Here is a 144,179-nt window from a genome sequence, read left to right as displayed (position 1 = left end):
AACGAAAAGGGCTCCTCTTATATTGAAGACAACGCACAGAGCCATGGAACGGAAAATCATCTGTGTAACGTTAAGAAACGAGAAGCGAGTAGTCGGAGAAATAACTTGAGTTAACTCGAGATAAAAACTCGTTCTCTGTTTCGGTTTATAATCAAAAGGCCGGGTAGTGCTAACAAATTTTTCCCTTTGAAAAATTTTCATCAGATGTTAATGACAAGGAGGAGAATGCGTGCTACATTCCAAAACGTTGGCTAAAGCTACGCAGGAACGCAAGCTTGAGCAGATGGCAGCTCAACCGTGCAGGACGGGAGCGCATTTGCACTGCATGTTTTGTCGCCCTAGCTCCATTTTCTATTTCCATGTTCGCTATTAAGAATAGCTCAAACTTTCCACACCTTGATTTACCCTCGCCAATTACAGTGTTTGCACTGCGCACTGAATTTTGTAGGCTGAGAAGTTTCCGTACGTCTTTATTTTACTGCACCTTCGTAGCGGGGCTGATGCACCGACGGGTAAAGTGTGCTACACAGAGGCACCTTTATTTATTTTTTTACGCAGTCTATCTTGCTTAGTCCACTTGTAGTCTTTCGTTTTTCTATGTATGGCAACTGCAACGCCAGTCCCCCCTTTCTCCCCTCCTGATACGCTTCCAAATAGCGTTAAAAAACTTTTAACTCACTTATGGCACGCGCGTACATGCCAGCTTTCTTTTTTTTCTCTCTCTCTCCCCTGAGCAATAAAGGTCATTTCACTCATTCGTTTAAAGGCCCCATTAAGTGATTTTTAGTTTAAATTTAATTTGGAGAGGGTGAGCACTGCGGGATGGGCATTTGGTGTCTTCTGTAGTCCTGCTGAGATCGATCTTACTTCCGGGAGGCGACAACGCCAGGCACACATCCCACCTTTCACTCTGTGACGCGTGTTTTTGTGAGCATGTTTGCTCTCTAAAATATTATCAGTCCGAGCAAATTTTTTGTGCAACTAGGCTCACCACCCCCAAAAAAATGACGTCATTAAACTAGAGTTAGTCGGCCTCTGCTGAGCGTAAGCGCTTATTCTATTCTCGCACCCAAGCGCAAGGCCGCTGCTCCCGACATCCCGCCAATGCCCGCATCAGGAACCCGCTGGTAAAAAACATCCCATTTTTCAGTACTGGAAGATCAAAGAGGATGGGGAGCTTCCTCATAGGACTGCCTGGAGGAAATATAAGCGCATTTCTGTGAAAGAATAATTATTTTTCTTGTCGCCTGGAAATAACATATCAGCCTTCCGCCACCGTTATCGCCAAAATTATCGACGCCGAGACCATCCCTTCCTTTCTTCCCTTGTTTGCTCTTCTGGCCGATCACTGACCTATCCTGCGTTACCGTAGTTTATTTTGCTTTGTGGCCACATGCCAACCCTGACGAAAAGATTTGTTTCATGCAGCCTTTCCGGAAGTCTGCTCGTGGAAGGCTCACGTTCAGATTATGAATGTCGATCACAGATGCCTAATCATCACCGTAACCGCAACCGTAACATTCATAGGTGTCTGTCACTTCACGAGCACAGTTTCCGTCTCGACTACCTGGTTATGACTTGCAGTGCTGTTCTATTATCTAATATTGGGTTCTTGCAAGCAGAATTCGAAAAGGTAAGCGGGGGCAGAGGTGACTCGGGAGTGACATGGGCATTTTTATGGCCCTTGAGGATGGGGATTTTGAGAAAACACGTGTGAGTGGTCAGGATTTTTTATGGGCCAGGGGTATAGGGGAATGGAGTATAAACGTACACGTAAATTACGCGCGGCGTTTACGATATGTAGGCGTGTAAAACCGTAAAGGATAATGAAATGTAGCAGTTATTGTAGACCCAATAACAAATGGAACATGCCCACACAAAGGGATCGGCAAAGAATGTGGATTCGGTCACTGATTGATCTGGATGCATGCAGAAATACACCATCGATACTCAGCTTGCTGTGTGCGTCATACGGCCACATGAGGACGTAATTTCTTTTTCTTGCCATCGCTGGGGTTTTTATGACCACTTCTCAGGCGTGAACGCCGCCAGCTTTTTCTCGTAATGGGACATCAAAATGCTTTCGCACTGCTGTTTTGTTTCTTCAGTTCAGATTAGATATGTCTCAAAGCGTCTTAGCGTGACGTCCTTGTCTTTCAACAACAACGCTCTTTTTGTCTATTTCACGCCTGTATTATATACTATCGTTTTCGGGAAGCTTTGTTTTTGACCTCTGCTCAAGAAACACGGGTGAGCTGGCGATCGCCTTCAAGCCTAAGCCATACCTATACTGCTATAGCAGTGGTCCAGTGTTCACTTGGGAATTGCTGCCCATTACGAGAAAGAACATGGTCGCGCCTTAAGAATATGCGCTGGGCCAACGTAAGGTTTGGTAACGTGGGGGAGAAAAGCTTGATTTCAGATCCTCCCTCCCACCCACCCTTTCGCTACGTGCTACCTGTTATTCTCTTAATGAAAATCTAAGCCATATGACTAAATACACTAAACTGAATATAGCTTCCTTTCAGTCATCCCATAATATTATATAGATCATGCTGTACATCATTTTGGTATCATATTCCCAACACCGCAGCCTGCAGTGCTGTCCAGGTATACGACGGGGTCATATCATCTGTAGTGTCGATAAATTTGGGAAAGAATTCACGTTAGAACACTAAACAAATGATGCTGGCGTTGAGTGCGACATTTCGATTCCGGCGAAAACAACTCACAGTACTATTACCACTGTGCAGTGAAAAATTCACATAGTTGCGGTGGTCAACAGCTTTCGTACTTTTGTTATTCTATTTATCTTCATTTCTGGTACAGCGCACTTAACGTCATTAAGGCAGAGCTGAAATCTGAGTCAGTTGATGCATGTTCTAGGGAAAAAGCAGTCAAAGACAGACCACAGAACAGAGGAGGCACACATAACGACTGGACTAACAACAATGCTTCATGAAAAGAAACAGTCTCCCAGGAAAGACAGCAGAGCATGCGCAGCTCAGTCATGAAAAATTCTTCTTACTTCTTCCTTCTTCTTGCTACTGTACTCCGTGTAGCAGAGAAAGCCGACAAAGATGACAATCAGAGGTGCCTTTCTGAAGCTATAGACGCTGTTCGCACAGCAATGGCACACTAACCACGTTGTTGACTGTGTTGAGGATTATTTCATAAAAACCGAGTTGACATTTCTTCAGGCGGATAAGGAGGGAGAGTTTGTGATTCTTTCCACGAACACGTTCAGTGAGAAGACTTTGGCAGCCATAGAAAGAATTTCCAGCCTGTGAAGCGCAAGCCCTCGGAATTGAAGACCGCAGCTGCGAAGCTACTCATAGCCAACAACTTAGACAACCTGTTTCAAAGGGTGAAGAACTTGCAAAGGGAATCGTCTCCAAGTGATTTTTTTTTCAGCAAAAACGCACAAGGCAGGCTGCCATTTGACAGCCATTGTGACGGAGGCAGGCACTTGGCAGCAGTTAGTTGGCCAGTATTTGCAGCGACATCTGCAGTTCATTGCTGTTCAGGACCTTGTGTTGCGAGCGCGGCTGCAGTGGTTGAAGTTCTCGGCCACAGCATCCCTGGAGCCAACAATGCATTTCCCATCGACACTGACAGCTTCTCTTACAGCATCCCCCATGGCGAACTATTTGCTGCGGTACGTGAGCTGACTGAACAGCAGGGCCAAATTGCCTTTCAAAGTGCATGTGGCATCTCAGGGGATGCCTTCCTTGAATTGTTCATTCGACAGTAGAGACTTCGCATTCGCCCCCTTGTAGAAATGTCGGCTCGGCTTGCGAACTGAGGCTCCTCCTCAACTCTTGCTCAGTGCCCTTTCACATTGAAATACACAGGCATTCCAAGGAGGAGGAAGAGGAGGAGAAGGAAAGGCAGGGAGATTAACTGGTAGAATAAACCGGTTTGCTACCCTGCACGGGGGGAAGGGGTAGCAAACCGGTTATATAGCGGATATAAAAGTGATGGGTAAGAGAGGGATGGGTGAAGTCAGTATAGTCTCATCACAGCCATATTACGTCACATCACATCACGTCACAGTCATATCACGTCATATCACAGCACAATCACAGCCTATCGATCAGGCCCCTGGTTTTCATGAAGCAGAGCAGTGCCTAGGAGGCCTTCGCCGCGGACGATCTCCGCGGACAGTGACCTAGAATCATGTTTTCACTCAGCGTCCATCTAGACGCTCCAGCGCATGGCAGACACACTGTCTTTCCGCACTGTATATACAGGGCTATTAGCCATGCCTAACACAAACGAATAATAGTTTGTGAATGCTACACCAACCCACAGGCGGCACAGCAAAGTTGCTTCACGTTGAGGTAGGCCGGGTTGAAGCCGGAGCTTCAGGTCAGGGTCGAAGGATTTTAAGCGGAACTTCGCACTCTGGCCAGAATTCCACAAGGCGAGTGTGAGCTCCCGCGCAAGTGCGCGAAGCCTGCCCGCTGCGTCAGATCTGGAATAGGGCATCAGCACACAATCGCCGTCTTGGTGGGCTGTTCGCGCGACCTCATCCGCACGGAGATTGCCCGCTATGCCACTGTGTCCTGGAAGCCATTAATAGATGATGTCGTGTCCTTTATTGATGGCATAGTGATGAAGTTCTTGTATTTACGCAACGAGTTGCTCATGGGCTCCACTGCGAAGAGCCGCTTGTAAGGCTTTGGAATCTGTGAAAATAGAGCAGTGCTGGGGACTCTGCTGACTTATATGCCTAATTTTGACGCGAAGAGCGGTTAGCTCTGCGGCTGTCAAAGAAGTCCAGTGAATTGTCCTAAATTTTATTTCCGTAGTCCTTGCGGGGATAACCATGGAGCTTGAAGAACTCACGGCATTCACTGAGCCATCGGTGTAGACGTGCAAACTATTTGCATGGTGCTCATGGAAGTATTCACGGTTGACTTGTTTTAGTTCTGTCGGTGATAGCTCGACCTTCTTCCTGATGCGGGTATTGAAAGAAGCACACGGGGTTGATGCAGGCTCCATAGTGGAGAGAACGGTCTAGGTGCGGGTGTAAACTGGGACGGCAAAATAGAGCGATGTGCATCAACCGTCTCTGTAAACGGTGTATGCGGCCTGGTAATAAGAAGGCTGGCCAAATGATGAGAAGGAACCCTGGTTATGTGCCGGAAATCTGCCCTCAGGGCGTCAACTGTTAGGTAGGTAGGGATGGGATGTTCCTCGGTAATTAATGCGGTAGCAGCCGTAGAGGCGCGTTTTGGCAATCCCATGGAGGTTCTCATAGCTTGAGCTTGAACGCTCTGTAAAACTCGCATGTTGGTTTTTCTGATATTTCCAAAGCATTCCAAAGAAACCTCATAAGCCAGCGCCTCCTTAATATAGGGGAGGCGTTGGACAAGCTATACAGCTGTAGAGGAATAGTTTTCAAGAGTTTTACGCAAAGAGGAGAGAAGGACAAATGAAGAAACAAAAAACAGAATAATAACAAAGCAGAGTAAACCATACTTGCCAGGCGTGACATTATCTGAAGAAAAGGATTCAAGGGGAAACCAAAGTAAGAAGTGTTAAAAGCGAAACATGTTTAAAAAAAACACGTGCAGCTTATGCTATTGCAGAGAAGGGTAGGAGCGGGGGGGAGTGTATACGTGCTATAAATATTTATACAATTGACACTTTATGGGATTGTTTTCCCGACCAGTTATGGCGCAGATAGACTATATTGGTTTGGTTTCGGTGGTTTAACGGCCCAAAGCAATTCGGGCTATGAGAGACACCGTAGTGGAGGGCTCCGGAAATTTCGACCGCCTAGGCTTCTTTGATGTCCACTGACATCGCAGAGCACAAGGGTGCCTTGCTTTTCACCTGGTTCGAAGAGCAGCCGCCAAGGCCGGAATTCGATCCTGCATCCTTGGGCACAGTAGTCGAGCGCCCTAACCACTGCAACACGATGGCGACGAGAGGGACTATATTTAAGGGATTCTAATATTCCTCTCGGGATATTATTATTTTGGTTTCAATGCTCTTATTCTTGGATTAGATAAGCCTCCCTATATTTTCGGTCCATTTTAAAGCCTGACTGGGGGATAAATCATTTAATTTCATGAACCTCATGCGCATTTCAATCAGAATGTTGGTTTCTTCCTTGTCCTTTCGCACAGTTGTAGTACGAATTCTAGTAATACGAGAATGGTTTTGTTTTCATGTGTTTACAGGAATATTTGTTTTCTGGTTAGCGCGAATTGAAGGCATATTGCATTTATTTAATTCCATATACTCAGTATGCATCAACTGGAAGTTTCAGCTGCATAACTTCAGCTTGAGTACCGCCTGAGAGGCATCTAAATACGTTTATATGAACTTTACATTGTAGAAAACGCTGCTATCATGTGCATATATACGTAGTGTACTGAAGGTAACTTTACTGAATGGTAAGGGGGGTGCATTTCCCGTGTTCTCCCTACTCTCACCGACCGCAGCAATACTGTTGACTGGTACCATTTGTAATCTACCGCAGCAGCAAGGACAAGAAGACAAAGGGTAGCAGAGCCCAAATAGCGCAGACCAAGCCAGTAAGCACTATAACCACCAAACTCCTCTTTAGTGGACTCGATCATTACGGGCCACTCCGTTTCCATGCACGCAAGGAGCAGGTGTCAAGCGAACACATTCCATTCACGGAAACTCCAAAAAGGCTCGCCTTATAGCGATTGACTTTGTAGTAAAAAAAAAAAAAAAAAAAAAAAAAAAAAAAAAAAAAAAACCATCTGCATCTTTATAAGGAAAAATAAGAAAATCCTTATTTTTTTCCGCCATCAAAAATAGTTCATAACCGCTCTGGGTGTTCACATGCACTGCTAAGACTTCAACCGGCTGAAGACATTGGACTGCGTTTGCAAGTTACTAACAGATTTTTGGTTGTACGTTCTTTCTCTTAAAATGATGGGAAGGTATTAGCGCACGTAGGCCAACAAGCGGTATTCGCCTTCAGCCGCTCAGTTATTTATAACTGAATTGCTTCCCTCAAACTGTTTCGGTTTTAAATACTGAACGATCACAATGACGTCAAAGTTTGATAAGATCAAAACACGGCGATATAATTCCTACATCATCGTTTTTATTCACTGTAACGCAAAAACCAGCCTCCCCCGGTGGGCTTTTCGTTTCGTTTGTAGTGTTTGACGTCCCAAAGCGACTCAGGCTATAAGAGACGCCGTAGTGGAGGGCTCCGGAAATATCGACCACCTGGAATTATTTCACGTGCACAGGCATCGCACATTGCACAGGCGCCTGGCTTTTCGCCCGTGTGCTCTGCGATGTTAAAATTAATGCAGAAGCATCCATTACATGCTACACTTTTTTTAATGTCTCACATTACCTATACTGGGCTTCAGGTCGCAGTCATATACTTTTGAAATCAAAGAACACAGAAAAAAAAAAACTCAATTACAAAAAGTTTAGCGATCGCAGGCGACCACCGCGTCGTAATTCATCTATGCTACTGTCTAGCGCATCTTTAATGCCGTATGTGCCACGTGCGGTATACGGTGTCATATACAATCGCCAGAGACACGAGATTTCCAAACTCGCCGGTGATAGCCAGAACTTTTCGATGCGTAGCCCCGAGAGTAATTGAGATTTCAAAATTCTAACAACTCCTCTGGTTATTACTAACGGCCATCTTAATACCTGATTTCAATCAGGGCGCCTAACTGCAGCAGTCAAGAAGTAAACTACTGTAAATTATCTAACCAAATTACAAGTTGTGAGTTGCTTGTTTTGTTGCTTCCGCCAGCACTAATATCACAATGCAGCAGAAGCCAACTCCATACCTCAAAACGCCTGTATTTAAAAACTCTGCTTCAACTTCGCTGAAACACATTGCATACTGCATTAAGGTATTGCAAATACATGCTTATAGGGGTGTGTACTAATACTTTCGTGAATCGGTCAATACCATTTTGGTCCCTTATATATTACCTGCCAGCGACGCAGAGTGCAAGTGAAAAATGTATCTGTTTTTGAAAAATAAGCAAGTTGCGTGCAGATGTACAGGTTCGTCCTAAATATGTGCGAACACCGCGAAGCGTGGCCGCACTCTGCGGAGCGTCAGCGCATCCGGCGCGGTCGCGCATCGAAGCAAAGGGGCGCAAGTGCACAGTAGTAGTAAAAACATTTATTTTAACAGGGGCTTGGAGGCGGTGCTTCGTGTCGTCTACTGCAGCACGGAATGGCACCATGTTTCTTTACTGAGAAGCGCACCCAACTTTGTATTGGCAGCGGCCAAACGCGCCGAGATGGCGTTATTGCGGTTCACTCACTGCAGCGTTTTCTCAGCCCTATGGAAGGCTATCAGTTGGCCTATCATACTAGCTTGAACATGAAAATGTCTTATCCGCCGCCGAGGCTGATAAGCTCGTGCAAGTGAGTGCCAAGCTAAGCCGCTGGTCTGCCTTAGTGAGTGGTTCTCGGATGATTTGACAAAGCTCGTTCCATGACACATTCTTTATGTTCGTCGTCTGACAATCGACACGCTATCGATCTTAAAAGTACGAAAGCCACTTTTTCCTTTATTGCTTAATAATTATGCTGTACCAGTGATGAAAACACTAGCAGTGCAAGGACAGAGCGCTTTCGCGCTGCGGCAGACGACACGAAGCACCGCCTCGAGGCCCCTGTGCCACTTTGCTTCGATGCGCGGCCGCGCCGGATGCGCTGACGCTCCACGGAGCGGGACCACGCTTCGCGGTGTTTCGCACATATTTAAGACAACCCTGTACGCTCATGAGCTTTATGAAAGGGAACACGCGAGCGCGTAGCAGATAGCCTCTTCCAGGACTAGTGCCAAAGCACCACAGCGGCGTTAGAAATGAAGTGGAGAGAGCGGTGGGCTGTTCCATCTGCGAGTCAAACCTCGTGCACTACAAACAACGTTTGCATCGACAGCTTGATATCAGTGAAATGTGCTGCCGTCAGCTCATATCACCGCTCACTTCGCGCAAAACCGGGAGAAATGCTGATATCGAAGGAATTAAGCACGTATTATTGGCGCTCGGCGACAAAAAAGAAACAAAAAGCAGCGATGCACCTTTCGCTACAGCCCCTAAAAGACAGCTTTACAATTCGGATTCATTTATTAACAGGCACACTGGGTATCCTTAAAACAGAAGTTCACTAAATTTGCTTTAGTCCAGTAGCTGGCGTTCTGTGTGTCCGTTCCGAGACGACTGCTAGAATATCAGCGAAACGGACGCCTTCAGAGGCGTCAGAAATTAAAACCGATAAAACCGCTCAACGCTTTGCCGTAATCGTTGCTTTTCATGTTCAGTGCCTTGTTTCTTTTTTATTCGGCAAGCATTAAATTAACGTGCTCGATTTCTTCCCCATCAAACTTTGTCCCGGTTTTGCGCGAAGTCAGCCGTGATATCAGCTGAGGGCAGCACGACACTTCACTGATTTCTAGCTGCCGATGCAAACGTTGAGCGTAGTTCACGGGGTGCGGCCAGCAAACGCAACGACCACCGCTCTCTCCACTTCATTTCAAACGCCGCCGTCGCGCTTGATCTGCCACGCGTTCCCTTCTATAAAGCTCACAACAACACTACCCGTGCATGATTGCGGACAGAAGTCATCCTAATGGGAATGGTCTGGCAGTTACGCCTTCTTGCTCGATAGTAACCACTCATTGGTTTCTTGGACGCACTACGTCAGCAAAAGACGAGGAATTTTAAAACACGTTAAACAAGTAATCCTCGCGCCCAAGTGCCGTGGCTGTTGTAAGATTTCACGTTATACTTGTACCGCGGCATATCGCTCTATACAAGCCCTCTCCTTGTACATTTGACAACTAAGTAGAACCGTTTTTTAATTATTTTTTTTTTTCAAACCATTACTATGGAAGACCGGCTAGCAGACACCAAGCGCAGTCAAATACAAGTCTCGATCACTTTATTCTGAAGAACCGCGAAGAAAAACCAAAGCGAAAATACAGCAGCCGCTAAAGCAGACGACTGCACTTCAAGCTATAATGTTAACATTGCGCACAAAAAAGGAATACGAAAATCATAATGACAGAACCTGCTTCATCGGAGTAGCAGTAAGGACCATCGTTCTACTGGCGCTTAATATGCCCCGTCAAAGCGTGCTGTATTTTTCCTATTCAGGCAGCTTTCAATGTAAGTGGGATCGAGATCCGGGTGAGTGCTTTTCCTTCGCGCTAATTCCTCATGCTTGCAGCTCTACTCATGTCTAACAACAGCGGAGAGTATCGGATCGCATTGCTATGGGGGGCACACAATTAAACTCAAGCTGCGACTGCCACATTCGTGTGCTCTTCCCGGAAGGCTATTAGGGCCTAATTGTGAGCCTTGTAGTCAGCGACACCGGTGGTAGCCTGCGTCCACTTGTGCCCTCTTGTGGAACACCACAGAAGTTTTCGACTTTCAGCGCAACGGCTTGGCCAGCCCTGTGTAGTCGCACGTGGTGCAAAGTTCTCGGTGGTCCGTCCATAGCACCTTTTTCCTGTGGAAGTCGTTGCGAGCACCCTCAAGGCGCGTCCAGATGAGCTGGAATGCATCGGACGACGTCAGCGTGTGCACGTGCAACGTGTGGGCAGCTGGGAACAGGCGCCGCAGGAAGGCTAGCAGACCGGCCCTCTGGTCGTGCTGCACGAATGGCGTGCTAATGCAGAGACGGCGAAGCTGAGGCGCTGGCTGCAGGTCGTGCAGAAAGCGCAGGTCTTGTGGCAGGACTCTGCTTTCGAGCTTCAGGCCGCGCAGCTCTGCGCACACGTGTCTGAGTGACGACAGGGACAGCCTGTTGCGCATGCTCCAATGGCCCAGGTTGCACAGCCTCATCTCGCGGACCTGGCACCCCAGAAGGAAATTCAGCGACGCCACGTTGGGCAAATCACACAGCGTCAGCCGCTCGAGGGGGCTCAATAAAACCATCGACAAAAGGCATTCACTCGAGCAAGTCGAAGGCTCCTCGCATGAATAGCACAAGCGCAGGTTAGCCGTTCTTCTCCCGCGGATATCCAGTTCGCGTAGTGTGAACGGGGCGTACGCCAGTCGCTGTAGTTGCGAGGGGTGACGCATTGCGCAGGCTGGCAGAGATAGGCAGTGAAGTTTGTGCAGGCTAGCAGCTGCCAGCATTTCACAGCAGTCGAAGAATGTTTCGAAGTGGAAGGACGCCAAGTTCAGCTCCTGGAGCGCTCGAAAAGACTCGAAAAAGCTGGAGAGCTTGGTCTGATATGCTGCCAAGCGCTCTTCACCGCTAGGCTTGCGGGAGGTGAGCAGCGTCAGAGCCCGGAGCCCTTGCAAGCTTTCGTCTGCTGCGGCCATGTCTAGGAGGTGCGCAGCCGACCCCATGTCCTCGATGCACACGAGAAGTTGCGAAAGGCCATCAGTCTTCTGTGTTAGGAACGGGTGAACGAACGTCACGCAGTTCCGCACGCTTTGTGGCCTCTTCCTTGCAGTCATATTGCCGTAAACACTCAGATCAGCTTTCAAGACCTCGACAACATCGCTTTCGCCAAACCACTGGAACGTGGAAGGAAGAGTAATGCTGCGCACGTCTGACACGCGTTCGTTGGTGCAAGTCAGCACATTCCACTGCATGCGTTTGACGTAAGCACGGAGCAAAACTCGGGTGAGGCGCGACCTCGGGTTACCGGCGCCCCGTTCATGAAAGTGCACAGAGACGAGCGATGGGCACTTCTTCAGCACGTACCGCAAGAGGTTGGAGTTCGCCGCAACGGCCACGACCTCTACATACATGTACTGCAGGAACCCAAGTCCAAGGTCTGTGCCGTCGCTCCTGAGGCGCTGAAGAAGCTCCCTGGCGTGGCGGCGACGATGGGGCGCGTCCGGCAGCGACCAGTCCAGACGTGTGAGGTTCCTTACTCTCGTCGCCGTCACATCGAGCAGCGCGGACGGAAGGAGTCTAGTATTGACGCATCGAAGGGTGGTCAAGTTGATGCAGGAGATGAGGCAAGTCTTGACGGCGGAAGAAGTCAGCTGTACGCAATTGTTGAGATTCAATTCGGAGATTGCACATGCTCTGGCTCCGTTGATGAAAGCAGTGACTACATCCGGTGGCTGCGTAAAGTGCACACGCGTGAAACGCATTACGCAGCGGCTGCGGGCGACACGTCGGACGCGTCGTGCAACATATTCGACGACCATAAGATCCGCAGTATCGAGGAAGCCGAAGATGTGAGCCAGCACCCTGTCCGGCAGTGCGGCTAGCGTGCACCTTTCGTTTACCATTTCGTGCTTTGAAACTGCATTCCACTTTGGGCTGAGGCCGTTGGCAGAAGTTGCAGTATCATGCTCGGTCAGAGAGTGGTTCTTCGTTCGGCTGCTTGCTGGCAGTGACAGCCGGGTGTGTCGGCCCAAGATAAGGGTGAATGTGTCGAAAGCCTGCCTAAACGCAGTGCCAGAGGCATCAGTTTAAAATCGTTTCAAGGTATGTATAATATTGTAAAAGATGCTGCACAGAAATGCAGAAAGTACTCACAGAACTACAGCAGCGGGTTCGACGAGCGCACGAAGGACGACCCCCCTCTACTCCTAACGCATGTTGTTTCATTTCTTCTTCTACTACTAAAACATGTCAGTATATATTTATATATATATTTTTTAGAACTAATTGGCTAAAAATTGCTACAGCAGCAATTGAAGTGTGATCATGCTTGGGAATAACATATTTTTGGCGAAACCTGAAGCGCAAAAAAAGAAGACAGGGACGTGAGAGACACGGCGCTTCAGGCTTCGCCAAAAATCTGCAATATCTACCAAATAGCCGAAAAAACAGCTTTACTGAACTTATAAATAAATTTATTTATTTTCAGTATTACCAGTCTCAACTGCGTCGAAAGCAGGCGGGCAAAGAAAATTGGAACCACATGGTATTTTCAAACAATGCATTTACGAACTGCATATAATAGGTCAGACAAAGGTGAATGCAAGAGAGCGAATAAGTTTAGGAAACAGACTACATATCTAAAAGCCAAGTAAATCATTACATTGACAAAATGATCAAAATGGCAGCAAACGGGAAACAATAAAATAAAATTTCAGGATAACAAGCCATTAAAGCTCTATCCCCCTCTCTAATTCCCTCTGTGTGGATCATGGGGGAATATGAAATAAATAAATAGTTGCGGGGCGTTTGAATGGTTAACCAATACTATTTGCGTGACTATACATGAAACGAATTCCAGTCGCGTCGTGAACTGTGATAACGATTCTGCAGATTTGATCGAAAAATCTAGGCGATTCCACTCTGATCATGAGGGGGGAAGTAGGAATACATGGATGTGCCGTTGTGACATGAGTGTTATGCTAAAGCGCGTGCGTGTTTTTGCCTTGATGGTCGTGGCTGCTAGAACGAAATGCATTTTGCAAGGTCTATCTTGTGGTAGCCGTAAATTACCCAAAATAAAAATTTAAGTCTTGCTAGTTGCACTCTGTATGATAGCGTTGTTAAGCCCTAAAAAGCTGCAAGGTTATTCGGTGAATCAGTGCGCTTACATTTATTATGAATAAACCCCAATGCTTTACGTGGGACTTTTCTACGCACTAAGTGAGGCAAATAAACCGCGTTAGTGTACTCCAATACTTGTCTAACGAAAGGAGTATATACGCAAGTAGCTTAGGTAACGTAAGTGCGAAGCGCATGCATCTTCGCAGAAAAAAAAACAAAAACAAAAAAAAACAGTTTTCTTTATCCTGTCGAGGTTATATTCCCACTGTGCGCGTCCCATCTGAAGTCAGAAGTGAGTGTGATGCCTAACTACTATGCTGACTAACTTATTGTCAGTGTTTCACCGTAAATATAGTATGAAAAGTCTTAAGGCCGCCGTTTCCTTGTTATTGCCATGCAAGCTGATTTAGTTGCATTTAGCATCATTTTCCATATTTTGTACCATTCCATTAGCTTGTTTAGGGACTCATAAGAAAAATGTAGTCTTCGCACCTGTTACTAAATTTGTAGACAATGCATTCATCGGCGAAGAGCTTAATGCTACGATCGATATTGTTGCTAATCAGACTTAAACGTAGCGTGTTACAAGTAATCTAATCAGACTTGTACGTAATGCGTTACAAGTTAATTTATTATTTGTAATCAATTACGTTTTAAGCAATTTTGTAACTAATCGATTACTTTTTCAAACTGTAACGCTTTGGCTAACTCAATTAATTAATTTTTTTTTAAACTCAAAAACAAGTAAAAGTGAGTGAACCGGGCACAATAGCGCTGCTGCTTTGAGCAGGTCGTTCCCTTTGACAAGCTTGGGGGATGCACTGATATCACACTGGAAGAAAGTGTGCACATAGGCGAAGCGCGAGTGACTGTGCCGTTCTAGCAAATGGCATGGCCGCATGCGCGTCTTTGGTGGTGTCGCCATCTCTGGATGCTTTTTGAAGCGAAAAGTTTCACTAAGCTAGTCAACGCCGGGTCTGGCGTGCGTGTGATCACTTTTAGCCACAGCTGCGCATGCGCGAACTCGCCAAGTGAGGTCACTAGGAGAGGCGCAGGTGTTCCAAGCGAAAAGCTTCACTACGAGGGTCAGAGCCGAGCTTCGCGTATGTCGTATACATGCATGACGTGACAGCCAAGGCCAAATACGCAGCCCCCCCACCAAGCTCTGCCGGCGTTGCCTAGCAACGCTTAAGAGGTGTGCGACTCCTCCTCATCATAAAAGAAATTAGTATCCCTCCGGGAATCGAACCTCCATCATTTGGATCCCCAGCCGAGCGCTTTACCACTATGCCACGCCGCGGTTTTTTTTTTTTCTTACGTGGTATTTATTACACGTGGTTATGTATAGAAAGGGTTATGTACACAGTCTATTTACAAAGCACTCAGTCGTTGCTGAGCTGCGCAACAGAAAACGCGACTAAAATGCAGGCAAAGATAAACACCTTATCACCCGCGGAAAGCAATCAGGTTGAAAGTCATTTTCATCATAAATGTCCTTCAGTTGCAGCATCATTCTGCTAAATGGAGTCTAGGTGGAACAACAGGTTCAGCGTTCCGATTCAGCATGCGTGTCTTCCACAAGCTATCAAGTCCAATAAGGAAAAACTTGTCATTAGGTTCGTAATCAGATTGTGTAACACCAAGATACCGCACACTGTACGAATTTAGAACTAAGTTTTTCTTTAGAGTTCTTTGCAGCACGTCCCAAAAGAGAATTGCGTCTTTTTAATTAATGAAACAGTGCTCAACTGTTTCAGGCACATCACACAGACGGCAGTGTACAGAATATACAAAAATATTTTTCCTATGGAGCCATGTGTTAACAGGTAGAGCTTCGATATGTAACCTAAAGAAAAATGTTTTCGTGCAAGGAGGAATCTGCATTTTACGCACCCTCTTTAACACATCATCACCCTTAAGACCAAAGTATGAAGAACGATACAGTGGTGGCGGAAAAAGCATTGCTATCAATTCCTTGTATAGTATCTTGCACGAAACAGAATATAAGTACTCATTCGAGAATCGTACTGTCAAAAACCTCGCCGAAGTATAAACTTCCTGCATAAATGGCTTAGCTCTGCTATGCCTGGATATACGTAGCGAAAATCAGTGACTACCTCGAGATCAGAAGAAGTTAATTTCTCCAGTCTTCTGCGGCGTTCGTCCGCAGCTGAACTCTCCTTGGCTTCCATGTCGAGCGCGTCTAAGTTCACCGGAGTTCTATAACTCCTTTACAGGAAAGGAAAGGCGCAGCATCTGCCACTCGCGGAAGGCAAGCAGCGCCACCCGGCGGCGTTGGAGCGCACTCGTTTCCACTTGTTTCTCATAGCTGACGGTAGATGGGTGACGTCACATCCTTGACGTCACCCTAATTAGTGACAACCATTTTAGACTTTGGTACTTTCAAATTGCGCGCCAATCGCAGTATCTGTCACGCTCGGAATCCGCAATCATCCTCACGGTACACCAGCGGAAGTATGAGCAGCGCTTTACGAAGCCGCGGGTCGGTAAAGATATGCTTTAGATAACCATTATCGGCTATATAATATATTCAATAAGAAAACTCATTACTGCAAGTCGGGACTATTTTCCGGTGCTCCACCTCTTCGAGGAACGAAAACTTCTGCTGGCGTCCGTTGCATTCCTGAATTTGTGACTAGTGGAGAGCGACGCCAGGGGATTCACCAGCTGCTGGCCCATGAAGTGCACCGTCCATGCTATGATTCCACACCAGAGACCGCATCTGATGTTCCTGACGCCGACAGGCGATTTTTTCAGCGTTTCGTTGGCCCTATACTCGCAACTCCTAACCAGAACGCCAGCAGTAGCGCGGCGCTTAGAAATTTTAGACACCAGACTCGAAGGCTTGCGTAACTACGAGCTTGTGCGCAAGGTTTGCATTCGCTATAATGCCACCCTTCCCTCTATTGCATATATTGAGAGCTTGTTTAGTGTAGCTGCTGACCTCTTCACGGCAAGACGCGGGAGGATTAGCGACGATAACATGGAAAAACAGCTCCAGTTGAAAATTAACAATGTTTAACGGTATACCACGCAATCCGTAGTTTCTCTGTCGTCTCTGTACACTTGCGTTAAATGAATAAACTGTTCGAAGAAAAGACCCGCAAAAGCAATCGATTACGTTTCTGTAATTGTTCAGTTACTTTTGCGGGACTGTAATTGATGCCTCCAATCAATTACATTTCGGAAGGAGTAATTGTAATTGTAATCAGCTACTTTTTTTTGTATCATGTACAAGTCTGTTGCTAATGGCGTTAATGAAAATTAAAAATAGTAGTGGATTCTAGGTGACGTCTGACGTCACGGTCACAGTCACAGGTTCCATCTGCTGAATGAGTACGAACTGTCTCCGATTTGTTAGGAAATTAGTGACCTAGACTGGTATTTCCTCATCTCCGATGAAATCTACTAATTTTGCCATTTTTCTGACTTACGTGATCAAATGACTTTGACAAAAGAAATATTATTACACCAGTCTGGCTGCAGTTATTTATTCCAAGTGCAAAATTATGTGCAGGTGCGACACAAGTAAACAGAGCACGCTTTTCCGTTAAAATTTAAATCATGCCTTTTGCACTGAAGATAAGAAAACAATATTTGTCCAAAGGAAAGGGTACGGAGGTCTACTACCTGTTCGCACGTACCACGACTGCCAGTTTGAATTATACAGCGCGTGAAAAGTTTTAGAAGGAAAATGCATGCTCCGTTTATTTTGTCTGCACTGGTACGAGCTGGGCAAGCTGTGTGATGGTTGATATTCTCTTGCGTACTCCGTGCTGCGTTGGCGATAACAGGCTGTGAGTATCAAATGATTTTATTAGATGCCTAAGTATGATCTAGTCGAAAAGTTTACAGATTGTACTGGCTAATGATATCGGTCTGCAATTGCAAGGTAATGTGATGTCTCCCTCTTATGTATAATTTCTGACTTCTTCCAATCGTCGGGTAAGGAAAATAAAATTATTTACTAAATATTAGTGTTAAGTATTTACGGCATCACTCTGCTCATTTTAAGGAAATCGTCCGGGATACTATCTATATAGTCCGCATATCTTTTTAGCGTCAAGCGTGATTAGTGGGTCTAAAATGTCCGTATCATATATGATAAAAGGCTCGATGCGTGATGTTCGATTGCTAAAGAATTGGGAAAGATTACCGTCCTCTTTTGTGAAATTCGAGAGGAAAGAAGTTATTGTACGTGCGCGTTGGCATTATTAGCTCTTTCATTTGGAGACAGATGACATGGCATTAGTAGGGAGGAAATAGTTCCAGACTCTATGTGGGGTGTTCGTCACGATGATGAAAGTACGTCAACGTTAGATGAAAGTAGTGTTTTTTTTGGCCTGTTTGGATGTACATAAATTTCAATACTGGACACGCCAGCTTGATAGTTTAGATGGACATGTGCCACGATTTTACATAAAATTGTGCATTATTTTCACATGACATTTTCCATGTGTGACATCTATGGTTACCCTGTGTGGCTGCTTGTTTTTCAACGCGACAGGATTTAGGAAGCTATAACTTTAAAATGGTTTGGTTTCGTTTGTGGGGTTTAACGTCCCAAAGCAACTGAGGCTATGAGAGACGCCGTAGGGGAGGGCTCCGGAAATTTTGGCCATCTGAGGTTCTTTAACGCGCCCTGACATCGCACAGCACACAGGCGCCTTGCTTTTAGCCTCCATCGAAAAGCGACCGCTGCGGCTGGGATTTGATGCCTCATCCTTGAGCGCAGTTCTACTGCACCACCGTGCACGGTGGTGCTATGACTTTAAAATGGAGCCAGGCTCTGTTAATATAGATCAAAGGACCTCATGTTATTTCCGTAAAACCTTCACATTCGTGCGCGAGGAAGGTTAATATGCTGGCGTCATCTGCATTTTCAATGTTAAGTACAGCAGACACGTCAGATCGCAATTTTATTGAGCAGTCGAGGGATAACACGCATATCCGTATGTTTTAATTAGATGTGCATTGGATAATTTTAGTGCTTTATGTACAGGAAAATGGTTACTAATTAGTATAAGATCAAAGATATTTTTGCATACGCCTTGCTTGTGCATCAGTTCTAGAATAATGCCGTGAAGGTCAAAGATCAACATTAGGTGAAAAATAGGTGACCTTGTGGGATGAATAGTTATCCAGTCCACGTCCGGAAGGTTAAAGTGGCCTACAGGAATGATTCTGATGGAATATTTAGGGGAGTCCTCCACGGTTTAGTAGATTTGTAAAAATGGAGTAATCACTCATTGATATCCACCCAAGTGCAGCCTTACGGCTACAAAGGAAAGCTATACAGCTTTCTCAGAAACTTGTTAAAAATTTGTCCTTTTTCGGGGATCGAACCCGGGACTGCCGGCTTTCCGGGGCAGTTACTCTACTCACTGAGCTAACTATATAGGATGGTCAACAGAGAAGATGGTAGGGCGAGAGCGAATTGATCAATAACTCGAAGTGGGAACAATGTTGATGGAATATAAGGGGAATCCCCAAAGGTGGAGTAGATTTGTAATAAGGGAGTAATTACTCATTGACATCCACGCAAGCGCAAATCTTCTCCTCCTATTAAAAATCTACTCCATCTTAAGAGATTCCCCTAACAGACGCAAGCTGCTTCTATACGCTTGGAAGATGTTCGTGGCATTAAAACAGTCTACGATGAATACCGGCATGTGTATACATATTTGACCTCCTTATGTTTGAGACGCCATTTTGCCCTATTCTTAAAGCGTGTCAGATGGATTAACATTATCTTAGCGAGCCGAATAGAGTCTGGCTATGACCACATAAAATTTATTTTGTAATGACGCTTGCAGGCTCATGTATAATACATTTTATTCAATGGGACAATCGCATTATAGTTTCTCTAGCTGGGATTAACCTTTAAACTTATAGAACTATGCCAGCTGTGTCAGGGAAGGTGACCATTGATTTTAAAAAATGGAGTTTTCAGGTAAAAATGAGCTTTTTGCGCCATAGTAATAGAAGAGCTGACGTGCATATATAAAAAAAAAAAAACAGGCGAATCATGTTAACGAGCAAAATGGTTAACTGAATTCTCATAGTAAACTTTTTAACTATTACGGATAGGCACCTGATTGCAATTAGAGAGTTTGCCATCGCCAACATATCAGCCTACCGCTGGGACTGGGCTATCAAGTCACGGCCGCTGCTAATTTCGTTCATTCAAACCACGGTTGAGAGCATCACAATTGTGGCGCACGAATGCGTCTGTCACATGATATTTTTTTCGCGGACTTTCTTTAGAGCTTGGACAAACGATCCACTTGAGGACTTTCTTTATCGGAAATAAATGGAGTGGGAGTTTCAGAATGTGGCCTCCAACTTTGCAAATCTCATTTATTGTCTAAAGGCGATACTTATAGCAAAGAGAAAAATTATAATTATTACTAATTAGTTCATTACAAAATAAAAATTGCCTATGGTGCGCCGGATGGCTGGCAGCTATGTACAAATGGTTTCTCTGGCCTATCTCAAATGTTTTATTTTTTATAACCCTTGGCTAAAGTTAGTTCTGACAAGCAGTATACACAAGTGCGGGTCAGTCAAGGGGGCATGTCACGTGGCTTCCCGCCCAGTTGAAGGTAAGACGCGCTGCCAGTACGTCTGCTGCTTCCCCCGAAGCTGAGTCACTGGCTGCCGCGTTGGTGAACGTGTTTGTTGGCCTCAATGTACGGTTAAGGCATAAAGAAAGGATTTGGTAAAGAGCGGACACTCGACGAAATCTGGTCCCAGGAAATGACGCATGACTGATAACGTTAGTTCAGCTCCTCCAAATAGATTGCGCCATCAGCATCGAGCGGGGGCCGCCGGCCCAGACCAAAGCAGATTCCGGAAGGGCAGGGCCGTCAACGCGGGCGGCTGCTTGTTTGTTCGTGAGGACGGACTGCGTACTTTTACGGCTTTCTTGGCTTTCGAAGCGCAACTACTGCAGCTTGTCAGGAGGACAAGGTGAGGAACGTTATTTTGCCGAAAAACGCTACATTTAAAGCAATTTAAGCTGACCGCGCCGGCCGGTTTCTTGAATTGTGCAGCTCGTGAACAGGCACGCTGTGCTCACGTCACGGGTCGGCCAGTTCGTGACACCCCGGCAGCTTCCAGCAAAAGCAAGTTTAGACATATTTTCTGTTTGCAAACTACGCTGCATTTCAAGTAGTTTAGCTCAGCACTCGGGCTGGCGTGGTGGTGAAGGGAAGGCCTGTGTGCTCGGTTAACGCGCAACAAGGGCTCACCGGTTGGTGCGCAGTTAGATAAGAGCGAACCCAAGCCTGAAGCTCTTTGCTTGGTTTGTCTAGTGGTTAGTTTTGCGTGGTTTCTCGTTAAGTTTTACATGTTGGGGTGTTTTTTTATGGCCTTCACCAGTGCACAATCTCTTTGTGGGGATGTGTGTTGGCCGAGTGAAATCCGAACATCGAAAGAGTAGGCTAATGTGTTAGACGAGCGCTCTCACGTAGTATGTGGGACCGTTATTGTTAAGTCGGCAGGAAAAAAAAAGAGGTAACGCACAAAAAGCTGGAAAACCAGAAACGTGTGTGACGAAGACTGTCATGTGCGACGAAAAACCCGCATTGCACACGCGCAGCAAGGGAATGCACTTTAAAAAAAGGCAATAGAAAAGGAAACGCCGAGGTGTTTCTAAGCAGTTTGATACTAAAGAAGTGGCGCGCCGATAATTTCATCCTCTCCGTTTCTGAAAACATGCATTTCCCCCGCCTATTTATTTTCAGCGCTCCTAACGCACACTATGGACGTCTGGCTGGTTTGCCCCTGTTGTTGCCGCCCGCGCATCAGATATTTTTATCGAATGAAATGCGTAGTCTGCTGTCAATGCAGCTTTTAAAACCAATCACTAACATCGTGAAATGAAGCAATGCTTGGAAATTACTGGTAGGGGTCTTCGCCGTGTAGCTTGATATCTGCATTTTACGTGGGTACGCACGCGAGGTTCGATAAATCATTGACCATGTTCGTAATTTTATTCCTTTACAGATTTCTGGCGTTTAATCTGTTTACGCAGTTTCGGTAAAAGGTGTATCACGATGACAAATATTTCTACTGTAAATTTTCCAGCTGGTACCAGGATTCAGAAGTATCTGCTATGTGCCCTGGTTAAACAATTGCAGCATACGTGCAAGAAGTCCGGACCAATCTCCCGCATCCCACGAGTCAATAGGTTTGACCTTTCACTTTCGGCTTGCCATTTCACGTGACTTAATGTGCACCAGGTATCTCTACAACAATATAATTGTTAATCAATATAAAAAATGCGTAAATAGGCATGAAATAAATTATCGTAATGTTTCCTGAAATATTAATATCAGTACATATTTTCGCATTCCAACAAATTGATCATGTGATAACATCGCAAGCTAAGCTTGATTGGTTTATATTGTTTACCGTCCCGAAAGAGACCCAGGCTATAACGACGCGCACAATAGAGGAACCACTCTTATATTGACACTATTGTGCATTCTGGCCGTGAATTTATGGAGTGCTAGTTATATTTTCATTGTAAAATGAATGCAAGACACTTTGTAACATGAGTCAGAATGTTTTCCAGCTTATTTCAGGCTTACAGAATATTTGTGTTTAGAAACCCTTCAACCTTTCTCAAAAAGGTTACACTGAGGATGAAAGACGTGACCGTCTGTTGGAATTGTGCTGCCAAGGTCGTACCCAAAAGCACATGATGGTGTGAGGAAAGGGGGCGCATTTAAGCTGAAAGCAAAGTGTCTGTGGCATAATACCCAAGACGACATGAAGTGTATTTCGGTTGAAATCTGTGCTTAAAATAAAATACAGGGCATTCTGAGGGAGCCGCGAGTGTATTGTGAGCATAGTGTGTCTATTTTCTTATGTATCATTTTCCATACTTTGTATCTGCATGTAATGCTAAATTTGTCGACCTAGGTATTGTTTCTTGTCTTGTGCAATGTTTTGTTTTTCATTTTTTTCTAATGTATACGTCGGCTGATATGTCCTACGTTTTGTCTGTCTTCCCTAAATTGTGACAGAATTGTATCGGTTTTGTTTCTGTATGAAGCAAAATAAATGTTCATTTCACAGAGCTCCTGGCATCATTCCTGCAATACTGCTATTTGGCAAAGGCTTTGACACAGCTGCGCTGATGGCCAGTCAGCAGTATTTGGGACCTAATTTTATATTTCATTGCTGAAAATAAATATCAAAAATACCGCACCGTAGAGAGCAGAAATAATGTTCCAATAGGGCGCGGTACTACGGCAGGGCTTGCTAGCATTCAAACTGCGCGCCATGGCGCAGTGTATTTCAGCATTAAAACCGCGCGCCTGTAACAGAAAACCGATGTGCGTCAAGTTCCGGCCGCTTGGTGCGCTACAGTCAATTGGGCCACTGGACCCTATGAGAGTGTCCGCTCTTTACCAAATCCCTTTCTCCGTGGTTAAGGGGCTGAATTGTTTGCATCTTGGGATTTCTGCTTATCTGTGTATGAGTCTTATCCTTTCCATTCCAAGAGTGTCAAGAGCGTGAACTGGCATCACCGAACTTTTTGCTGGGAAAGCACCGGCAGGTCGAGTTCTTGTTGCTCCTGCAAAAGTAAAATGTGGTTACGTGCGCACTGTTCTTTTTGTTTTAAGCGAAACCTTTACTATCCTCGTCGAGACAAAGTCTTCGGCGATGGAAATTCGACCTCAGGTGCGGCGCGATGACCGGCGCCTAGCTTCTTCACACATGCGGCGCTTGCTGCTTCTGTTTCGCTTCTTCTTTACACACCTGACAAATTTTATTCGTACCAGTACATATCTGCGCGAACATGCAACAATGCCTGACACAGCCACATAGCCTTCTAGTCACCTGCCTACGCTTTCCCTGCACCGCCGCCGCTGCCCATCAGGCTTGCCCTCCTCCTTTACCATTGGAAGCCAGTGATTGTACTCCTGCTCTCCCACTGGAGGGCGCCCGCTTCTCTGAGAGCACTTTCGAAGTGTTCTCGAGTGCACCTGCTCTCTCACTCGAATTCGTCATCAATGAGCGAAATAAATTTGTGATACTGATCAGAAGTGTCTAATGGGAGTCAAAATTTCGCGTCGGCGAGATTTGTCCGCGAGTTGTGTCAGCCAGATTTCGCGCGTGATAGATACTGCGCCGTTCCTTTCCTGTAATCCAAATGCAGAACGCCGGTGAACTTTGACGCGTTCAGCAGAACGCTGGGTATGTTCGACAAGGCGAGCGCGATGTACCACGTGCAGCAGCAACGCTCAGACCCTCGCATTTCTCCACTGCAGATTCTGTAGTGCTCTCGGAATTTTCTTCATTTATCTCATACGACGTTCCTTTTTTCAGGGCAGTAAAATTGATGGTTTGATAATATATATGTTTTTTTTTTTTTTTTTGGGGGGGGGGCGAAATTTTTTTCTTGCATCGCCTGCCTCTCGTGGCCTTTGCTCTTCTTTTCCAGTTATTTGTTTTTAATTCTTCAATAGTTTTTCACCAGGTTTGAAATCTATTAAAACATCCGCCATGATTACTCGGCAATTATAGTATTCACAACAATTGCATGAGTATGTAAGGACGCGAGCAAGGTGATTGGTTTCAATTAAAACTGGAATCGGCAAACTACACGTATAAAGCCGTCTTGCTGACATCGTTTCCAAATACCGCCTGTAAAATAAAAGAAAGCACAGGACCTAACAGTGTGCCGACATGAGTTTATGGATTTTGTTTCCAAGCTACGCTCAGGTCACTTTTAGATGGCTGAAGTGCAATAACATTTGTACAGTAGCATTTAGGTGAACGGTAATGACGCTCAAACCCCCTAAAATAATCTGGAGCCTTTAAAAACAGTGTCCAACATATTCTACAGTGCAGCGGTGCGGAATAAAAATCTACCTTATATTAGACAGCAGAATATTTGCGCATGTGTGCAAGAAATAATTGTGTGCGGCTCAGTAAGCATTTACGCTTTGTGTACTATCGCGATTGAAAGAAACTCGAAAACGCCACGCTCTCCGTGGTTCGAGTTTCTTTTCATGGCGATTTTACCTGAGCGGTTAGAGGTGTCTTACAATGCATTACGGATGACTCTAACGTCTTTTTGCTACCACCGAAGTAAAAGAGTGATGAAAAGAAAAGCGAACAACGAATCTCCAATAGATTCTACTGTTTGCATTTTTTTTTCATCGCCTCTGTAGAATTTTTTCGAAAAGCTGTCCTTCCAGGGCAATGCACAGCAAACAACGATCTTTCATCGCTTGGACAGAGTGCACAATCCTGTGCTGCGGAATGCTTGCTGTGGCCTGTTTAATCCCAAGCTTCACGTCATCAATGCCGGAGGACTGCGCCGTATAAAGCTTATTTACCATAGGAAAAAGTCCAGCGGAGATAAGTCTGGTGACCTCGGAGGCCAAGCAGCTGGTCCGCTGCGCCAAATCCAGTGCCTGGGAAAGTTCGTGTCCAAAAAGCCCACATCACGGAAGTATGAGCATGGTGGGGCCCCGTCATGCCGAAGCCACGTTAACTTCAACACGTTAAGCGGAAGTTCTGAAGCGCAATAGACTTTTAGTTTTACGCTACCGCTTACCGCCTACCGATACCGCGCGAGCGTCAGTACGCATGCGCAGATCACCCCGATGGCGACAGATGGCGCCACGTTCCTGTCAAATTTCGGTGGACGCCGCACGCGGGGACCAATCAGCGCGTGCGGTGCTGACGGTGCGTGGTAGTGGTAGACGGCCGCGGTAAGCGGCAGGATGCGCTCGGCGTAGTTGATGCCGGTGAGGTTTCCGTCAATTAAGTAGGAGCCTACAATGCGCCCTTGCAATATCCCGCGTCATACATTTGCGTACCGCCGAAACCTGATGTCCTCGCGCCCAATCTAGGTTGACGGCCGACCAATAATGGGCAGATTTGCCGAGGAATCTTTGAAGAAGTGCGCTTCATTTTGAAAATTCAGGGCGCTCCTCGCATTTGATCAGAAATGGAGCTGGCGCTGAAAATCGGCGAGTGCTAAAGTCAATGGAAAATTTTCCTGTGACTCTAGAGTGTGCCCCCTCCCTTCAAATGCCAGGCATATACCTTGTGCGGATACATCTTGTGCTTTTTAGAACTCTCCAAAGAGATGAAAGTCTGCCTCTCAATACATCAACGATTTCTCTCACGCTGGCTTGTAGGCACATCAGTCTCACCCAGCACAAGCGGCACCAGCCGCGGCTGCCGGCAGCAAACTAGTGCAGCCGGATGGGGCCACCGCCTCGCGCAAAAGCTCGCATGGTTCAGTTCTTTTAGGGCGCTAGGCATCACACCATTCTAATCACTAAATTAGCCATCGCCCTCATCGTATAGCGGTCTCAACTTGGTTCATGCCCACAGGTTGACGTTAGCATATCTCAGGACGCCAGCTTTAAACTCATCGCTTGAAACTGAGCCACGTCTCTGATGTTGAGGGTGCACGGACCCTGTTCTCGCAAAACGATGGAACACTCTTGTGAAAGTGCAGCGAGAGGGCAACCAGGATGCACATCTTCGTACAACCGTGCCGTTGAAGTGGCATCCTTCTTTGCGCGCACGTATGCACGCGGTAACAATTTGAACCATTTCAGTGATCGAAAAGTGGCCTCCAACACCCGCGGCCATGTCAGATCTCAACTGACACGAAGACAAACTGCTTACAAGGTGAACACTACAAGACATTTCCTGAGCTGCCTCCGCTGCTTTTATTCTGCTTCTATTTCTGCATACTATGCTTTAAGCGGCGTTGCATGCGCTGTCGGTTTTTATCCAGCACAGCGGATGCTCGCGGCGGGTGCCATCAAAACACCTTATCCAATCGGCGCAGCGCCAGCCGACGCGCTCGTTGTCACTATGTTCCAGCCTAGGCGGGGCAGTGCAGACCGCGTTACAGAGTGCCGCGATTTGATTGACGTAGCGTTTTCGCATGGTGCGAGAAATGGCCCCAAGAACTTTAGTCACAGCGGTGAAGGTTATCGTGTTTTCGAAATTCTATATGCTAATATGGTTATCATAACGGCCGGCAACAAATCACTGTTTGCAAGCGGGCGCCTATCGGCAATAGTTAAAAAAGTTAGCATTTAGAATGTCATTAAACACTTTACTATAGTTAAATGATTTGCCCGATCAAGCGACGACATTACCGGTGCACTGGACTCTTGACAGAAGAGCGGAGGCACCACCGCTGCCGACACTGCTTCACTCTTCAGCTCTTAAGCGGCTGCATCTGTCGGTGGCGCCCTGTGGGATCGGTGGCTGTACCACAGCCCCGCCGGGGTGGCGCAGTAGTTAGGGCGCTCGGCTATTGTGCCCAAGGCTGCGGGATTGTATCCCGGCCTCGGCGGCCGCTTTTCGGTGGCAGTGCAAAGCTAGGCGCCCGTGTACAGTGCGATTTCAGTCGACGTTAAAGAAAGAACCCCAAGTGGACGAAATTTCCGATGCCCTCCACTACGGCGTCTTATAGCCTGAGTCGCTTTGGGACGTTAAACCCCACAAACCATACCAAACATGCACCATAGCCCAGTCACTTAACCGGTTCTGCTTCTCCATGCAGGTTGTCGAACCGCGTTCTCTTTGAGCTACGAGAACGAGCACCTACTGCCTGATACAACTGCTGAGTCAGCAGTGTTGCCTTGCCATTGCTATTGAATGCCCTGATGTTATTCTTTCATTGCCTTTGCTTTCGGGCGACATCAGTATACACTCCCTCCCCCTCGACTGAGGAGGTACTTACCAAATTTCAAAAATTGTCCGCTGGCCATTCGACAATAATAGCAGAAGTCCAAGACATAAAACACCAATTACTCTCAACAGATAAATTTATCTCTGATCTGAGCACGTGCATCAGCGAACTTGAAGCTCATTGCCTAAAACTGCCGTCCCTAAGCACAGAAAGTGCAAAAATAAGTAACAGCACCGCTGAAACGATTCGCTAGGTCTGTGAGCTTGAGGACTGCATGAACGATGCAGAAAACCGTCCGCGGTGAAACAATCTGATATTCTACAATCTTCCCGACTCCGACCCATCCGAAACGCCTGCTGACTGAGAAGAAACCATAATACGCATTTGCTCTAACACCTGAACATCACCCTCGATCCCTAAGTAACAGACCGTGTTAACCGCCTTGGCCGCCGTGACCCTGACCGCTGCCGTCCGATAATAGTGAAATTTGCACTGTTTAAAGTAAAAGAAACCATTGTTGGTAATGGCCAAAACCTCAAGGACATCGGTGTCCTTCCATGGGGTCAAGAAAGGTTTCTCACGCCACGTTCGCTGTGCGCGCCAGCAACTTGTCACCTTCGCCAAAAGCAAAACTGCCCGTTTTTCGCTGCGTTACAAGACCCTGTTCATGACGATACGTTTTCGTCGAAACGTCGCAATCTGTGAAATAAATCGCATAGTGGTTGCTGCATTGCTCACAACCGTCCGCGCGTGTCTATGCGAAGCTCAGTATAAAGTCTCTCTTTCCGTGATTTTCATTGATATACATAGTCTCATTCCGAAGCGCGAAATCATCGTCAATCTTGTGTGTGCATTTACTCAGTAAGCTTCTGATACTTACTGAAACATGGCTTACTAACGATGCCACTGAAACTGAAGTTGTTACAGACTTGTTGCGTAAAGATCGTACATCCGCAAGGGGCGGAGATGTCCTCGTTGCCGTCAGCTAGCAGCTGCAGTGCACAAATATTGATATTTCGTCAGATCTCGAGATGCTGTGGCTAATTTGGCGTGTTGTGGCGCATACGATTCTTCAAGGCGTTTGTTACGGACCACCAAACTCATTTTGCCCGGGAACTGAAGGATGTCATCAGTCAATTAACCACCAAATACCGCGATGCCCATATAGCTCTCTTTGGAAGCTCCAATTCCTCAGAAATTAACTGGCAAACCCAGACAGCAGTCGACAATAAAGGACGTGATTGATTTCTTTGACGTATACTTGAATTTCAACCACACATTTAGTGTCTGAACCTACCCGGATTGCAGGAGGATATGCATATACCTTAAATCTAATCCTAACAACCTGTCAGTGCACGTTAAAAAACCCCAGATAGCCAAAATTTCCAGAGCCCTCCACTGCGGCATCTCATAACCTCAGTCGAAACCCCACAAACCAACCCACCAATTACACACTGTAAATTTTCTTAAGATCATCAAGCATAGGCTTTTCATTTCAAACAACCTAACATTTTGAAGCCCCTTTGTTACTTGTTTTCTAATGTTGCAATTATTATTTACTTCATCAGTTACACACTACAAATGGTTAATTGGCATTCTCATTTTGAGCAAAATGCATATTTTATTTTTATTTTTTCCTGTTTGTTTCATTTTTGTTTGTACTGAAATAATTAATTAATTACAGTGATTTAATTGCCTCCTCATCGCCTTTCGCACACCATTCAATCATGAATCACTAGGACACTAGGACCACAAATTACCATGATAAGATTTTTTAACGCAGACGCCGATTTTATCAGACACGCGGTGCCGACAGCTACTACTACATACTACTGCTACTACTAGTACTATTACTACTTCGAATTGTGGAAACTGTCGCTTAATATTTGTTTTCTTTGCGGTTTTATGTAACATGAACTAGAATTACTTGAAAAAGTGCTGGAAACCTGCATCAACTGTGGTACCAAGGTTCTCTGCTACAGGCATTTTTGCCAACACAATATGGCCGCCACAGGCTTCATGCCGGTCCATTGATAACTATAGGAGGCTTCCATTCCAGCAGTTTTTATAACCTCCTCGGTCGTACCGCTTTTGCTTTAGGGACCTTTACTACCAGTTGAGGTATTCGGTTGATTTCCGTTTCTAATAGAAAATCTTGAGCGTTTAATTTTAATGCCCTGCCGCAGACGCTTGAACGAATGCACAAGAACGCGCATTTTTTGCACGTTTGAAGCACCAGAGGGAAAATCATTTTGATTTTTTTTCAACGGACCTTTCTTATTCGTTCGACATATGAATTACGGGAGCTTAACTATTTCAAAAGCATTGTAAGGTAGCAAACCGCAGAAACAACAGAACAGAGACAGAGTCTCCTTGCTTCTGTCCGGTTCTTTCGGCAACCTTCTTCTTTACGATGTCCCACCAGCTGGCCCACAGCCACACTCTTTTAAGCTATATTTCAAAATCAGTTACCGCTCTCTGTCTTCCGCGTGTTTCAAGCATAATGAAGATGTGACGCAGCAGCAGAATTCGCTTGCCATAGTAAATGGCCCGGTTAAGAGCAGACTTAAAGGAGCGGCATGAACCAGTATAAGGCTCCTTTGCTCAATGCCCACGCAATGAGCCCCACTCAAGTAGGCTGGGTAAAGAGTGCCTTTACTACCTTTACTAAAGGTGAAATAAAGGATCCGCTCCTTTATTTCTCAGAATTGAGCGAATCCAAAATTTGTTTCTCAGTTTACTAGCCGCGGGAGGAAGCCTCATCATTTGTATTTCTTTTTGCGGCAAGCTTAAGCGTGCCGATAGAGCAGCTGTTTATCTATGCTTTGAATCCCCACGAGAGGAACCAAAATATTTTACTCGCCGTTCACAGGAACTGCGCCTACCGCTCATGCGGGTAAGTGATGGGGTATTTCAACTGTTGAAGCTTTGTGCTTGGTTCCTATGCTTCAAGCGTAGCGCGTTGTTCGGAAGCATACGTTCTCGTTTATTGTACAGCAAAATCACCCCTTTTCTTCTGACGGTCAAAAAAAGAAATGTTTCTCGTAATTTGTTTTTACATCAAAAAGTTCGCTCGCAAGTCAGTGCAGAGTAATAAAAACCATGCAAGTGGGAGCATTACGCCGCCTTATACAGTACGATACCAAGGTGTATTAGGACTTGGCTCCAAATAAAAAAAAAAGTAAAGTGAGAAAACTTTCGAAAGCATTTCTCTGCACCACGAAACACAAGGAATGCACTGAATTTTCGACTCGTCATATTTTTTTTCTTTTGCCGGCAGGCTTCAAATTACTTTCCCTGCATGGGGAACAGACACGGAATGGTTTGCCACTCGAACAAAACTGTAAGTCCGCTCTCCTGATGTGCCCCGGAAGAAAACCGAGTCTCGCTTATTCACCTTTCCGAGAGGAGTTATTCAGGCGAAATATGCTGCCTCAGCGGAGTGGGGAGAAGCCTAGGATGGCTGGGGCCTCGTGGACAGGGCCATGGACTGGCGGATTTTCAGCCCGAGAGAAGAACTTGCATCCGAGAGCTACGCAATCGTAATGCGCTTATACGGCTGGATCCGACCGACGCAGGCGCTTTGAGGACCTCGCCCAGTTTGTGCCGCTGACCGCCCCTAGCTGGTTTATTAGCACGACCGAGCTCTACACGAGACTGTGACGAGCATAGAAGGTTAGCTCAATGAACGCCCCCTTTTATCGTTTCCGAAATCATCTTACCGGCGCGTTATGATTGCTGATAATCTGCTTATGATTCCTATCAGTCTCAAAAGACACGCAGTTACTTCGCGCTGTGATCGAATGCGCACGGCACTCGCAATAGGTTCAACGAGTACGTTGGCAAGAATCGGGCCCTTGTTGATCAGTGTGGCATAATGAACGAGGTTTGAATTTTTACGAGTATAAATTACTACTATTTCTACTATACCTTCAATCTAGCAGTTGAGAGATTTTGCTAGTAAATTAATATAAAACAGCAAAATGAAGCCAGAAAATGGTTCAAATGCAAAGTTATTGAAGTTTAGACAACCGTAGCCATGACAGATTTTCTTTTCTTGGGCTCCAAGATTACCCCGGAAGGAGACTGCAGCCATGAAATTAGGAGACGCCTGCGTCTGGGAAAGAGAGCCATGGCTAGCCTTGACCGCCTAGTAAAGAGCAGAGACATTACACTGCCAACCAAGATCCGTATACCTCGTGCTATGGTCTTTCCAGTTGTGATGTATGGATGCGAGAGTTGGACTGTGAAGAAGGCTGACCGCCGAATAATTGACGCGTTTGAACTGTGGTGCTGGCGGAGACTCTTGAGAGTTCCTTGGACTGTCAGAAGATCAAATCAGTCGATATTGTCGACCATAAACCCTGACTGCTCATTGGAGGGTCAAATTCTAAAGTTAAAGCTCAGCTACTATGGTCATCTGATGAGAAGAGAGGAGTCGCTGGAGAAAGATTTGATGTTGGGAAAGGTGTAGGGTCGCCGAAGAAGGGGTAGGCAGTGAACGCGATGGTTAGATGGCATCCTCGAGGCGCTGCAGATGAAGTTATGTGATTTTAGGAAGATAGTGAGAGACCGGAAAGCGTGGCGTGACATGGTCCATAGGGTCACGATGAGTCGGACACGGCTGAACGACTGAACTGAACAAATGCGAAGAGGATTAAAGATTACACACGAAATCACCTGACCAGGTCTTAGGCACCATGCATTCACGTACTCATAGCGTGGACATAATAGCGTGGACATAATAATAGCGTACATAGCGTGGACATAATAATAGCGTACATAGCGTGGACATAGAGTGTGAAAGGCACACAACAAAATAGTACAGGAAGACTGCAAGATTTCGCACAAAGCAGCAAATATGCGTGTGAAGAGTGAACCATTACTATAATGATCAAGATAATGCAAAGTGAAGATGACAACTAAGGTGTCCACTTAATAAAACGAAAAATGTGGTATGCACCTTATATAGACTGCATATGAAAGACACTATAAGAAATTATTCCAGGAAGGCTGCAAAATTTGCCACACTATAGTAAAAATACTTTTCTAAAATACAGCCTGCTACAAATCGAAATCAAAACAATTTAAACGGAGAGCCACAATATATGTATATATATATATATATATATATATATATATATATATATATATATATATATATTTATATAATGCTTTTGGTCGAGCCATTAATTATGTTATATGATTTGTTAGAGGTGGGGCTCGAGTGCCGCTGGACAGATCCTCGGCCGCATCGACGCCCGGTCCACCTCCGGAAGAAGTGCCGCTGATCGAAGGAGTTGGGAGTTGAAGGACGAAGACTTGGTTTATTTACATTGTTAGTAGTAGGAAAGAACTCCGGAGAAGAACTGATGATGCCCGCACACACACATAGTTTTAAAGGGTCCGTGTTCCCAGGTTCCCTAGGTGAAGGGCGGGCTCGTCGTCGAGGGAGTGTCCTTATCGCTTTTAATGTCAGACACATTAACGCACTTTCACTCTTGCATACCCGCCCCCTCGAAAGTTTGGACTTGAAGGTAAGGAGGAAGCCGTTGTGGTGGTGTAGAGGGCAGCACACGAGGAGCTCGCTGACTGCCGGCGTCTCATAGTCTGGGACACACCTGCGTCGATCGGTGTCTGTCGGCGTCCCATTGTCGGGGGCACCCCTGCGTCAAATGCGCCACCGCGCGCTGTCGGCAAGACGAATTGGAGAATAGTGTAGATGGCAAGCGAGGAGCTGTCGGCGCCTTTTGGTCTGGGCTACCCCGTCGGCGTCGCAAGGGCCGCCGCACCCTGTCGGCCAGACGAAGGGGATGACCGCGTGGCCGCCTTGAGGGTACTGACCCATGCGGGAGACGCCGGGATCCACTTGAACCTTTTTGTTTCCTGATGGCCCGACTTGGACTGCTGTCGCCGTTCTTAAACCCTTCCTCCTCTTTCGAACGGGAATTCTTGTCTCGATGGTTGAAAGCGGCAGCTCTCGCGCCCATCTCGTTGTCGCCATCTTTAGCAGATTGTAGAAAAGTTTTCATTCGTTTTATTATGATTTTTCCAGATGCTTAAAGAACAAAGAATACGAATTGACATGTAGTTACCGAAGTCATTCTTGTAAACATTTTTGTAAAGGCCGGCCACATTGTACGCCACTGCCCGTACCTACGAGTCAGTCTCGTGGATTTGCAGTCGACGCCCCAGAACCCCGCCCAGGTGAACGACCGCAAGAAATTGAGAACTATGTAGTACTACTTGGCGACCTGAATATCGATATTATGAGTGTTAGCCAAACACAAATCAGATTATTGGAAATAATGTTATCTTTTGGTTGCGAAAATATTGCTGATATGCCTACACGAATAGGCTATCAGACAGAAACCCTACTCGATGTTTTACAAACTTTTTACCTAACAACACCATGTCTGGTGTTTTCTCTTCGGGAATAAGCGATCATCTTCCATTTTTTGCACTTTTTTCGAATGTGAAGGCAGCGGATGCTCCTGTTTACATACGTAAAACCTATGACCAAAAGAACATCGCTAAATTTTGTTTACTTATGTCTGAAATTAGCTGGGTAGATGTATTCAAAGCGGAGAACTCATCTGCCGCTTACAACGTATTCATAGAGAAAACACTAGATGCGTTTAACAAGGCGTTTCCAATTGAAGAATTTAAGAAATGCAGGAAGGCAAAAAAAGAGTGGATCTCACGGGACCTTCTAAAACGTATTAAACAAAAAAATAAGTTGTTTGCACGATTTCTTGGAACACGTAATCAAGAACATTTGTTAGAGTTTAAGACGTTTCGGAACAAATTAAATCAGGATCTAAAAAAGGCAAAATCGCTTTTTTATCGCCGAAAGTTTTCATCCATGCATAATGCTAGATCCCTTTGGGAAGGCATCAATAAACTTATTGGAAGAAAGCGACATGTTCTTCCTTCGGAAATGCAAATCGATGGAGTTCTTTATAGCGGTGCCTCACTCGCTAATAAACTTAACGACTATTTTTTAAATGCAGGAAATCCCACTTCATATACTCTTCCCTCAGCTGTAACATCTGTCGATTCTTTTTTGTTTCCGGCATGTCAGAGTTCAATATTCTTATCTCCGACATCAGAAGATGAAATTCTCTCAATTATAAACTCAATGCGCAATACATGCTCTCCTGGCCCAGACGGCATTACTGCACTAGCCGTAAAAGCTGCTGCTACATTTATTACCTTTCCTCTCGTACATATCTGTAATCTAATGCTTCTTACAGGTGAATTCCCAGAAAAAATGAAATCCACCCGTGTTACAGTAATTTTCAAAGGAGGCAATAAAAATGACCCCAGTAACTATCGTCCTATTTCCGTACTACCTTTGTTTTCGAAAGTTGCAGAGCGAGTTATCTTTACGAGGGTATACAAATTCCTGAATTCTAATAATATAATTTGTAAGGAGCAGTATGGATTTCAGCCTGGAAAATCCACGCAGGCAGCACTGCTCGAAATCAAAAATAGTTTGAATTATAATATTGAACTTAAGCTTTTCACTGTCGGTGTATTTCTTGACTTTTCCAAAGCCTTTGATTCGGTCAAGCACGACATTCTACTTCATAAATTGCAGAGATATGGTATTCGTGGAACGCCTCACAGGTTACTGCAAAGCTACTTGTCCAATCGCACTCAGTACACACGACTGAACAATGTCGTATCTGAATCAGAAATAATAAACTTCGGTGTTCCGCAGGGATCCATACTGGGGCCCCTTCTTTTTATATTATACATCAATGACATAGTGAATATTTCAACTTATTCTAACATTGTTTTATACGCAGATGACGCGAACATTTTTTTTTCTGGTTGTGATCTTCGCGAACTAGAGCGTCGCACCAACTCCTGGCTGCATGAACTGATGCTTTGGCTTGCTGTAAATAAATTGAAATTGAATGTTAAGAAAACTAAATTCATATTATTCCGACCTAAAAATAAGCCTATAGATTATCCCATTCAACTCCGGTTTAACGATACCCTGATTGAATCTGTAACCTCCTGTAAATTCCTGGGCGTATTTTTCCGTAGTGACCTAGGCTGGGGAGACCATGTAAATTATGTTCGCCTGCAGGTAGCTCGGTCAATTGGTGCGATCAATCGTATCAGACACCTGTTGCCCTTGCAGATAAAAAAACAGTTGTATTTTGCCCTAATCCATTCCCAACTGGTGCACTGTAATCTCATCTGGGGGACTTGCAACAAAACTTGTTCAGACAGACTATTTTCTTTGCAAAAAAGAGCTTTACGCGCTTGTTCCACAAACCCTTCAAACGGCGGCCACTCATTTCACGCCCTACATATTCCTCCATTCCCTGTGTGCCATAAGTATTCTGTTGCTGTGCATATCTTTCATAAAATTAAGCAAGACATCACATCATTTAGAAATACATATCTGAGCAGAAATACCGGCTATAGTCTGCGTGTTACCTATCTTGTTTCCACTCGCGCCCGGACTAACTACGGCACCCAACATACAGATACCCAAATTAGTATAGTATGCAATGCCTATCCTTCAATAATTGATGATGCTATAAACAGTAAAAATATTTTTCAATTTAAAAAGAAAATGAAGTTTCTTTTTTCCACTTCTTAGGAATGCACCAAATCTATGTGACTTGTAGTGCTTGTCGTATATTATTTTGTTTACATTTTGTGTCGCGAATTGTAGCGTTACTGATGTACTTACCTTGTTTACGATGCCATGGTTCTTATATACTTTCTTATAATGCCAAATATAATCTATGAGATTTTTTTTTTTCTTCATTGGTTATGTTTTGTTTTGTTTTGTTTTCTTGGTGAAACTTACCTTGACCTTGTCCATCCTTCTGCCATTGATGTGTGACCCGGGGTGAGGCCTCGTCAGGAAGAATGCCATCAGCTTCTTCCTTTTGCCTCTTCCCGTGGGCATGTTCTGTGTACATGTTTCATGTCCGAATAAACTTATTATTATTATTATATTATTATTATTATTATATCTTCGTAGCGGTGAGCTTCCCTATTGCAAAAACCAGTGCCACTGGGAGCCAGCGCCCCAGCGCCATACCTGATTATGGTCCCAGTATGACGCTGGACACTGGGCGCACTGGGACGCGTCATACTGGGACGCTCCGCGCTGGCGGCACTGTTCGCCCGGAAAAAAAAGTCGTGGGATAAAAATTAAAAAGTAAAAAGTAACGAAATAAGTTAGGTACATAAAAAACCTAAAAAGTTAAAAAAAGAGAAAAAAAAATTAGCGCACCAAGCGTGCCTCGAACTAAGTCCCTACGAACAAACCAATCACTAGCTCAGCACGCTAAGCACTCGGCCATGCCGAGAACTCGATTTTATATAAACGTTTTTGCATTTTATATCATGACCCGCGTTTATAAGGTTGCGACTTCATGTTTCGCAGTCTACAGGCCATTGCTACCGCTCTAACAATTGCAACTTCTTGATCATTTTAGCTTGCTGTCTGCTCTCACGACTTGCAACTAATGTTCTGGGTGCCTATGCGCGCTATTTTGTGCCCTGGAATCATTTTAACATGCGGAGTTTGACATCGCTGGCAAATTTACCAACGCTGGCTCTTGGGTGGTGCTCTGCTACCGTGGGCGTAATTTTCGCTGAACACGGAGCTTTAATAGAAGCCTTCAAGGAAAAACGTGCGACCAAGCTTCAATACCGGCAAGCGCAGCAGCGATGACCCTAATTGCGTGTAACTAAACCTTATTTGTATGTAAACACTGCGGGAAGCATTGCGATGACCGAGGGCTCGGCTGCTTGATACGCAGAGTAAGAAGGAGCGCGAAAGCTTGAGAAACACGCCAAATATTATGTATTACAAGCGCTGTATGTTGTTGCTTTTTCTCTCATGGACCCATCGCTCGGTAAACTACTCTCTTCCTCGTTTTAGTTTTTCTTTCTGCTGTTGATACTGCGCCGTGGTGCAGGCTACGCTCGCCTGCGAGTGAGCCCGCATTGAACATTTTGGCAATAATCATTGTGTTAGAGTGCCCTTAAGATCAGCTGTGAAGTTGGTTATGCATGGTAGCCCACATTATTCAATTCCAGCTTTAGTAGTGCGTTAATCGTCAGTCTGTCATAAGATATCGAGGCGCGGCGATCGTTGTCGATCGCTCTCGAAACGCTCGAAACGACCTATCGAAACATGGAAACTCTTGAAAGAAGATACTGCCTTTGTTTTCTTACAAATGCGCAACGACTACGCAGCAAAAAGCGCTTGCTTGAACCATATTTTTCATATGCCCCCCGATGGTCGATTGAAAGTACGCTGTTGCCCTGTTGGCCCCTGAGGGATGCTACTCCGGCTGACGCCGCAGGCCGCACCGGCTATACTGGGGCACTGGGACCAGTGCGGCCCAGCGCACATACAGCGCTTCTCCCAGTGCATCGCGGATGCCAGCGGCACACCCAGCGTCAAAAGTCTAATCCCAGCGTTTTTCTCCCATCGCACCAGTGCAGCCAGTGTCTTCCCGTTACTGCTCCAGTGAATATTGCAGACCTCCAGCGTGCCCAGCAGATCCAGTGCAAAACCAGCGCGAAAATCTTACTGGTTTCGCACTGGAGACGCTGGTTTTTGCGCCAACAAGCCGTCGGTTCAGGTCCCCATCGCCGTACAGGGCCCGCTTTGCGTCGCCAGGCTGCAACTACGATGCCAGTGTGAGAGGAAAGTCCCCAAGCCCCCGTAAGGGAAACTAAAGGCGGCACCCTTTGAAGATGAGGTCGCTTCACGCCGAAATAACGAATATCCTCCGCCACCGCCGACGAGTAACGACGACGCCGCTATTACGCCGACACTCCTTATGAAGACGCCCTCGATGCGCCCAGACTTCAAAGTGACACCGCCGTTGCGCTTTATGTCAGCATCTACGACTACGCGACCAGACTTCAAGCCAACACTGCTGCCTAGCGAAGTGACGACGGTGTGCCCCGGCCGCGACCTCAGCACAAGAGATCGAACACCGAAGTCAACATGCAATACGAGGACGCCAACAAGTGACCGCGAAGTTGCTGTCGACGATCGCTCTCTTAGCGCCTTAGTGGACACCGGAGCTGACTATTCGGTCATCAGTGGAGCGTTCGCCGCCCAGCTCAAGAAAGTGACGGCCACTTGTGATGACCCGCTAATTCGCACCGATGGTGGTAACGTTATTACGCTGTCCGGGCGATGCATCGCAAGAGTGACAGTAAATGGGCGTACTTATCCCACGAGCATCGTGGCCCTACAGAACTGCTCGCGAGACGTTATTGTAGGTATGGATTTTCTTAATGAGCATCGGGCGATCATTGACCTTGGCTCAAAACTCATCAAGCTCTCAACGGACAACACCATACCTTCCACGACGACAACGGCGCATCACATCACTGTAAAAGTCCTCAACGGAGACTTGACCATGCCGCCCCGATAAAGCGTCGTCGCCTGCGTGGGCAACGCAGACATCGCAACCGCCGAAGGTGTCGTCGAGGGAAGCACCGAGCTGCTTTTGGAAAATATCCGAGGAGCACGGGCTCGGGTACTGGCGACGAACTTCACAGAAGGATACCGGCACCTTAACAAGGGCACGACGATCGCTTTCCTCGTCGAGCTAGCCGACGGCCGAGATGTATTCGCCCTGCGCGGCCAACAGGAAGACGATGCACCCAACCTATCCAAGCCGCCCACGTTCGACATCAGCACAGCACTACCCCGAGACAGGCAAGACCGGATTCGCAGTCTTCTTGAAAGATACAGTGAGTGCTTTTCGTCAGCTTCGAAGGTGCGACAAACTCCTTGGGCAAAGCACCGCATTATCACTGACCAACACACCCGACCTCTTCGTCAAAGCCCCTGTCGAGTATCGTTGCGAGAACTACAAGCCATCCGAGAGCAAGTCGATGAAATGCTTCGTGACGATGTCATCCAGCCATCCCAGAGCCCCTGAGCAGCACGATCATCTTGGTAAATGAGAAAGACGGAACACTTCGTTTCTGTGTCGATTACCGCCGCTTGAATAGCATAGCAAAGAAGTATGTCTACCCCTTTCCCGCATCGATGACAACTCTGGATCAGCTCTGTAACGCTAAGTACTTCTTGTCAATGCGCCTGAACATGGCTGGTCTCGAGGGAGAGCGCGCGCTCTTTCTTACGGCCTTCTCAATCGCCGCGGGAGCAACGGGAACTTTTCTCCTTGAGTTACGCTCTCCGCCGCCGCAAGGGGCGCGACCTGCTCACTGTTCGCTCCGCGTCTGCTTCAGTGGCGGCGGGTGGCTTTTGCTTGGTTTCACGCTGTCGCTCGCGACTTTCGTGGTGAGTGCAGCCCCGAAATGAAAGAACACAGAAGGTAGATGCTGCAGCGGCATGTCGTCAACGTACTACGCACGTGAACGGATATAAAAAAACACTGTCGTTCAGCAAACGTTCGACAAGCATATGACATACATTGCGGCATGGTAGCTACTTTTGTCCATTTTAACCCGAATTTTTCCCAAGCGTGTACAAGAATAGGAATAAAAAAAAAAAATGAGCAGCGATCACATCCAAACTTCTTCAAGGCTAACATGACAGCAACTCGTCTGCAACAGCAAAACCGTATTTCAGGGCTAGATGTGAAACCATCCATGTAGCACCGAAGATGAAAATAATTTCATAAAAATGTAATGTAAATTCCAAAATGCTTGCATGATATAAAGTATTAGTATAACAGTCAAAGTAAACGTTGTAGGGTTCAGTTTTAAATATTGTTATAATTCATATATTAGCAAATGTGTTGTATTATAAATATTACTTTAATTTTGCAAAAAACGTTGCTTTAACAAAATTTTTACGTGATATTAAGCTTATTATGAAAACATTAAAATATGGTTTGATATTCATGACACCACTTGTGTTGGAAATGGTAAAAAGAGGCCAGTAAATGACGCAGGTGATACTCGATGCAGTAGCTTACAAATGAGTTCACCTGCTATATCGAAAGTATGCAAGAAACCTCTAAAGTGGTTAAAGAAAAACACTCTCACTGAAGACACATTTAAAGCCATATAGCGACCCCATTGAGCCTCTCTTTGGGAAAGTAAGGCTAGTGTGCGGAAGGAAACTGCATGTTAGATGCGAGGGCCGTAACAGCTAGCGGCACTTGACTGCATTGTCAAGACGGATGTTTCATCTGAGAACAAAATCAAAGCACCTTGAGTCGATGCCAAAAAAATCATTTCTGCTGTGCCGCAATCAGTAACCGAGGGACCGGAAGTGATGGAATCACCTGCCATCCCATTACTCACTATCACATATTCCGGTTTACCATACGTCGCTGGATATATCGCTAAGTTAATCACCTTCGGGTGTGACGCTTGCGCTATTCTTGAAACTAGCGAAAGAAGCATGTCTCATGTACACTCTTCTACGAGGACAATATTCTAGTGGACTATAATATTATCCGACACCAGACCTTGTTACCCTAATAGACAAATTTGATTTATTTTTTTTTATTTTTTGAAAAAGCTGCCGTGCACCTACTACACACAAATGTTCTCGAAGTACTTAAGATCCTGATTCAATCATTACTTGAGAATTCATCACTGAATTTCCCGGAAGCAATAGACGACAGCCATGTTATAAGGTCCGCTTCTTTCATATTTGAAAAATTTCTCAGAATCCTTCTTGTCAATTAATTAGACCAAGAAAGTGACAGACAAGAACGAGAGGCCAACTCCTTATGTGCACAAGCCGTGCAGGAAGATTTTGAGACTGAATTTTCTAGCCGCAGGTCGCATTGTGATGAATTGATCAATATGCAGTACAATGTGTAACTTTGAAGGACCATTTTTTTAGTGTTTGCCGCTTTTTTTCAATTATTCATAGCTGTTTGTGCCCATTTTCTTGATTAAAAGTTGTTTTTACCTATGTATTTAACAGACTACGTCTGTCATACATGTGCGTCAGTCACATATTCGCTCTTTCAACCGACTGATATGTTTTGAACGAAGCTAGAACAGTCCACTTCAATAGACAACTGAAATTTTAATTATATGCTTAAATTTTGTTCCTTACTCTCAATCTGAGACACGCCATGAATTTTCGCCGGTCCTCTTTGGCTCTGAACGAAAACGGCAGCGGTTGACAAAATCTCCACCCACCAGTTTGCCATGCACTCGCGTCAGGTCGCCCTACACCTACTTACAACTTTCAAAGGCACACTGCATAGCCTGGCACATTTTTTTTTTTATTTGGTACCAAATTTAGGGGCAAAAAGCGTTGAGGTAAGTGTACCCGAAGCTTCATTCGACCTTGCTCGGCCGACCTGACGAAGGCGCGCGAGCGCGGATTATTGACTGTACCCTATGTTATTCCTCGTACAAGATAAATCTTAGACGCTGAATACGGTGTCTTTGCATTAACCATAAGGGGTGAAATTTCAGGACTTGGGGGTTGAAATTGATGCGTGCGGAGCGAAGAGCTAGCGCGCGTTTCGATTGCGCGTGAACGGTGGTAGCAGAGACTCAGCAGTGGGGCGGTGGCGACCCCACCGAGGCGCGGCGGGCAGTGGAAACAAACTCCATTGGGGAGGCCGTTAGAGAAGAGAAGCGCGCTCTCCCTCGAGACCGGCCGTGGCCTGAAGAGCGGGTACTAGAAAACTGAGGTCGCGAGTAGACCGCGTTCATTACGCCAGACGGCCTTTTCGAGGTAATGCCATTCGGCCTCTGCTCCGAACCAGAGACGTTTCGGCGTGTATTGGCTACCGGCTGGCTTGAAATGGCAAAATTGTCTGATATGCTTAGACCACCTCGTTGTCTTCTCTTCGAACATTGAAGAGCGTTTGAGAAGGCTTCGAACAGTGCTTGAAGCAATTAAGTTGTCAGGTTTAATGCTGAAAGCAGAGATGTGTCACTTTGTCTACGAAGAGATGTTGTTTCTGGGTCATATCGTAAGCAAGTAGGAAGTTCCCGCCGACCCACAGAAAACAGCTGCGATCGCACAGTTTCTGCAGCCCGGTGACAAGAAGGCTGTAAGCCAATTCATCGTACTTTGCGCGTATTACCGACGATTTGTTAAGGAATTTTCGCGCCTCTCAAGTAGCACAAAGTGGGTTATGACGTGGGGGCCCGCGATAGGCCCGTGGTGGCAGCCCATACAGGCCCCATGCGGGATTTGCAACACGTACCCATAGGGGCCCCGCGTGGGCCGCCCACTTTTGCCGCGATCAGTCCCAATCTGTAACCGTGTGGGCAGCCCAAATATAGGCTGCCCGCATTGAGCCCTGGTAGCCGAATGTGGGCAGCATACTAGAATCACTAATGAGTCCAACGTTTGTGCAGGCAGGGCTGCCTCATTGATCAAGGTTTTAATCTTGAAGTCGATTAATCCCATCAATACCTGAATTGTACCGGTGCGGGCTTTGCCAGTCCGTTTCGGGCTGGCCCAGGTGTTGCCCTCATGGGTTGAATCTGGCATTTTCGAGGCTACCCAAGTTCCGTTAATCAAGTGTGAAACATTGAGCACTATTTCTATACCTTGTATTCGATACTCAGTAACATAAGAGAAATTTATTCCACACATTATAATAATGTGCGCTGACCCACATCATCTCCAAAATTTTGGTGTAAATATTTATTTCAGTTGTGTGTGTAGAATAATAATGAAGCAGGAAAAATATGGAGGTAGTTCAGTACATACTCGTAAAACGGAACAGTTGCGGCTGCATATTTTCTGCCATTACTGCATAATTAACGTAGTTTTCTAGATTAAAAATAGAACGTCTTTATTCATGGCAGGGGTATGCTTAGGGCAGTTATGTGAAACCTCCAGAAAAGGCAATTAGCGGCCGGTATACAACGAAATACATAAACAAAATTGTGTCTTAATGATAGGGTGGAGACGTTTCAGAGCGGTAAACCCGCCTACGGCCAATTTGGGGCCAACTGCGGCCTTTTATGGGCAGCCCCAGTTGAGCTGATCTTATTTTTACCGCATGAAAAACGCACATATGTTGCAATTGCCCGCAAGTACCGCAATGAATACCCGTGTGGGCAGCGTGGGGCATGCCCGCTTTTTAGCCCGGCCGAAAACCATGCGGGACCTATTCGCCTTCTGAGTGGGTGGCCCCATTCGAGTTTGCCCGCCTTCTATTTGCTTTAGGCCCACATTTGCATCGGATCTGCCCGTGCCCCGCAAGAGACCGATGCGGGCAGATGCGCGAAGGAGCGCTTTCCTGCCCCGCTGCAGGCCATGCGGAAATTATCTAGGTTTTTGTTGGGCAGCCCCATTTGGAGCAGCCCAGGAATTTCCGACGAGTACCCCTCAAGGGTCCCATGTAGGCAATGTGCGGGCATACCCGTATCTAGCCCCGCTGCGGCCAATGCGGGACCTATTGGGCTTTTGAGTGGGCAGCCCCAATTAGATTAGCCCAGGTGTTTTCTATACAAAGCCCAAATTTTCTTTGCATCGGCCCTAAAACTCCCCAAGCGGGATCCTTCAGGGCCATATGGGGGAATTAGCCCCTTCCACGCCTATATGATGCCCAGATGGAAAAAGCAGGGGCCAGCCCAAATTGGGCTTGCCCGCTTGATCTCTAAAGGGGGCCCTCATGGGTGTTATTGCGGTTGCCCAAGCCCAACTTGGCCATACGGGCCCCAAGTGGGCCACGCAATGTGTACTACTGGGCTCGCCGAACCTTTGACGTCGCTTACAAAGCCAGACGTGCCATTTCAATGGGAAGCAACGAAATCACCGCATTCCGGATTAGGCTGCCGGACAACCCAGATTGTGAGACATGCGCATGAGAGGAGACAGTTGATGCTTCTGCGTGAGAATGTGGCGTCGCCACATGAGCGCCGCTAAGAAACAAACTGGACGTCGGCCTAACAGAAGATCGACGTTCAAAGAGCATCATGCTAAGGCTACCGTACTACTGTTGACAAGAAAAAAACTACCAGAAAACTGATTAACGAATGGACGTATTGCGCAGCTATGTGATAAAAAGTAGAAATAAAAAGAATGCGGTGGCTTAGCGCAACTAAGCCCGGTTAGCAAGCAAAAGCGTTCTTATGATTGGTTATGCTGTGTTGCTAAGCCAAGTTATGCTCATATAGATAATATAGTTTACAGAGCGGAAGCCCGATTAAGCATGGTCAGACCAGAGACGGTTCGCTGTGGTTCAACTCCTCAATCGCTGTCGCTGAACCTCAAGAAACACCACAGCCAGATCTCGAAGACACGAAGATGTCGAGGGCATTTTCAAGGGGGAGGTCCCAGGAAGCGAGCCAGATGAACAGCGGTTTCGGTGGAGGGAAGGGCAGGGAGGGGACTAGAATGCTGCGTTGAATTTTGTCAAGTAGGGAGGAGGAGCAGGAAAAAAACCTTTAAAACGCAGTATTATATAAACACCGAGAATGTCCTGGGTCAGGTTCACTAAGGCCAACTGGTCCTTCAGCTGATCAGAGGCTAACCAAGCCCGCCATGGCAATGTTCTATATTTGTGGAGATATATACCGGCACAAATAAAGTTTGCCAGTTGTGCGAAGAAGAAGCAGGTGCGAAGAAGCGCGCTCCGGCTCTTCGCGCCGCACCTCAAGTAAATGTCAATCGGCGTGCACTCGCTCGAATAGGCCAGTGAAGCTTTCGTTTCAAAAGAAAAACAGGGCTGGAGCGAGTGGCGTCGTCTGCTATCACCACCGCTTGCTCGGCGCAGCTTTGCCAAGCAACAGACAAGCTTGAAAGTTTCTCCTGCCACTCAGAAATTCGCGAAGCATGCAGCGACGCTCACATGTTAGTCCCTAATAAGTTCATGCAAAGACGTGACAGTGGCAACGTCGTTTTGGCGGCTTTCCATGCGTTTCCGATGCGAGCGGCAAAGTGCAACGTCGTGCTGATTGGTTCCGTCGCGCGCCGCTAGCGTTCCGCGCGCTGGCATACAATTCGGGTGACAGGTGGATTGCACATCTCTGTGAGCAGACATGGGAACCCTCATGAGGGTGTCCTCAACTTCGCCTTATGACGAATGTATTCGGTGAGGTGAGGCTGGGGTAGACGTGGCATCGAAAAATTTCGTGTGGGTGGGGGCAAGGTAGGGCAGAGGTGATGAGGGAGATGGAATGAAACAGTACTATACTGCACGCGAGGTTATGTCATTAAGTTCATATCTGCCCCAGCTTTCTTTAAGTTTCACATCCGGGAAATGGCCGATTTGAGAAACACAAGAGGCGAAGACGACGCCTTAAGGAAACAGTACCCACAACATCCTGCTGAGCCGCTCCTTATTAAGAGGATGGGGATTTCTTTCGCGTTTACTCACCGTCGTCATGTGTTATTTAAGCAAAGGGCAAAGACATTGAGCACAGAGCTTAAGGTTGATCGCTGGCACAATCCGTTAATAAGAGCGTAGTTTTCGGGGGGTCAATGTCCACTAATAAAACTTATAAATTGTATTTTCCACCTTGCGTTACCATGTCATAAAATCCAACTTAGCAGAAATATGTTGCGAACTATATTGTAAACAAGCTATATATCCACACTCCAAGGGGCTGACCTACTTTTGAAAAGTACTTCCTTGAGAGTGACAAGTGTTCTTGAGGGCTAATACAGCCCCTGTCAGTTGACCTTTTCGATCGGCGTCAACGACATGTTTTACTCTATCCCTCAAGAAGAATGACTTCTGTGTGCTCAAGAGGCCATTTCATCATCATCATCAGCAGCAGCAGCAGCAGCAGCCTGACTATACCCACTGCAGGGCGAAGGCCTCTCCCATATTTCTCCACTTAACCCGGTTCTGTGCTAGCTGCATCCACTTGACCCCTGCGAACTTCTTAATCTCATCCGCCCACCTAACTTTCTGCCGCCCTCGCTTTCCTTCCCTTGGAACCCAGTTTGTTACCCTAAGCGACCATCGGTTATCTTGTCTTCGCACTGCATGTCCTGCCCATGTCTATTTCTTCTTCTTAATTTCCGCTAGAATGTCGGTAACTTGAGTTATTTCTCTGACCCACTCTGCACGCTTCCTATCTCTTAATGTTACCCCTACCATTTTTCGTTCCATAGCCCTCTCGGTTGTCCTTACCTTAAGCAGAACTCTTTTGGTTAGCCTCCACGTTTCAGCCACATAGGTGAGTACAGGTAAGATGCAACTGTTGTATACTTTCCTCTTGAGCGATACCGATAAGCTGCTAGTCATAATCTGCGAGTGCTTGCCAAATGGGCTCCATCCAAATCTTATTCTTCTCGTTATTTCCTTTTCATGGTCCGGATCTGCGGTTACTACCTGTCCTAAGTAGACATATTCGCCTACTACTTCCAGTAATTCGCTACCTAATGTAAACTGCTGTTCCTTCCCGAGGCTGTTGAACATTACCTTAGTCTTCTGCATATTGATTTTCAAGCCTACCTTTCTATTTTTCCTGTCTAGGTCACCAATCATTATTTGCAGTTCATCCCCCGAATTGCTTAGCAAGGCAATGTCATCAGCAAATCGCAGATTACTGAGGTATTCTCCATCTACCCTTATCCCTAACTGCTCCCATTCCAAGTCTCTGAATACTTCCTCTAAGCAAGCTGTGAATAGTACTGGGGAGATTGTGTCTCCTTGCCTAACACCTTTCTTTATGGGAATTTTGTTACTTTCTTTATGCAGAACTATGGTTGCTATGCAGCCACTATATATATCTTCCAGCTCTTTCACGTACGGCTTGTTTACGTAGAGGCCATTTAAGCCCACGGTATTCTGCGTTTTGAGAACAGCGCCGGTTTTTCGGTCGATGGGTTCCTTGAGTTACTAAGCTTTTACCTTCCTCTATCTTCTGTTGAAAAAGGGCATATTCGTTCAGGGAAATGGGGCATGTATTCGGTCCTGCAATGCTTCATTTCCGAGTCACCTGTTTCTCGCGTCTAGATCAACATCTCTCTCTGCTTTTCAAAGCCCTCCCAGAAACCGTAAAAACTTTTGAGGCCGTCAGTGAGCACCCAGCAATTTGTACTTACGCAATCGAAAAGCAAGCTCTGCTGTTACAGCAACGCACGCAGAAACCTTTATTCAATCAGAAAACCCGCCTTTGTTCGAAATTTCTGATCGTGCTCTACTTGGACTCCCGTAGACTACACTACACTGGTATTATCCGTGTGTTAATGTACCATAGCATATGTATTTTCTTCTACATAGAACTTACTTCTCATTTAAGTACGCTTTAGTTCCTGGCTTTTTTTGGAAACCAAGTTGTTACCAGCAGGTTCTGTGTGGGTGTCTCTTGTTGCCGCTTGGTTCAGAGTACACCGCTTTGTTGCCCAATGTGTCGTGTATACCCCATGGCTTTGGTTTGCGGCTGGTCAGTAGTCCAAATCTTTCTCCTTCCAGACATGGTCTGTAGTAGTTTGCCGCTCCACCTCCTTCAAACTTACGACCCCGCCAGGGTGGCGCAGGGGTCACGGCGCTCGACTACTGTTCCCAAGGATGCGGGATCGAATACGGGCCTCGGCGGCAGCTTTACGATGGAGGCGAAAAGCAAGGCGCCCGCGTGGTGTACGATGTCAGTGCACGTTAAAGAACCCCAGGTGGTCGAAATTTCCAGAGTCCTCCACTACGGCGTCTCTCATAGCCTGAGTTGATTTGGGACGTTAAACCCCAGAAACCAAACCATCCTTCAAACTTACGGATTGTTCAGCAGTGGCCAGGTTCGGCCGGTTAATTTTGGCTACGTCTTTACTCTCGGTAGCCGCGAAAATTTAGTGGCTGAAATTCCTCTGGCAGTTGCCTCCAATTACTTAGCCGTGGCGAGAAGTTTTATATGCTTTTCATGGCCTTCAGTTTCCCAAAACGCGGCATTTTACCGCTACTGGAAGAAGTACCAGACTGAACCGCCTCTTGCTAGCGATCGCCTGCAGATTAAACACAACCCCTCTCTTGTTTCTCGCGTCCATGGTTAGCCTTAAGAACTTCAGAGTGCTAAGCCTGAATGGTCAACGTGCCTTGTCACAACCTAAGCCAGATGTAGTGATCAATAGATTGCACCTATCACGACTCAATAACATGAGCATATATCGGCAATAAGAAAAATTTAAATTAGGTTGCTATAGAAAGTTTTCCAGGGGAGGCAGTGTTATTATTGCAATAAAGAAGGGACTCGTAGGCATACCGATGATAGTCACTGCTTTCATTGAATGTGTTTATTTCTATGAAATGCGGCATTATAAACCTTGTAATTAGAGTTTTTTACCGACCTCCTGACACGTGTGATGGCTTTGGGGATGAATTTCACCATACGTTTTCCGAACTCACTTTGCTCATCCTTGGCGACTTCAGTTTTTATAATATTAACCGGAACATGCTGCCAGCCCCTTCTAATGAGAAAGAAGATCATGCGTTCATGCTAACGTGTCTTCATTTTCTATTACGCCGAATTATTTCTAAACCTACGCGGTATAATCTGCTCATTCCTCTATTATTCTCGACCTAATAATAACCTGTGACCAAAACATTTGTTCAGATGTCACTCATCAGCAAGATGGGCTTTCTGATCACGACATTATCACTGTGCATACCAATAATATTTTCAGCGAACAAAAAACTGCAACAAAACAATAAGATATGATAACAGGGCTAACTTTGCCACACTGAGCTCTGAATTAATCGCACTCTCTGTGCAGTATCTTACCGACTGCTCCTCTCCATCTGTTGAGAAAAACTGAAACGTGTCCATAACTACGCTGATTAGCCTCATCAATCAGTACATTTCAGTTATATCGATAAAGAGCAACCAAAGTGCATCATGATTTGATCACAGGCGTCGTAAAGCCGACCGTAAGAAAAAGCATCTCTACAGAGAAGCCAAAGTGAAAAATACTTCTCATTCGCTCGAAAAATATAAGAAAAGGATAAAAAGTACCAAATGTGGTTGACAGAAGCCCACAGAGAATTATTCAGTCATATCTTGCCAAGGATCGTCATCATCACCAATCACCCACGAAGATTCCGGCGAGTCATCAATCCACGCAATTCTGACGATATTACACTTATTGATTCGAAGAATAACTCAATTCTTCCATCCGAATGTGCACAGGTGTTTCTATCAGCATTCTGACCTGTATTAACTCATAAAGAAGTCACTTCAGCTCCCAAGCTAGATCCATTCTTTTATGCTTCTATGCCCCAAATTGTAATTAAAGATGAGGTACTTAAATCACTCCTATTTAACGTTCAAATGTCTTCAACTTTTCATCACCTGGCTATAATCAACCAGATACTTAAAAACGCCTCTGAGAGCATCTATCAAGTATTGTAATCACTCTTATAGCAATCATTAACATCTGGATCTACTCCTATTGATTGGCGCATAGCTAAAGTAATTCCCGTATTCAAGACTGGCGACCACTCCAATCTTCACTACTACCGTCCAATGCTGATAACAAGCTCTATAGCTAAGCTCACGGAACATGTTGCTTTCACTAATATGATCATATATCTCGATGGTCACAGCCGCATGTTCAAATATCAGCATGGATTTCGAAAAGGATACTCATATTACACTCAACATACCGGATTCATTCGCGACCTTTCCTTATCAGTGGATGCAAGCATTCAAGTCAACGCGCTGTTTCTTGAATTTTCTAAACCATTCGACCGGGTCCCCTATCACAAACATTTGCTCAAACTAATCCCCCTGAACATTCAATCTGACGTTATTGTTTTGGTTAAGACTTTTATCGCATACCGATCCCAGCTCATTCCTGTCAATAACGATTTTTTTCTTGCTCACCTGTTTCGTCCGGTGTTCCTCAGGCAAGCGTTCTGGGACCATTACGTTTTCTAATTTTCATCAATGGCTTACCTGCCTGCGTATCATCTAAGAACAGATTATTTGCAGATGACGGTTATATAACGTAACAATGTTGATGGCACTGACCAACAAAAATACCTGTGCAATTAGTTCGAAAAATCGCGACTCTTCCCATAGCTCGAGCTTGCTTGAATCTTAATTTGAGCTGTAAGGCAACTGTAAAATATTATAAAAAGATCATTTCATGCACATATTGTTTTATGCACAGCACACTTTGACCTTCGCTCTCATATAATAGTTAAGACTGTTACTGAAACGCAATGGAGAACCTTTTTAGATCATAACAGAAACGTTAATGGCCAAAAAACTATAGGGCCTCCCGAAGGGAGGTCATCGGATATGTAGATTGTTTTAGCAAAAGTTTTCGATATGCGAAAGAGAAGGCGCGTTCGTAAAGAACTTCTGGTTGAAAAATGAGGTTGTCCACAATTTCTGGCTATGGTTGTTAATGACGAGTTGCACACACATAAAATACTCACACATAAAGAGAACGATGGAGATGAAAACCCGTGCACCGACTAGCCCAACAAGTTCTTTTAAACTTCTGGGTATGGAAGCGGCATAGGCAGCAAAGCTCATAGGAGCCCTGGCTAGAAACTGTTCTAAATTTCAAATAACTTCACGGGCCACCGCAAACGAAGGGTAGTTGTTTGAGCAGACAACCATGCACAGGATGAAGTGCCTGCGGGCAGCCTATTCCTCTCCATGATGGCGCTTCTAACTTCCTGCAGAAGTTTTCAACTGGATCTCTCTTACGTGGGCATGCATGTTGCAGCAACCAGCTGAGCTACCCTCATGGTTGTCGCTGCCAAACGATGCGAGTTTCTTTCGCCGTGCCAAACCAGCAAGAATTGAACCAACTATCTACGCAAGTTTTATTGTGGGTTCGAGTAACCTCCATTGATAATGCGCCTCTTAAAAAGTAATAGGAGATGCGTTTTAGTGCGAAAGGCGAAGTATACACTGCTCCGCAATGGCGTGTTGAAGGCAGGAAATAAGAGAGCAGTTACACGATGACATAGCAAACCCCGAGCCAGTGGTGTTCTTGCAACTCAGCTTGTTAGCTGAACAGCGCGGGGGCTGAGTGTCTTGAGTGCTCTTCTTAGGAGCAACGCGGCGTGGAGCCGGCAATCAGCCGTTGGGACCAGCGGGTTCTTCAGACAGCAGCAACTCAAGTTGGGTGCCAATCACAACAGCAGCATTACCGGACAGATTGCTCGCTAACGAAGTCCTCCTGATCCCGCCCCCTAGTGGGCGGCCAAGAGGCGCCAGGGTACTGTTCAGGGGGTTGCCCCATATATATTGGTGTGATCCGCTAATCCTGCCACCCTCGCTTCGACTCCCACCACACAGAGTGCGCCTTCTGTTGTTGCTACCTTTATATCCGCGCGAAGCCGCCGCGAAGCTGTTACGGTTAATTGGACAAAGATGATTGTGCCGCGCCTCTGGTTCGAAACTGAATTGTTGACAAGTGGCATTAACAAAATCCTCAGCCCTGTGCCAAATTTCCTTGGTGGACGGTCCTTGACGGATTGGGTTGTTTCAAGGAGGAAGGACGGATCGAGCTTACTAGGTTCTAATCACTTCCGTCTTATTACAGCTTTCGCAATTAGCCAGGCCTGTATCGGGAGGATTAAATGCGGCTGGAGCCAGGCACCATCGCGCGCATCCTCGAAGCTGAACTCAGGGGATCAGGGGACAAACAGAAACAACCCGTGGAGGCGGACTCTATTTTCTGAACGCATTTAAGAACGATTCCTTTGCTCATAACGCTACGAGTCTTCTTGTTCCTTTTTTTTTTTTTTTGACGCTCTGGGTTTACAGGAATTCCGCTAAATATTGAATCTGAAAATGTTGTCCGTCAGCAAAAGGAACCTTGCGTTTCCAAGTGCGCAGACATGTCATGCTGAAACAAGCGCTTATCAGGAGCCTATGTAGCACTCGGCTACACGTTTAGGAGATTCGGGGGTTCTTAACGAATGAGCATTCGAAACAAGACGTGACAGAAACATTAATTGAGGTTTTTTAGAAAGTATAATCAGAAGAAAAGTTTACAAGCACGCTTAAGTTTCGCCTTAAGAGTAGATGCAAAGCGTCTTTAACACACATTTTCATTCCGCGAATACTTTTTTTTTTTTTTTTTAAGTTGGCTTTGAGGGAAAGGAAGGCGCAGTACCTCACTTCTCAGTAGGGGGCAGTTTTTCTAACATACAAGCTGTATACGCTTCGCGTAAAAAATAGAGATACGCCGGAGCCCCGCCTTGATCGTACGACGCGATGCCCAGCGGCCTGTGGTCCTTTTCAAGCACAGTCGTGAGCAAAAGTGGTATACAGTACGCAGCCAGTGGCGCAGCTCGGGAAAACTGCATAGAAAAGCCATTTAGCGACAGCGATACATGCATGTCGATAAAATGGGGCACCGTCACGATTGTCTCGATCCCAGTAGCTATTGCTAGACAGCGTTGCAATGAAGTTTTCTCGAGCTCCGACACCGGCTCCGTGTTGTATTTCACTTTTGCTCACGACTGCGTACACATACTCAGTAGCACGCAGTCGTGAGATAAACCACTTCTGGTGAAAAACCACACGAGGCACTCGTAAAGCCTCGCTTGTTCCCACGAGCGCTGGAAGGTGAAAATTTTTTTATAAAGTTACATCAGTTTGAGATACACGCAGCGACCTTTATTTCTCATTGCATGTGGTGTAATCACTTTTGTTCCAGGCGTGACGTCACGTTTCACGTGTGCGTTACGAGATGTTTGACATTTTCGCGGGAAATCATGGGGCTGTCAAGTCGTGAACTAGTCGCTCAATCAGGTTTTTCGCGATACGACACCGGACGCCGACGAGACAACGCCGGGTTTTCAGGTGAACAGAAATTTTAACGCGTTTGCTTTAAAACACCTTACATGCCAGCAAAGATCGAGACGCGTCTATGTTCTTCACCTGTTTCTCGCGGTTCTTAACTTTTAATAACCTCAACTACAGTAAAGCTACACCTTTAGGCCAATAAGAAGTGTTTTGTCCTCTGGCGGAGACCTTTGAAAGTGGTATAGTACTTTGATTCCGGCACGAGGACGTGTTTGCTACTAACGGCATTGAGTATAGTAAAGCTCGCCCAATGTCAACTATTGTGAGTTTCCCCAGATTCGTCAGTCAAGTGCTCCTCGGCTCAATTACTGCTTCGATGTTGTGTTGGCCTAGTATTTATGGCACTAGAGAGGCATTAAAACCAACGCATGTGTTTGTTTAATGTCCTCGTATTCGTACTTTCGTGGACATAAATTTGACGTCGATTTCCTTTGCTGAACACGCAGTGCGAGTTAACTGGTCGGAATCGCGGACGCACAAACACACGACGCACGTGCAGCTCAACGCGCACCACCTTACAGACCCTGAGCAAGCGTAGCCTGCGAACCTCGCTGACATACGTCAAACTGTGCAGAGGCAATTGCGGCGCAGCAAGATAAACTTGACAATGCACGGGTGTAGAACGTATAAGCCTTTTTCGTCACCAGGAGCTGTGTTCCAACCTTGCTTTTATTCAGGCTCTGTCCTAACAGAGGCTCTAGCCCGAACAATTTTCCCGGAATCATACACCTGGTAGGGTGGCGTTCGGTTCTTGCTCCGGTGCAAATTGCACATTACAAAAACAAAAAAAAAAAAAAAAGAAAGGTAGCACAACTATTAACTTCCGCCGTCCGTTGCGCATGGGCGAAGAAGCAGTGTCTTTTTTTGGTCGTGTATGCCATTCTATCCTGTCACGCTGCAGGAGACCATTATGTCTCATGCCGTTATGCGAGCTTCCAGCTTGTCCTGCTGCCTTGGTCACTGTGCATCAGCAGGTGCGCACGTGTTGCACAGCCGTTTATCACGCTTGTTTGCTGCGTGTTGCAGCGGAGTGCCTACCGTGAAGTTACCAGGTATTCAGTCACGTGGTACGCGTGTGCCATTATAGAGACCTCTGTCTCCAGATATGGCTGAGCTGAAATTGGCTTCTTGAAATGAAAGAAATTGAACTACAGGTAACACAACTAAAAACGCTTCTGTTTCTTCTCCGGGCACGCAACGGAGGTTGAGCTGTAGTGGTGGCGTTCCTTTTCTATGATGTGGTTTAGTTTGTGTGGTCTAACGTCCCGAATATATTCAGGCTATCATAGACGTCGTAGTGGAGGGCTCCGGAATTTTCGACCACCTGGGGTTCTTTAACGTGCACAGGCATCGCACAGCACCCGCGCGCCTTGATTTTCGCCTCAATTGAAACGTATTGGCGGCCGCGGCCGGGATTCGATTCCGTTCCTTGGGTACATGTAGTGGTCGAGTGCCTTGACCGCTGCGCGACCGCAGCGCGGTCATTTTTTCTCTTTATCAAGCGTCGCTATCGGAGAAACGGCTGGCAGCAGTCCCAAAGCGAACAGTGAGGTGTTCCGTGTTGAATTCAACGCATGCAGAATCAGAGAGTCGGATTTCTTCGGGGGAATCAACAACGCACTGCCGTGCAGGCATTTTTCAGGCCCGCAACTGTGACTGCAGTGTAGAGGAGCGGCTCAGCGGTACCATCCTTGCCAAAAGTAACCAGGCTACGTGTTCCGCTTCTGAATCGAGTAGCCGAGAATTCGTACCCCTTCTGAAGCTGTAAGTCTGTGCAAAGTAAAGGCGAGCTCCTGTCCTCCCTTCTCAACAAGTTGTGTTCCTCTGGGAATCAATGTTGGTTTTAGAACATAAGCGAGAAGCAAAACATGCAGCCTGGTTACTTTTGGTAAAGACGGTACCTGCAGAGTGCCAGACATCCCAAACTTGTGACTGTGTACTCCCGAGAAAAACTGCCTCACACGGACAGAATCTTTTGTAGCCCGCGCAATTCTACTACGCGATGCCGTTTTATAGTCCACACACTTTGCAGGACATGCTGTTTGGCGTTGCAAGATCGATCGGGGTACAAGACATTCCTGGTGTCCCACAGGCATGTAGAATCAGGCTGAAGGGATTTCCACGAATCGGATACTAATGTATGCGCGGTAACCAATTCCGGGCTGAAACCGCCGTCTCTCAACCGCGGCCGCTGATCTAATTTGTGCGCCTAAGCAGCTTATCGTCAGTGACTCGCCCGCTGGTCTGTACACCTGCCAGGTACCGTGGCAGACCGCAGCGATACGCTCGCTGCCTTTCAAGGTGTTCTGACCGGGCGATCGAATTTGCGACGGTTTGAACACACAAGAGCCTGCCGCCTCAGCGCCGCCCGTGGCCCGTAGGATTGCCGTGGCAGGCAAAATCTGGGGAGCTGCTATCTCAATGCCTGCGGAGCAATCCCGATTTAAATTTAATTTACGGCGTGTGCGACTTCCAACAAAGACCACGGTATTGCCACACCGAATTTCCTCCCGATTCCGCCAATATTCCTAGCGTAGACGACGCAGCGAACTATAGGTCAAAATTGGTTTCTCTTCACCTCGTTCTGATTAGCAATGCGCCGAGGGCCACAGCTGCCTTCAATTAAAAAAAAAAAAAAAGCAGGGCTGCAGAATGCTCTCTCACAGGCTCGCTGCTAACACTCTAAGGATCGCAATGAACCCGTGGTCCCGCGCCAGCCTACCGCCGGCTTGCATAGTATCACTCGGAGGCGCCCAATGTAAAGATGGCCAACTCGAATGACAGCAGGCTTGCGCAAGTTTTTCTGTGTTTTTGTATAAATACAAGCTAATCAGGAACTTCTATGTCATGTACACTATAGCAGTAGTAGCAATAATGCGAGGCGTTATAAGGCCCCGCTGTGTATAAAAACCGGCGTTATGAGGGAAAAATTACGGGCACGCTCAGGAGAGGGGAGGGGAAGGGGGGGGGGGGAGGGGGAGAATAAACAAAGCAACACCAAAAACACTTCTAGCAGCCTTGGTAATGTTTTCAAACACTCTGGATTATTCGTTCGGTTTCCTTATCCGGTTTCTCTGTGCGGTACTTTCCCCATTTTCAGAAACCCTTGTTTCTGCTGAGTATGAGTACTTCTCGCTCTTTTTTTCTCTTTGTTTATGCTCATTGACTACAAACGTTCAATATCACCAGGTGGCTGTAATTATTCCTAATTGATTCTGAATGAATTCGCCCTGCTTCTTTTTATCGATGATCATATTAAATCGATCGTTTGTAAGTAAAGTGTCGCAAAGAAGTCCGCAACAATGTGAACAGTTTAGACTCCTTCCGAGTTAGTTCATTACCTTATTTGTTCAGAACAAGGACGAGCCGCTGTTTTTTTATCAATTCAGCGTTAAGTATCTGCGCTACTGGAGTTAGTGTGTTTCAACCGCTTAGCCGCGGCTCCGAGTGGCTCACGCAGGGCTGATGAATATGATCAGTGGCGTGGCACTTCTGAAAACAAATAAGCAAACATTATTTGTTATGTTTCCTTGTCTGTGTAAAAAATTCCCAGCTTTTCGGCAGTTCACACTGTTCTCGTAACGTGCAGTAATAAGAGTGGAACGGGAAGTTCACCGACGTCACGCAATCCAGCTTTTTGGGCATCGCTTTTATTGTGACGAGACTGTAGAATACTGTAAGCTGCTGCTATGACCACATGAATAAGACCGGTTTAACCTTTGTATATGTGACAGATTATTTTTTTGTACCTCTGCGTTCGCACCGAGTATTTAACGCTTTTATACAGAAACCAGTGCAGTGGCTTTCTAATAATAAATGCAGGAACCAAGCGTCCCGTGAAATATATTGTATAGTGCACTCTCACGGTATGCGATAAAATTGCGCTCGTAAAAGATTTCCTGTTGAAACAATGGGCTTTTCCAGAATTCCTGCGCAAGTTTTGTGGTATCGACGAATGGCCGTGCAAGTTACCTACCGTACGTAATATGGCCACCGCGTACCGTTAGACTGACCATGCTACATTGAGACATGCGAAGCCAGATTGTGCGAAATTTTTCAGAAACCGCCTTATTGTATACGCCATTCGCGCTATCGGGCTAGAGTTTACGCCTGGTTTTAAAATATTAAACATTCGGTGCCATTGATTCCTGGAAATTGCTTGGAAGCAATGCGCCCGTTATATGCTAGAGGTGTGTTGCCAGTATGCCAACACCAGATAGGCATCTAGGAGTGACGGTCATGACCTCCGACTAACACTACGCTGTCGATAGGCGAAAGTGAAGCGGCGAGGAGGAGAGCAGCACATGGCGGCCCCTGTTCTTTGACATGCTCCGGCGCACCTCCTTCTGCGGTAGCTCTTGCCGAAAATGCGAGAAATGCCTCAAGGCACACTCCGTATGGTCTGCTACGTAAATGTCCCGCCTACAAAAGAAATAAAAAGTATGCGAAAGAACGCGAAGCAAGCTCAGCGCTATTAGGAGTCAGGCTTTCCTTGAAAACTCTTTTCTTCATCCAATACGCTGTTTGCTTTCAAAACAAAAACACACCTGAAAGAGGTTCTTAAGGTTGCCATCGGCGCAAGTAAAGCAGGTGAGGGAGTAAAAAGTTGCAAGAGAAAAGATGCTGCTGGCTTGTTGTGTATGTGTCACTTATGACAGGAGCAAACGTTGAAACGCCTCTTGACATTTCAGTGACACGGGTATCGTTGTTGATACTGTGTTGACTGAATTCAAGAGCTGGCTTTCGTCCGCTACAAGCAGACTCGAGAAGCGAAGCAGCTGGCAAAGACCCGCAAATATTGTGCGCCATTTTTACTCTCTTTATCGAATCTCGAGTTGCAAGGGCTCAAACGCGATCCCATCGACCTGAAAAAAAGTTGTAGAAGTGCGCTCGCAGGCAGATTGTTGCTTACTGAAACGTCAAAAATCTCACTTCGCTGCTTTTTCTTCAGGCGTCCAGACTGTCCAAAATGCATTTTCATTTTTTCCTTATTAAAAACAAGTCTTTGAATGACAGGTTGCGTGACATTCACGTGCGATGTTCTCTTTGGTTCTGAAGTACTGCAAATTTTGTATTCCTTTCTGACACAAAGGTCGCCGCCTAATCTTTAGTGATATGCCATCGCCCACTTTCTTGGAGGAAAAAGAGACAGTTGGCAAAGGAGTTAGCTTTTTGGAGGAAAAATAAACAGCTTCAAAAGGAGTTAACCAGAATTCAAACTTGTCCTCGTATTTACTCATTTATAACGCACATACTTTATGTACAGATATCACCTAAAAGCATATGCGCATTAGAATAGAGTACGAAAATGAAACTATGAAAACCCCGTTGTCATCGGCACCACAAAATGACGGCTTGGTATTCGTGCGCATCGATATTGTCGATATCGCCTACCTAGTCTGCTGCAGTTGTGCGGATAGGCATCGCGAGCATCTCAAGTGTCCCGTTAGGGAGGCAACCACCTGGACATGAGCCAACATGGAAGCGCCGGCTGCGAAGGCGCGCTGACTTCAGTACGAGCATAAGTAACAACTGACAGAAGGGGACACTCCCATAGGCGCCCCGAGACCGACCTTTGCTTTCAACGCACCTGGTGGAGGTGGCGAAACGCACCAGCGCCCCAGAAATGTTAGTGCTTGTATGTCTCGGAATTCATGTATATGCACTGTCATCTGGTGGAGGCGTGGAACGCCGGGCCTGAAAGGGCCCGAGTGTCCCATCTTGTCGGTTATGTTCCCGTATGCAATGACGCAGGGCTGAAAAAAAATGGCAGTGGTTTAACTGCGTTATACCTAGTGAGACTAGCGGAAGCTATAGGTTAGCAAGATTGTTCTGCCGAACCGTTCTTTCACTAGGACCGACCTCCACTGCTGTGCGGAGCGAGTGCTGAAAATAGCGTAGCTTTGCTCGGGCGACGACGCGACGACGGCGAAGCGGCAGCTCCAGCGACCCAAAAAGCGACGGCGCGTCACGTGGTTTGTTACATTATAATGTATACGGTCCCCGCAAAAACTTAACCGGAAAACATGGTTGATGAGGCGAGCGGCGGAACCCGGCGCAGCTGTGGCGAATCACGTGATATGGTGTCAGGTTGCTCCTCCGGTTTAGAGGTCAAACGGCATCTTTCGTAACCTTCAATCTTGCGGGTCGGAGAGTGAGAGCTACGCTCTTAAAATGCAGTTTTGCAAGCGGGGGCTCCCTACGCGCACCCACGTGCGTCGCCTAGGGCGTAACCGCCGCCGACAGCGGTCAAGATTCGCTGAGCGCACACCGGCGCAACCGTCCAAGGATAAACACGCTGTGATGTTATCAGGGCCTACTATCTTCGTGCGAAGCAAAAATCTGATCTGCCGATACTAACCAAGGGGACGAAATAAGCAAAGTTAAAAAAACTGGTATGCTAAAACAAACACCAATATCACATGCATTCCTGAAACTTGTGTGCGAGATCGTTGGCTAGAGCTGGCGCTGTAGGAAGGCTTAACACGCGGACGGAATTCGAAGCCAGAAGGTGCTTCATTGTGATCTTTATGACAAGGCGAACATTTTTGCATTGAAGTCAAACAGGCATATTCCTGAAAGGTGATTGAAGAGGTGCCGCAGTATGCTTCAGCACGGAGTGGTTGCAATAAAGGTTGGTTGTTTTATGTGAGCAGATATGTTTCTTTACCGAAGCACGGAAATATGGTGCGCATTAAAATCGAGTGAGTACGGTACGGTAATCACCCTATAGCGTTTAAAGCGGTCGAGCATGTGATTTTGAGGGACCGTTCGTTTATCAAGAATAAAAATGCTAAAGCGGAAAGGGAGTCACCTCATTCAAGGTAGAGAAGGTTGACAAATCTAACACAAGGAGGCGCCGCATTAGGTTACAGTCGAACGAAGAACACGAGCAAACCGATAGAGCCCTTTTACCCTGTACCTATGCAGGCAGGCGTGATGATAATCTTTTTTTCGGAAGTGCTGAACTTTGAAAATGCTAACACCTCGCATCCTTCGTCAATGTGTCTTAATTAAAGCCGGCAAAACGTGAAATGGAACATCGTGCGTAAGTTGTGATGTCCTCGAAAAATTTCCACTCTAAGAAAAAAAAAGGACTAAAAGGGGTAGTGAGGCAGGTCCTTTTGGGGACCAACTGGTTTGCCACAACCATTAATCCTTTTGGGGACCAACTGCATGGGGACAAAAACTTAGTCTCCAAAGGATGAACTCTAGGAGGAGGAACGGTTGCTCTTTTCAGATGCACCCCAGGAGACTAACATCCTGGGACGCAGCCTACTGGCACGCTCTGCACTGGTGGCACTGGTCGCCTGAAGAAAAAAAAAAAAAACAAAAGGCCTCAGATAAAAAGCAAAAGCTAAAGCGTAACGATGCACCTGAAGTACATTAAGAAAAGCCAAAAAAAAATAAGTGAAAAAAAAAATCAAAATCAGGAGAAAAAAAAAGCCGCCCGCACTAGCGCGCTTCCAACTCGGTACCTGATACTCAGTAGCGTGCCACTCTAACCACTCGGCCACGCCGAGAACTGAGATTCTTGAAAATATTTTTGCATGTTGTGTCATGATCGCGTTTATAAGGTTGGGATTTCATGTTTCGAAGTGTGCAGGCCCCATTGCTGCCGCTCTAACAATTACAACATCTTGACCATTGTAGCTTGCTGCCTGCCCTCACGACTTGCAACTAATGTTCTGGATGCCTATGCACACTATTTTGTGCACTGGAATAATTTCAATACGTGGAGTTTGACATCGCTGGCAAATTTACCAGCGCCGGCTCTTCGGTGGTGCTCTGCTACCATGGACGTAATTTTCGCTGAACACGGAGCTGTAGCACAAACCTTCAAGGAAAAAAGTGCGACCAAGCTTCATTACCGGAAAGCGCAGCAGCGACGACACTATTTTGCTGGTAACTAAATCTTATTTGTATGTAAACATTTCGGAAAGCGTTGCGAGGACCGAGGGCTCGGCTGGTTTATGCGCAGAACAAGAAGGAGCGCTAAAGCTTGAGACACACGCAAATTATTATGCATTACAAGCGCTGTATGCTTTTTTTTTTTTATCATGAGCCAATCGCTCGGTAAACTACTCTCTTCCTCGTTTTATTATTTTTTTTTTCTTTCTGCTGTTTATACTGTGCCACGGTGCAGGCTACGCTCGCTGATTTGTAGGCCTGCGATTGCTTGCGATTGAGCCCGCATTGAACATTTTGGCCGTAATCATTGTGTTAGAGTGCCCTCAAGATCAGCTGTGAAGTTTGTTATGCATGGTAGCCCACATTATTCAATTCCAGTTTTAGTTGTAGGTTAATCGTCAGTGTGTCATGAGATTCAGAGGCGCGGCGATCGTGGTCTCTCTCGAAACGACCTATCGAAACATGGAAACTCTAAAAAAAAGATACTGCCTTTGTTTATTACTGGTGCGCAGCGACTTTGTAGCAAAAAAGCGCTTATTTGAACCATATTTTTCATATGTGCATTATTTCTCGCCTCTCAGTTTCTGGGCTTACGACTATTGACAAAGCGATACTGGGACCAGTGCGGCCCCAGCGCACATACAGCACTTCTCCCAGTGCATCGCGGATGCCAGCGACACACGCAGCTTCAAAAAGCTAATTCCAGCACGTAGTATGCAATTCCAGCAACATATTATGCACGTTTTGTTCATCGAGCCAGAAACACATTCCCTGCACCCGAAACGCGCGGCGAGAGAGGCGGGAAGGGAGGCCAGGAATCAAGTGAGCAGTTCGTCTTCCCGTTCTTCCTCTTTTTAGTCTTTTTCGAGCCAGGGCTAAACATTAATCCTCCAAATTTGCACACGGCACGCTTCTCGCCGCAGTTGCTCCTCTCGCGAAGTAACGGCTCGATTTGAGGACCTAAGGGAACGTTACTCCCCACTTCAGCCGTTTTTTTTTTTCTGGAGAACAATTGGATCCACGGTAATGTTTGAATGCGTGAAAAATGCAGCCCATGGCATGCATCCCATCAGAGTTATATTATCATTCGCACTGTGAGCGAACTTCTATGCTGCGTGCAGCGTTGCAAATTTTCCACAACCACAGTGTACGCGCTGCCTCCCTTTTTGCCCCATGGGAATTCAAAAAGCCCGGAAACTCCGTGAAATAGAAAATAAAATGTCCCCTTTCTTTCATCATTCGAGTCACCCTTATTCATGCCAGCAGAGGGGTCGCAATGAGAGCGAAAGACAGGCGTAATGAGAGCCACGCAATCTTCGTCGAATCTTTCTCCTCTAACCGAATCAATTCATTTCCCCTGAAATCCGGCCGTTGGAGAGAGCTGCAACATTCGTCATGTGCGACCCCTATAGCGCCAGTAGCGCAAATCAAGGAGCCCAGCGCTGGAACCTCGCTCTCCGAGTAGCGGTATAACTACACCACAAGTGATTTACAGGCGACCAATTCGAAAGAGCCGTTCAGGCGTTTCTTTCACCGCCCTTATCAGCCGCCGTCCCAGAGGACGCTGACAAAGCTCCCATTTAGAAAAGATTTGCTAGTACTCCTAAAGCAGTTATAAATGCAGAAGTAGCTGAAAAAAGCGCATCGCTCGCCACAGACATGAGACCTAATGAATGAAGGTCGCCCTGACAAATTAGGGACGGTCCCACCTTTATTTCTGCCGCTTTGGTTTCCTGCCGCCTTCTGCAATTCATTTCTTTCGCATTTCTTACGATTGTTGCTGGTTGATAAACCTTCCCACGAAAGTCTTAATGAGGAATTTTTCTTTGCTGAAAAGCAGGGACTATAGGTACTTACGAGCCGAGCAGAGAATAGAAGGTGCCGACACACTTTATCAAGGACTTCCCTCGGGAGAACAACGAATTATACCGCCGGGTGAGAAAAGAGTATCGTCTATTTCTAGACTCAGTGACACAACGTATAACGAACCACACAGGTGAGGACATTTAGCGAATTTAACTTAGCATGCGGGTAAAATGAGGCCTGCAAATTACTTATTTTTATTCAGATATGTGGCGCAAACAATCACAAGCACAGGAGAAGATACACACCACACGCGCGTGTGGTGTGTATCTTCTCCTGTGTTTGTGTTTGTTTGCGCCACATATCTGAATACGATGATGCACCAACTAGCCCCTCAAGCCGTTATTTTGAGATACTTATTTTTACTTTTCCGACGATAAACGAAGATGTGATTCCTGACAGCGTTACAAGGAAGTCTGCTGAAGCGTTAGTCCTGCCCATGTTCAAGCTCGAGTTGTCTGTTCACCGTCATCATATGGACAACCTTACATTTTCCAATATAAAGTGTGTCACGCGACCTGCGGATCCCGGCGCGCATGCCCAGGCTGCGTAATGAGTGTCTCTCTCTGCGCAGCACCAGGACCAGCAGCAGCGATGGACCGTGGCGGCCTGCCGTGCTGGGTGCTGCTGTGCGCCGTGTGCCTAGCACAGGCGAGACCGCGCTTCTACGGCCTGGCTCCCATGAAGCCCCGGAGTCTCACGGTGAACATCTCAGTGAGCCGCTCGATTCTTCCCTCCCGGCACGCCATGCCGGTCGCCTTTTGCATTTCTCTCTGCAGCAAAGCCACCGGCAAAAAGAAACGCAAAAGTGATTTTCGGTTGCCTCACATCGCCCAGGTACATTTATCCGCGTTTCTTGCGGAGAGTTGCTGATCCAAAATCACTGTACAGCTTGAAATCGGGTTTGTGATTTAATTCATGGACGGCAGCAGCTCTCTCAGCTAGCCCCCCCCCCCCCCCCCCCCCAAAAAAAAAAAAAAAAAAAAAAAAAAAACGAGAGCACTCGCGAAGGCCACCTGGCCGAACCACGACGAGTACGGCGTGGATCCGTAACGGGGAGCACAGCGTCGCAGAAAGGAGGTACACTGTTCAACTTAATGTTGTTCTTTCGGTGCAAAGGTGTACCTTTTTACGTTGATTTGGTGTGTTTTTTTTTTTTTGTTTTTTTTTTCAGCGACCAGACCCGAGTAATTGAATGCGGTTATCAAACTGCACTCGCCAATAGCAACCGAACAGCTTTCCACTATCCCCAGTCTCAGCGAACCTATTGCATTCACTCATGTGCGCCGAAGAACGCGCACGCAATCGGACAAAAACACACGAGACGCAAGTAATCAACCTTAAAACGTCCCCTATGATGACAGGATTTCTCGCCCTCAGACGAGGCAGTTGTTTTCTGCTGCAAACTAGCTATTATTATCGTCATTTCACTATTTGCCTATTACCTGCACCAAATGTAGTGTTAAGATTGGCGGGCTGGGAGATCAGCTGCTCCGTGCATGTTAAGTTTTCAGGAAACATAATAAATGGCAAGCCACGATGCTCATGGCAACACCAGTTCACTCACGTGCGTTCGAGGAGGCAAGTTACTGAATACCCTGACTTGCAGTCGTTCTTTGAGGTTTCTGTGCAGACAGACGCCGCAGAAGAAGAACCTTCAGTGTGCTGATACTCGTTCACTCAAGGCAGAGAAAATTCATTTTCAATGAGTCGATTTAGCGGGACTTAAGCGATAACCGCATGAGGCGACAACCCTTAGCGATCCGTCGAGCGACGCCGCCGCCAACGCCTGCTGTTGCCGCTGGTGCAGCGCACGGAGAGACGGGGCTCAGGGACAGAGTGGCGCGTTTTCAGCGTTGCTCTGTTACCGCTGCCTCGTCATTCGGTCAAGGGGAGTGCAATCACGCAATATCCCGTATATAACACTAAACAGCATGAAGTACGATAAAACACTGATGAAATTTCTTGTAACGCATCGCATTTTAAAGAGTCACAGCGCAGCAGTGCGCTACTACACTGCAATGCCGACTTGCATTGCAAGCAGTGACTTTCCCCTGCTCCTTTCGAAAATTAACAATATCTAGCCACATTAGCCCTTTTCTTTTTCTTTTACTACCCTTCCAAGCTTTTACTGAACTGTCGATGCGCTCATAATACACGGATCAGACGAAGTGAGCGTCTTCAGGCACCAGGTTCTTCGCCCAAAGCGGGCTAGGAAAACAAACTTCACCCGCAAAAAAAAAAAAAAAAAAAAAAAAAAAAAAAGAAAAAAAAAAAGCCAGAACGGAAGTTGAGCACCCCAAAGCCTTCTGCGATTGGCTGCTTCGCGAGCTGCTTCTGGGCGACACGCGAAATATTCGAAAACCACAGAAACTGTGCGACGAGCGGCAGTGCTTTTGCGGCCTTCAGCCCGTCGCTGCGAATTGTCGCCTCATGCGGTTAGCCCTTTAAGCTCGCTGTCCTCTTGGCTGCTTCTTTTCCACGTGGCACCTATCGGCACGATAAAGGGAGAAATATAAATATCGCCTCAAATAACGGCTATAGTATATACTTGCACATAACCTCGGACACTGCACCCTGCTTGCATTTTCAAACCATTCTGGCAGACTTGTAGTCTCAGAAACGTCACAAGGACTATTTTGGGTTAATTTTTCTCTATTCATTGTTTCATGGCATTTGCTTTTGAGCTCAATAAGTCTTGCTTCCTTTATCTCCAGCCTTCAGAGGTCTATAAGTACTACAGAGCAGGCATGTATCGCCTGCCAAACACAACAGTTGTGCCGAGTGTTTTGTTTAATCGTTTACTAACTTGTATTTTAAAAACTGTGACAGATACGTTTGTGCGGTCAGTGCAGGTGGGTTTTGCAGCAAATCTGGCACCTTGTACGTCACATAGCGTTGGTGACTAGACGACTCATTATTGAAATAACTAATATTGATTTTAAGGGGTATATTACACAGCGATACTGAAGGCTGTCAACATCGCCATTGAGCCCTATCTTGAAGTTTTTTTATTTTTTGTTTTTTAATCGGCAATGTGATTTGAAACATGAAATGTGAAAAAGGAACATTTGACAGGTCGTTGAGTTGGCATTCCCGCATTGCATAATTATATTATGAGGTCGATAAGCGTGGTAATTTCGCCAATGCAGCGCCAACTTCAACTCGATGATATCAAAATTTTCTGACACGTTGTAATTTTTTTCTCCTCGTAATATCGCTTGCTACCATGTATCCTTCCTGTAAAGCAAAGTGGCCCTGCAACAGTCCTGCACAGCATTCCTCCTTAGCTGAGGAACCACCAACACTTCCCTGCGTCCACAGCTTTGCGTTGCCTACCTTTTGTCCCAAAGTGCGATCTCCTTCAAACGTTTTCAGGCCATAGTGTTTGACTTTGACCAGTATACTTGGGCACTCATGCCCACCTTTAGGCACGAAAAGTCCGGGTAGGCCGTAACTCCCAAATTTAGAGGAACGAAAGCAAATCCTCTAGTGTGGGCGGGAAAAATTTGTCTGGGACTACACATCGACGAGTCAGTTGGGCTAGCGATAGGTATATATTGCTGCGTTCACGATTCCTTCGGCACAGGGGTCGTTTCCTTCAGCTCAAATATGGGGTACACTTAAGCTCTGCCTTTAAGGGTATGACGCGATAGCGTGGGCTACCAGCCCAAATATACAGCTCCGCTCTAACCAAGCCATATGAACGTGCCCTTTGCAGCCTATAGGGGTAGCCTACCTGACTCGGCATACAAGAACCCTGGACAGTTTATTCTTATTCCACCTTCCCACCTCAAGTGAGCAGCCTGAATTCACAGCTCCTCCAAACTTTCCTATATCACGTGGCCTCGCCAAGTCGCACAAACCATCGAAAAATCAGTGCATGCCCGTGATTTTTCGCTCACAATGCCGGATTTTCTGAGCAACGAGGCCTTTAACGCCGTCGCGTTTAAAACGGCGGGTGAAAATAAGTCTTCAGTCGTTAGTTAAGTTCCTCATTTGAGAAACATATCGCTCAAATTTATTCGTTCATAGCTCCTAGGCGGAACCCACCTTTTCAGGACGATACTGCGAGCTTCGAGAGTACCACAATGGCAGTGAGCGTTTACACGAGAGAAGTTGTAATTGTAATATTTATTCCGTTCCTTAGGGCTACTGCTGACAAATCAGTTTAGGAAAGAAGGGACCTACATTCGTGAAGAACACGAACTTCTTTACCCAATTTTTAGGTTTTTGCGCTTTCAGATTTCCGCACATGCCTTTATGACAGCGTTTAAAAACCTTTGCCTCAAGAGCTGTCGTCTTTTTACTCAGTGAATAATACGAGAAAAACTTATATTCGACCAAAAATGCCCAAAGTTCGCTTAATGCCTTCTATTTCAAAAGCGCATCACTTTCCAATATAACCTCGTTCTACCGCTGAGTGCATTAGTGTCCCTTTCGTCAGTTGCCAACTGTATACCCATCGGGTGTTCCTTATTGTTTGGAAGCGCTCAGGTATGTAATAGTGGGATATCGCTCTCAAAACAACCGCTCTCATTCTGCTAGGAGGCATGCGAGTACATACGCACCTCTGATTGAAACGTCGTATTTATATAAAAATAATGCTTAGCTTAAGCTTAGTAGGTTAGCGCATCAATCAGCGTGACCTGATGGAGGGCCCCACACGCTGATCTGCTGCAATAGCGACGACAGAACGAAGAGTCGGATGTCGACCCTCGCTGGCCGTACTGACGCACTTCTGTGACGAGCTTTTGGCGACACTGCGAGGTACCGCCGTTCCAACGGAGGGGTGATGCTGCTTGTCGTTTTTGCCCGTTGCAGCAAAGCTGTAGCTGCGACTGGGCTGTTCTGCGCGCACCCCAAGGTGCGCTCTGAGGGGCTCTGAGTTGTTCTGAGTGGCGCGATAAATTAGCAGTAGACGCAGCCTCCGAAGCCACGCGCTTATGCGGACGCTTAGAGGCCCTCCCCCACTTTGCTACCGCCGGTTAGGGAGAATAGGCATACTCAACGAGTGGGAGAGAGCTCCGCGCTTTGCTCCTTTCCAAGCCGTGTTACGCTTGCTGCCCGCAGTCGCCGCTGCCGGCCTGGTTCAAAGAAGGCAGGAACCCGCAGCCTTGAATGTTTAGATCCGTGGCCTGGCACCTGCTGCGGGCCGCTGCTGAGTGGCGGAGTGGGCTAAGGGGGACACTTCGGCCGCAGGACACAGGTCGACATGCCGATTTCCGGCAGTGTTCTTGCTCTCACGAATGGAGGCCGATTACAAATGGGCCTTCAACCACCGCGTTCGAAGGCTAGCCACGACGTCATCGTCATCATCAGCCTGATTATACCCACTGCAGGGCAAAGGCCTCTCCGATATTCCTCCAATTAATCCGGTCTTGTACTAGCTACATCCACTTGATCCCTGCGAACTTCTTAACCTCATCCGCCCACTTAACTTTCTGTTACCCGCTGCTACGTTTTCCTTCCCTTGGAATCCAGTTTGTTACCCTAAGCGACCATCGGTTATCCTCTCTTCGCACTACATGTCCTGCCCATGCCCATTTCTTCTTCTTAATTTCCACTAGAATGTCGGTAATTTGGGTTATTTTTCTGACCCACTCTGCACGCTTCCTATCTCTTAATGTTACCCCTACCATTTTTCGTTCCATAGCCCTCTGGGTTGTCCTCAACTTAAGTAGAACTCTCTTGGTTAGCCTCCAGGTTTCAGCCCCATAGGTGAGTACAGGTAGGATGCAACTGTTGTATACTTTCCTCTTGAGCGATACCGGCAAGCTGTTAGTCATAATCTGCGAGTGCTTGCCAAATGCGCTCCATTCCATTCTTATTCTTCTTGTTATTTCCTTTTCATGGTCCGGATCTGCGGTTAATTGCTACCTGCCACAGCGTAAATCAGTGTAACAAAGCACCAGCGGCTGCGCGTCAGCACAGCCTCTGGCACGCGGTCATCAATTAATTTTGTCAGGGGACGGGCGGGAGCAGGGGGGGGGGGGGGGGGGGGGGGGGGAGCACGGCGTTAACACCTTATTGGACGGATCCATACAGGTATATACACAACATATTCAAAAATGATACACAATTGGGTAGAAAATATAGGGTTTTCAACACGGCAGCGTTGAAGGAACCGTTTTCCAGAAAATTTGGTCTCCCGAGTGACGGCTATGCCTCTGGCATGGCTGACCACTGGTTGGTCGGCGGCGTCACATGATACGGCCAAGTTGTCAGGAGCTGCAATCTAGAGCGAGATTCTTTTGAATGGGAACAGAACCTTCTGGAGGCCTTTCATGGCGAGTCGGTCGGACACATTGCCCTATAGGCCATGCAGGAACGTGCTCTGCTTAGTTCAAGCAGCGCTTAGCCAGGTGGTCTTTCACGTAACGGGGTATCTTACACTGCACGCTGATCAGTATGTGCAAGATAACAGAGGCACAAATCAAAGGATTAGTGTTTGAGCCTATAGCATAGTCCAGTTGCAATGATAAGGGACTATGTTCGTGCTGATGATAATGCAATTATCGATGCCTGACAATCACTGTCAGATAGCACTTGCAGTAAGGACGTTCATAGTTTATGGCATCACATTAAAAATGCAATAGAATACTGTATTGAACATTTTGTTTCACACAGAAAGGTTCACATCAACAGTTAAAATCCTTGGATAAGTTGAGAAATTGTTCATCATCATCATCATCGTCATCATCATCAGCCTGACTATTGACCTCGAGATTAGGGTGCCTCGGTGTAGCGCGCCGCCGTACAGGGTGGAGACACCACCTTCGACGGCGCCATGTTGGGGCAAGCTCAGATACGGCGGGCTATGGAGCCGCGGCCCGATTTCTTATTCTGCACGCGCTTGCGCTAGCAGGCTCGGCTGTGTACCGTTTTTACACACATACTCGCAATCCTGAGCGCTTTTTTGCTCGAAAAAAAAAAATGTGAAAGCAACTACTGCTTGCTAACATGCGTAGTTTAAGAGGAAAGGATCAAATTGCAGATGGTAAGCATTTACACTTTCGCCGTATCGGATGTTCAAATGCGATTATTTTTACGACTGGCTGTTTTATAAAGCAATGCATTTTGTACTGCCGGACATGAACGAGTTTATGAGGTGCATAACATTCAGTTGTGTGTATTGCTATAGATCAACAACCATGTCTACGTTTGAGTCAGCCGTATATCGAAAATTATTTGTATCGCAATGGCCCATCGTAAACCGTAGAAAAGACACAGCAAAAAACGATGCGTAAATCAACCTTTGACACGTGTCGCATGCTGATGCACCACGCCTAGGAGACATCTTTTTAATAAAAGTTGGCGCCAGCTACAGTTTTGCTGCCGTACCCATCATTCGATTTTTCTGGCTGACTTAGCCAACTGAAATAAATGCGCAAGCGTATCGCTCCAAACCGCTCTAACAGTCTGTTCATAAGCTTTGGGTATTCCGCGCAATCAACCACTGGAATCGGAACGGTTTGTTCGATAAGACATTTATAGGATTTTACTGGACTCTTCAAATGGAAGATGTCGTTTTTTTCCGATAAATTTTTACGCGCAATCAAACAATGTCGGGACAGCTGTTGACTTGAGGAGCCACCGTCCATACACTGTGTTTGCCCTCAAACTGGCGCTGAACTGAGATAGGCGACGAAACAGTCATTTTGCGCATTTTTTAGTGTGTATGCAAATGAATGAAATAATAAAAACATTATGGAAGCAATGTCATATTTATATGTACGATCGCAAAATTTTTCCATGGATGCCAAACAAGCGACAGCACTAATTCGGGTGTCAGGCGGTCAAATTTAGCTTCACCTAAATTTGGCTTAACCTCAGACGAGTACTTGCGGGGACAACGGGGTGTGAATATCGCCTCGCGATGCGTAATTATTATACAGGGAAGAAAAAGCTGCATTCGGGATAAACTTTTGTACTGCGCAGGAACCTGCTTCCTAGCTCACGACCGCTTTCACAAGATGATGCCGCTACACCATCCAGCTCACGAGAGCAGTTTCTTTGAAACTTGTCGAGCTGCCATCATATGCTTAAAATGACTTAATTTTAATGAGAACCCAACTTTTTATATTATTGCGAATCTCAAAAACCTCGCGTAAAACTGCTCCTGTGTATAATTAAAAAAGAACAGCTTCAGAGGACCTGTTATCTGTTTCGCGAAATGTTGTACTAGCGATAAGCCCACTTGCCAAATTCTAGCGCGGCCAACTCACGGGGTATTCAGATATGTGGCGCAAACAATCACAAGCACAGGAGAAGATACACACCACACGCGCGTGTGGTGTGTATCTTCTCCTGTGTTTGTGATTGTTTGCGCCACATATCTGAATACGATGATGCACCAACTAGCCCCTCAAGCCGTTATTTTGAGATAACTCACGGGGTGTTTTTTTTTTTTTTTTTTTTTGCGACCAAAGTAATTGTTACAAACTGCGTTTCACTTCCTACTCTGCCGCGAGATGACATGCCATCCGTCGCTCTCCATTGTATTATTTCCCGAGAAGGACAGAGGGAATGTAATCTGTGTGAATCTGTAGCCTCGGCGGTTGCCACCAGCTTTCAAGATCGAGTGTAAAGGGGAGCGATCGAAAGGGCACAATGGTGCATTCCTTTGACAAATACCAGGCTCGACCTTCTCCACATGTTCTTGGTGCGGCTATGAACACAGAAAGACAGATCCTCAACAACAGATATTATTGTGTGACACAACGCGAATGATATTAAAGTCGAGTGTCACTCACTGAAAGTTACACTAAATTTCCTCGAGAGACTACAACATAGCAGACGCAATTGTCCATATATTTAGTTTATAAGCCCTCATGTACGCTGAAATTTCAAAATTTACACTTAAAAAACACAGTGCGCTACTCTCGATGCCAGGAAATGCGATGCTTCGACCTGCTTCAACGTTGAAGAAGGCAGACCAAACTCTGTTGCGCACGATGCAAGATTGGGAAGCCAAAAACCGCACAAAGCTCGTGCTTACAAGCAGATGGGTGAGGCGGCGTAAGATAATGTCATTCCAAACAGGGTAACTGCATTAGAAAAGTACAAAAATATCTTGTAAAACGCTTTCGTATAAACAGATACAGACCGCAAGAAAGACGACACGCGCACATACGCAAGCGCTTGTGTGTGTTTGTCATCTTTCTAGTGGTCTTTGTCTGAGCTAGACTTTTTTACACGATTGAAATGCACCTATTCACTCAAACAAAATTTATGAATGCATAAAAGAGGCACAGATATTGTGGCTTACTTCGCAGTCTTCACGCTTCACTTTCGCGTCCCATACATTTCTCCGTCTCTTATCCCATGGAGAACGAACATCATCTGGCTCCTTTTTTTCTCTCTTTTTTTTGCTGAGCCAGCACACAATGAAACACAACAGCCTGGCATGCTAGTTTTCGCTACTAAACATAGTTAAATCGCCCAGCGCATAGCGCAACCGCTTCGGACACTCCGCTGCAACAGACCGAACCGACTTGCTCCAAGATGGTGAGCGCGGCGAAAGCGGCGGCGCGAGGCATGCCAAAGGGTGTCACCACCCTGTACGGCGGCGCTGGTATCGAGGCACCCTACTCGAGATCGAGCAGAGTCGCCACCTAGCGTCATAGTGGCGAACCCTACCCAGTGTGGATGCGTGTTCGGGCCGCGTGCCAGCCCGCAGGAATTTACGTGCGCGCGTGCGACGTGTACAAGAGTGCTTTTTGTTTGTTTCGCGGTTGCTGAGCGCTTTTGCTCAATTATCTGCCTCTTGCAAAATAAATATGAACAGACTATTACCCCACGCTCCATTAAAAAAAAAAAAAACTACTTGTCCATATCGAGTATGTCACGCTGGAATGGACATCATCAGTCGCGGTCTTCGGCGCTTGAGGTTCTTTGGTAAGCGGTGCTTCAAACGAAGCGCTGCGGTCGTTAGGCGCCGTGTCAAAGCAAAACAGGTTGCTGCAGTTAATACAACTTAATGCGAACGCTCAAAAATTGTATATTCCCGTTTCTGTTTGGAATGCCGAAACTGCTGAAACATGAGACCGCAGACTGCTGCATAGCAAACCTAGTTTGAACAAGCCACTCTGTGCCTTCGGAATCCACGATAGAGTTGTATTATTATTATTTTTATTATTATTGCCGTTAAAACTCTGTCGCGGTGTCTCAGTGATAGGGCGCTCGACTGCTGATTTCGAGAATGGGGTGTTCGATCTCGGCCGTTTTGAAAGGCGCTCCTCGGCTGTGGAATTTGACAGCACGGTAAACAATCCCACGTGGTCAACGACACCGAGGCCCGCCGCTACACCATCCGTAATATAGCCGATGTCGCAAGTTAAACCCATACATACATTTTATCTTTCTTTTTTTTTTCTTTTTTCTTGCAGGATTGTGCGCATCCGTAACAGTGGTAACGAGCACATTTCGCTTTAGAGAAATGCTCGAACGTTTGAGAAACAAATCTTCGCAGCACCTGCTGCACTAAATATTACATAATACACATAGATCAATATACATTGGTAGCCCATTAGAATCATTAGAACTCTTTTTCGTGTGTGCTGTCTTTCGAGCAAACTGGTTGTTTTTGACAAGGGGAGTAAAATATCTTTATACGAGCTTAACCATCGGTTTTTAGTTTCGGAATAAATACATATTTATAGTCTCATGATAAGATGAACTCCATTTCTTTCAATATAGTTTATCCGACACCTGTTTTGGAAGTAAACGACAGAACCGCCCCAGGTCACTGCTCAACAATAATTACAATGACAAAAAAATCATCCTTCAAAGTTTCTTGCCAGAAAATGACAGCGACCGCAGTTTTTTACGATGTCTTCACTGATTCGTTGCTTGCACTTTAACGTTACTGAAAATGAATCGCTGATAGTCCTAAATTTTGTCAAGTGTAAGTGCTGTCACATGGTGAGATTAATTGTCTTTGAAAAAAAAAAAATAATTACACTACTAATCTACCATTTATACACATCACACACATAAGAAATCCCTTATCATTTAAAGTCATTTCACAGTGCAACACCAGATTATCTGCCGCAAGAAGCACCCGCCTTGTGAGCTCGGCAAACTCAGTCCACTCATCGCTCTACACGTGAGCGGTCAGCTTTCCTGTGCGGCGAGGTTTCCTGTACAGTGTCGGCATAATCTAATTTTTGGGGAATACTTGTGCCTGGTTGTCTAGCCAGAGTTGTCCACCCAGTCTGCGACAACCCGTCGGGCTGTACGCTGTAAGTGATGTATTTCACCCGCTTAATCCTCGAGTCAAGTACGATGTAATGAACCAGGCTGCATCGATTCAATCTAAAATACTGCAGGTTAGAGCACGAACCTTGATCTCTGTAGGCTTGACACTAAATTTGCCTGTCTCACACGTATAAGACACGCGCACGCTGTTGAAAAAGCGATAAGATATGTCATGTTCAGGCCCAAGTATCAGGCCTGTGAGCGCCGTACAACGCAAAAAGCGTGCAAAGCGATGTCAGTAAATCTAAAAGACGGGTGGTTTCGTGCCTTACTTTCCTAAAATCCGCGCATCTTTTTATTTTTTTATTTTTGCTGCATTGGCGAAATCCATGGATTTTTTTCTGTTTTCTGAAATATTGGAACACTCTAAACATCAAATCGCTAATGTATTGCATAAGACACGTTTTCATCGCCAACAAGCCCGCTGTAAACTCGGAAGCAGACATACGCCGCGTGCGTTTCTGCGAGCGCCACCGGCTGCCGATCCCCACTATCGGGGCGACGGTGGCGCCACCTCTAGGTCGGTCTCGCGGCGAATACCCACTGCAGGGCGAAGGCCTAGCTCTCCCATATTTTTCCAATTAACCCGGTTCTGTGCTAGCTGCATCCACTTGGCTCCTGCGAACTTGACCACAACCGCCCACCTAACTTTCTGCCGCCCCCTGCTACACTTTCCTTCCCATGAAATCAGTTTGTTACCCTCAGCGGCCATCGGTTATCCTCTCTTCGCACTACATGTCCTGCCCATGTCCATTTCTTCTTCTTAATTTCCACTAGAATGTCGCTAACTTGAGTTATTTCTCTGACCCACTCTGCACGCTTTCTATCTCTTAATGTTACACCTATCATTTTTCGTTCCATAGCCCTCTGAGTTGTCCTCAACTTAAGTAGAACCCTCTCGGTTAGCCTCCACGTTTCAGCCCCATAGGTGAGTACAGGTAAGATGCAACTGTTGTATACTTTCCTCTTGAGCGATACCGGTAAGCTGCTAGTCATAATCTGCGAGTGCTTACCAAATGCGCTCCATCCCAATCTTATTCTTCTTGTTATTTCCTTTTCATGGTCCGGATCTGCGGTTACTACCTGTCCTATGTAGACATATTCCTTTTTCCTGTTCCTTCCCTAGGCGGTTGAACACTATCTTAGACTTCTGCATATTGATTTTCAATCCTATCTTTCTACTTTTCCTGTCTAGGTCACCAATCATTATTTGCAATTCATCTCCTGAGTTACTTAGCAAGGCAATGCGTCATCAGCAAATCACAGATTACTGAGGTATTCTCCATCTAATTTTATCCCTAACTGCTCCCATTCCAAATCTCTGAATACTTCCTCTAAGCAAGCTGTGAATAGTACTGGGAAGATCGTGTCTCCTTGCCTAACACCTTTCTTTATTAGAATTTTGTTACTTTCTTTATACAGAACTATGGTTGCTGTGCAGCCACTAAATATATCTTCCAGCACTTTCCCGTACGGCTCGTCTACCCCCTGATTTCGCAATGCCTGCATCGCCGCCGAGGTGTCTACTGAGTCAAATGCTTTTTCGTAATCAATGAATGCTATGTATAAGGGCTGGTTATATTCCGAGCATTTTTCTATCACCTGGTTGATGGTATGGATATTTTCGATAGTAGAGTACCGTTTCCGGAAACCTGCTTGATCATTTGCTTGATTGCAGTCTAAGGTTGTCCTGATTGTATTAGCGATTACCTTAGTAAATACCTTATATGTAACAGACAGTAAGCTGATCGGTCTGTAATTTTTTAAGGTCCTTAGAGTCCCCTTTCTTATGAATGAGGATAATGTTTGCATTCATCCATGGTTCCGGTACTGTCGATGACATCAGGCACTGCGTATACAGGGTGGCCAGCTTTTCTAACACGATACCCCCCCGTCCTTCAGCAAATCTGTAGTTATCTGATCCTCACCAGCTGATTTCCCCCTTTTCATAGTTTCTAATGCTTTCTTGACCTCGTCCTTCGTAACTGGTGGAACGTCTGACTGTTTTTCCCTACCGCCAATCTCAGTATGGTCCTGACTACTTTGGCTACCGTAGAGATCAGTATAGAACTCCTCGGCTACTTTGACTATCTTGTTCATATTCGTGATGACGATGTCCGCCTTGTCCCTTAGCGCATACATCTGATTTTTGCCTATGTCCAATTTCTTCTTCAACGTTTTAAGGCTTCCCCCGTTTTTTACAGCCCATGTTATGGTTCCTTATATATGCCACTTTGCGCTTATTGATTGGCTTTGATATCTCAGCCAATTCTGTCTGGTCTGTTGGATTGGATGCTTTTATACTCTGGCGTTTCTTAATAAAATCTTTCGTCGCCTTAGACAGCTTACCGGTATCATCTCTAACCATCCGACTGCCTACTTCTACAGCGCACTGAGTAATGATATCTCTGAAATTATTGTTTATTTCTTCTATGGTAATGTCGCCATCCTCGGTTAGAGCTGAATATCTATTCTGTAGCGAGATCCTGAACTCTTCTGCCCTTCCCCTCCCCGCTAATCCTTTGATGGGTTTCTTTCTTACTAATCTGTTGCGTTCCTTCTTCAGATTTAGACTAATTCGGGACCTCACCATCCTGTGGTCACTGCATCGAACTTTCCCGATTACCTCTATATCTTGAATAATGGGGGGTTGAACACAGTATGAAGTCAATTTCATTTTTAGTCTCCCCGTTAGGACGCTTTCATGTCCATTTCCGGTTCTTCCGTTTGCTGAAGAAGGTATTCATGATTCTTGAGTTATTGCGCTCTGCAAACTCAACTAGTAACTCCCCTCTGCTATTCCTAGAACCAATGCCATAGTCACCTACTGCCTGGTCACCCACTGCCTGCCTTTTTCCTACCTTGGCATTAAAGTCGCCCATTAGTACAGTATACTGCGTCTTTACTTTTCGCATGGCCAATTCTACATCTTCGTAGAAGCTTTCAAAAGCAAGGTCATCATAACTACATGTAGGTGCACAAGCCTGTATACAACCTTCAGTCTATACCGTTTATTGAGCCTAATTACGACGCCTGCCACCCTCTCATTAATACTATAAAATTAATCTATATTACCCGCTATATACTTATTGACAAGAAATCGTATACTCCAAGTTCTCGCCTCTCCGGTAAACCTCGAGAACACAGTACATGCCCATCCTTCAATACAGTATATGCCTCATTCCTCGCTAAGCCCTATGACATCCCATTTCATATCCTCTAGTTCGTCTAACAGCACTGCTAAATTAGCTTCACTAGCTATGGTTCTGGCGTTAAACGGTGCCAGGGTCAGTTTCCAATGGCGGCCTGTCCAGCGGTGCCAGGAATTCTTAGCACTCCCTGCTGCGTCACAGGTCTGACCGCTGCCGTGGTCAGTTGTTCCGCTGCCGCTGGTGACTGAAGGCCGGGGTTTTATAAGACTAATCATGGAAGGTTGCGGCCAATTACTGCACCAGGGTGGCCAACTCCTGTTCTGGTGAGCTTACTTGATGCACTTAGCCAATAGCCATCGTAAACTCATCTACAAATTAGAAAGTATTGGCTTATCTTGTTGACTGGATAACTGTTTACCTTAATACGTAGACAATATGTAGAGACAATCAAACGAGCTTCCAGTTACGTCAGGTCTACCCCAAGGGAGCGTCATAGGCCCGCTGCTTTTCCTTATTTATATCAATGATCTGCCGGATTCCATTTCTGAGAATGTCTCCACGAAGCTTTTTGCTGATGACTGCATACGTTTGAGAGCATAAATGAACAAAATGATTGGTACATTTCGCAAAATTCCCTCTTAGCAGTTCATGAATGGTGTGGTAAATGGGATATGCAATTGAACCTAGAAAAAACGGTCCTTTGCGCATCTCGCGTAGAAAAAAAGAAAAAAAGAAAAAAACATTTTAGTCCTTTCTCCTAGAGCCTCTAAACTTTTAATTAAGGAAGTTATGCATTATAAATACTTAGGAGTTACATTAACACATGATTTAACATGGACTGCCCATCTACATTACTTATGTTATTCGGCATTTTCCAAGCTGTGCTTAAAAGTGCACCAAGTAAGCTCAAATTTCTTGCATACTCAACATTTATTCGGTCTAAATTAGAGTTCGCTTCGGTTTTATGCGATCCATCTATAAAGAAAGATATATACCAGAGAGAAATGGTGCAAAAGAAAGCTTTTAGGTTTAGTTATAACAAATACAGCAGATTAGACTCAACCTCGACACTAATGAAAGCCAACCACATCCCCCTATTTGAAGTACGCAGAAACATGTCCCGGTTATTGTTTATGCATAACCTTTTGACTCATAAAAAAAACATACCTCGGCCCACAATTCTCAAAGAGTTCTCGCGCCGCACACATCATTCATGAAGTGAATTGCTCGAACCCATTTTTGCCAGGACTGACAGTTTCGAGCACAGTTTTTTTTCCGCGTACCGTTGCCGATTGGAACTTTCTTCCTGAAGTCATTTTCCCGTCTTCCAAATTTAGGAAAACTTTGGAGGAGCATTTTCTAGAGTAAATCAGTATTTGTAGTTTTTGCTTACTGGTTGCGACCGCATGAACAGCCTTCTTTATTTTATTTTTACCTGAGAAATCCTTAAATGTCTTGCATTGTCCCTGCTGCATAGGCCAAAACATTGGCCTGCGGTATTTTCAGATAAATAAGTAAATAAATAAATGTGCTCGAGTGACGATCCACAGACTAGGATTCGTCAACGCTGTAATGTCACACCATTAAAACCGGAGTTTAAATGTGTGATGCCGCCAAAGTCTAACCCATTTTTTTTTTTTTTGTATTACGCGTTCCGAGGCGCGTTGCTGTTTTTTGAGCCATATATATAAAATTTCATGTAAACTCCTATTTTTTTTTTAGAGCTAGGTGCTGGTGCAGTATGTGTTCGCACGGTTTTTGCTTTTCACGAAGCCTGCTAGCGTGAAGCCACATAAAGCGGGAAGGCTGCACTAGGACAGTATCAGCACTTAGTATTCCTAACTCTTGACGTTGATCTTCAAAGCGTAGCAGCTAGGAACCGATCATATTGGATTTATTGTCGAACAATGTTCTCTATGTGCACTTAATGGCTGCAGAGTAAAAGTCGTGTTTTCATCGGGAACCTGTTTTGGGTGCACACGTCAGCATTGTTGCTCTGTCCTTGATGGGTGGTTTATTTTTTCCACATAAAGGCTACTGATCGTCTGCATGGGCCAGCAGAAAGACGCGAATATAGGTTTTGTACTGGATCTTTAAAGTAGGAAGGTCTCGCTAACTCATGCACTGCACTTCCATAATGTGAGGTAGAAGGTGCCAAAGAGAGATACGTATGTAAAAAGCACACCTATCGGACCCCCAGTGTTTTCGTGAGAGTACTTTGAATATATATGTTCGGTGATCGGGACATTTTTGTCTTGAACGGGCTTATATGAGGTACAAATGCAATGTCAGAAGTAATGCCTAGAAATTTCCGCTCACTTTTTTAGCACATAATAACGTCTCACTTAGGTTTAATGATGTAGGTATCTGCAAGCCTCGTTTGAGAAAGAATAGAACAACTCTGCTGATTTGTGCGAAAATCCGGTGTCGGCGCAGGCGTTGGGCCTGTGAACAAAAAATCGCTGGCATGGCGCTGGCAAAAGGTAGCTAGCTGGCAGCTGACATATATAGCATTGACTGAACATGGGCTGCCTGACGTTACGTATGGCAGAAGCTGCCAACTCGAGCCTCTCCTTTCAGATGGGAAGGCGGTATCAGAAAAAGGTTGCCAGGACATTTGAATTCACGTTACCCCTATAGGCCACGTAGGCGCATTCATACGGCTTAGTTAAAGCGGGGATTTATGTGTGGGCTGGAGCGTACGCTATCGTGTCACACCCTTAAGTAGAAACCATAATTTCTGCCTATCCCTGTTGCTAGCTCATTTATTGTAACTTGAACTTGTCCCTCACACGTTGATATGCCAGATGATGTACACGCTATCTACGTGCACAACCTTAACACCTTCCAGACACATATAATAAATACATAATGAATTTAAGGATTATTTTTTTTTTTTTGACATTCGTTCTCAAAACAATAAATGTAGTCCCTAAATACACTCTTGAAGTGCCCTATTTTCTTTAACAAAGCTCCTCTCTAGGGTAAAGTTTAGGCGTACGTGAAATGAGCGGTTTAAAAGGAAGCCAGTCGGGCAGTTCAACAACCTGCGGCTAATGCCTAGATCTGCTAGGTCAGGGAGAATATCGAACATCTATAGGTTAAGCCGTATGCCTTCTTCATATCAGAGAAAATCACGTGATAATTCTGCCTGTGTATAAACCCTTCTAGGAGAGTATTTTCAAGCCGAACAAGGCGGTTTGTTGTTCGACATGCTTTTTAAACCAACACTGATGCGTGTCAAGAAGTTTACAGGATTCAAGGATAAATGTTAATCTGATATTCAAAACACTTTAAAATGATTTGGCGAAGGAAGCAGTTTGTAAGTGCTATAGGCATATAACTGCTCGGTAAAACTAGCTGTTTACAAGGTTTCATGAATAGTACATTAAACGGCCCTTTTCCATTCTTAAAGCAGATTTCTTGGATGAACAATTTACGAAAAAAAAAATTAAACCTTCCTTTACACCAGCTTTGGAAAGGTGCGCGGAGCAGAATTTCATTGTGTAATTCATTGGGCTTTAGAACAGCTTGTTTGCCGGCAGACCGTGCTGTATTGATTTCTTTATGGGTAAGTAAATTAGTAAATTTAGCAGTGTACAGTTCGTTCATACTGCCACTTGTCGGCAGACTTGGTTCTTCGACTACATTTTTTTGTATTATAAAAATCACTGTGTGTAGTGTGAAGAACCAGAAACTCGGCGAAATGTTTCTCCTAGGATATGTTCGCCTGTTCATTTATTGGCAGTTTTCGTGAAATCCAAGCCCCACTGCTGCAGCGGTGCGAACTATTTTAAGAAGGACCGGTAGCACGACGAATCGTTTGTTGGCTTCTTGCGAGTAATTTATGGGCGCATTCGTGTCATAACTGCGTAAATAAAACATAGAGCATGGTAAAGCTTCGATCCCGTCGTCGCGGGCATCTCACTCGGCAGATTCGCACTGCTGATGCTGCGATGCAAGCAGGTCGGGTGCTCTCCCATTGGGGCCGACATAAAGTTCGGTCCCAGTGCCGGAGGGATCTCGCGAAACCCTACTTGCCTGTAACTATAGAGTATTAAAATACAGACCTGTTCACATTTTTTTCACTTTCCCGGCGTCGAGAAACGCTTAGCTCTGGTCACCTTGAGAGCCCTGGAAGCGAGCGACGCTAGTGTGCGGTTTTGCCCGCACGGCGGGCGTTTGCAGGCGCCGGTAGACGATCTCCATTCTGCCATCGGTTTCTTGTTTTACATTGACTAATAAAAAGCGTTGAGGTAAAGCTAAGCGCTCGCCTTCAAGAAACAGAACAATTAAGAAAGCTTGTCACTGCGCTCATGCTGATCAAAAGGACAGTCCTTTCTAGGTTCGCTCTCATATATAGTTCGCGAAAATTTCCAATACTATGTATAAGCCTCTTCAAGAGAGAGAATGGGAATGGGTGTTGATGTCGTTAAGGTGCGAGCATGCCTAACACTTTTCGTGTGATTGAGCTGTTGCTCAATGACACATAATTTTGCCAGGATCTCTTCTCAGCATTACGAAAGACATACCGCGCTTTAGATCGCGCCTTTTTAAGCATTAGTAGGTTCCTCTGGGTTTAGTATCTACGAAAGACACCTCAGACTTTATTTTGTACTTTCTTTGCCTCCTTACATCCCCTCCTCCATCCCAAATTCGTGGTGCTGTCTCACCATTCCAGATGCCTGAGGAATAGCTAAGCGAGCAGTAGCCAAAATAGCAGTCTTGACTGGTTAGTTTAGTTCGGCGAGATTCGGGAAGACTGACTGACTCCAGTGTGTTTCTCCAGACTGACTAGAAGTCGAAATAGTGGCTAGTTTGTTAGATGGAGCTTTCGACGTTATGGCTTGCTTGTAATGATTAACGGTGATAGGCTGATAATAACAGGCAGGTGATCACTTTCATATAAGTCGTTTAAAATTGGTCAAAATAGATGATGAACAAAAAAAAATTGAATCTAAGCAGCTTATTTTTCCTGTGCTCAAAGAGCAGTATGTGTGTTCTCCATGAATTCAGCAAACACTACTACGCAGGACAAAATCATCTAAGATGCAATTTCTTGTGTTGGCCTCCCAACACCGGAATGGACATTAAAGTCTCCAGCTGCAAGATAAGGCTCTGATAGATTTAAACAATACTCTAGTTCGTGGGGGGTTAATTTAAGATGTCCTTCAAAATATATAGATAATACTGATTTGGTTTGGTTGGTTTGGTTTATGGGGCTTCACGTCCCAAAGAGACTCAGGCTATGAGAGATGCCATAGTGGAGGGTTCCTGAAATTGGCGTGCACTGACATCGCACACCACACGGCGCGGCCGGAATTCCATACCGCATTCTCGGGTGGAGCAGTTGAGCGTCCTAACCACTGCACCGCCACAGCGGGACATAGATAATACTGTAATAGTCTCGTATGTAATGTAAGTGGCTACTACAGCTTGGAATCTAGTTTCTAGTGTGAGTTCACGAGCGGCGATGATGGCTGCCCGTCCCGATAAGCCTGCTTGCCGCCATGGTGGAACGCTTTGTATATTTATTGCATTCGTATGCTGGGAACCTAAGTTCGTTTCTTGCAAGCTCGAGCAGCAAGAGAGGGAAATACTGGGTGATCGTGCAATTGCGCATGGGCATTTCAGTTAGATCTCGACTCGTGTGCCGAGGCGTCAGGACTCGCCGAGGCCAAGGGCTACCTAGCCTGCAGCTTTGAAATAGTGGAGTAGTAAGAGTTACTTCAACCGGGGCTGAAGATGGCCCTGCCGCACTGCGTGTGATCTGGGCAGTTGGCGGAACTTGTTGGGATGCATCGCCCCGTCGCCCCACATCGACGAAATTTTGTTTTGGGTAAGGGATACTTATTAATCGTTTGGATACGTTTTCTGGCCTCTTTAAGCTTTCTTTCTTTATCACTGTATCATTTTTTTTTCTGTATTCTACAATGGGCAAGCATAACTTGAGTACACAGGGTGCTGGTCCTGGCTGTTAGCGTATCGCGTTTCGCAGTTTTCAGAAGCATATGGGTTCTTTTGAAGCACCTTTCGTGCATGTGTGCTGGCTGCGGAAACTCTAGGTTCTGCGGCAAAATCTCTTCTATTTAAAGCAGCGTCGAGGGCTCAGAACTTATGGACGCACTGTGATTCTTACGCAACTGAACCGGGACGTATACAGCAGATGCAAGTTAGAACGAGGTGTTTTGTGAATATTTCTTGTTACCCTTTTTAAATCAATTATTTGAATATTTGTCACTTTTTCTTTGGAGGGGGGGGGGGGGGGTTGGAGGGGGGGGGGGGCGAATCCATTCAACGTTTGCTGTATAGCTCGTAGATCGACCACAGACAATGTTAAGCGACTTATGGGGAGCATAAAGACGCATACGTCCCCAAGTCATTCCAAAATTATACAATATTTGCAAGACTAAATATAAGTACTTGATCTTCGTGACAGATTAATCTTAGCAGTAAGTCACCACTAGGTAATTTCGTCAGTCTTTTACAGGGCCTGAGGATTCTTTCAACATTCAGCAACGATGAGCTAGGATTTTTTTTTTTTTTCGTCATGTTTTTCTGCTTCATCCCTGAATGCCACATGATGTCTCTGGAAGGCTGCTTTTCTTTTGCTGAAGAATTGGGCTGTCCATTCGGTTCGCCCTCTTTTCTGAGAGCGATCATTTTTTGGGGGAACACGGGGAGTCGCACAAAAAATGGTACAGGTTCAACTCTCCTTGAACGAAGTTTCACAAACGTTAGCCATCGGTCGCCGTCGCTGCTGCCGCTTCGGCCTTGGTTCGCTTCCGTACTTAGTAAGCTTCTCGGCAACGGGATAGCCAGGCTTCTCATTGTTCGATGGTCTCGGCAGCTAGTCTGGCACGGATGTGGCCTCTGTCTATAGGGAGATGGCGTATGTGTATGGCGTGTTTACCTAGGCTAAATGAAGGAGCGCGGCAGGTGGAACTTGATGAAGACGACGACGTACAGTGCACTGCGCGAGACTGTGCTGAAATTTTACACGAGGCGTGATCGGCTGCGGTGATAGCATAGTTCTGTTGTGTCTCGGCACGATGGACGATGAACGATGAAGACGGTGATGTTCGCTGCACAGCGTGAGATGAAACAACATGCGACAACATGCGGAGCACGAGTACATGCTAAGTGCAGAAATAACACGAAACTCGCAAATGAAAGCAGTATTGCTAACGGTCTAAAAATTGTTATCCGGCCATGGTAGCAGCATCCCATCCCCGAGACCAGTGCGGACAGAAAGGTAACCAAGACCTGTCCCGTTAAATATGCACCATAATTTTATTTATTTATTTATTTATTCAGATACCCTAAAGGCCCGCTGGGGGCATTACATAGGGGGGGAACATAAGCCAGAATACAATTCATTGTAATTGCAGCCTAACACCGCATAACTCGGTGTAGTTAGCCATGAAGTTAGCCCTAACCGACAGGAAAAAAGGAAAATCTAAGAAATGAGAAGACAGGGATGATAGGAAAAGGCTACTGCTGATTTTCCCCATTCGGGGCAGCCGAAGTTAACCATTTATGCAAAGTCGGAGATCGCGCACAAGGTGCATACGATGCCGTGCCATACTACGGGGCAGCTGAAAGAGGGAGCCAAAGACGGAAATGACGCAACGCCACACGGATCAGCGTCCAAGCTCGTGCTTGTATTCGCCCGGATGAATGGCCGCGCTCTCCGTATTGCACTCGTGATTAATGATTGATTCTCTATATCCGGGGCAGCTGCTCTCCGAGGTCGTCGGGGCGTTGACAGGTCGGAAGTGCTCGAGAAAAATCTTCCCGCAAACATAAACACAGCCGGAGGAAGCCTAGAACAGCCCACTTTCATATCTCGGCCTGCGAGTGAGCAGCATATTGTTTCAGCGCAGTACCCATGCCGGAAAACTGACACACCTTTTTTACAGCTGCTGTTCAGGACACGTGTCCGGTGAATACTCTCAGCAGAGGCCGTTCACTCGAGTCGCCTATGTCTTAACAATGGCGAAAAAAATTACAAATCACCTCATCTACTTCAAACCTACGCAATCAGATTAGAGGTTCCCATGCATTTTACATCGCTTTCATGGCAAACCCCGCACATGTTAAATGATGCTGACATTTTATTAGGGCTTGGGAAAGAGGTGGGATGAGTTAAGAATGTGGTTATTAGAAATTCAGCGTGGTCCACGCGAGCTGATACCAAGGCACAAAACCTCCCAAGAGCACAGCAGAATATGCACTGGAGAAGTGCGAAAGCCTGAGCGTTGCTGCTACACGCGGTATATCCGCGCCCCTTGTAGGGCTTTTGGTCGCCAGGCCGGGGCTCATGCCGCACAGTGAAACTTTCCTTTCCTTGGCACGCGTTCGCTGCATTGCTATATATAATTATAGTTGGTTTACAGGAGAGGAAAGGCGCAGTATCTGTCACAGTTTCTCCTGCAAATGTGAGATTGGACGATACACCGTCGCTCCTGTCGCGTGGCGTTCCTTAGCGAGCGTTCATCGCAGTTGCAGTCATTCAAGTCGTCACTTGGACAGGCGGCAGCTAAAGTAACGGCATCTTTTGTACAGTCGTGAGCAAAAGTGGAGAGACCGCCGCTTCGGCGGCGGGAGCTCTTGCGGGGCCGCCCCACGGCGCTGCTATCTCGCCGCGCTCGCTCGCTGCGAGAGTGCCCCGAGCGACGACAAACTTTCCCTCACTCTTGCGCGGGTGTTTATCACGCCTGATAAATTCCTAGTGCGGACTTCGGCTGCTCTGCTGGTAAACGGTCGCGTCGAAGAGGAGTGTGAAAAAGAAAGTGTGTAGTTCCCGAAGGGAATGTAGCGGCAGCTGCTGCCACTGTCGGCGCGCTTCGGCGTTACCGCCGTCGGTGGCTTGCCTGCCTAATCAGTCGGCGGCTGACACGCTACAAGAAAAAAAATGCACGGAAAGCTTTGCTTGAGCCTTGAGGAGCCACTTTTCAGGCCTGAAATTATGCTAATTTTGCAGCACTTAAGGCGCAACATCAAGGCTCTATTTGTATTTCACACAAGCTCTCAATATGCGGACGCATTAGTTCTTAAAGAACAGCTATTTTCTCTGTTTTTCCCGCGATCTCAACTGGCATTCTCACAACTATTTACTGATTGAAGGAGAAATCAGGATTGAAAAGCGGCTCCTCAAGGCTCGAGAAAAGTTTGCCGTGCATTTGATTAGGCAAGCCATCAACGGCGTTACCGCCGAAGCGCGCCGACAGTGGGAGCCGCTGCCGCTACTTTCCCTTCGGGAACTACACATTTTCTTTTCACAGACGCGGCCGTTTATCAGCAGAGCAGCCGAAATTCGCCCTAGGAATTTATCAGGCGTGATAAACACCCGCGCGAGAGCGAGGGCGAAGTTTGTCGTCACTCACGGGCACTCTCGCCGCGAGCGAGCGAGCGTGCACGGTATGCACGGTGAGATCGCAGCGCCGCGGGGCGGCCCCGAAGCTGCTTCCGCCGACGAAGCGGCAGTCTCTCCACTTTTGCTCACGACTGTACGTTATATACTCGTTACGTATTTTTGTAAGCCTTTTTTTCCTTAAGTATGCTTCAATTATACTTCCTTTGATTAATTAACACAATTTACACGCTTTCTGATCACTTTCCCCCGTTTATTCGGCTCTACGTCCATTCCGGTTTTATGACGTCACACACTGACGTCACATCCGGCGTCGACTTAACTACGTCACTATTCCGACGTCCACATAGGTCCCGTGGCCGGAAGTGAGGTACCACATGATCACTTTGAATGTCGACATTTCCCCGTTTGGCTATTTCGACGTCTATTAATTTAATTGGCTCAACTAATGACTCCACATGCACCAATTTTTTTCCCTTGCGATCTATTTACATCCTCTATTCACTATAATCACTGGCTTTTTCTATCTCCCCTCATTTCGACGCAATCCTGCCAACAAAGTTCTGGTGACAAACTCCTCAAAGATGGCCACTTAATGCTTACGCTAATGCGTAAGCAATTTATAGCGGTTTAGATGCGATTGGTAATTTCCGTCCTCTTGCTGCCATCATAGCGCAACGAGAACATTAGGCAACAATAGATAAATAAATCGAAATTTCAGTCATGAACAAGCAATTAAACTTGAAAAGGGCAGAAAAGGTTCTCTATACATCTCAGTCAGCCAACCATTCCGTGAATTATTATGAGGTGCACAAATTACAGCTGAGCTCATGCTGAAGTGGTTCTCGGAGTGGGACTGTCAGAAATGCTCATTCTGTCGAAAGCGCAAAACAAAACGCTGTTGTTAGCATTGACCATTAGTGAGAAAAAAAAAATGTGCGCAGCAGGAGGCGAAAATCTACGCTGTGAGGCAAAGCCGGGTTTCGAAGTTGTGCAATGTCATCCGTGTCTCGTGGGATTTCTCGAACCATTCAAAGCCGCTGAAAGCTGCGCTCGCTGGACTTCCGACAAGCGTTCACGGGTCTGCCTGGCTGGAAAAATATAACCGCCGCGTGGGCTGCTGCGCAGTTCACGATGGCGCTTCGGGAAGTTCATCTGCATGCAGCAAAACCTTTTTTTCCAGACTCGATGTTTGTGAACCGACCGACTGTGGGGGGCCACGGAAGTAGAACGCACAATCGAAGGTCAGCAAACGGGATCGTTCCAGCGCCATAACGGTTTCGCGTTATAGCGTTGGTGCAGTCCTGCCAGCGCTGCCGTACGCCAGGCTGTATGCAAGGTAAACACTGGCCACAGGTCCCGGCCGAATTAGAGGGACGGCCCGGGATGATTGCTTTCCGCTAGAGTTTAGCGCCACCATCGATCGGACTAGAAGATAAAACGCACGTCCCAGTTGGAGCGAGGTCTGAGAGTGCAGGCTCTGCGAATGTTCTCGTCGCAACGCAGTAAGCACATGGCAGTAAGAAATGATTCTCAACCCGCGGCACCCTCTCCAGCTCGACTGTTGAGCCGTGCACGGATACGGAATGCCTGAGCTTAATTTGGCTTACGCTGCATGAACTGTATATGAGCGTTAACAGCGGTTAGGAAAATTAATGCTGTTCCATTGCGAGCTTCAAAGAGGGCACGACACGGGAATGGCAATGATGTGCGTGCGGGAAAAAAAAAAAAAAAAAGCGTCGGAGTATGGAAAAAGTGGTGGCTGTGTGACCACATGAACTCCACTGGCTGCGTTTGCAGCGGCTGCGTTTGCATTTTTGTTCACTTTCAGTGTACTTCGGCTTACGCATCTGATAGCCTATTCCTCAGAGCAGTCAATTGTCCCAACAAAATACCGCTTTAAATTCACATATAGTGTCATGACTGCTTTCCGATTTGCCCGCAATATTCTGGGAGCGTGGCTAGCATCGGAACGCCAGGCAGCTTAAGTACTCACAGTGATGACACTAGCAAAAAGAGCCCTGACGCTTCTGAACCAAGTGACAGGTAATCGATGTGGTTCGCGCGGTTCTTATAAGGCTCTTGCTGGTGTCATCTCGCAGCGGAACGTGGGTACCAAAAGCGCATGAATAACAAAATCTCGCCTGAGGGTCGACACGACGCGACCGTTATGAAAGCAGCCAGAACAATCTTCACAAATAGTCCTTGATAACACTAGCGAAGTTTTCAATTTTTCAGAAACCGAGAGACATTCGCAGTGACCTGAAACCTACATGGAATGGCAGCATATCTGAAATGATTCTTAGACAAAGAATTGCGCTTAATTATTTGACCTCTCTTAGAAATAGGAATGGTCAAACGGCCAAGAGGGCACTAGACTTAGGCACAAAGCTGATGAAAGAGCTGACAAGGAGGTCAATGTCGTTACCATTATGGATGAGATAAGCAAATTAGAGTAGTTGAATAATCAGTACGATGCGAGATGCAGTCGAGCACAGTGATTGCACATTCCACCGGTATACGAGGGGGAGGTGAGGAAGGCATCACAACCAGTGCAAAAGGTAAAAGCAGCCAGTGAATATCATGTAATTAACAACATACATGTTAAAGGTAAATGGAAGGAATGGGCTGAAAAAAGTAGCCACCCTCTAACGCAGTGCCTCATAACCTCGAGGTTATGGTGTAAAGCCTTGAAAGAACGCTAGCATCACGTCAAAGACTTGAAAAATTACAAAACAATAAGCTTACTTGCCGTAGTGAGTAACTGCTATAGAATAAAGAAAACCTTATAGTTCATCAACCAAAGGGCCCTGCAGGTTTTCGTAAAGACTACTCCGCAGTAGAGCATAGTCGCAGTACCAGTCAGGTGACAGAGAACTGCATATAATATAACTAACTCCCTTATACAGCCTTCATAGATTACAAGAAAGAATTTGATTCGGTCGAAACTACATCTCAAAAAACAGAACGATATCCATACATCGGCTGTATAGCCATCATAACCCCCTATAAAAAATTATTCATATTATTGATGTTGTTGCTTTATTTATCGCCTAACTTTCAAATGCCATATTTCTCGGGTTCCGAATTCCTACTTCAAAGAAAAAAAAAACGAAGAGCCTCTAGAAGAAGCGCTCGCGCGCCGTCGATGCGCTGCGCCCAAAGCGCCGGCTGCCTTCTACCAGACGGCATGAACGGGTAGCGGCCTTCTTCGCTTTGCTTTTGGTTTATTTTACGACACACACAAATATGGTACATGTGTCTCTTAAGTGCGCGTGTGGCACGAGGCAGGAAATGACCGAAAAAAAGTTTCGTTCTAACACGTTCGCTGCTGAGAAGCGTAACTTCACCTTCACTCCGCCGCTTCTCTCCGATGAGCAGACAGCAGACCGTGAGCAGACATACCCGTTATGTGCGCGCCGGCAGGAGGTGGCGCCACTTGTTCCGGAGCAGTGACGCCTCCATACTGGCGCACTAGGCCCGTACAATCCAATTTTCAAAATGTGGGGATCGATCTCCCCTCGTTCTCGAATATAGGATCATCCCCTTTGAAACGGGGTGGTAGCAGTAGCTATCATGCTCATTTTTCTCCCTATATCATAATTATTGTTTTAGATTGGTTAACTATACCATTATTCTATTTATTTAATTTTTGTTTCTACATTACTAACATTATGTCACTTTTCTGCTTTTAAGCCACCAATCTTCCAGTCGTTTTTTGCTAGCTTCCACCGCAGGTTTATTCACCCGGCCACGGGCTTCAGGAACACAGCTTCAGGAACAGTGATTGCACCTGCATCAACTTCCGTATGGATACCATTACATTCGAGTATAATATGGTCAATTGTTTCACTGGAGTTTCCACAAACAGCACATGCGTAATCTCCATTGTTAAATTTCTTTTTGTAGCTGCGTGTTCTAAGGCACCCTGATCTAGCTTCAAAAAGTAGGGCACTGCCTCTTGAGTTATCAAAGAAATCTTCCTTCCTGATCTGCATTTTCCACTTTGGGTATAATTCCATACTCTGTTTCTTTTCCATCGAATTTATCCAATTTTTACCTTCTGTGTTTTCCACCTGTTGCTTAACGCTCTTTATTTCTTCGTCCTTGTGACCAGCATACTTACTGGTTAGTTTCCTAGTTCTTTTTCTCTATTGTGAGTCAATACTTTTTAGGTATAGGTATTTAAATGCTTTAGCTGGCCATCTGTTACTGCCCAATTTCCTCGGGCGTTCCTCATATAATATTTTACTCTGAGCTTCCCGTACTTCGACAGATGCCCAGCCCATATCTCCCTGTACCACCTCATTTGTGGTTTTGCCGTGACAGCAGCGAGGGACCGCCACCCGGTGTAGGATGCTGTGAAATTTGTGTCACCCGGCTTTCCCCCGTGGTAGTTACTCTAGCTATCACGAGATGGTGTCAGCGTAGTTAATGTTAACATTAACTAACGAGAGATGGCAGCAGCGTCGCGGCAGCACAAGCGCCACCCCTGTCCTTGTGACGGCGCACGCAGGAAAGTAGGAGTAGGAAGCTCTCTTCGCAAGTGTTGCCGAATCGTAGGAAATTTCTCATTGCGTGGAAAATTCAAGCCACTAAGGGAAAAAGGGAAATTTATTTTCAACGCATTGAAAATGTGGAAAATTTCTGCTGCCACTAGAAACTTCTGTTCTATATATGTTTCCTCGGGAAAATATGTAGACACGCAGCGAAAACACCGAGCTGACCTTTTTTTTTTTTTTTTTTTTTTGAGGAGAAGAATTTCTCCTGTCTTCACTTTTCTGACTAGCCTCGGTTGCAAAGCCAATGAATTGCGCGCGTGGCACACCGCATAAGTGCCCAGAGTGTGGCATTCCGGATTCACTTTTAGGAAGGTCGGAAGGGGACAGTTTCATTTTCTCATAGTCAGTACAGTGCGTGATATCTTCACGTATACGCTGATTCCCGAAATGCATTCAGATACATTCCGAACAACTTTCTGTCGTTCTGTAGCCAAGGCCAGGGAGGAGACAGATTTGGTCCTTGTGTCGTTGACACGATCAGGCCTCGGTCCAGGGATGCGGAGGGGAGAAAGAGGTAATTAAGTTAGATAAATGGTGCAGGGTTGCTCAGTTCAGAACGTTAACAGCGTCATGGTTGAGGTTTTGAAGCAACTCAGCTGGAATGCCATCAATTCCGCTAGCTTTGTTTTTAGCAAGGCTGGCTAAGGCCCATTAAAATTCACTCTTCAGGATGCCCGGCTCGACATCAGTAATCACAACCGTCTTATGTTGGGTTTGCACATCCGGGTCCTAGGGTTGCTAGGGGGAGGGATTAATGCAGGCCACTTCGGAAACTCTATAGCTAGTGTCAGCCTACACAAATGGCTTTGCGAAGGCGCCATGAAGAACTCATGTAGGAAGAACTATTCCACTGGTCAACATTATGCGTGGGATTTATATTTTATTTTCTTGTGCTACTTATGAATTTGATTGGAGGTATTCACTCTAAAATTATTCTTTCAAGAAAAAAATATTCCTTGGGAAAAAAGAAAAATTTTGTGTTCACGCCTGGGAAACTCCAGCTGACCAATGTGGCAACACTGTCTTCGGCATCGGGAACTCGAAGCGAGCGGGCGCATCCTCGCGGCACTCCGCAGTCGCTGGCGAGGCGAAGCCTTGCGTAACATTTCCCGCCTGGCCGCCCTGTCACAGCGTTGCCACTTGTGGCTACTTTTCGCCAAATGGGTGAATTTCGGAGGCCCGTAGCGACCTAATAGTATTATTGGCGACATTTTCGAATAAGGTCTCGCGATGTGGGTTCGAAGCCCAATGCCTTCTCAACTAACAAACAACAACAATTCTCTTCGCGTTTTTAGGACAGTAGGATGCGCTTGGGGGGTCACATATGTATCGTGAATGCTTCGGCTCCATGCACTCAGCCGAATGAGCGTCACTTGTTCAGTTTCTGCGCACTCATGCGCTGCCACGCATTCGGCTCGTCGTGTTCGACACGAGTGCCACCGTGGCTGCCTCGCCGTGAAGCGTGGTAAAATCCCTTCGTGCAGCGAATGCTGACAGATGCACTTCTCAGTGCAGCGGTTTTTCACTCTTAATGATGAAAACAAACATGAATAAGATCGAGAAAAAAAAACGACGATGCATATCAATTGGCACATTAAAAGAACTGTTGAATGTGATAGCAATAGCAGTACAAATTTATTCGTGCTTATATGGTGCCCTGCAAAGCTGAACCGCCACCTTCATAACGTTTCGCGAGCATACGCCGTCGTCCCTCGTTACCCCTCATTTGTACGAAGGTAGGATATAGCCTCCGAGACTTGCCGGTACTCCAAGGCCACGGAGAAAGAAAGCAGGAAGATCAACGGCACTCTGCGAGTGTTTCTCACATTCGTCTGGCTCACATAGGGGTGCTAGAAATGCCGTGTCAGTGTACGCTACCTTCTGCGCGCCGACGTGGAGTCAGTGCGCCTCAGGACCCGTGCGCCTCAGCTACACTGTGCATTACACCTCATCCAAAGAATATGCTGTCATCAGACTGCTTGCACGTTACCTGCAATAAAAACACTAAAGAATATCGTCCTCGATGACAAGAATGAGACATTCACAAGAAATCAGTTGGCAAAAACGCTCTCGGTGCGGCGCCGTTGCGGCTGCAGTTGACTCGTTCGTCGGATAAACGGCCTTGTACACAACTTGGATTTTACTGTTTCTGATTACGGTTCTTACTAGAGTCGGACACAAATCAAGTCTACAGCAAACGCCACACACAATTCCCCCTTGGCAAAGAATAGTTCGCTGTTTAACCTTTTCTGGCTACCTAAATACAAAGCTAATCATCGGACCAAATTATAAGCTTGGGATTTTCAATACATTTGGCTTGTTTGGTATAGTCAAATATCAAACAATTATTTAGTTTACTGTTCAGCGAAGTAATACACACACCGTATAAAAATGTCCATAGTTTGCAACTGCTCTAGCCTTGCATTTATACTGTGGCGACATTTTTGGCGAAATTTCAGTGAAAAATGGTCATTTTTGGCGACATTTTGCCTGCCATCTGGCGAAATTAACCCAAAACTCTGGGACAACCATACAGCTTCTTACTCTTACCTAGAGGGAAAGCTGTGCTGCCATCTATGGGAGTTTACAAGGAGTTTCCTGACGACCAGCTCAACCACCATGAGCGCCCAAAGCATCATGGGCCGGAGAACTACCGAGTGCAGAACTACGACTTTTGGCCAAAAATAATGCAAACATAAATATTGTTCTACGGTAAAAATGTCCTAACAATAAATATTGCGACTATAAATTGCAAAAAGAGAACGAAACGGCATGTCAGTGTGAAATTCATCCAATATAAGCGATGGCTCTTTCTCCTATTGGCTAAGTTTCGAGCAGCACAAATTCCAATATTTCGCACTTAATAGGCACATTTTGAAAGAGAAAGAAAGTTTTGTAAATATTTATGGTTGCGCAATCACTTTAGGAAGTTTTTAGTGGACCTACTGCCGGTCTCTTCTCTAGAGCGGTGAGAGGCTATATGGCCAGCTTACACCCGTTGACACAAGTTCGGCTCACTGAGTGGGCTCACAATTAAGGTGGCAGAGTGCCACGAACTCCAAGTCATCTATAGTATAGCGCCCACATAGGGATCAGTACTGTCAATAAGCAGATGCCAATGCAACCAAATGCGATGGCCTTTGGAATCCGTCGCTGCACACCAACCCTGCTCCAGTGGAAACGACGCGGGAGCATTGCCTGCAATGAAAGCAAAGCCTGGAAATAATTTATTGTGTTTATGTGCTTGCTATATTGTATCCCCTTTTAATAAAAAAAGTGGCTTGCAAATGTGCCAACAGAAACGTTCAAAGTAGGCGGGCAGCCAAACTGAAATTTCCATCACCAGACAGGGTCGTAAAGTAGCAAGTTTGGCACAAAGCAATTATTAACGGCAACCATGGCACTCGCCGGAAAGAAATTAACTTTAAAATGGTGATCATTTGGGCTAGTTGGTGCGAATCTAACATACTCAACCAGCGAAAGACACAGAATACAAAAAGAGAAGAACAGCGCTAATCTTCTCTTCTTGTGTTCTGTGTCTTTCGCTGGTACAGTATGTTAAATGGAAAGCAATTTTCTTTAGACTGTACTGAAAAACTTTTTTTTCCCCTAAATATGGTCCAAAGTCCTATATCTTAGGAAAATCTTTAGTTTGCTACCTGTGTCTTCGACTCACTGGGAGCCCAGACAGCCGGCTGAGTTGGTTACCATCCGTGCATGTGACCGTATTAGATGAGAGGATCGAGAAACTTCAGAATATATATATATAGTGTGTGTGTGTGGGGGGGGGGGGGGGGGGGGGGGGGTAATTGTTCTCTCCATCTCACCCTCCTCACCATCCCTTTGTTTTTTACTCATGTGTGCGTGCGCTGCGTTTCCCTTTTTTCTTTTTTCACTTTTCGGTGCTCTGTCTTCCAGAGTCCAGGCTCGCGTCGAAGTCAATGAAGCGGGCGATGTTAAAGCCGTTCGTGGCCTGCCCGTTTCGAGTGGCGACGGGATTTGCAATCCTTTTTACCCAGAGCAAACGGGTGGTTCGTCTTTCTTCTGGGCAACGGGCGTGGAAGGAAGGGAAGGAGAAACTGAAAGCCGTACCCGCCTCCTAGGATTTCTCATCATAAAAAAGAAGTGCAAAAATATGCACTCTTTTTTTTTTTTTGTATGCGCTGCATGTGCTGCTGGAATAGAAAAAATAGAGAGGGCTTAGATTTCGCGAAAGAGACTAAAAACTGCCATGTGGGCGCTGGTTGAGTGTATATAAGTACGCCATCCTAACAATACCCTCCTGCTTCATCTTCATTTTTTTTTCTTAAGTGTAGATGGTCGTTAAAAGTTATGGAATGGATTCCAAGCGAAGGCAAGCGTAGCAAGCGGCGGTAGGAATTCAGATGGGCGGATGAAATTGAGGAGCTTGCGGCAATAAATTGGTCACAGTTGGCACAGGACCGAACCAATTGTAGAGATAATGGAATTGCGTTTACACTGCAATGACAGTCAGGTTGCTGCTGTTGCTTGTGATGACGGTGCTGGTGAAAGACAAATGGGGGAGGCCGAGCAAGAACCTGCTGAAACGCAGTTTGAAGAGTCCCTGGCCCCTTTTCATTTTGGCAGGCGGATGTCGCAAAATAAATGGAGTAGTGAACAAAGGCGGTGAATGGTCTATAAACGAGCACGAGAGCGCTTTCTATTTCAAATGAGAACTATAGCCCGAAATGGAGCGTCACTTTATAGTGGGGATTAAGTTCATTAAGTTATGGGTTTCACTGTGCAAAGATGCACTTCAACGGCGTTGTTGTTTGCATATATCTATGTCTGCTTCGTAAGAATTTAGTGTCACAGACAAGGTGTTCTCGATTGATTGTCGGACAACAGTAATAATAATACTTCGACCGAAAGAAAGCCAGCCAGAGTAGTGCTTAAAGAGTCCTGAACTTTGTGCATGCCTGTTTTGGTGTGTTGAGCACTTGAAGCCGCTAACGAGATATATATTCCCGTCTCTCTTGCGGCTCGGGTTGTCCGGAGGGAGTAAATTCAGCGCCTGGTTCTTCAGGGCTTGCCGGAATGCATGGAGGACAGCGCCTGTGCTTACGTCCAGCTCAACCTGGCCGGAATCAACTCGGAGCAGCTGTGCCGCTGTCCGGATGGCCTCGGCTGCCCGCTCGACTGGGACCCGCTGGACGGACGCACCGTGTCGCATGGCAACGATCAATACAAGGTGGTCCTCCTACCACCTCGAGGTGGAAAGCAAAGTTGTGCGTCTCTATTGGCTCCTTTTGCACGGCCGGTGGGAGAGGAGACGGCGCAGAAAGAGCATCCGCGTGACGTCGATCGCGTTATGCCGACATTTGTTTATACTCTCCTCTCCTCCCGATATCTGAGTGGAATGAAGATGTAAGAGTAAACTACTCGAGAGTGAAGCTTATGTGTGTGTGTATATATATATATATATATATATATATATATATATATATATATATATATATATATATATATATATATGCGCAGAAAAAGGACCGCGTCGTGCGTAGGACGATAACGGGCCGTCAGGGCGTCTAAAAAAAAAAAAAAGAAAGAAGAAACATGGTATACGCAACCGCGCGGCCTAAAAGAAGCAAATGAACCTTGCTTTCTACGTGAAAAAAAAAAGGAGAAAAAAATTGACGGGTATTGCGTTTGTGGCCTTCGGATGAGGTCATTCCCACAAATGGCAACGTTTGCGCCCGTTGAAAGCTTTCCGTATTCTTTCCGAAAGCTTTCCGAAAGCTTAGCGTATTCCGAATGCGCTAAGCTTCGCCTTTAAGTGTAGGACGCAGCAACAGTCGCTGCGCTGCCTTTCACCAGACTGTCAGAAACGTCTGGGTTCCGTTCAACCCCTGCGGGTTGTGGCAGGCCGAGCTGAACATCACGCCCCAGCTTGACCAGTGGCAACTGTGATGGATGGCACCCTGACCCCACCAATTACGCCGATGGCGACGCTCCGGTCTAAAATTGGCGCCAATAATATCGTTTATGCCCCTTCAAGCGGTAACAATATAAGCCGAAATCCCTCGCCATGATTCGCGCACAAACTGCTCCGCTCAACATGTGCTAAATTTCCGGCTCTCTCGCGTTCGACCATCTAAATTGGTGGTCGCTCGGGGGCTTCGCATGGAGCAAAGACCGTGCGTCTTCTGTATGGTGAAAATATTTATTGAGAGAGAAAGGTTGCCGCAGACCGGCAGGGCCCTCGGTCCAGGGCTCCACGCAGTGCCGCCTTGACTTGTTCCACAAAGCAATGTCGGCAATCCCGTTAACAAGCGGAGCAGCAGAGCTTTTCAGATCTCTGGTGAATTAAGGCATGGATGGAAACTGTGACCAATTTGTACATATTTCCGGGTAATGAGTAGGGCAGAAACGGTGCAGTAACGTGAGGTTTCTGTAGGTGTGGGACTGAAATTCGCGCCCTCCACGCACGTCAGGCTCCTCCGTGGTTTGGAGGGAAACGGAACCCATATAGGCGAAAATTTAAAAGTATTGACTGGGGTGTGCTGCGGTGTAGGGACACTCCATGGTTTGGCCTGCCGTATGTGGCCCCCCGTGGACACAGGCTCGAGCTACGGCATTAGCTTGCTGATGAGTCCGGGACTTGTGGTCAAGAAATCACAGACGTTTGTCGCATATTCTGCCTGTGGTGGTTTACAAGGTGATGGCGGCCTCTTCAGTGCCCATTGACAATGGCCATAGCTGCCGTCTTTAGTTGGTGATTTACTCACTCTGCTCGACACTAGGTGGTTCTCCGATACATGACAGCGTACGTGTATGACTTTATCTTTGATGCAATTCGCTGGAGCACGGCAAATGGGGTTGTGGAATGCGCAGGTCTTTTTTGCAGACCAGTGTCTTGCCAGTAGCTCTTTGGGACTTGGACTTTTTGTATTTATATTTTTACTTCATTGTTTTCCCTTTAATATTTTTTTTTTGTTTAGTTCGGGTTTTTTCTTTTTTCTGTTTTCAATTGGCTTTAAGCCTGATAAAGTTTTTGCTAGTCCAGGCTCCCTCTCTTTTCTTTATTTTTTTTTTGTTTGAGAGAACAAAATGAAAGGTGCAAGCTGAACAAAACAGTGCGAGCAGTTAGTGTAAGCGATATATGTTTGTATACTGAATTGTCAGGCTTACGCCTAGATGTGCACCTGAAGGGTGTTTCTACCCCCACAACAAAGCAAAGGAAGGCGCGAAGGAAACAATGCGAAAGCTTACACGCCCGTTGTCGAGAAATGAATACAGAACAGCGTGCAAGACGGTTTGCTTTAAATTTGTTTGGTTTGGTTTTACTGTTTAACGTACCAAAAGCGACTCAGGCTATGAGGGACGCCCTAGTGGAGAGCTGCGGATAATTTCGACTACCTGAAATCTTTTTACATTCACTGGCATCGCACAGTACACGGGCATCTTGCTTTTCGCCTCTATCGAAACGTACTGGCCACCGCGGCCGGGTTCGAGCCAGCGTCCTCGATATCAGCAGTCGAGACCCCACTGATCCGGCGCTGCATGTGATTTCCACATGAATAGTAACGAGCACTAAAGGTGGCATAATGTCACGTGTGGGCGACGGGCGCGCTAGAAGCGGAACAACGAGAAGACTGTCAAAAAATTATTGCGCGGACTTGTACATTTGAGTACAGTCTTTGTCAAAAGTGTAGAGACCAAGGGGTCTGCTTCTGAGCCACTTCTTGCGGCTTGCAATGCGTTGCCAGTGTTCCGAATCCCTTGACAGTAAGATTTTTTGTCCTGCTCTCTCCAATAGGAAGGACTTCCACTAATGCTAAATCAGCACCACTACACGGCTCAGAAGCAGACCCTCCGGGCTCTACACTTTTGACACAGGCTGTACCTAACTCCGCCACGGAAGAATTCATCGTGCTCTCGGTCATGCTTCTCTTACAAAATTTTTCACGCAACCGAAGTGCACCATAGGGGATGACCCCAGCCATCACATAGGGTGCCCCGCCGGGGTGGCGTAGTGGTTACGGCGCTATAGACTATACTGTTCCCAAGACGAAAAGCAAGGCGCCCGTGTGCTGTGCGATATCAGTGCACGTTAAAGAACCCCGGGTGGTGGAAATTTCCGGAGCCCTCCACTATGGCGTCTCTCATAGCCTGAGTTGCTTTGGGGCGTCACACTTCGCAAACCACCACGATCACATAAGGCGACTATTCCGACCTCTATACCGTTTAAGCACGGCCTTCGCGCAATCCAACGACGAGCCTTCGCCCGACCATGCGGTGAACCCCTGCGGCTTGGATGCTCGAGGCAGTATCTATTGCCATTGGCGGTGTATACGCAAGCTTCATATGCGTGCACGTGTGCTATCATTTTCAGTTCAGGGATGAACAGATATATATTATAAAAAACAATTTTCAGATATATAACTTATACCAAACGGCAATTTTTACAAAATAAAAACAATCTTAGCACTCGAAAATGTACGCCTATCATCAACCGGAGGACGCATACAATAAAACAAGCTGCTGCGTGTGTTGCAGTATTGCGGACGGGCGCCCAGGCTGGCACGCTGCCTGCGCGACCAGGTGGTCTACAGCACGGCAGTGAAGCTGTCGCTGCTGACGGGCACCAAGCTGGAGAACACGGCTCGCCTGCACTGCTCCTGCCCACCAACGCACATCTTCTACCGCAACCAGACCAGCCACCAGCAGTACGACAACGGTGTCACCGCCATCGATGTCAGCACGCTCTGCAAACGCGTACGTCATTTGTTCTCTTGCTCTGGGTTTGGCCTGAGGTCGAGTGAAGTCGATCAGTACGGCCGAATGAGCCATTGGAGGCGCGAGTTGCTAGAGTCTTGAGTGAGTGCGGTAACAGGAAGGAATAATGGCAGGAGCAGAATGGTGTCTTGTCCCACCCTAATGTTCAAGCTGATATAGCTTAACAAGGCATGAGTTGAAGTAGGCAAATGCCCCTTTCTTTTCTTCCACCCTCATCCACAGTCTGTAAAACACTCCCCCACAAACTCTCTCATGCGCTCTACCGACAGCTTCGCTATGGTAAGAAGGGGTGCGTGTGAAAAAACGCAACAAAATAAGAGAACGTTTGCTTACACATCGAGAGACCGGGCCACGGCGAACTTGACAAGATAACACACGCCGCATCACTTTATCTTGTCAGGCGCTTATTCTCGTAATTACTACGTACTACTCCACTGACAGCGCACTGTGGCCTGGTGCCACACTCGCCTGAAAGTTGCGTCGTTTCATGAAAACACATTTTTCTTCTTTACGCTGAGTATAGACCTTTTTCTCGGGCAAGACACGAGCGCTTATTGTAAATAAACTTGGGGGAAAAGCAATAAGTGAATTAGCAGAGCAGAAAATGTCGCTATAGTGAATGTCGGCATGTGAGCGGAAAATTGGCAGCTTTGCATGGTGCACATAGGATAGGATTCGACAGTAATAAATAATAATAATACGTTCAAAGGTTATACTTTTCTTTGTTGTGAATATTTTATCATAGCATTGGAGCTGAATATTTAGTCGGAAAGAACGTTTGGCTGGGCTAGTTGATGACACTTTATCGTAAGTTCAAGACGCAAAACACACACGGGCGCAAGAAAGGTAACGGGATGGAGCGGCACTCAACTGCTTTATTGAAGGAAAAACACACTAATGTACAGTCGTAGTACACACAAGGAACACCATTGTGATTCAAGGTTGATATGATACCACGTGGTTGAAGTAGTTCTTCTTGGCCCTGTATACATAGATATCGGCGTATCACTGACACACATGCTTGTTTCTTTTCGATAAAAAATGCCTCATTTAACTCCCTAGCTTATGTGTCCTTACTTCTTGACAGAATCCACGCACCAGGAAATCACTGCTCACAAGAGCGTGAAGGGCAAGACCTTATATGTTTCGGTAAATATGACCCTTCTTTAGTTTGAGCAAAATAAAGAAGGGTCATATTTACCCAAACATATAAGGTCTTGCCCGTCACGCATTTGTGAGCCATGGTTTTCTGATGTGCGGATCTTGTCAAGGACAGAAAAGCTAGGGAGGTAATTGAGGCATTTTTTATCGATAACAAAGCAAGCATGTGTGTCAGAGATACGTCGATATCTATGTATATAGGGCCAAGAAGAACTACTTCAACCACGTGGTATCATATCAACCTTGAATCACGATGGTGTTCCTTGTGTGTACTCGACTGTACATTAGTGTGTTTTTCCTTCAATAAAGCAGTTGAGTGCCGCTCCATCCCGTTACCTTTCTTGAGTCGGTGTGTATTCGCGCCTTGAACTTACGATTTAGTCGGAAGTCTGCTGGTTCTCTCAAGGGTTGCGTTTTTACTGTTTGTTACTTCTTCCACTGATACGTAAGCCGAAATGAAGAACGAATGATCGGCCAACGGATTATATTGAGCTGGGTGTTTATGATAAAATTTTCGCCTATTTTCCTCTGACGTCTCCACTTACGTATGTAAAACAAGGTTAGAATTCCCGACGTCTTCATGCATGTGATTACATTTTCTATTTTGTGCTCATGAATGTCATAAACATTTGTCGGCACTTTTGCAAGCAAACCGCGTAAACAATACGCCTTGTGATGGGAAGCAGCCCGATGCTTGATGTGTTTTTTAATACGCGGAAATTCACCGAAGTCCAACAAAACTGCAGTGTTTTAATGCGTATCATTAGTGCAAATCCAATTCAAAGCAACGAGGCCTCGCCAGCTAGCGTGATGCGCATTTTTCTTTTCTTTTTTTAATCTAATTGGATCTAGCTGGTAGATACATTCTTGCTTCATGCTTATCTGGGGCACGTGTATGCTATCCATGAATCGCTACAGGTGCAAGAAAATAGCTAGTTTTCAAGCCTAGCACGAGTTAAGCGGACGCCCCGTCGTCGCGCCAGCCAGTGAAAGGAGAAAAGGACCCTCCCCCGGCCGTTGCCCCGGCGCGTCGCTGCTCTCGTCCTCGCTCTCGTCCTCGAAACCCAACCTAATTTAACTATCGGCGCAGTGAAACTACCTTTGGATGAATGTGCCCTGGCTTTTGTCCTCTCACTCGAAGGCGTCCGCTCTGCTTAGGTTAGGTTAGGTTAGGTTAGGTAAGGTAAGGTTAGGTTAGGTTAGGTTGGGTTGGGTTGGGTTGGGTTGGGTTGGGTTGGGATAGGATAGGATAGGATAGGAAAGCAGTGGCGCTCCGGGGAGGAGTTCTTTCCTCCTTTCTCTGGCTATAGTGCCTAGAATATATTGGCCAGTATATTCTAGGCACTGTACTCTGGCTGGCACCGTGGCCGAGCGGCTGGATCGGCTCAGCTTGCGCTGGCTTGAAAATCAGCCGTTTTCTTGCTCTTGGCGCATCCTAGCCGACCATGTTTCTTTTTGGCAGCATACATATGCTCCATATGACTGTGAAACAAAAATATGCCCACCTAATCAGATTTCGAGAAAAGGAAAACGGAAGAAAGAAAATGCACTGCGGTAACTCCACCGCAACCTCACTGTGTTGCGTTGCACTTAAACAAAAAAAAAAAAAAAAATGCAGCTCGCTTCAGGCAGCGACGAATGTTCGCGTTATAAAACAGCACATCAATCAGGATGTGATTTTTTCCCTATCATACATTATTGCATATTGCGGGCCTTGCTTGCGAATTTAAAAATAAATTGTGCCATTCGTGTACAAAACGTATTCTTGGCGATGAGGCAAAAAGAGATACATGCATGTACGAATCGGGATTTTATTGCACAGTTTATGGCCCTCTACGACTATTTTATAGCCAGCAAAAAGGGCACTTAATGAGCCTGGAATATTAGTAATTTGTTACAATTTGCGTTATGCCGCGAGAGAACGCAATGGCCGTGTGAACACCTTTGACTTGACGCAAGAAGAATCGAAGCGTACATTCAGTCAGTGAAGAAGTGCGAGGAAGTTGTGGAAAGATTTTATCTGGATCCTCAACTGACCACAATCTGTCGTTTTAGCAAATGTGTCATTTTAAAAAAGATTGAACTGCACAAACGTAACCCAAGTAGAGAACCTTCAAACTGCCGATAATACACTGAACTTAACTATTATGCACAAGTGTTGAAGTTGTTCTTTTCACGTGTGCTTATTGTTAATTTGCATCCGGTGCACCGCTTACAAAACTGCTAACACAATTTCTGCTGAGCTGATTCAACGCCGCTATCATTTTGATTTACCCCTGCGTTGTATATTTACAGTTAGCGCTTGTTTGCCTGACCCAAATTACGCGTTCGGAAAGTTATACGCCACGCCAGTGACAGCGAAGCCAGAGAAAGGCTCCGACAAAGGTGAGAATTTGACCTCAAGGTCTTCGACCTCACCTCAACCTTAAACACAATTTCACAGCCTCTCTCAGCCTCAACCTCATCAGTTGAGGAGGCTTCCTGAGTCGTCGTCTTCTTAATTTACCAGACGGCACTAGCGACCTCGCTCAACATCACCTCAAGCTCATTTTGTGAGGCCGAGGTCCGATGCTCGACCTCAAAAAGAAAAAGGAAAAAAATGTGTGCCACTTTGGACCACTTTGGACCAAGTGTGACACCTTCTGCGAACGGCAGTATGAGCAATTAAAGGATTTCGCCTTAAAAGACTTGGTAAACGAGTTATTCATTAAAAATATTAAAGTCCATGTGCCAAAAAGCGTCCTCCAACAAAATTGACGATGGTAACTTTATAAGTTCTAGTCACATCAATATTGACTTTAATGCTGTGTACATAGTGTGTTACTTAAATTCTGCCAACGATTTAAAGAAAGCAGAACATCGTTGCTGTGTGAAACCAAATGCACAATGTTTGCTGTCACCTGGTGCTCCGCGGGGCATTTTTACAGTCTGCTTATTTTCCTAAGATATAATGACGCTATTTTTAAACATCCACTCTAGGAGGCAATACGTTTTGGTGAGCCGTGCAGGCGGTAGAGAAACAATCGATACAATTTTTCCTACCAATCAACCTCCTGCGAGTTGTGCTTTTTTTTTTTTCTTGCATTTAAAGAAGCTCCACGAAAAACGAAAAACACTTCGTGACTGCGCGCAAGCTTCGTTGATTCAAACCTCGTTTGGCAGCGCTACAACACAGTAGCGCAATAACGTGATCAAGCGCTTTTTTGTTTTGTTTTTTTTTTTTTTTTTTTTTTCAATATTACACGGGCTTCCGTAAAAAGCTGGGAAAAGGAACCACGGGAGAGATTCAGTGGCAAAAAAGTTCGGTCGGCTGTTCCTTTGCCTCAAGTACGTACCACTTGACGGAACGCATTTAACGCTTATGGCAACAACGAAAATTCGTGAGTGGTTTTAGTTATCCAATTAACCGGAATTAAAAATGTTCTGAGGAGCTCCGCATATCGGGAAACAATATGTAGATGGTTGCATCGACCTGCGGTGCACCGCTTCTTTAATACTTGGTTCCAAGTTGCTTGAAACTCTGTCTATGTAAGATATGCAGCTTGTATATGCTGTAAGCGTGCATGTTATGGGTTTTGGCAAGCTTGAAAAATTCGTATGAATTATTCGCACTTTAAAGAACATCCAACTCCGTTGTTACTGGAGGGCTCGTGTATTTTGTCCAGGCATGCGCGCTGCCGCAACGCCACTCGCTTCTGACGGGCTAGATGACGGTGATGTTGACATTGCCGTATTTTTAGTTGCAAGTATCGGGAGAAAATAAGACGGACAGCTCTCAATGCACATATAACCAGATAATAAAAAGCTAATTTTATTCTATTTATTCATTTATTTACTTTTAATGGGTTAGCATTAAAGCCCCATAGTCCAGAAAAGGCAGCGTCCGCCTTAGTGGTGGGGAAACTTGCCACCTTCCACAGCTGGTGCTCGAAAAATCTAATAAGTGGCAGGTGGCAAAGTGGAAGAGTGAGAAGCCTACCTACCTACTTGGAGGGAAAAATGAGTTAGCCCAAAAAGGATAGGACAAAGAGGAAGGATAATGCTGGGTAATCCAAGAAGACCGTTCAATAAGCTCGGGCTGAAGGGGACAGCTATAAGCGGACCGCAGCACTCGGTACCGTGTCGGCGCACTTGAACTCCAACTAAGGAGTGCTCGTCATAGTAAGCGCTGGCAAGAATCCTCGACGTCACCGAAAGACTACCTCACTCAACCTCAAACTCACGCGTGATGTTGGGACATTCTGACCTCACACAACCAATTTCAGCTGCGGCCTACCTCACTCCGTGAGTTTGATGCCATTTTGAAATCGACCTCATGATGTTGCCCACCTCCTGACTTCAAGCACCGCGAGAACCTTGTCAAAAAAATATTGTACTGAATGCAAGCACCTCCTATGCAAATAAGTTCAAAATAACGTGATTACACCGGGCAACCAACGACTATTTTCGCTGAGCCAAACGCAGCTGCGAGCAGTCGCCGAATTCAGCATGACTTTTTTTGCCAGACCAGCCGTTAACGCCACTACGAGCTCGCCCGTGCCAATCCTCCTTCACTTAATTCACTAAGAAAAACCCTCGTATGGATGAGACTGGACCTGGCACGCCATGATGAAGGTGAGGGTGCCCACACCTGTCCATGGGTAACTCCGGTAGCCCATTTTGGCAGCCAGTAAGCAGGCTAGCGACTTATTAAACAGATGGCCATGGGAGCAATTTTCTGACGGAATTAGGGGAATATTGCTGGACGTGTATGCTACTGCCAGCCATGGAGTAAGCCAGTTAGTGACTCGTACATGAGTCATCAAATAACAATGAAAAGGGTAACTAGCAGCTAAAAAGTCACATATATCAAGCTACGCGGAGAAAAAACAGACCGCAGGCAAGGACATACACCAAAACCGAAGGTTAAAGTATCTAGCTTACCAACGAGCCAGTAAGAGCGATATATTCACTGTCTTTAGTATCGATGGTTTTTTTTTTAGACTCTCAGTAGTGTAAAAAGACCATCGATAACATTTTAGATAGCCCTATCAACAGTGCAACAGTTTATTATCGATAGTATTACTCTCGGCAGTACCATCAATAGAACTACTACCGATAATAGTATAAATATTCCTTTGAAGAACTATGCAGATTTTAGCTAGCGATATTACCAAATTATGGTAACTATCAACAATACTCAGTGCCGGTAGTTTATGAACAATTTTTAAGAGAATAATATAAATCATTTATTCAGCTGTTAAAAATCTCGGATTATGTCAGTTGATACGATCATACTCAAAAGAAACGTGTACACCGTACCGACTAATTTAATTAAAATGTTAATTTTTTTGGTACAAAATGCAGTTATAAATTCGTGCAGAGCTGTTGAGCACACTTGTAACGACTTCCTTTCTGCTCGAACTGAACAGTTAACTTACCTAATTATATTGTGTTATGCATACTTACGACCAATTCAAGCATGGATTTCTGTCTTTCCTTTAAGCACGCTGCCCTTACCTGATATGATCTGTCCACTTATGCTGGTATCGACGTTGCTGCAACGCACAAAAGTACTAGAAATTCATAGAGCGGCGTTGTGGAGCTATACGGAGCTCTCCAAAATCCTCAAGGATTGATCTTTCTTTCCTGTGAAAGGTAACCTCCTAAGAGTACTGATGTCGACAAGCACAAAGGCTGAAGTGATAATTCCATCTGATTTAGGCTGAGAAGCAGGCGCGCCAAGCGATGCGACTCTAGTCGCTGTTGTCATTGCAACTAAGACATACGCTACACTAACAATCCATCTAGTAACTCTACGTCGGCTACGTCTAAGAGTTTGGTGACGCGTAGATGACTGCGAGTATCGAGTGTCCTGAAATAGTTACCGCCACCTCCATACCACGCACTGGGGAAACCAAGCTTATGCGTTGCAATGATTTCGTGAGGTTGATTTTATAGTGTCTGTAGTACTATATACGAAAGTACTATCTATAATGCTATTGGTAGTTTTCTTTACCATCGATAGTTCTATGGTGACTCAACTATCGATAGTTTTGATAGCACTATTGATAGTTTTGTATCACTAGTGGGCAAGCGGCAAATAGCATAAATGCGTATGAGCTAATGAGCGCGATTGAGCAAGCTATTTAAACATGAGAAATAAACTAGTAAGTGACTTAAGCAGCGAACTAGTATGTCCGTTACTAGCTACATTTGGGCAGCAGTTAGAACGGGGATTTGTTATTGAAAAGGAATGAAAAGAATCACCACAGCAGCGACCGAGGCTTTCTTTTTAAACTCAATTGGTTATTTTGTGAACGAGCGAACGAGAATGGCTCTGCGCTCTGGAACATTCTTTGCGCTGGTACGAGGCTAAGCCAGCCTCCTCAGAACCCGCATGGTAACTCCATAAGCATACGTCGCAAACTTAGAAGGTTGGCATGCTAAGTAACATTGCCGGGTCCACGTGTTTGGCGCAGCCTCCGACCTGCGAACCCGTGGAGGAGGACGCCTGCATGGCCATCTCGGAATCCTTCGTGACCGGGACGGTTTTCGTGAAGCGCGACTGCGCCTGCCCCACCGGCATGCGCTGCCCGACCGACCTGGACCTGGCCGCAGACCGCGTCGAGCTCGCCAAGGGCACCTACTACCTCATGAACTGCCTCCCCGAGCGAGCCTGAGCAGCGCCACTGCAGCCGCCAATAAAAGCTCATCCGCCCTTTACCCCACCCGCTCCACTGTGTCCACCTCTGCCAGACAGCCCGCCATTGGTCGCCGAGGCACCCTCTGCTGCTTTCACGCACGAGTGCCACAGCCAACCCAAGCATGGGCACGGATCGTCTTTGCCCCTTCTTGCCGCGATGCTTTAGGTTCATCTGCTGCGGAGCCACGGCACAGTTGGGCGGCCTGCTACGGGCCGTCTAGCAAGGGCTTGCAAATACTACGGCGTGCAACCGGCGCGTGCATCATCTTCGAAGCGTTCAATTTTTCCGAAGCGGGCTATAGCTTCAATGCGCACTCAGTGCCGCGAGAGAAACGCTCCGTGACTAATAGCGCGACGTTGTGTTCGCTTGCTTATGACGGGCCAGCCACTCATCGGGATTACCTCCAAGATATAGGCCAGCATTTAGAGCTGCAGCCTTCTAACGCTTAAGCTTCTCGTGGTTTCGTCGTTCAATGACTGGCCACGCGTGAAGCTGGTAACACGCGAGAAGCGCACACACTGCAGGCACCGAGCTCAGGCAAAAGTCTATGGACGCGTACTCGGCCTTCCGAAAAACTAAAATCTCTTAGTCCTCAAAGGTTACCGTGGTAGGCACAATGTCCTTCTAGTTTTTCATTACGACTAAATATGTTCCCCACCGGCAGTTGATGTATATATCTACACAGGTGACAAGAAGTAACGGTGGCGTTAGAAAGCAAATCAAGCACTCCGAGGGTTAACAAGTTCAACAGATCACCCGTTCAAGGGCTTGAGAATACCGTTGTGCAGCTACTATACCCGTCTGCAGGTGAGCATGTTTATCGCACTTATATTCACCCCTTGGGCCCCTTCGAAGAAGTCTTGCGATTCATAATGCACTAGTCGAGGTTGCACGCCGTAATCCATTCGAGAACTCAGGCTACAAAACCTGCTCAGAGGGAAAGCTTGATGCCTCGAAACGGACTTCTGACTCTTCGATTCAGCCATTAGATGTCATCAGGGACAAATAATTTCAGATTCCCACTGTGAGGTTTAGATCGTCCCAGTAGAATACCTAACATAACGAAGCCTTTCCACTTGAGATCGTAGAGCATTCACTTAACAAGTCTCGCAATGGTAGGCTATAATTGCTGTTGGCTGGCGAAATAGTTACTCAGGAGCCGTGACTTCTTCCCATTGCGGTAATGCCCCATTGAAGTCTGCAGCTTGTTGTCTTGTCAAGGAGTATTAATGAATTTGTCATTGTTCCAGTTTGTCGCTTATTGCTGAAAATCATGCCAAAAAGTGAATAAAAGTAAAACTTGGTGCACATCGACTGCTGGCAAATTTGATTAGCACGGTGCGGAAGGTGTCACTGATACTGCGAACCCAGTCAACGGTGACGCAGCGAGTTATGGTTGATATGCACTTCAATCCATGGACCTCATGGAGCGAATCTCACATCTTGGTTTATCCAAACAAAAAATCTCATTGAGTGAGCTGGCAACGAACGTCTGCCGTTGTCGTCAAAAGCATGAAAACAGCCGAGGGCGCCTTAAAGGGGTCATGCCACGGTCACGCAATATATTGTAGTTTTGTAGTCTGGCAGATAATACTGGACCTTATTATTTTATTTTTGAAATTTGAGTGTCCTAAACGCATTCTTTATTTCAAATGAAGTGACTTAAGTTGAGACAACGAAGCTCCTTCCACTGGCAGCGCTCGCCATGTTGAGGCGATTGGAGACGTCGCAGACTGACTCCGCGTCGTCTGCTGCTGTGCCGGCGCCGATAAGTTACCGATAGACTACTGTTATAATGCCTAGAATATACTACTACTGTGTTCGCGCTTACTCAAAGACCAGCATAACTTCCAATGAGTGTGCTTAGCATGTTTCTGAAAACAGAACACAGACTGTATTGAAGCGCGATTTAGTTCTTGCCCAGGCATCCACCTTCAGTGCGCCCGCCGCCATTGTCGGTGGCAGCACTTTCCCCACCACCGTTAACACCACGGCGCCGGTCATGCCCTTCGAGCCTTCCGCAAACCTTCCGCGCTAGCGATACTGCAGGTCCCTTGCGCCTGTGTCAGAAAGGAATGCTAAAACTTGTTTTTCTCGTAGTAATTTTAGGCCCCGAAAAAGGGAATTTAAAAAAATAAAGGTTTTTTGAGAAATGTTGATCCGTGCGATCATAGTTCTTGCTTACAGCCTTCCACCGGTATGGGGCCGTGTTCTTGTACACTAGCTCCGCTGCTAAGGCGTCGTCGAAAATAATTTCCTTCACTACAGAGCAATGGTGTTGAGAGGAAGTTTCATGCCTTTTTACTAAAACGCCTCGCTGATCACTTACAAAGTGTCGTCTACTGTGGCTTCGATGCTAAGCAATATGTAGGCCTATACCGACGATTAGGGAGAAGCAGACGGCCAGAGCGCCGTCGTCCGCCGCGCTCGCGGGCGATACCATTGCTGCAAGCTTGCGGCATCCTGTGCTGTAAGCCTCATGAGCTTATCTACTTTTACCATGCGGCTAGGGCCAGGCTTGGGCCTGGCAACGAGCAGCGTAAGCGATGAGACGGGACTTGGTATTGGGTGTCTCGATATATAGCGCGCCGCACCTTATACACTACGCTGCTGCTCCGTCGGGTGGTGCTCGAAGATTGTACAAAAGTGCCGTCGGACGGCACTCTATGCGCATTGCATGTGTTGCTTTTGAGACCTGTTTCAGTGTGCAGTGTGTACGTCTGTGTACGTCTATGCAAGGTTAGCGCCATATGTGCTGTTTAGTCGGCCACCTCGGCTTCGCGTAACCGCGGTTGACGCTGCTCGTGCACAGAACATGCAGCTGACGACGCGGCGTCACTTATTATCGTCACTGGCTACGCCGGTGGCCAGATCAGCTGTTCACGAAAAACGAAAATACTTGTTTTAAAAATATCTGCAGCTCCGGTGGGGCTAAAGCTTTCAGGTTTAGTTAGAAGGCACGTCGGAAATGAGATTCAATAAATAGCTTATAATCCAAAATTGGTGTCATGATCCCTTTAAATGGTCGAGGTGAAACAAATTAGAAAGAGACATGTTTCAATATTTGTACTCTTCAAGTGTCGAGAATACCACTTCTCTCGCGCGTTAGAAGGGTGACTCAGTTTTGAGGATGCCGCTATCTTTCCTAGCCGGTTGAGTATGACAGCATACGTAATATCAATATTTGAAAATATCTGGATTCGCTACTGCGCCCGGCGTAGCGAAAAGGCGCTTGTTTTCTAAAACCAACTTCCGGTAGTTTTCGTCTGGTTTCACTTTCACGGGGTCTGAGCTTTGCGACCGGTGAACCAGGAGCTGCGCCTGCCTTCATCAAGACCTCGATGAAAGCGGGTCCATAGCTTCAGGCATCACCCCCCCCCTCCCCCTAATTACTCTGTACATTCCGTAGCATCCACTCTGGATGATTGTTTCCTTTATAAATTGCAATGTAAACATTTTACTTCTTGTGAATAATTGTAATAGCAGACGCGTGTTTCTCTTGGCTATGAGCCCCTGGTGGAAATAATCTGCGCGAGGCAACTAGAATGAGCCTCTCTTCCTTTTTATGTTCGCGATTTTCTACTTTGCCGGGAAAGTATTATTTCACGATCGTCACCCATTGAGCAGTTAACTTTTTACGCAATAGTGCATATAGGTCGTTCCGCCTCACAGACGCCGCAACTGTGGGCGGCAGTTGAGGAAAATCGTGATTGGGCGACAGTGTAAAGACGTCACAACCACGTGACCTTGCACGAAAATTTCAAACATTCCACATTCCAATAATTTAACGAATTGGGGGAGAATCCAAATGCAGCCAAAATTGGCAAGGCGGGTGATCTAAGGGGGGCATTTCAGAAAATAGACGGGACTCAATAATTTCTTCATTAGAGTTCGAACTCAAGCCACGAAGGGTCGATGGTACCAAGTGAATGGATTGTGGTGCGTTAACGTGTGTTTGGGATGTGTACTGCTGTTACGGCAATAATAATCCAAATATCTAAATAATTAAAAAAAGTTTCTTTAATAAATTTATCATCATCATCATCAGCCTGACTATACCCACTGAAGGGCGAAGGCATCTCCCGTATTTCTCCAATTAACCCGGTTCTGTGCTAGCTGCATCCACCTGACCCCTGCGAACTTCTTAACCTCATCCGCGCACCTAACTTTCTGCCGCCCCCTGCTACGCTTTCCTTCCCTTGAAATCCAGTTTGTTACCCTAAGCGACCATCGGTTATCCTCTCTTCGCACTACATGTCCTTCCCATGCCCATTTCTTCTTAATTTCCACTAGAATGTCGGTAACTTGAGTTATTTCTCTGACCCACTCTGCACGCTTCCTATCTCTTAACGTTAACCCTACAGTAAAAATCACAGAGGTTCTTCTTCTTCTTTATCTTCTTTAAATCTTCCGCACCTCTCCAAGCTAGGTGCTCCTCGATTCGGCGGGCGACGTGCAGTTCACACGCAAACACACTGAGACGAAGGCCAACGAACTTGTAGTAACAAAACGAACATTAACTTTATATAACAAGAACACGAAGCACAGGGTACAGAAAACTTATTCACACGAGACAGAGAGGCGACACACTTTACAAAAGAGACTGAGCTAAAAACTAACGGCAAAACGAGCGCATCACTTTTTAACGACTTCTCAGTCGGGGCCTGCCTGCTACGCTGTCCTCATCAACGACTAGCCTCAGCACAAGAACCAGAACCGCCAGTAACTGCGCAGCGCGCTCTTAAATAGCCAGCGCCGAACCTTCTAGATGCGGAGGAGGAACGGAAAACAGCTTAGCGCTGCCAAAGCTATGCCTTCCCCCCCCCCCCCCTGGCTTTCTGGGGAGGCCTCGAAATTTCTCGAACATGGTCAACACGGGCGGCCCTCCCGCGAGAAGCGAGGAGGAGGGCCGGGACCGTGCGGGGGGATGCACGCTTGACTCCGCGCATGGCGACGAGGGCGAGGAGGCGCAGCACGGTGGCCGAGATGACGCAATCGGTCACGTCGATTTCTCGTAGCTTGGGGAAGCTTCCATCGCCGTTTTCTGCGGCGCGCGCGCCGAAACATTAAAAAAAGGGCCACCGCGGCCTTACACGCCCCACCATAAGAGGATTGCTGGGCTTTTTTGCCCAGCCAAACCGAATACACACTAAAGGCCGCGGCTCTTCGTCCGCTGACACACGGTCTACATGCACAGTTCCCTTTGCTCACAGTCTCAGGGTGGCACGAATGACATTCAAAGTTGGTCGCAGTTCCTGGCGCAGAAAGCTCACAAGCACAAAGTTCAAGAGCACTTCTCTCGCGCACAGTCACTGCACAGCAGGCAAAACGTTCAGAGCAAGTCCCAGATCCTGGAGTTCCGCACACATCACATGTGGTCAAGTCCGGCAAGTGTTCTTCGCGCGCTTCGCTTGTCACTCCGTGCTCGCGAGCGCACACACTTTCATGCATAGGCGAGCAGGACCGCTCACGCCCGCCGGCGCTAGGCTGCTCAGGCTCAAGTGGAGAATTTGTTTCATCTCGACACTCGTTAGAGCTAGGGAGGGGCGCGGCATCAAGCGACTCGTGTAGGTCTGCAACAATACAGCATGCTAAACACTCGCCTTCGAATGTTAGACTCGTCGCTTTACTGAGCGTCTCGGGTTCCCGAGTGCTAGCGGCGGCCAAATCTGCGACTGCTGCGGTGCTGACTCTGATGTTCGCGACAGCTGCCGGGACTTCTGCCCTACAAGCAGCATCTGCGGCGGTCAACGTAGGATCGTGGGTCTCGACGATCGCATCACTCGCGACCGCTGTCACTAGAATCAACCGCGCCCTGTTCTTGATAAACGCTCGCGCCCGGTGTCGCTGCTTCACCCGCATTTGCTGCATTTAACGCGTCAGGATCGGTTTGTAAACACGCGGTAGCTTTACGCTCTTCGAATACCTCGTCTACAGCGAGTTTTAGTACGGTCTTCTGCTGCCGCGCGCCTTCCGGTGCACCTGGCTGAACGCTGACGCCCTCGGTAATCTGATCGCACGCGGGCACTTCTGTAGCTACAGCTTCCGCAGTTGTTTTGGCGTTCTTTACTTCCTTGGCCGGCGACGCGCCGCACACGCCGACTGAATTGCTCTCCTCGGCGCAGGTCGTCTGCGCCGGATCTATGCTGGCGGTAGTGTCTAATGCTGAAGCTGCAGCGTTACCTGACACACCCTCTGCAAGCTCTGCAAACGCTGTTCGGGGCCGCTCTTTCGAGGGGTTCTTTTTAGTTTCTTCTGCTTGAATACCTGTTCCGATTTGGCGTCCGAGGGGCATTTGTCTTATTTCTAATAACTGGACCTCTGCTGGTATATTTAGAGCTTCAGCTATCGCTTTTTGAGTTTCCAGTTCGTACTTTCTCAATTCTGCCTCCATCTTAGCGATTTCCAACTTAGCTGCTATCTTTCTCAATTCTAACTCGGCTTCCATCTTTCTTTTTCTAATTTCTAATTCAGTCTCTGCCTTCACCTCTGTCTTTCGACGCTTCGCTAGGTCCTTACTGTTCGTCTTTGTTACGCAATTCTTCCGTCTCAGTGAGGCTATGGGGACTCTTACGGACACTCTGGTCCATCCGGAAAACACTGACTTTCTGGTGTTCATGTTTGCTAACCTAACTAACTACACGTCGACACCGCGCACCTCCCGCTTCTAATGCCTGAGCCACGCACACTAACGGACGCAAGAAATCCCGCTCACCTGAGCAACGGTTCCGCCTTTCTCGCCGCGTCGCTCCTCGCTGTGGGGCACTTCCGATCGCCGCTGCCTCTGACCGTCACCGCTGGGGGTCCCTGGGTCCTTGCACGCGTCGATGAAGTTCCTACCCCGAACGACCGGGAGATCTCAGCACCTCAGCAACGGTTGCTCCTTCCTTGCCGCCCCGCTCCTCTCTGGTGGGCACTCTTATTCGCCGCTGTCCCTGACCGTCTCCTCTCGGGGTCCCTAGGTCCTTGCACGCGGCGAGGCTCTTCCACCTTGAACGGCTGGCGGCAGACTTCGGTGATCGCCGATAACGTTGCGACGGCTCGAGTAACGGGCTGGGCTTGCGGAGTGCTGCAGTTGCCGAATCGTACTGTCGGCTGCGCCAGTAAAAATCACAGAGGTTCTTCTTCTTCTTTATCTTCTTTAAATCTTCCGCACCTCTCCCAGCTAGGTGCTCCTCGATTCGGCGGGCGACGTGCAGTTCACACGCAAACACACTGAGACGAAGGCCAACGAACTTGTAGTAACAAAACGAACATTAACTTTATATAACAAGAACACGAAGCACAGGGTACAGAAAACTTATTCACACGAGACAGAGAGGCGACACACTTTACTGAGCTAAAAACTAACAGCAAAACGAGCGCATCACTTTTTAACGACTTCTCAGTCGGGGCCTGCCTGCTACGCTGTCCTCATCAACGACTAGCCTCAGCACAAGAACCAGAACCGCCAGTAACTGCGCGGCGCGCTCTTAAATAGCCAGCGCCGAACCTTCTAGATGCGGAGGAGGAACGGAAAACAGCTTAGCGCTGCCAAAGCTATGCCTTCCTCCCCCTGGCTTTCTGGGGAGGCCTCGAAATTTCTCGAACATGGTCAACACGGGCGGCCCTCCCGCGAGAAGCGAGGAGGAGGGCCGGGACCGTGCGGGGGGATGCACGCTTGACTCCGCGCATGGCGACGAGGGCGAGGAGGCGCAGCACGGTGGCCGAGATGACGCAATCGGTCGCGTCGATTTCTCGTAGCTTGGGGAAGCTTCCATCGCCGTTTTCTGCGGCGCGCGCGCCGAAACATTAAAAAAAGGGCCACCGCGGCCTTACACCTACCATTTTTCGTTCCATAGCCCTCTGAGTTGTCCTCAACTTAAGTAGAACCCTCTTGGTTAGCCTCCACGTTTCAGCCCCATAGGTGAGTACAGGTAAGATGCAACTGTTGTATACTTTCCTCTTGAGCGATACCGGTAAGCTGTTAGTCATAATCTGCGAGTGCTTACCAAATGCGCTCCATCCCAATCTTATTCTTCTCGTTATTTCCTTTTCATGCTCCAGATCTGCTGTTACTACCTTTCCTAAGTAGACATATTCGCCTACTACTTCCAGTGCTTCGCTACCTAACGTCAACTGCTGCTCCTTCCCGAGGCTGTTGAACATTACCTTAGTCTTCTGCATATTGATTTTTAAGCCTACCTTTCTACTTTTCCTGCCTAGGTCATCAATCATTATTTGCAGTTCATCCCCCGAGGTACTTAGCAAGGCAATGTCATCAGCAAATCGCAAATTACTGAGGCATTCTCCATCTACCCTTATCCTTAACTGCTCCCATTCCAAGTCTCTGAATACTTCCTCTAAGCAAGCTGTGAATACAACTGGGGAGATCGTGTCTCCTTGCCTAACCCCTTTCTTTATGGGAATTTTGTTACTTTCTTTATGCAGAACTATGATTGCTGGGCAGCCACTATACCGGGTGTCCCAGCTAACTTGAACCAAGGGTTACAAAATAATGTACTTGAGGTAGGTCAGTGAAACCAAATGCATACAACTGCCAGCCTGTTTACGCACTACAGGCAATTTTTTGTTTTGCAGTTTCTTAATTAGCTAATTATGTTAATTTCTCTAATTTTTTAAATATCGACTTTAGACCAAGCATGTGAATTGGAAAGTTGTAGAGCATCTTCAGAAACCCCCATTCCATTAACTTCGATAAAGAAAGTCTCACGTGTATCTTTTTTTTCCGGGCTCAGAAGAAAGCGCGCGAAATACAAATAATACCACGTGACTAGTGCATTTGTGCGCCGCGATTGTGGTGCTCTCAGTCGTGGTTTGAGCGAACGAAATCAGCTGCGGCCGTGTCTTCTTGGCCCCGTTAAAGCGGCAGGCCGATATGTCTGCGATGGCTTCTTCGCCCGCGTCAGACAGCCGGCCCACGTGACGGTGCAGTAGCAGCGAGAGCGGCGAGCCGACACCACCGACATTCTAACAAGGCCTCCTTCTCTCCCATCAGCGAACGTCACGACAAACGAATGAGTGATAAGGTATCAGCCACTGAATCTGCGCATACAGGCTTGGGTAAAGGGGCGAGATGACATCATGTGACTCGACCAAAATTAGCGCTGCACCTTCATTTGCCGGTTTTTTATCGCCATCCGCCTGTCGTGATGGAGGCTGCTGCGGTGCGCAGGCCTGGCCAAAATCGCGGTGGCGACGGGCGAGCTCGGGCTCGCTCGAACCATCGCCAACATTTCTGCCTGCCGCTGCAACGGGACCATCGGGTCACAGCCGCAGCTTATGTCGTGTATAAAAAACCGGCAAATGAAGGTGCAGCGCTAATTTTGGTCGAGTCACATGATGTCATCTCGCCCCTTTATCCAAGCCTGTATGCGCAGATTCAGTGGCTGATACCTTATCGCTCATTCGTTTGTCGTGACGTTCGCTGATGAGAGAGAAGGAGGCCTTGTTAGAATGTCGGTGGTGTCGGCTCGCCGCTCTCGCTGCTACTGCACCGTCACGTGGGCCGGCTGTCTGACGCGGGCGAAGAAGCCATCGCAGACATAACGGCCTGCCGCTTTAACGGGGCCAAGAAGACACGGCCGCAGCTGATTTCGTTCGCTCAAACCACGACTGAGAGCACCACAATCGCGGCGCACAAATGCACTAGTCACGTGGTATTATTTCTATTTCGCGGGCTTTCTTCTGAGCCCGGAAAAAACGATACACGTGAGACTTTCTTTATCGCAATTAATGAAATGGGGGTTTCTGAAGGTGCTCTACAACTTTCCAATTTACAAGTTTGGTCTAAAGTCGATATTTAATAAATTAGATAAATTAACATAATTAGCTAATTAAGTAATTGCAAAACAAAAAATTGCCTGTAGTGCCCAATGAGGCTAGCAGTTGAATGCAATTGGTTTCACTGACCTACCTCAAATATATTATTTTGTACCCCTTGGTTCAAGTTAGCTGGGACACCCGGTATATATCTTCCAGCACTTTCACGTACTGCTCATCTACCCCATGATTTCGCAATGCCTGCATCACCGCCAAGGTTTCAACTGAGTCAAATGCTATTTCGTAATCAATGAATGCTATGTATAAGGGCTGGTTATATTCCGAGCATTTTTCTATCACCTGGTTGATGGTATGGATATGATCGATAGTAGAGTACCGTTTCCGAAAACCTGCTTGATCCTTTGCTTAATTGCAATCTAAGGGTGTCCTGATTCTGTTAGCGATTACCTTAGTAAATATCTTATACGTAACAGACAGTAAGCTGATTGTTCTGTAATTTTTAAGGTCCTTAGAGTCCCCTTTCTTATGAATGAGGATAATGTTTGCATTCTTCCATGGTTCCGGTACCGTCGATGACACCAGCCACTGCGTATACAGGGTGGCCAGTTTTTCTAGCACGATATCCCCCCCGTCATTTAACAAATATATAGTTATCTGATCCTCTCCAGCTGATTTCCCCATTTTCGTAGTTTCTAATGATTTCTTGACCTCGTCCTTCGTCACTGGTGGAATGTCTGACTGTTATTTCTACCGCCAATCTCATTACGCTCCTGACTACTTTTGGTACTGTAGAGATCTGTATAAAACTCCTCGGCTACTTTGACTATCTTGTCCCTATTCGTGATGACGTTGGCCGCCTTGTCCCTTATCGCATACATCTGGTTTCTGCCTATGCCCAATTTCTGTTTTACCGCTTTAAGGCTTCCCCCGTTCTTTACAGCATGCTCAATTTTCTCTGTGTTATACTTCCTTATATCGGCCACCTTGCACTTATTGATTAGCTTTGATATCTCGGCCAATTCCATCTGGTCTGTTGGATTGGAAGCTTCCATACTCTGGCGTTTCTTAACCAAATCTTTCGTCTCTTTAGACAGCTTACCAGTATCCTCTCTAACTATCCTACCGCCTACTTCTACAGCGCCCTCAGTAATGATATCTCTGAAATTATTGTTCATTGCTTCTAGAGTAATGTCGCCATCCTCGGTTAGAGCTGAATATTTATTCTGTAGCGAGATCCTGAACTCTTCTGCCCTTCCCCTCTCCTCTAATCCGTTGATGGGTTTCTTTCTTACTAATCTGTTGCTTTCCTTCTTCAGATTTAGGCTAATCGGAACCTCACCATCCTGTGATCACTGCATCGCACTTTCCCGATTACCTCTACATCTTGAATAATGACGGGGGTTGAACAAAGTATGAAGCCAATTTCATTTTTAGTCTCCTCGTTCGGACTTTTCCATGTCCATTTCCGGTTCTTCCGTTTGCTGAAGAAGGTATTCATGATTCTTAAGTTATTGCGCTCTGCAAACTCAACTAGTAACTCCCCCCTGCTATTCCTAAAGCCAATGTCATATTCACCTACTGCCTGTTCTCTTGCCTGCTTTTTCCCTACCTTGGCATTGAAGTCGCCCATTAGTACAGTATACTGCATCTTTACTTTTCGCATTTCAGAATGAATTCACGGAATGTAAAGGGTGTGTTAAAGGCGCTACAGCATCCATTCTTAAAGCGAAGCTTATGCGTCATAATTTTTAGCTATGAAGAGCACTGAACAAGGGTTGCGGGGAGCCTCAGTTCAAAACCCTAGCCACCATTTCGACAAGGAGACCTTACTTCGTCTGGGCAGCGCGATCATCACTGGCGGGGATCAAATGCGCTTTTGCTTCCGAAGAAGAAAAGCCAAGGAAGAGGTTGGGGTGTGTGTGTGTGGGGGGGGGGGGGGACAGGACAAAGAGTGAAATAAGGCTTCCTTATGTATGAATTTCTAAGCATATGGAATCAGTGATCCTATGGCCTGAAAAGGAAAATGGAAAGCGGTAGCAGCAGGAAAAACTACAATGCTGAGGTATAGATCATGAGTCAGCATCTGAAGCAGGTTCAATGCTGAGGTGTTTCTTGGAAGGGGACAGAGTAGAACGAGAGAAACAAGATGGCTCCGCTCTTCCCACCAGATGTTGCACCTCGGCCAGTCCTGGCTCATTTCACCGACCACGGTCACGGCTTGGTCGTCGTCGTCTCTCCGCTGTTCATCAGCTGTTGGACGACGGTATCGCCTGGCTCGTCCCTCCGACCACGGTTACGGCTTGGTATCCCACTGCTGCCACCAGTTGTTACGTTTGGGTCGCGCGTGGGTATACCACCGCTGCCACAAGTTATTGCGTTTGTGTCGCGCGCCTTGGTATCGCACCGCTGCCACCAGTTATTACAAGCAGCTCGCGGCCCCTCGGTAGCGTTGGCCTGGCGGCTCCGTGGCTCGGCGGACCGCCCCAACGGTCCCAGCAAAGACGAGGCGTCTTCTAGCGAAACAACCTTTACTAAAACATCATGAAGGAACGGGCAGAGAAGCTGACCCGGAGAGAATACAGACACGCTCACACAGCTGGTCTCTAGCGTCGTCGTCACACCGACGCCTTTCAAAGTAGTCTCTGTCTCAGCGGAGTCGGCCGCTGCTTTTTATAGGTTTGCCAGTTCACATGGAAAGGGAGAGCCCTGCATGTCCCGACACGAGACGATGACTCAATCGCAGGTGGCGCGACCACATCTCCTCCACCTCCTGCAGACGGGCGAGGGCGACGCACTCTCCCTCGAGCTCCGGGCTTGGCCGGCGTTTGCACACACACGCACGCACACACATTTGGCGCGTGGCAAGATCACGTCAAGACTTGCCCGCGGGAGGAAGCGTTGGGCGGCCGATGGACGGCGCCGAAATGGCCGATCCGCTCGCGGTTCTGCCTGTTGCTATGCGGTGGCCGCGTCAGCTGTCCCACTTGTCGGTGGCGAAACGTAACAGGGCCAAAAAGGTAGAGCCCAACACGATAAAATAGTTCCAGGGGCACGTGAGTAGATTGAAGAAGACCAGCTGGTGGCCTTGATGGTTTCTTCCTACGCTGACACGGGTCGCAAGCTGCGATCATAGCGCCGGGTGCTGCGGTATAGTCTAGGTCAAAAAAAAAAACAAAGACGCCGTACCAGGTCATAAGTGCGAGACACACCGAGATGGCCAGCTGTGAGCAGGTCATTAAGTTCTTCAAGTACAGAGCAGCGGAGCTGTTTGGGTATCACCAACAGAAAGGGAGGGCCATCATTATGAAAACTGCGGTGGTAGAGAACACCACCTTGTACACCAAAACGATGCAGTGAAGAATCCGATCTTCCAGATGTCAGGCCTTCAGTGGTGGATCTTAAAGATATGTCATTGAGCTGTCCGGCTCCGATGTCAACAAGTTGGGGAGGGCGAAGATGCAGGAGATGGCCTCTGTGTCACCAATATCAGGGGGCTCGACAGGATAGCAAGACAAACAGTCGGCGTCTCGATGCAGGCGCCCCGACTTGTACACCACGTTATAGGAATTATTCTTGAATTCAAGCGGAGTTCCCAGAGACCAGACTTGTACACGTTACAGAAAATAAGTAAACGATTACAATTACAATTACACCATTCGAAATAGAATTGATTACAGGCGTCGATTATACAGTCCTGCAAAAGTAACGGAACAATTACAGAAAAGTAATCGATTACTTCTGTGTTACTTCGAATAGTTTATTCATATAGCATAAGTGCACAGAGACGACAGAGAAACTGCGAATAGCGTGATATATCATTAAACATCTTTATTTTCAAGAGGAGCTGTTTTTTCATGCTATCTTCGCTAATCCTACCGCGTTTCCTCGGGAAAAGATCCGCAGCTACGCTAAACACTCTCTCAATATATGCACTGGAGGGAAGGGAGGTTCGTGAGCTTGTTGAGGAGAAATATTCGTAGCGATCATTTTGGCGTAGTCTTGAAGACTGGAAACTTCAGAGAGAGAGGGAGCAGTCAGAAGAGAACGGCAAACAGGTGGTCCATTTATAGGACACCCAGTGGCGAGCGAGATGCATTGAGGGGGGCTGGACTTGCGACGCAAAGTGCAGACAATGCCTCCTGAAGAACATACCTAAAGCAACCCCTCGATTTCAGTGGGCTCACCGACCACCGCGAAGTAGCACGGGGTGACCGCTACGCGGCGCTCAAAGATGACCCTCAGTGGAAAAGAAACAGAGTGTGGAATTATACCGAAAGTGGAAAATGCAGATCAGGAAGGAAGATTTCTTTGATAACTCAAGAGGCAGTGCCCTACTTTTTGAAGCTAGATCAGGGTGCCTTAGAACACGCAGCTACAAAAAGAAATTTAACAATGGAGATGACGCATGTGCTGTATGTGGAAACTCCAGTGAAACAATTGACCATATTATACTCGAATGTAATGGTATCCATCCGCAAGTTGGTGCAGGCGCAATCACTGTTCCTGAAGCTCTGGGGTTTAGAGATAACAGTGGCCGGGTGAATAAACCGGCGGTGGAAACTAGCAAAAAACGACTGGAAGATTGGTGGCTTGACATAATGTTAGTAATGTAGGAACAAAATTTAATAAATAGAATGATGGTTTATAGTTAACCATTCTAAATCAATAATTAAGATATAGGGAGAAAAATGAGCATGATAGCTACTGCTACCACCCCGTTTCAAAGGGGACGCTCCTATATTCCATCCATCCATCCAGTTTCAGTTGTAATGGCTGGAAGACTAAGGTGCGTGGAGCTCAATCCCGCCGTTTTATCCTTTTTTTTTTGGCAATTTTGAGGCTCAAATTCTTGGTTTTTGATAATGTAAACGTATTTTTAATATATCAGTGTGTAGCAAATGCATTTACACGATGCTAAAAATGGCCATCAGTTTCGGTTTCGGAATTTAAAAACGTATAGTGTGCAATCTTTGACTGGTGTGACCATGTCGTTGGCACCTTTTGCCTGCGGCCTGAATAGAATCGCATGGGCAGTTTACGAAGGGGACACGTTAGAAACGTCTTATATTGTAGGAAGTGCTTTAAGAGGCTAGAAATGCCTCAAAATAGGTATCTAAACTGCATGCATGATGCATGGACGTGTTGTAATTTTGCCAATTACTAGAAATCATTTAATACGGAGAAGCAGCTAAAGAAGGAAAATAATCCATGACATAATACAAAATTCGAAAAATTTATGCTATTATCCGGGATTACCTGAGCTCTCAAGTTCAGCTAGGTGACCCATGGAAAAGAAGGGCTGCACGGCACGCAATCGATGGAAGCCTGGGACGTCGCGACAGGTAGGCTGACTGCATTGAGAGTGCACGGTCGGCCCGCATGGTGCGCATCATGCTCTTATAGGTTTGTGAAACTGGTGTACGTGTATAACAACCACTCGGCGGAGCTTTGTGAGAGGTGTTTCTATCGAGTGAAGATCTTGGATAGCAGCTAGCCTGTGGCGTACGTTACATGCCCTTCTTTTGGCGAGATTTTGGCGGACGGTACCTCCTCAATAAATAGAATGCTTGCACACCTAAAATAAAGCCATTTGCCTGTTCTCTATTATTTTCGCGATGAACACAGCTCACGAGATTCCTGCGAGACGCACACTCGTACAACGACGTCAGGACACACAGGTATTCATCTTGTTTGTCCGCTTAACAATTAAAGAAGCTTGCAAGCAAGCAAGCGCTTTGATAAGTAACAATCAGGACGAGTAGCCTGTGAAGAAGTTCATGACCTAATTTTGCTCGGAGTGGGCCACAATTTGAGGCGTGGGTTGCAGCGCTCTCCCTGTATTCGTTTTTTTTTTTGTACGCGTAGGTGCACTTCAGCCTTAATTCATATTCGTGAATTCAAAGCACATAATTCCTCATCACATTACAATTTTGGCCATGGAAAGCCGCTGACGATCTTAATTTTGTCTGCCGCACGATGGTAAGGCAGACGTGGTTTGATGGACGGGAACATGATTTACATGGTCGGCTGCCTCATGTACTTGATGTAAGCCACCCACGCAAAGGTCTAGGGCCTCTCGCTCGTGCCCGACGGACCAGGTTGAGGAATATAGAGACGGTGCTCACCACTGAATCATCTTCACGTTTTCTCTTCTTTATGCTGCTGTCATAAAGAAATTTTGGTGGTGCAGGCCTTCGGTATGTCGGGCACTGATTAAAAATGATTGGCATGAGATCCTTTTACACATCGGCCTTACGAAACTCATTGTGCTAGAAATGGGAGCCGCGAACTACAGAAAAACTTGATGTAGTGTTTGACTGCCAGTTTCTTCTCCGGATTATATTCAGCCACCTTTTCCGGAGATCTAAGCTGGCAGGAACTTTATGAAATGAAGCGCCGCGGGCTTCTTCACTCACCGGGCATCCGAAACGGAACGCAACAGCCGCGCTCTTTATTCGCTCAGTATTCGGTCCAGCAATTGCACTCATCGGTTCGCCAATAGTTAAATGATTACGCTAAACATAACACACAAATAATACAAAAACAGCGCACCACAACCTTTCGCTGCAACAACAGTCACAAGAGCATTCTGTGCCACCAGCGTGTCGTCTGCTAGAGGGTCATCTGACAGCGCCACCACACGGCGGACGCGCGCTCTCCAGCGGACAAAAATTCCTGACGCTGCAGGCATTTTCTTCAGGAGGCATTGGGGCAGAACAGGGAGGCATGTTTGGTTCGCGGACACATAGTGACGACGGTATGAGCAAGGGCAACAGTTCGTGTGAGGGGTACATGAAGGGTTGGGTAACGATATAGTGTCCATCGGGATTCAGGAATAGGGGGTGCAGAGCAGAACGTGACGTAAGTTGCGGCTTCAGGTGTCAGGCGGACAAAATCGACACTACAAAAACGGTGCACAACCGGAGAGAGCAGGTCGAAAGCAGAGGTCAAGTTGAACGACGCTTGTAGCACAGTCTATGATGGCTGCAAGGTCAGGAAGAAAGTCAAGCCCAGTAATGACGTCGTGAGGGCAATGCTGTAGAACCATGTAGAACTATGAACAAGTCGGTATAGTGTGGTGGCCAGATATTGTTACGCGGGCAGAGCACAAGCCAAAGACCTTTGACGTTGCGCCATCTGCGACGCGCACAACCTGCGTAGGGGCAGGACTCAGCACTTCTTGTAAACGGCAGCGGAGTTCTGGCTCATTAGATACATTTATTTTAGCGCTACCGATTACAGCTACCATCTACCGCTACCGCGCGAGCGTCAGTAGCATGCGTAGATCACCCCGAGGGCTACAGATGGCGCCACGTTCCTGTCAAATTCCGGCGGACTCGGCACTCGGCACGCAGGGACCGATCAGCTATAGATCAGCGCTTGCTGTGCTGACGGCGTGCGGTAGCGGGAGATGGCAGCGGTAAGCGGCAGCGGCAAACTAAAGGTCTCTATTACGGAAACTTGCGCACCGGTATCTATCATGGCTCGAACGGCTACTCCATCGATGAGTACGGTGAGCAAATTACGGCGTGCACGAAGAGCTAGACGAAGATTTAAGATCGTGCTCCCCACCTCATAGGTAGAAGAGGGAGGAAGGCGGTACCTTTGTGACTGGAACCATTAGTTTCGGCGATAATGTGATATGGCCGGCGCAGGAGCAAGCAAAACAAATAGATCTGTTATCAGATGTGCGCCAGTCGTCTGGATTACGTCGATGCGGAGCGACTTAAGCAGGTCGGCCAGGATAAACTACGCGGACATCGGCAGCAGTGAGCGGGCTGATGCCTGAGACCCAAGTTGGCGAGCTCTTGGTGTACAACGGCCTGAATTAGGGGAAAGTCTTGGTGGTGGCCGGCGGCAAAATGTGGCGCCAAGGTAACGGGAGAGATGGCCTTGAGTTCGCGACGTACGATACAGGTCACCTTTTCGGTCGATATCGGCTGGGTGGCAAATCTTGACACGTAGATGTCGGAGCAGTATTATAGGGACGCGGGCAAATGGCGGCTCGATGCGACGGCTTTTTGCGTCTTCAAAACGACGGCATACTTTTATGATGTTATTAACTGCACGGCAGTCTTTGTACACAAGCAAACTGAATGCATCGCCTGCGATTCCCTTCAAGACGTGGCCAACTTTTTTGACTCCGACATTTTGTAATCCACTTTGTAGCACATATCCTGAATGTAGGCCACATATGATTCGGTATATGTCTGGGCACGGGTCTCGAGGGTTCTCTTTGTGGTAAGCTCTCGACCAAGGGGCCAGCTTATCAACTGGCCTTCATGAGTCTCGTAATTGCTAGCGCCGCCCTTTCGAGGTAAAAAAACAACATTGGCTAGCATGAGTGTGAGGTGTGTGAGGTACCAGCAATTAAACGTGCTGACACGTTCGTACTTGAGTATCCATTCTTCCACGTCCGCAGTGTCCGTACCAGTAAAGCAGATCGCGCGGGTGGGTGAGGATGACCGATGGCAAGGCCCCCGTTGGTGTGGGGACGGTATCTTGAGGCATCGTTGGGCAGGAAAGCAGGCGGCCGCTGCGGAGTTCCGTCGTGCAGACTGACGCTGGGATCACCGGCCGCACATCCGCCAAGATGTTACGTGAAGACTCAATGTATTTACAGTATATTTAGAACACAGCCGCAACTGGCATAGCAGCGAGCAGCCCCACGGAAACAGTCCCACTTCGCCGTACTCTCCTTGTCCCTTCCGCGAGGCAATTGGGAGGAAAAGACTTCATCTTCATCTCCTCATAACAATATTTAGAAGACTTCATCTTCATCTCCTCATAACAATATTTAGAGGCTTAAGCCCACTAATATCAAGATCTGTTTTTAAAATTTCTACAGTCCAATTCTTGTCGGCGTTGCAGCACGGCAGATTTTGGGGCCCATGGGCCATAAGCGCCAATCACGCCGAACGCGCCTATCTCGTGTTCTCTTATCATAATGCCTATGGCTGCTTATTGGTTGCGCTTTCACCGGCCCTGAAATTCGCCACGCTGCAGCGCCGGCAAGAATGGCAGCTTCTAAATTCCAAAAATGATACGGGTTTTGTTTATGATGGCCTACATGCGACTCAAAATAATGAGCTTAACAGTAGTAGTTAAAAAATTACTACTTAATGTTAGTTAACCAGCCTGCTATGTTAACACGTCTTTTCTATACTGTGATGCACTATACAGCTGACAATGACATGCCTAAGAATGTGGTCTTCTAACTCAAAAACTCATCTTTAAAATCTACGGAACTTTTTAGGGGAAACTCCTTGCATATATATCGTCCTCTCCGTAAGTATACATATATAGGACTATACACACGCCAGCAGGATCTTTCATTCAATAAAATTTTCTTAATTCATTATATTTCAAGTGTAAGACTTCAGGAAAAGGCAATATTTACGGTTTTCATAAAAACTTAATGACCATTACAGATGACGCGCCACAATTCGTAAGTAACCGAAAAGTGCGTGCTAAAACTAGTAACTTTTTGGAGCGGAGTTTCCCAGCTGACATGATCAAAGAGCTGGTCTTGAAAGTTCTTCGTTCTGCGTATAAACCTTTCCAAAGAGGATTCCCTGGGCGTGGCCATATTGCCCGCTGGGCTGTTGTATGCACGACTAGCACGCACTCTAAGTATTGCCAGCTGCGACACTTCTCATACAGCCAATGTATGAAAATACTGTGGTCGGACAAGTTGATCAAAATTTGGGCGTTTATGGACAGTAGCGGCGCCCATATACATACTCTTTAGAATACAGTCGTAGGCAACCACATTATGTGAAATATACCACCCGACACAGAAGCCCCGCTTTAAGGTGGCGGTCCCACTCCAGCGGTGAAGAGACGACATTTTTGGCGATATTCATACGCCTACTGCGCCTCACTAGTTTAGTTTATAAATATGACTTTAATATATTTGTAAAGTTTATTTCCTCTCCTTTCTAATGGTGCATTTGATTTATAAATAGCTGCACCGATGTTTAAGCTGTAAAGGAGAACACAAAGGTAAGAAACGGCTTTTCAGCTCTACTTGTCTCGGGAAAAACAAAATTGTGCAAAATCTTTTGCACCTAGGAAAACACCGTTTGAGATGTTTTGATATTAGATGTTAATGAACAAAGTTAAGCATTTTTATTACTGTGTATCGCATAGTTTATTAGCCACGCGCCTGTGAAAAGTGTATAAAACAGGTAATTATACATACAATAACTTTCAAGATACGCATTCTGCTGCGGAGATTTTTTGCGCAGTTGGAGGTCGTACATAGTTCGCTTTTTCCTGAAAATATCATCTGTCTACTTCATTTAGTGTAAAAGTTATTTGTGATCAAACTTTGCGTTTTTTGCAAAATGGCTTAAAGTATATGCTAAACTGTTCAAGTAATAAGCTCTTATCTGTGCTGAAATTTCGCGTGGAAAAACTTTGCACCTCGCTGTCAGAGGATAAGCATCGGTTTTGTTCTACGACTCTCGAGGAATGTGCACTGTCAGGATGATTTCAGCTAATTTTTTCGTGGTTCACTTGAAGCGCGCGAGCTCTTCATGAAATATTTTAAGCATGATTGAAATGCTCCATGGCTTGTTTGTTTCTGGCGAATATAACTTAAAGGTTCGGGCTTTCGTTACCTTATTCAACCGGTAACAATTATCAACTACAAAGTCAAATAATAGTAAAATAACAGAGCCACGTGTGATAAACGTAGTAGGTAGCGCCATCTATGAAATTTCATGTGCACTAAAATGTCGCAGTTCAGAGAAATTACGAGGATGGCGCCACAAACACCCTGAATCGAGGGGTATTTACGAGAAGGTATTGTGCTTCTACAACGTTTACCCTTTGCCCCTTCCTTTCCATCGGGCGAGAGAGGTAAACACTGGCGAGTCGGGTCGAGTGGTCGGGTCGAACTGAGGTGCACGTGCTTCGCGCACTCAGGTGCTTCGCGCATGCGCAGTAGCGCTACTTGAAAATGGTCCCTTGACAAATGTACACTTGCTTGCTTTGAGATTTATTTATCGCCTCGAATTAAGTATGTCATACTGTTTGTGTGCCGAAACGTTGCCAGCTAAGGCTCTCGCGCTACTTACTTACTCTACTTACTCAGCAAGATATAATCGTGGCGGAGATATTGAAATTTTTTTTCTTGTTTTGTTTTGTAGTCTTGTAGCGCCCCTCGCGCCGCGCTTTTATCACAAACAACGGAACGGCGCTGGACAAAGAAGAATTTGGCACTAAGCGTCTCTGTGAAAGCAGCAAAAAAAAAAAAAAAAAAGACAGTTCGAACCCGAACGCTGTCGGAGCTGGTTATTCCTCGTCTTAGCTCCGCCACAAAGCTATCTTCAGATGTTCGCGGTGTTAGCATATATTGTGAGGATGTGGAATTTAGACTTTTTTTTTTCCAGTGGCAAGAAGGAAAAATATCTTCCCCTTTCTACGATAAAATGAATAGTAGGGCACGGAACTATAACACTGCATAAATATAATATAATATAATTTCAAAGAGCGTCTCCCTAGGAGAAATTGCACGAATACTTGTACCCTCTGCCACTTTACTGGTACAGATAAAATGTTTCGACAGTCTGCCAAGTACAACTTGAAAACCTGAACATGCACAAGCATGCCTCTTCAACCTTCCCACTGAAGTTCCTATATAGCGCAAGCAGTGCAGGCTCCAAAGAAAAGGAGAAAAAATGATATAGTGGGCAGCCGAAGATAATCACCAGCGTTTCAGTCATGTTTTTTTTTTCTTTCCTTTTTTTTTTTCCGAATGTTGCGTTCCGGTGATGATAGTAAAGGTGCCGCAGTAGCTTCCGGGGATGTTTTCGGTGAATGGGCAAGTAGGAAACAGCCATGTGAAGCTTCTCCAATACAAAAATGTGATGTTGAATCGGGTTTTGCCACTGCATTTCCGTCATTCCCCTCACTACAAATTAAAAAAAAATGATGAGGCTCAACGCAACCGAATGTCGAGCTTAGCTCAAATGAGAGAAACCACTGTAATCAAGAGTTCGACGAAATGCAGTCTGATCAGGTGGTGGCATAAAAAAATATACAGGCTCACTGACCAAGTCAGTTTCATGAAAACGTACTATCGTTTCGGCAGCCCTACAGCTTCCTTGTTCGAGAAACCAGACAAAAAGCATTCGTTTATATCTTCTTCAAATACTTTGACTTGATCAATGGCCCTATATATATATATATATATATATATATATATATATATATATATATATATATATATGAAAACACTGAATTGGTTTCCCGTTTGATGTTTTTATTTGCGCTTACTTTATTTATTTTATACGTGCATGATGTCCCGTCCTCTTCCCAGGTAATTCCGCTTCTTGGAGGGGGATATACCGCGGATTGTCCGAAGCATTACGGCGTATAGGGTAAACCGTTGATGCATTCGGCAGGGAAGCTGGTTTGGCGTTCATTTTGCTATAATGCTATACTTGCCTAGCATCGCCTGCTACCGCGCTTTGCCGCTGTGGCCGGGGGCTTGGAGAGTTCGGTCTAGTTTGCCTGGGCACAGTGAAGACGGCGATGTTGCTATGGTGATGGCTCTGTTTACGATTCTTAGAAAAACGCGCCACTCGCGCAAGTGAGCAACAGAGCTAACGCTCTAAAAGCCCGTCGGCAGGCAGAGCGTTTCCAAAAGAATGGGGCCCTTATCTCGAGTAAGGTAGATACCGTGTCAGCCAGGCGTCCACTCACCCGCCGTCTCAACGCCCAATTTATTGACTTTATATTTGAACCTTGTTTGAAGCAACTCGACTTCCTGTGCTCTGAAAGGTATCCGATCATGTTAGCAAAAGTGACATAGAAGCGTGTGAGAATTTCGAAGCATACAAAGAACGTGCTTCCGTTTGACCACATGAAGCAAAACCGCTGTACTGCATTGGTATGGACAAATTCACAAATTATAGCACATGCCAAATCTGACCGAACGCGATCTGATCGATGCGTCTAATCGTTTGGCATTTGCAGGAAAACATTTGGTAAGCATGGGCGCTCTTGCATGGAGTAAAAATTGGGCTCTGATTATTATGTTGCAAATGTGTGAATGTACAAGTGCCACATCACGAAATTATTTACTACCAACACATGATGCCAAAAGGCGGGCTCAACACTAAAGTATACTTGTTGCATACGTGTGTGCGCCCTGTAAAATGAGTACAATAAAGTAGGCTACAAGCTACAGTAGTCCACCCAATATATTGGTTCAGAAAGCGCATACATCATCACGGGAAGCTGCAGCAAGACAGGTCAGCGTCTTCCATAGCATGCTACTTTTCACATCAGATTTCAGTGTCGAGTGAAATTCTGCAGGAGAAAAATGTTTCTAGGGGATTGATTGTTAAAATTTTATTCTAATTGCCTGAAAATACTGTGTTCCTTTAATTGCACACACACACACACACACACACACACACACACACACACACACACACACACACACACACACACACACACACACACACACACACACACACACACACACACACACACACACACACACACACACACACACACACACACACACACACACACACACACACACACACACACACACACACACACACACACGCACGCACGCGCACACGCGCGCGAGCGAATAAATAAAATGAAGACTGTGGAGCATCCAACTGGGAGTGGGGAAGTGGCCGCCATAAGCGCCTAAAAAACTGTCCCCGTTAGATCCTTTCTTCTGACAACCTTCCTTTACAACCCCTTCTCCCCTTCCCCCATTTCCCACATAGTTTAGTGTGAATGCGCCTCCTCAGTGCCGAAGAGAGCATGAATGCATGCCGGCCTCCTGCGCGATACATAGCCTCTTGGTGGATTTCACATCTATTTCGGAATATCGATTCATCTCAAAAGGAAAAAATTGGCAATCATTCACTTATTTGCACATTGTAACTTACCAGCTCTAGTTTCCAAGATTGGACAAGCACGAACAAAAAATAAACAAGGGCGACTGTTGACTGAAGTTCAGCTAATTATAGCTATATTATCATATTTGTAATCACGTTTGATAAAGCAAATTTCTGGTGACCGCAAGAGCTGACAGCTTCCACTACAGTCAAGGAGTGTTCCGATCCTTACTATATCTATGGCATCAACAATAGGGAGGTTTACAATATGGTACCCCTACCGCTTAGGGGGACAGGGCAATAGCGCGGGTGACAGTAGGAGCACAATTCTCTATTATAGCGCGCACGCTCCGCTATTACTCTATCCCACTTACGGATAGGGTCGCCGTATTCTAAAGCTCGCTAATGATCACTCGATTGCACAGCCCAAAAGACGAGGATCAAAAGAACACAAGACAGGCGCCGACTTCAACTAAGGTTCATTGACGAAGTGTGCAGAAATAGTGCCATTCGCTTTTCCTTTTCACTCGTACTAAGATTGCACTGTGCAATCATGTTGACACCCTGTTTTATTTGTGTTCAGTCAAGCTAGCCTACTGCAGTCCAGTCCAACCCCCTCACGCTCGGCGGGTAGGAGCAATGTTCGTGGCTCTACAGCGGAAACTATACTTCGTCTCACAAGATATCTGCAGCACTGCGAAAGGCAGAGGAGCCCTTTCAATTGTGCTCCTAAGTGCCTCTAGCCTGTGCGCACTATAATAGAGAATTGTGCTCCTACTCTCACCCCCGCCAATTTGGGGGGGGCGAGAGGCGCTTAGAAGCACAACTGCCTATTGTACGCGTGATCCTGGTTGGACCGGCTGGGGTGCCTCTGCTTTTCGCTGTGCTGCAAACATCTTGTGAGACGAAGTATAGGCAAGAGAGGGAAGCCTCTTGTCCAATTGTCAGGGCGCGTATTGTTCGAAGTAGTGGTGCGGTGGGTTGAAGAGGGGAGTTCAATGGGGCAGCCCATGCTGCGCAGGACGGGGACAAAAATCCTTCCCTTCTCTGCCTGGACACTGCTGTGGAGCCGCAAAAATCTTTGAAAGTCCACGCAGCAACACAAGAAAAGCGTTCAGGCAGCTCAAGTCGAGAGGGCTGAGTGGCTGGGTACTCAATTCCTCAGTCATGGATTAGTGGCGTAGCCTGGTGGCAGAATCTGAACTACTTCCAAGATGGCGACCGTAGAACCGCCACCTTAACCAAGTAATACGAGCGTGCCTGTGTAGCCTCGGGGTAGCGTGCCTGACTCGTGATCCAAGGGCCCCGGTTTCGATTCCCATCTCACCCTCCCATCTTAATGAAGCTGCCCGAGTTGGCAGCTCCTGCCAACTTTATCTTGTCATGTGGTCTCGTTGCACCACACATCCCACCGACAAATCAGTGTCCGGCCACATCACCTGCAAAGAACCTCCTGCCACAGATATTCGTATGACGTTTTGCCAACAAGGTGGTCGCCGACAAAGCAGCAATGGGGGCTAGTTGGCTTACCATTTCAAGAATTTTCGCGCTACGATACACAAGAAAGCAGGAACGACGTACACAGGAAAAGCGCGCGCAGGTAACTTGCATTTCTAGCCGGAACAACCGTATTTTCCTCCAGCTTTCAGCCCGCAAAATCTTGCATAGGCGTTTTGCTGTATTTTCCGTTGGCGCCATACTTCCCAGCAAAGAGCAGAGGACATGAGTCGAAAGGCCGTGAGACAAGGCATACGTAAGGGTACGAGTGCGGCATCTATCCTGGGCAATACAGTTCACAAGATAATATACCCGAGGAAGCGGTAGAAGGCTAGGAATGTTTAAGCCCGATGAACTGGAAATAAGTGCAAGCAAAGCAGCAATGGGGGCTAGTTGGTTTACCATTTCAAGAATTCTTGAAATGGTTCACCGGGCTTAAACATTCCTAGCCTAGCTTCCACCGCTTCCTCGGGTATATTAAGATGCCGCACTCGTACCCTTACGTATGCCTTGTCTCACGGCCTTTCGACTCCTGTCCTCTGCTCTTTGCTGGGAAGTATGGCGCCAACGGAAAAGACAGCAAAACGCCTATGCAAGATTTTGCGGGCTGAAAGCTGGAGGAAAATACGGCTGTTCCGGCTAGAAATCCAAGTTACCTGCGCGCTTGCCCTGTGTACGTCGTTCCTGCTTTCTTGTGTATCTGTGTGTATCGTAGCGCGAAATTTCTTTAAGTGGTCGCCGAGTTTTCTGCGGAACGGGGCTTTTAACGCTATCGCATTGGCTCAAACAATCTCAAGAGTATAAACAAATATCGTATGATGCACAGGTATATTTGCTTCCAAGGCCGTTCTGACTAGAGGCAAAATTTATAACAACGTGTATGTTTATATAAAAAAAACAGTTCACACCTTTTCCTGACATGTTCTCGCAACATAACCAGCCAGGAACGCTACTGGTGCCACCTCAAAGTGTTCCTCTGCTTCAGAACGTAGCATTAAAACTCCGAGTTCACTGGCCAGCTCCTTGATAGCAAATTCAATGGCAGTTGCCAGGACATATGTTTCAGCATCTGGACTTTTCATTTCAGAAGAAGTGGGTGCATTGCCACTCCTCGCTGCTTGAAGGATGCCAACCTGAAAAAAAAAAAGAGAGGAATGTAACCTTGCATATCGTACCAGCGAAAGACACGGGAACACAATAACTGGCCCAAGTGATCACCATGCTAATGTGACCTTTATGAGCACACTTTGGAATATTTTTAAGCAGTATCTTAGCAGTTTCTCCGCTGTAAAAATTGCAGTCCTGGCATCCACCCTGTCGTTACCGCTGTTGAACTGCCGAAGACAGCTAAACAGCGATTCCACAGGGTCACTGTTTAGACCGCGTGTTAAGACATATTGGAAGCTGCAGTTATGAAATTCATTTGTATAACCTGTTGTAAACAACGTAAAACTGAGCCGAGAAAAAAAAGAACCTACTTTAGGTAGTCAAGGAGATATTCAATCAGTGCCACTGTTGACCTTATTGTCAGAAGTGCGGCTTCGTAGGCCTCTTTTGTCATTCGCCTCGACCGCCCAGCGTTCATTTGGAGGTCTTTAAGTAACAGATGAAATCTAGCTCCAGCCAGGAGAGTCGTTCATCGTCTGTTAAAAAGAATGCTTCCTCATGCGTCTCTCTTGCCTTCACTGCACCAATATCACGTAGGACAAAATTTCGCAACCATCCGCATGAAACTGATTGTAGCCGAGCTGTCTTCGAAGTGACATGCTTTAGGACGACATTACGGGTTCTCTTGAAGAAATTGTAGCATTGCTATTACTGCCAGATAAAAGATTTGAGAGGCCCAGCAAACTTTCATTTTCTCTAGGTTGTTTGGTTCAACGTGTGCACGAGTAAGGAACCTGACTGGCTTAACCAGTAGCTGTGACTGAATTTAGAAGAGCTTCTTCAAGTAGTGACCACCTTGGATGAGTGCTTCGCCGTCCATCATCTCTCACTCAAGAAAGTTAGTGCGAAGGTTCTTTATAAGGTGATTCGGGTCGAATGACAAGAACAGTGGGTGGTCTTTTCGCAGAGGGTGAGGCACTGCATGAACAAGCGTGCCATCTTCTGAAAGACCTTTGAAAAAAGCAACATTTGTTTGGTGGTTGTCGGTGACGATCCTTACCATACGAAAGCCCACATCTTCGACTACTTTCATCACTTCCATAGCCATTGTAGAAAGCTTGTCGTTCTTGAGGCACCGCGTGAAGAAATAACCAATAGGTATGACATAGGCTGTTGATGGTCCTCGCAAAACATCGCACAAAAAGCGGTTGGCCACTTGGGGCACTGTGACTTTTCTTCGGGGCCCATATCAACAAGACCAAATATCTTGTCCATCTGACGGTCGTATACAGCTTTCTGGGCAATAGCCATCTCATCGATAAGAAAACAGTACAGTCGCAATCAATATGAAGGTGATCGCTCGAGCCGCAACCGAGACAAGGAGCAGCGCCACGTTACGTCATCACCTTTCGTGCCGAGGGAAACAAAATGGTATCCACTCTCTCTCTTTTCGCTGTTCTTTTTAACAGCTTACACTCCCCGCTAGCTATTAACATTGGATTGGTAAAACGTTTATTTGGGGCCTGCAGTAGAACGCGCGCTCGCGCGCGCGCGCTCCGGACGGGCCTACGCCGTCCTCTGGGCACCGGCCGCGCGGCCTGGGTCCCCGCTAGCCGTGGCCGGCTCGCTGGTTCCCTGCCGGGCCAGCGCCTTGATGACCTGCTGGACGGCCCAGAGTTGCTCCTTTTGACTGTCGCTCCCTGCGGCTGCTTCCAGTCGCGACGGGATCCTCCCAGACTTAGCTTCTTCCTGTTACTTGTTGCAATTCCACAGAATGTGTGCGAAGCCGGCCGTCTCCGTTCGGCAGACTCTGCATTTGTCTGTGGGGTGCGTCTCGGGATACATTCTGTGCATCAGCGACGGGCTGGGGAGTGAGCCCGCCTGTATCTGTCTGAATAAAACGGCTTGCTCTCGACTGAGCTAATAACATTTTTTTTTTTACGCGTCATCACGCAGGGTGCGGTGACACACGAAAGCATTACTTCGCTATGTCCTTGCAGACCGCGTCCGCAGGCCTCGTCAGCAAAATCGTGTCCGCAGCAGTTGTGAGTAGAAAAAAAAAGCTGGCGAGTTAGTCAGTGGGGCGATGCTTGTATCCCGGAAGAGCGTAAGAGGGCAAGAAGGCAGCGCAATCATTATCTTCGCAGTTCCAAAATCGGCCGCTATGCAGCTTGAAAGGCCCACCGGTCGAAGCTCCCGCGATCACCTTCATATTGATTGCGACTGTACACTTTCTGCTCCACACTTAATCCTGCGTGTTCGACACGGAGCCGCTAGAGCTCCTTTATCAGTGAAGTCACTCCAACTTACCCGGCTGATTGTCCTACGTAGTTCTGAAGCGTAGCACGACATAGAAGCTTCAAAAGGCCTCTGCTTCGAACATGCTCGTATCCCTTGTTTGAGCGGGCCTTCCACAAAACGCATTCCCGCAGGATGCCTTCACTGTAGGCCGGTTTTTCCTTGCTAAAACTTTTTACTTGATTGCTCATATAAAGGGCCGCTTTGTCACCCTTTTCCGCTGCTTCCAATACCTTTTCAAATGCCTGCAAATCTTTGCTGTCTTCGTAGATTTGGAGAAGTTCTTTCAGTTCACATTTGAGCTCTTTTCCTTGGCGTGCAACTTTTTTTTGTCTGTTCTCCGTTTTCTTCGCATCTTCCAACACATGCAAAATATCCAGTGTAGTTTGGCAGGCCTGATCAACCGGAAAACTACATACCGCGTGTGTTTCTACGGCATCCCATGAAGAAAGGGCTTCTGCAGCGTGGCTAGGAGAGTGCAGAGGAATTTCCCTATCGTGAAGGCTTTTTCCTGAGCCTCCACGCTCATCATCGTCTATCCCAACTAGTATTCCTTCAGTAGAGCTTCTTCGACAGTGTTTTCTAGGCTGTAAATTGTCCTTTTGCATGTACTGGGGATATTTATGAAACACAGTCGGGACTGCAGTGGGAAGCAGGAGCCTCACCTTGGTATTCTTTTTGTAGTCATTCTCTGTGAAATGTAAGGAACATACCAGAGACCTGTCGCTAGGCGCCCACTTGCTACTTTTTCCCGCTTGTCCTTGGCGTGAGATATTCTTGAGGCACGCTTCCCGACGCTGGAGGTCGCATGGGAACTCATGATACCTCACAGTAGGGTCTTTTCTCGCGTTTGTGTCGCAGGGCGGCACAAAGCAGTTTCGCGGCATTGCGCCGCACGCGTGAGACTGACCACCGTACGCGCGCACAGCAAAAAGCCCGAAGCGAGCCTAGCACACAAAGTAAACGCGTCCCGTCTCGACGTAAACATGCTCACACACGCGCACACAATAAAACTTGAGTTGATTACGCCGACCTGAGGCGAACGCGTCCAAACACGAACAAAACCGCACGCCCAGAGCCCGCAATTCCGACGACGACGTGTCCCGGAACAGTGGCGCCCTCAGCAGGAACAGTGGGCGCGACTGTAAACTCCCCAAGGACGCGCCCGCCCATTGATGGCGGCGCGACGTAGCAGGCCGCACCTAGTGCGCTTCCATCGAGCGGCCGTGCCAGAAGGATCTCGCAAGTTCGTTAACCAGCACAGAGAGTGGTGGTCAATCACAACCCGAAAGTGGCGGCCATAACTATAGGGTCGAAATTCTATCACCGCCCATACAACAGCCAGACATACTTTTTCGGTGGTGGAATAGTTCGATTCGGTACGTGACTAAGTCCGACTGACGTATGTGATAGCCCGCTCGGCGCCGTCTTGCCACTGGACGAGTATAGCACCGAGACCCACGTTGCTGGCATCTGTGTGGACCAGAGTCTCGGCACTCGCATCGAAATGAGTAAGCGCTGCCATAACTCGTCGAATGCCTTTTGCTGTTCATCTGCCCAGGTGAAGGTGACATCATCCCGGGTGAGACGTGTCAACGAGGCGGCAATGCACGAAAAGTTTTCAATAAACCTGCGGTAATAGGCACAGAGGCCCAAGAAACGGCGAACTGTCTTGTCACACGGAGTAGATAATTTGATGACGGCTGATGTTTTACCGAGATCGGGCCGAACACCTCGATGGCTGACGACGTGGCCGACACTTTTGGGGTTTTAACGTGAGGCCGGCAGATCTGATAGCCCGTAGCACAGCGGAGAGACGTTGGTGGTGTTCCTCGAACGTTGGCGAAAACACAACAACGTCGTCCAGATAGACCAGACACATCTGCCATTTAAGACCAGATAGAACTGCATCCATCATGCGCTGAAATGTCGCTGGAGCAGAGCACAATCCGAAAGGTAGTACCTTGAATTATAAAGTCCATCGGGCGTGACAAACGCTGTCTTCTCGCGATCACGTTCTTCGACTTCGATCTGCCAGTAACCGCTATTCAGATCAAGCGATGAAAAGTAGCGCGCGTGACGCAGCCGGTCTAATGAGTCATCAATGCGTGGCAGCGGGTAGACGTCTTTTTTGTGACCTGATTGAGCTTACGGTAGTCCACACAAAACCTTAAACTTCTGTCTTTCTTCCTAACGAGAACAACAGGGGAAGTCCAGGGACTCCTCGCTGGCTGTATGACACCGTCATTTAACATCTCGTCTACCTGTTGGGCACTGACTTCGCGTTCCCGCGGTGACACTCGGTAGGGGTTCTGTCGGACTGGTCGGGTACGGTCGTCGGTTATTATGCGGTGCTTGGTCAGGGGCGTCTGTTTAACCGCGAAGGCGGACGAGAAGCAGTCTTGAAACTGAAGGAGTAGCCGGACGAGTCTGTTCTTCTTTGCCGGCGATAGAGCGGGATTCACATCAAGGCTGAAGTTGGGCATTTTGCTGGCAGATGTGTTGATCTCAAGAGCAAAGCAGTCGTGAGTTGCTTCCGCGACACCTTCAAAGTAGGCTACCGTGGTGCCTTTAGCGATGCATTGGCGTTCGTTCCAGAAGTTCGTAATCAGTATGTGCGCTAGACCATTGGTCAGATGAACTATACCGCGTGCAACACAGATGCCATGATGTAATAGAAGCTCTGTGTTCTGTTCGGCAACACCAGCAGCACAGGACTGGTCGTCGTACCTGACTGTGACGAGAGCAGACGAGCGTGGCAGCATGGATACATCCGCGTCAACGGTGCGTAAAGGTGCGTGGCGTCGTTCGTAGTCAGCGGTCGTCGTTTCAGGCGTCGAAAACGTTATACAGTATGGCGAGGAACATTAATAATGGCCTCATGCTCGCCTAAAAAGTCCATGCCAAGTATGAGGTCCTTGGAGCAGTACGGCAGGATAACGAAAACGGCTACAAAGGCTGAATCGGCGGTGGTTACTCAGGCACTGCACCGTCCGATCGGTGTCATAAGGTGACCGCCAGCAGTAAAAATTTGCGGCCCCAGCCATTCAGTTTTCACCTTGGAGAGCCGATCCGCGAAATGTTTACTTATTATCGAGAAGTCTGCTCCAATGTCTAACAAAGCGGTCACTGGGTGTCCGTCGACGAGAACGGGAAGGTCGGCGCTAACAACGTGATCGGCATGAGGTGGATTTGGAGTTTCGGGTTCATGCGGCGGCGGCGGCATCTTAGTCACAGCATCGGGCTGAGTCGTCACGGGGGGGGTCTTCGGGAGATCGATTCCGTTCATCAGCAACCTGCCCCCCTGAGGTCGCCGCCTTCAGTTTCCCCGGCGTGGGCTTGGCGACCAGCGCCTCGGCGCATCAGCAAAATCATGGCGGCTGGATGACGAGTAGCGCACGGGAGAAGACGACTGTGTATGGTCGCTCAAAGAGGTTGAACGGGTTGCTAGGTATTCTTCGATTTCTGGAGGGCGTTCGCCGACCCGGGGACACGGCGAATCACGAGAAAAACCCCGAAGACCGAGTTCACGGTATGGACAACGACGGTACAAGTGGCCGGGTTCTCCGCAGTGGTAGCACAGCGGCCGATGGCGAGGAGTGCGCCAGACATCTGCCTTGCTAACCGGTGGCTGCATGACGGGGCTCTGCTGAGATGGCGGCAGGTAAGAAAGCTGGTAGAATAGTGGCTGAGGAGCGGGCGGCTGTATGACGAGGCGCTGCTGGGATGGCGGTTGGTGGGAAGGTTGGTAGGATGGTGGCTGCAGAGAGGGCGGCGGCTGTGATTCGAAAAGCTGTTGCGCAGGAGGCACTGCAGGCCGACTGCGCTGCGTAGTTCATAGAACGTGGCTCCGACAGCGACTCGGGCGGTTAAAATGTTTGACATATTTCTTCACGCACGGCTTCGGTGACAGCAGCGGCAGTCAGATTAGGCGATCCAAGATTAAAGTTAAGGAGCTCCTCGCGAACTACCTTGCGAACTACCTAACTCAGCTCACGCAGAGAGTGATGTTCAGTGGACCCGTACAATGTGGCCACATTGCTCAAGGGCTGATCACAGGTAGACTTAGTGCGCCTGCATCGTTGCTGAAAAGCTCGCTCAATGAGGGTAGCTTCATTGATGAAGTCCGCGACGGTTTGAGGTGGACTGAAAACCAGACCAGCCAACAGGGGTTCTTTTACGCCCTGCATCAGGTGGCACAACTTCACTGATTCCGTCATGTCGGGATCCGCCCACTGGCAAAGACGGGTCACGTCCTCAGCGAACATGGCCACGCTCTCGTTAGGTAGTTGGACACGCGCTTCTAGGAGGCGGTGTGCACGATCACGGCAGTCATGGCTGGCAAACGTATGCCGCAGCTGCTAGTGAAAGAAATCCCAGTTTTGAAGACTGGCCTCCCTATTCTCATACCACGTTTTGCGTAGTCCTCAAGTGCGAAATAGACATTGCGCCGCTTCTGAGCAGGGCTCCACTGATTGAATTGCGCCACTCGCTCGAACTGGTCGATCCCGTTGTCGACGTCTTCCCCAGCCCCGCCATGGAAACTGGGGGGCACACGAGGCTGCTGAAGCAGCAAATGATGTTGACTTGCCTGGGCCATTGCAGAAACCTCGAACTGCTGGTTGGATGGCGCCGGTTCAGGTAGAGGAGCAAATTCCGGCGTCAGACCCCGGAGGCGACGGCTGCAGCGATGAACGGGTGTAGACACGAGCGGAAGCTGGTCGGGACTCGATGAGCGGCTACGAGAGGCCCGAGACATAGAGTTCAAGGCCTCACCTCCACCAATGTCACGTAGCCGTTTAGGCCCGTAACCAGAAGGTTGGTTTTTAATGGGGGGTTGATCTAACAGGCACAGGAGAGCAGGTCCTGAGTACCGAGACACAGCAGCCAACTTCAGCTTCTTCTAATCGAACGCCACGGGGCCACTTCTTCAAGTCAGCGCACGAGACTTGCGATGAGCAGCCGCCTAGCAGCTGCTCAGATAGGTTTTATGCGCACAAAAAGACGACACAAAATACAAGGGAGACAGGACGGAGCGCAACTTTCAACTGTTTTATTCCGGAAATGTACACGACATTTATACCAAAAAAAATTATCATTGCATATCATCAGTGCCACGTGCGAGCCCAGGAAAAGCACAAAGGAGGGCACAGGTCACTCACCTCTTATCTAATTTATCTAAAAAGACAAATTCTTTATCATACATTGTCACAGATGGTGCGCTTATACATGAACTTCCGCTTTTTCTAATATGGTAGGCCTCAGCCAATTCTCGCGCAAGCGTGTCAGTGCTCCTGCACAAGATGCCGGTGCCTTGTAGCGTTGCATCACACAGTTTTCCTGCTTTCTGTTTTTGGTCGTTATCTTTTCCACACTCACTGATGTGCGCCGGCAGGTGCAAACCGGTACCGTTCCTCAAAGACAAATTGTGCTCCCTTAACCGGTCATTAACACATCGGCCCGACTGCCCAATGTACACCTTCCCACACTTCAACGGAATCCTGTACACCACCCCTTTTTCACACTTCACAAACTTATTAACATGTTTGATTTTGCAGTCTGAGTTACGGCTATCATCTTGCGAAACCAGACGACACAAAGAAGAGAGTTTCCTTGGGGCCGAAAAAACCACGGGTACCTTAAACTTGTTAGCCACGCGTTTGAGGTTATGAGCCACTTTATGCTGATATGGAATGACTACCGGTTTCACTTTCCTCTGTGCAACTGCAATCGTTGTCTGGTTCTTATTTCTTTCTTGTTTAATCTTCTTGAGAAGAGCTTCAGCCACTGAACTCACTATTATCTGGGGAAAGCCTGCCTGTTTCAGCTTCGCGATCTGACCGTGGAAGCTTTCCTGCGCCATGTGACAACAGGACTTCCTTAGGGATGACTCAAGGCACATCAAAGCGATAGCACGTTTAATCGTTTTTGATTGCTTAGAATCAAAAGGCAACAGTTTCTTTTGTGCACGTGGTTGGTACTTCCAGCAAAAGCATCCGTCCTTAAGGGTTATATTCAAGTCTAAAAATTGCAAACGGCTGTCATTGGCGAGTTCACAAGTAAAATTCAATCCTTTGGAGAGTCGTCTAAAATTAGAAAGAACGTCCTCCACGATTTGTGGATAGGTTAAAGATGAGTGTTTCTTCAAAACAATGAAAAAATCGTCTACATACCTAAAAATCTTTAGAGTGCTACCGTTTTCAAGCGCCTCGGCCAATGATCTGTCCACACCTGCTAGAAAAATGTTGCAAAGCACAGGTGCCACGCACGACCCGATACAGATCCCATTTCTTTGTACATAATCATACCCTTTAAAAGAAACAGTGGTGGAACTAAGGTAATACTCCAGGAGTACAAGGCAGCTGCTGCTGCACACGCTACAATATACAGGAGTACAGCAGCTGCTGCTGCACACGCTACAATATACATCGATGTATCACACACAACACTGCTACGCGTTTGCAAGTGGCCCCCATTGTGGTGCTGCGCCGGAACTATATATGATGTGAAACTCTTTCCAGCGGAATATAGGCCAGCGGTGGGACCACTATGGCACCTTGTATGCGACTGTCGCAAATAGGCACCGTATAATCGTTTTATTGGGATCTCTTGGTAATATTTAAGCGAGACCAGTCTACACTGTTCCTTTAACATTCTTCCACACACACCCTTTTCTTTCGCGTCTGCTATGTGAGTGCCCCGCCCTCGGCCAACATCGTGCCGCCCTTGAAGGTGTCTACCGCAAGCTCAGTTTGCCGGCTGTGTCACTCAGTGATGTTATTTTCTTGAACTGTGGTCCGACGGAACAGACCTTCAGCATGGTTCTTGAATATCTAGCAGCAACATGCGACGCTCCCGCCTCTAAACTAAACCATGCGGGCGCATCTGACGCCTCCAACATATCCACTCTTCCCTCCTGGCAACACCGGATCCGCCTCCACTCACCTATTCTGTAACAAGTGCAAGGTGCCGGGCTAGCTGCATGGTACTGCATGCTGACCTAGTGAACACCACTGGGCACGAGGCGAAACACACAAAAGAAAGGACGGACACAGGTAATGGCCAACACCTGAAATTTAGTTTCGGAGCACGACAGATGTTAAGAAAGTGCTTATAAAGGGGACGTAAAGCCAAAGCGATGTTGCGAGATCGCCGAAGACAGTGTAGTTACGTTAGAAAAAAGTTAAAAACGGGGAAAAAGGGCGAAATTCTAAAGGCGATAATAACTACAGTGATCCAGTCTTAAGCCTTTCTTTTTTTGGCGATCTTTTTATTTTTTAACTTTTTCCCGGCCTCTTGCACCATGGTTTTTACAGCCTTTAGTTTTTCTATATCTTTTTTCTTTTTATCCTTTTCACTCGTCCTACAGCACTGTCTTCGGTGATCGCAGAGCAATCGCCTTGGCTTCATTCCCTTTATGAACGGTATTTATATTGCTTTGTATAGCTACGGGTCGACTCATCGAAGGTGAGACTGACGAAGTGTGTGTGCGCTGGCAGCGGTCTCTGTGTTTTGACGTCCGATACGCCTTGTGCTTGTGTCCAGTTCTATGTGAGCGATCAGTGTTTACGTGGTGTGAACGCTGCCACGTAACATCTTGGTGGAGGTGAGGATTTTTCCATCCTCCGCGTCCTGGCTTATTGCACCACAGAGCTTCGCAGCGGACGCTACACCGGCCCTGCCACCATGACTCAACCCAGCGACTCGCGAAACCCCACTGCCCCTACATTCATGGTCATGGCTCATCTCCGTGACCCCGACATCTTTTCCGGTGCCTCATGTGATAATGTTGACAAATGGCTATCGAGGTACGAACGTGTCAGCACCCATAATAGGTGGGACCCCACAGTAATACTGGCAAACGTAATTTTCTATTTGTGTGGAACATCGAGACAATGGTACAACACCCACGAGGACGAATTAACAAGTTTGGAGGTCTTCAAAGAAAAGCTTCTCGCTCTCTTCGGACCACCAGACGCTTTGAAGCTCGCAGCCAGAAAACACCTTGAGTCTC

General features: G+C 46.7%; 2 protein-coding genes across 2 annotated transcripts; one reads left to right on the top strand and one right to left on the bottom strand.

The window, feature by feature from the left end:
* Positions 1-10,116: 10,116 nt before the first annotated feature.
* Positions 10,117-12,336, bottom strand: LOC146206696 (uncharacterized). Its single transcript, XM_084591498.1, has one exon. It carries the CDS (start codon positions 12,246-12,248, stop codon positions 10,422-10,424), a length of 1,827 nt encoding a protein of 608 aa, XP_084447624.1. The 5' UTR covers positions 12,249-12,336; the 3' UTR covers positions 10,117-10,421.
* A 50,905-nt stretch (positions 12,337-63,241) lies between these two features.
* LOC146206695 (U-scoloptoxin(11)-Sm5a-like) lies at positions 63,242-107,592 on the top strand. Its single transcript, XM_084587055.1, has 4 exons — positions 63,242-63,361; positions 96,047-96,211; positions 99,520-99,738; positions 107,382-107,592. The coding sequence occupies exons 1-4, from the start codon at positions 63,242-63,244 to the stop codon at positions 107,580-107,582; spliced, it is 705 nt and encodes a 234-aa protein (XP_084443181.1). The 3' UTR covers positions 107,583-107,592.
* Positions 107,593-144,179: the final 36,587 nt, after the last annotated feature.

The sequence above is a fragment of the Amblyomma maculatum genome, chromosome 1, assembly GCF_055883805.1.
Source record: "Amblyomma maculatum isolate TAMU_Amacu chromosome 1, ASM5588380v1, whole genome shotgun sequence".
Taxonomy (NCBI): Eukaryota; Metazoa; Arthropoda; class Arachnida; order Ixodida; family Ixodidae; genus Amblyomma; species Amblyomma maculatum.
The sequence above is the reverse complement of the archived record's forward strand: the minus strand, read 5'-3'. Positions and strand labels throughout refer to the sequence as shown.

Excerpts from the sequence above, each read along its gene's own strand:
- LOC146206696 (XM_084591498.1), bottom strand. The coding sequence starts at position 12,248 with ATGGTAAACGAAAGGTGCACGCTAGCCGCACTGCCGGACAGGGTGCTG.
- LOC146206695 (XM_084587055.1), top strand. The coding sequence starts at position 63,242 with ATGGACCGTGGCGGCCTGCCGTGCTGGGTGCTGCTGTGCGCCGTGTGC. Across the intron at positions 63,362-96,046 it reads GTCTCACGGTGAACATCTCA|GGCTTGCCGGAATGCATGGA; the intron begins GTGAGCCGCTCG and ends CTGGTTCTTCAG. Across the intron at positions 99,739-107,381 it reads TCAGCACGCTCTGCAAACGC|CCTCCGACCTGCGAACCCGT; the intron begins GTACGTCATTTG and ends TGTTTGGCGCAG.